This window comes from Eublepharis macularius, chromosome 15, assembly GCF_028583425.1.
Source record: "Eublepharis macularius isolate TG4126 chromosome 15, MPM_Emac_v1.0, whole genome shotgun sequence".
In the NCBI taxonomy this organism is placed as follows: domain Eukaryota; kingdom Metazoa; phylum Chordata; class Lepidosauria; order Squamata; family Eublepharidae; genus Eublepharis; species Eublepharis macularius.
In genome coordinates, this window is record NC_072804.1 from 40,772,979 (window position 1) to 40,892,818 (window position 119,840).

The following is a 119,840-nucleotide window of genomic DNA, read 5'->3' on the forward strand; positions in this document are numbered from 1 at the left end:
GAGCAATGGACAAAACTGACTTCTTTTTGTTTCCCTTCCCTACAAGCTCTTTGTCAGATGCCTGCTCTCATTTCTTTTGGCAGACGGCTCATCCTGTACCCCGCTTCCCCCATTTCTCTATCCAGTCAAAAAGCCACATCCATTTCAGCGAAAAGACCCAGGTCTCCTGCAGAGTAAAATGGGAAAATATCCTTCTGAAGACTGAGAAGTCTATAGCTCCATTTGGGGCCAAACCCCTCCAAGTCTCTTTCAACACCAGGAGCGCAGCCTTCTGTGTACCCACCCCACAGAATAACGGTGCTTTGGGGCATACTTGAGTCAGTCCACGTGCAAGCCTCACCAAAATGAACAGAAAGAAGCAAGGCAGCTGTGTTTAAGAGACTGCATGCTTAGCAGAGGAGAGATGCAAACTGCACATAATATATCAGTGGATAAACTAGCAATGTGTACAAAAACCAATAATGCTTCTAAAAGCCACTAGATTTTCAAAGTAAAATTTCTTGGCAACAAACAAGAAAGACAGAGACAGAGAGAATGCATCACAGGAACATTTTTTTAAAACAGCACCCTTGTTTTTTTCAGTGCTCCCCAATACGTTCTATACAGTTCATTCAAAAAGAACTCCATAATCAAATGACTGGCCTGCCTTCTGTCACAGCCCTCTCCAGTAGCCTTTATTAACTGTGCATTTAAACAACTTGCAGCTCAATATGATAAACTGCACAATCACCATACATAGAGATGGACTTCACATGGACCCCCATTCCTCCCCCAGCCAACACTGAGGGACTTAAAAAAAATTAAATGCAGGTATTTGGATAGCTGAAAAGGGATTTCAAATTAGCCTGGAAAGAATAGAGATGTCTTAATTTCCCAGTACTAGGAAACAAACTACACTGCTTTGAAGACTCTCCCCACTTCCTCTCGTTCTACTAAAAACCCCACTCTCAAAGCTCTGTGCACACAGAAGACATCAAATACTCCACACACAGCTTGGACACTCTTTTAGGCACTGTCAACAGGAAAATCAGTTTGCTTGATCGAGATTGGCTCCCCACCAATAGCAATACCTGGGATTCCTCTTATAACTGGAGGCGTCTTCAAGATCTTCACAAAAGATCAATATAACCATATCCAAAGTTCAATTAGAAAAAAAATTAATAATCTCTTCCTAGAAGGGAAGCCACTGCATTCATGCCAAGTGGCAGAAGGGATTCCCTCTTCTTCAGGATCCTTTCAGCAGATTCTACCCAAGTCAGTCTGAAATCTAAGTAAGGCCACGTTGCCTTTCCAAGGTCCCAGCCTATTCAGATTCGGTAAGGAAGGAGGGGGGCGGGTGCTGGCTTTCTGCTTCTGCAAGAGGAGCTGACTCAAGCTTCTTCTGCCGTCTTGAACATGAGGATGGCATTGTATATTTTCAGTGCAGGCCCCAGCTTGATGCTCAGGATCTTAACAATGTCTGACTGGTTTAGGAGAAGGAAGGCTTCACCATCAATTTGCTGGAGTGCAAGAAAAGAGAAATGGAGTCATTGTGACGGCTCATACACAGCTTCTGTGTTTGTACAATTAACAAGAGTGAGAGAAAGGGCTCAAGGCTAACAAATGGCAACTCAATCAGCTTATGCCTATTAAAGCTCCCATCACACCATTTATCTTTCAGTAGTGACCATACGAAACCAATCTGTACCAAATCAGGTCTATCTAGCTTTGTACTGTTCACCAACCAGGGGTGGTTCTCCAGGGCTTCAGGCAAAGAAAGGTCTTTTTGTAAAACCTGGTACCTGAGATCCACCTTACCTGGAGACGCCTGGTATTGAACCAAGGATCTTTTTGCATGCAAGGGAGGTGGTTTACCACGAAGCCACAACCCTTGCTTACTATGCCACAGTCCTTTTGCTAGTGGCTTTCTTCTGTAAGAGAATAAATAACAACAAATTTATTGAGAAGTGGGTTTTATTTGTAATGCTGTTGATAAGTGGCTTTAGCTAAATACTACTATTATTTAAACAGGAGCTTTAGGGAAATTATCTTCGGGAGTTTGTATGATTTGTCTTGGCCTGCTCCTTCTTTGAGTGCAATCCTAAAGACACTTTCCTGGGAGTAAGCCCCATTGAACAGACTTGAGGAGGATTCTGAGTAGACCTGCTTAGGATTGCTCTCTTTGTCACCTAGCATTGTTTACAAGTGCTTTGCATGATTTCTGGTTATTTGTAGGCTTAACTTCTCTTTTTGTACAGCTCAGGTCATGCATGAAGGAAGAGGAGTGGAGGCAAATGAGAAAGGGGCTGTCGTTTTCCCACCAAGAGCAAAGACATGTGCTGGTGATCTCTTTCTCCTTTCCATAAAAGAGGAGAGGAGCTGCTGCTGCTGCTGCTGCTGAGTCACTTGAAAGAGAAGTAGTAAAAGCAGTAAAAGTAGAAAAAGGCGAAGAAGGGGCAGAGAGCAAACTTAAACTGCTTGGAGAAAGACTGGTCATTCCCAAAGTGACATTTTGCACACCCTGCCTTACAGGACAGAGATACTAAGGAAGTCACAAGTCTTAACTGGAAAGGACTAGAGAGGAAGAAAGATTACGTGAAATAAAATTTGAATATAAAAATGATTATTACTAGAACTTCCATACGATATGTTAAGAAATACAGCACGATCCATTGCTGTTTAACATACTGAAGGACTCAAGAGGTTAATACTCCCAAATTACACCATATGCAAGTATATTTAATAAACATTCAAAATGAACAGATCAATGAAAGTGTATTAAAAAGATGAACTCTAGGAACTAGCTAGTTAGGGTGGCCATTTAACTAGGTGGTACAGCTACACGTTTGACCTCAAAACTGGAAGTTCTGTATCCATTCAAGGGTCCACACTGTCTTTTTGCAAGTCATGACGACCTCTCTATTCTTTGGTTTCTGGATCTGTGGCCTGGTTTGCTCATGGAGAAGAGGGAGGCGGCAGAATCCTGAAGTGGTCAGACTGGATGGTACCACTTCAGACAGCACGTGGTGCATTGTTCTTTCACATTAAACAAAAACCTCAATCCAAACAGAAAACGAGCTCAGCAGCGAGGAAGTTACTCCCCCTGCAATTTATTCTGGTTGGGGTTTTTTTTTTGCAAGGATTCCCCACCCCGTCCCAGACATAAGAAGCATTCTAATGTATGATCCTGTTTGCAAGCTGAGATGGTTCAGTTCCTTCTTCCAAGCAGAGTTGCCAGGACCCCTTACTCTCCCAGTGGGGTGGGAGGGACCCGGCTCTCACCTTTTTCTTTGCCTTCCACATGTAATCCTGGGGCGGTGTGATGACATCAACGTGCAGGCCTGGGAGCGCTCCCATGCTTTGCGCTGGACTGATTTGAGCCCCCAATCAGTCCAGTGCAAAGTGTGGGAGTATTCCCAGGGTGGCGCGATGACATAACTCCCAGGAGTGACATTGTCGCACCACCCCGAGAGCACTCACAGGAGGCCTGTTTCCCCACCTTTCCCCCTCGCTGGCCAGGTGAGTGGTGGCAGGGGGCAGTGGGAGTGGGTGATCCCTACAGCCCTACTTCCAAGTCAGCCTTTTACCACCTCATTTTAACTGCACGTGTCATCTAGGCCTAAGAACAGGGCACAGTAAAGAGTTTTCAAAGGGAAAGGATGTTGGCAAAGCCTGTAAGCTGCTGAAATACTTTATATGCTCCAAAACAAAGGGAGGGGGGCTGTTAACCAAATACTAATCGCAGTCTATGTTATATGTTTAATTCGAACCAACCAAAATGACACAAAGCAGTGTGCAAGCTTTTCAGTTCGCTAGAACTCTTCCTCACGATGGATGTTTTTGGAATACTGTTTTGCATCGTTTTGGTTAGTCCTAATAGAAAGTGTTACACAGATTGTGGTTTGGTTTTGGATTTTTAACCAGAATGTCTGTAAACAATACTAGCTATTATGTTAATAACAGAGAATAGCACAGAATCTGTGTGGATTTGTGATGTGCGGTGTTCGTTCCTTTCCATTTCACTGCAGAGAGATCTTTATCTGAATGTGGCCCCAGACACCAGCGTCACTCCTTGGCTCCGGCTCACTAGCAGTTTTCTTCAAGCTACTTGGCTTCCTTTTATCCTACTTTGCACAAATTTATTCTCTTTTCAACCATGGCCATTTAGTAAATAAAATGAAAATGACAGCACAGTCACCCACTCCATCCTCAATCTGCCTATAATTACTTTACCTAAATACAGTACATTTCGGCAGCTCAATTGCTGCTAATGGACTGTTACAGCAGAGTTCAGCAGTTCTGTTGCCCATGCCTTATCCCAGCCAGAATCTAGCAAACAGGGTCTTGAAATTAGCTTAGTTTCAGCCTAGCCCAACTTGGATGAGTGATGTACCTGCCTCACACGAAGAGGGGAATGTAGAGCCTGACAGCCTATACCCAGAATCACTATTTTGGGAAACTCACCAAGTAAGTGAAAACGGCAGTGCTCTTTTTACTTAAGAGCCAGTGTGGTGTGTAGTGGTTAGAGTGCCAGACTAGAATGTGGGAGACCCAGGTTACAACTCCCACTCTGATGGAAGCTTGCTGGGTGAACTTGGGCCAGTCAAATTCGCTCAGCCCAACCTACCTCCCCGGACTATTCTTTCTGAGGAAAGGAAGAGTAAATTTGTAGTGCTTCCTCAAGGGTCAGAACTGGACTCTAAGAGAGACATTTCCTAAAATAATTTGTTACTGATTGTTTTCCCTTCTAGTAGAAGGCTACAAATGTGAAAATAAGGTTTTTAGCATTTCAAGGAGGAGCCGGTGGGTTAGAAGTGCAACCAGTCCCTGCTCTGCGGAACTAAACTCAAAACCAATAACCATTCCTTCACTTTCAACACAGCTGCTATTTATTAAAAATAACCCTATTATTTATGTGTAGCCTGGCCAATTCCAAAGATTTATCACAGATAATAGGGTCATAATGGGCAAGTCATGAGAAGGAGAAAAAGGCACAGCCATCATAAACTCCAAGTGGAGGGTGCAACTAGGGATTATGACCCCTAATGTCATTAAAATAACAGATATATTACCATGATAATGTTTTCCTTGTGGGGCTCTGTAACCACACTGAATCCCCCCTTCCCTTCTGGTTCCACAGATGGCAAGAACTTTATGGGGTTACAGGAACTGAAGCTACCAAAGAGAACTAAATTGCAGATGGCTGCGTGGGCCACCTACCACTGACGTTAACTGGCAGAATTATGGGTTTCCATTGCAAGCTACTGTAAGAAAAATGGCTGCTGTTATGAAGCCTAATAATGGTTGGATTACCAGGTTAGTGGATTTGCATCAAGAAACACTACGTGGCAAAAGAGTGGCTCTGCAGGCATCGTGCACTCTCCCCAAGAATCTGCTGTATAACCAAGACTTAAAAGTTGTCAAGAGGTTTTACACAACAGCAATATTAGTTGTTGATAAAAAACTAGAAAGAATGAGGAAAGATATGCAAAAAAGATGAAAATCTACAACTACCTAGACCAGGGGTTCCCAACATGGTGCCCATAGGTGCCATGGGTGCCTGGCAACACCTGTCCTGGCACCTGCCAAGTGTTTTTAGAAAGTAGGTATGGCCAGGTGGGGCTTATGACCAACAGGGTATCTGATTGGCCACTGGAGATCTGATTGGCTGTGCAGATTAAAAGAATGTTGTTTCAGTAGTAGTTGCCACCAGAATGCTAGTTTTATTCTCTCTTTCCTCTTCTCCACTATATTTTTAAAAATTAGTCCTCTTGTCCCATGCATTTGGGCTTCCTCTCTTTGTGTGTGTGTGTGTGTGTGTGTGTGTGTGTGTGTGTGTGTGTGTGTGTGTGTGTGTGTGTGTTGTGTGTGAGACTGAGACTGCCTCCCACAGTGCAGTGGCCATTTTGTGGCTGCACCCACCACCCTTGGCCAAAATGTGAAAGGTGCCTACAGGATCAAAAGACAAACAGGGATTCACAGTCCATCAGAAGAAAAGTCCACTGGGGCCAGCAGGGATCTTAGATCATTGTTTGCCTGAAAAAGAAACTGCTGTTGAGATTGCCTTGGGCACCAATGGAAGGCACGGCTATTTGGCTACCTTGCTTTGAATTTAAAGCTTTTAATTATTTTAATGGTAAGTAAATTGATCCAGTTGAATCAAGCGGCAGCTTGTATGGTTCTGTTTGGCACCCAGTATACTGATAAATGTAGTGTAAGTAATAAACATTGCTGATCTGGCTGTGTTAGCTGTGGCTACTTTGATTTGTTTTTTGGTGGAAGAGACTGGAAGTGTATGAAAAAATGTTTGGGGGAGGTTAGAAAGAAGCATTCTGGGATATTATGAATAGATGCAGGAAAGAACTGCCTTGGGAGAGGAAAACTATGGATAGTTGTGAAGACAAACCCCAATATGAGGGAGGGGAGTAGCAGGGGGAGAAACATTCTGTAAGGGGGAATGGTGATCCCCACAGGGACTGGAATGATCTTCCCACTGAAAGCGGGGTATTGTAACAGAATAACTTCTCGGCTTGAATAGACCATTTCTTTATTCTCTGAGTAACCTAGTTAACTAATATAAGTGGAAAAAGTACATCATCATATTCCATTTTTGGCTTAAACTCCTGTTCTTGAAGATCATCCTTGCAACAAGCCAAAGGTCCTACTTCTTGCATTGTGTCCCCCATGGAGAGAAAGGTGGGATGTCAATGAAGTAAATAAGCAGGGCTTTTTTTCTGGGAAAAGAGGTGGTGGAACTCAATGGGTTGCCCTCGGAGAAAATGGTCACATGGCTGGTGGCCCCGCCCCCTGATCTTGAGACAGACATGGCTGGAGCAGCGCTAAGGGCAATCTAAACTCCCCTCTGTCTGGAGATCAGGGGGCGGGGCCACCAGCCATGTGACCATTTTCAAGAGGTTCTGGAACTCCGTTCCACCACGTTCCAGCTGAAAAAAAGCCCTGTAAATAAGTAATAAATAAAGTTGAAGACTGGAGGAGGCGGGGCGGGACAGATAAACGAAGAGTTGGTTGGTGAGCAGGAAGGAGAGAAGGAAGCAAGAAGGGGGAAGAGGCTCTGTGGGCTGGCAGGAGGAAAGAAAGAGGAAATAGTGTGGGGAAGGGGATAAAGAGGAAGATGAAGTGACCTGCTCAAGTCCTTGTGGGTTCCCTACTTGTCCTGTATAATGCCTTGCCGCCTATCCTCAAAATACCAAATGTCCAACATTTCCATAATAAATGCCATTTGCAGCATTTTTTCTTTTCTTGGAAAAGAATTTGGTTTATTTGGTACAAAATTTTCATTTTTCAATTTTTTTTTTAAAGGGAAAAGAGTCCAGTAGCACCTTTTAGACTAACCAACTTTACTGTAGCGTAAGCTTTCGAGAATCACAGTTCTCTTCGTCAGATGCATGCATCTCCATGAATCTGAAGAAGAGAACTGTGATTCTCGAAAGCTTATGCTACAGTAAAGTTGGTTAATCTAAAAGGTGCTACTGGACTCTTTTCTATTTTTGTTACTACAGACTAACACAGCTAACTCCTTTGGATCTTTTTAAAGGGAAAAATACATACAGTTCTAGGGGCCATCCTGTCCGCCTTTCAGAAATAGACAGCAAGACGCTTTGATGTGCCTTCTGAATCTCACTTACCTCTTGTCGGAATAATGCAGCCTGGTCCTTACAACCGGGTAAACGCTGGATGAAGCCAGCCACCTAATCAAGTTTTGAAAACAAAAGTCAGAAAGATTAAAGGGACAACCAAGATCCTGAAAACAAAAGCACTTTCTGAAAGCTAAATCTGCCCCTGCTTTGCTAATACAATTTTTATTCATTTAAATACAATGTTGTAAGCATTAAGTTGTTAAGTTTTTGAAGTTCAGAACCCACACCATGGAATGTACTTCCTAACATGAAGGCAAAGCACGGCTCAGACATCCTGCCCCACTGGTTTTATGTAGCAGACTTGGGAGGCAGAACAAACTATAGTTTGTTAATTCAAGGCATCGTCCCAAACCATAGTTAACGCAAAGCGTGGCTTGCGAACCAATTTTAAATCGCAATTTCAGATTTTAGTTTGTTGGCTGGCTGTGAATCACAGTTTGTTAATTCAGTCACTGCAGAAAGCCATGGTTGTTTGTGATGCAATGTCAGAACTGAGCTACAGACAAAACCAGTAGCAATAAAGAGGAAAGAGAGGAGTCTGGAGAGTAAATAAAACAGAGCTGGCACAACTGTACAAGCTGCTCAAGCAGTTGTTTGGGGGGTACCAGCAAGGCAGCCCAATGGGTTGGCTCCTGGCCTTCTTGCAAGAATGAGGCACGCAGCTTGAGCAATAGAGGTGCTTGGAGAAACACAGTGATCTGATTTGGCTGTATATATATAGATGTGATGAGTTTAAAAACAAGGGAGAGAATTTGGCAACCACATCGGTTGTTTGCCCCAGCTTGGATGCTATTAGGAAGCAAGTCCCCCCTGCCTGCCCCCCCCCCCCACTTCCATATAGTACTGTGGTGCTTCCACCCACCTCCTGGGTTTCCCCCATCTTTCCTGCACTCTTTGCCACTTTTCTTTGCTATGATGTTTTGGGAAAGACTGCAGAGAAGTCTGTGCGGGGGCGGGGGGGGGGGGAAGGATTGCAACCATATGGAGGGGGATGTCCGCGTCTTCTTGGGTTCTGTATATATTGGCACAATTTTCCCAGCTCCAGACCCCATGGCAGCTTTTTTAAAAAAAGATCGGTAATTGACATAGTAATATTATAGCTATCTGTCTATCAGGTTCTCGAAATCCCAGGGTTCCATTTTTTTAAAATGTTGCAGACATATCCCTTTCCTCTTATATCTCTACAATGAAATAGGGTGGAGATTTACTTTTTAAAAATGGAAGTTGGGAATTCAAAGCACCTGACAGAGAGATTGTTAGAACATTATAGTGATACGTCAATTGCTGAATGAAAGCAAAGATAAAAAGCTCTCCCACCTGGGGAGTGAGGCAGAGTAACTGCAGGGAAATGAGGCATGCAGAAGCCTCATTGCTGTTGCATTGTGTTGGCAGCCCAACAACAACACGGAAAACACACAAGCCATCCCCATGTGGAAAACACCTTTCAACCTAAAAAGTAACAGGAATAATTTTCATAATGCTATGCTCTCTAAGGCCATCATAGGCAGCAGGAGAAAACAAAAAAGGGTCCAAGCTCCTCTGCAACTCTAATGTCTCCGGGAAGATGAGGCATGCTCTGATCAAGCAGCTCAGTAAGCTGGTGCTCCCTAGATGGAATGATTCTATTTTACAAACATTCTCTTGACTTCCTCTAGATGTGACATTCCTATTGCCAGTATCAAGACATAAAGAGTTAGAAGGGACACTGCCAGAAACAATTTCATCTTTTTAAAACTCTTGATTATCTAACTTCTTGCTTTAAGCTTGAGTAAAAAATACATTCTGCCCATGCTTGATTTATCCAATTTAAATTCCTCTCTCAGCTTTCCTTGGACAAAATCCTTCCAGATTTATTTTCTTTATCCTTAATGTTGGTAACTATAGAAAGGCCAAAACTTCCCAGGGAGTCAGCCTCACCCTGAGCACTGCAATCCATTCATGTTAATAATGCAGGGGTGATTAAATATAACAAAAATGGCCCCGTATCCTCTTGTATGACTGATCCTTAACACGGTGCGCAGAAATAACAGAGTGGGCCATTAAAGGCGATGGAGCCGAAGCATTCCCATGTGAACAGCGGAGAGCAAGGGCAAGAGCAGACAGATTCAATACGGCTAAGAGTAACTTTTGAACAGATTGCCATAAATTCCTGATTAAATTTTCATAGTGGAAGTTCCATTAAAAATCTAGGTCTTAAAAACTGGAAGATGAAAACTCATAATTTGGGCGTTTTAAAAACATATCCCATTCCATAGCAGATGCTGCCAGTAACATAGAGGGGTGGGGGGAGAAATCTCTAAATCCATCCAGAAAAGTACTTAAATACTATTCATTAGTCATTACAATACAAAAGCACAAACCAAAGTAGGATTTGGGACACTTTGAAATTTTGCAGCCAGCCTCGATAAGAGCCTTGGACAGGCTTCTCGCTCCTGTATTAATATCTACCGGAGGATTAGTGATGGAGAGTTAAAACTGTCGTCCATTAATATATTTTGTAATACAAACTCAGCTTCTCTTCAACTAACATTTGGGGAACACAGTAAGAAGCTTTTGAGTAATAAAAAAAAAATCAGAACTCAAATGACAGTTCTCACTAGAGGGAAAAGATTATCAGAAGTAAGCCTTCGCTCGAGTTCTTGAGCGGCTAAAAGATCATTTCATGTTCTGCCCAGCAAATGAAGGAATGCTGCTAGAGCAAGCTGTGAAAATTAAAGACAGCTTGAGTGGCACTCAGATAATGGTAGAGGACCTCTTTTCTAAACTCCAAGCTCTAGGCACTTATGAGCCTTTATCACACCATCTCAAGTTCTTAAGCGACTGAAGTCCATGACATATTACATCCTCCCCTTGGGCTGATGACTAAGCTTTATGTTTCTTCCCTAAGACATCTGAAAGTGGAAAGAGGGTGAGGGCTTCCAGAAAAGAACCTGTTTTACAGGCATTTAGGCTGCAATCCTAAGAACACTTTCCTGGGAGGCATCCCCATTGAATAAAATGGTACTTACTTCTGAGTAGACGTGCTCAAAATTGCTCCCTCAGACACAGCACTATTATGATCTCAGCAACTCTACTGTGTAATGAATTTTTTTATTCTCCCTGTTCCTTTTCTCCTCTCTACTCAGAAAACACTTCAGGAGAGTTTGTGTGCCAGGTTAAGATGGGGATAATTCATCACACCTTTGACCTAGTACAATAATTTGTTTTATATTTGCCTGTACCTATCTCATTTTGTTTTAATTGTTGCTATTTTATCGTTATTCACTTTGATTTTGGGTATCTATTGATGTATTATACTGTGAGCAGCCTTGAAAGATATGGGAATGGAAGGGGGAGTGAAAAGTGCTCATTAAAATGACCATATTTTATTCCGAGTTTTCTCCCCCTCCTTTGAGTACCTGAGATAATTTGGGTAGTCAGGGCAGCAGCTGAGGAAAACTAGGATGAATTCCTTGCTCTGCCCTAAACATGCTCTGCGAAACTGAACGAGCACAGCCCGACTGACCTTCCACCATCTGAATAAAAAGGAAAATAAACTTCAGTTTAACGAACAGATAAGGCGCTCTGACAAATTTGGGTATCCGAATAAGGACGGACACATAATGCTGTACTTAAGGAATAACATTAATATTGTACATTGGGGATTTTTATTGTCTTTACTGTTTTAACTGTGTATACTTTTATTGCCCTATATGAACTTGACAACTGGAAATGGTTTAATGGCTGTATCTAGTTCTAAATTTTAATGATTTGACCATGTATCTAGTTTTAAATTTTAATGCTTTTGACCATGTCACATCAATTTTATTCAAACTTGTGTTTCTGTTCTGTTTGTTGTTTGTGACTTGTAATGGCCTATGGTTGTATACAATAAACCTTCTATCTATCTATCTATCTATCTATCTATCTATCTATCTATCTATCTATCTATCTATCTATCTATCTATCTATCTATCTATCTATCTATCTATCTATCTATCTATCTATCTATCTATCTATCTATCTATCTATCTATCTATCTGCAGCCCTTGGCTCTTACTTGGAAGTAAGTCCCACTGAACTCAACAGAACTCTCATCTGAGTAAACGGGTAGATCGGGCTGTATGCCTGGCACTTCCTCAGGGATTGTATAATGTTGGTCTTTCTAAGTAAAAGATGCTGGCCTTTGAGAAAAGGAGATGCGCCATGTATAAAAAATTCACTTCCTGTCCTAGTTTGTTTGGCTAGGAAGCTCCGTGCTGGAAGCAGCGCTAAGAAGCTCTTGCGCGGGAAGGGTTCTCTTAAGAGACTCGAGATCCTCTTGTTATTCAAGAACAGTTGGAGGGTGGGAGAAAGGAGAGCAACGCCTGCTCGCAGGTTTACAGCGCAATCGTAAGCAGAGTCAAATCCTTTTACGCCTGCTTTCTTCAAGAGGCTGAGAAGGTGCTTGTGATTGCATCGTTACTTTGTTTTGTCCTTCACAATAGTGAATAAAATTCTAAAAAGAATTTAACAGGATGGAAGCGGCATGGTGGACAGAGAGACTACCATTAACAATCTTCAGACCAGTTACCTAAAGAACAGGTCACCAATTCTATATTGTTGACCCCCCCCCTCATACAAAACCTCCCCCCAGCCAATAATCAGAGCCTGAAGAACGAATTTTGCAAATTAATATTTGCATGCTCACATGAGCACCTCTTGTGCTGTATTATTTATTTATTTTACAAAGTGATATGCTGCTTCTCCAGAGACGTAGCAACTTAGGGTAGAACTATATGTTATAATTTTATGGTGATTTTCACCACTGAACAAAACAAAACAGAATGGAGTTCTGGTGGCTGTGATTTAGGAGGAGTTTAGTATAACAGGGAAAGGGGATCTTCGTTTATTATTTGTTCCTTGGAAAATAGGCAACAAAGGTCAGGAGATTTGGTGCAATTAATAAAATTTAGGTTTTTAGTTTCCGATTGCCATACATGGAATACATCGAGAGTCACTAAATTTGCTATCCAGACAGTGGAACTTCGGGAAGAAGATGAAGATTCCTGGGACTGGTTGTCAAGATGACAGCTGCCTTTAGAGTCATGTTTTATAGAGCCAGCCTAAGCAGAGTTTACACCCTTCTAAGCCCATTGACTCTGCACTGTTAATGTCTTATATCTTGTTGCTAGAAGGGGTTTTGGGGTTGACTAATATAAAATGAACTAACAGTTTTAAAAAACATAAATATGTTCCTTTATCAACCTTCCCCCCCTCCCGCCCGCCCGCCGCTACAGCAAAATCTGCCAACGACAGGAAGCCAAAAGCAAAATCCTGTCCACAACTGGACAGGACAGGAATAGACCTCAGCTTTCTGGGATATTTGTTATGAAACACAAGCTCTTCCATAAATAAAAACTAACACTATCATAACAATTGCTTTTCAAGTCTCAAAGCAAAACAGCAGATGCTAAAATTTTAAACTGTCTTAATCTGACTATTGAACTTTTCAAAGTTTTATATATACCATTTTGATAATATGGCGATAATACAGAAAATTACAAAGACAATCAAAGAACATTTCCAGAATTGGGGCAAGTGAAAATCAGACCTGACAGGTTTGTACTCAGCCACATGCCCTGGCAGTGCAAAGACTCCCTCTCTGCTGTTCTGAATCTGGCAGCTGCAGCATTTGCTACCACTTCAGACAATTCACACAAAGCCTGACATGCATCACAGAACAGGTATGTGCAGTGCCACTTAACCCCTGAATGCAGGGGCAGTGTCCTGGCTTGCACCAAAGCATGGAACGATCTTCCATTGTTAAAAAACAACAGCTCTGACAGAATGAGTTCTGCCTGCCAGCAACCATGTCACACAGTGGGGATGTTTTGTGACACAGACATACAAGCATGCGCAGGACAACCATAAAGTAAAAGTGAGTCAGCAGCAGCAGGAGAGAGAAAGAAAGAGAGAGTGCGTGAGCACACATGGAAAAAAGCTATTGTCAGCAAAGACCTCAAACAGGGTTAAAAGCCAGTTTGAAAAATGTCATGCCTAGAAACAGAAGAATCAAAACATGCATATCTAGTCTGGGTCCTGGCCTAAACTTTTGGCTAAACCGCCACAATCCAGAACTAGCTGCTGAAGTAAAGCAGACTCTCAAAAAAAATCACTGCCACTTTATTAAAAAAAATACCTTCCAATGAGACAGAAGGGGTGGCAGCAAGCGCTACTTACCTCTTCCACGCTCCATTTGGCCACGTTCTTGGCAGTGAGGCCTGAGACCTCCGGCAGCAGTTTGCAGTGTTGCTCCCAGCAGAGATGGAGGCGGTGGGTAGGGTTTGTGGAAAGGGAAGGCATGAAGACAGATTGGTGGAGGGCCTGCTGCAGAGCAAACGCTGTGTCTGAGGGGAAAGGAAGCAAGACGAGTCAGCCCCGTTTGGGGGAAATTTGAAAATGCAGCTACTTTATTCCCTGGCCAGCTGTGCTTGGACCATCCCTCCCCTCCTCCCCCCACCAAAAAAAAGGGGGAGAGGAGGAAAAAAAAGAAATCCCTCGGCTGTTAGCCGCTCTTAGGGAGGAGAGGTCCTGATGCTAACATGGGAGGGGTTGCCAGTATTCTCTTGCCAGGGTGGAGGAGGTTGGGTAACCGCATCTTCGGTTGGGAATTAATGGCACCATTCCAGCTTACAGACTGTTCCTAGCCTGCTAAGAGCTCTCTGTATGCCAGATAATGACAAGCACTAGCCACGTCCCGGGGGAAAGGACTCCAAGGTCGGGGAGGCTGGCAGTTTCTTCCAGACGTTAGTATCGCTCTCCATTTGTCAAAAAAAAAGAGGCATTAAAAGGGGAGGGGAACCCTCCCTTCCTTCCTGTCTGTCCCACTCCTCCCCTACGCACCACGTATAAGATCATTTGCTTATTGCTGTGTCACGGTAAGGTAGGGATCGGTAGCCGACTGCATGCTACATCAAACAGTGGAGCCGCTGACGAACATGGCATAGCAACATTTATTTGGCTAACATCACTAGCTAATTATGTTTGCTGTTCCCCCTCCTCCACTCACAGAAAGGAAGGCTATCCAAACACTGGGACCTCCCTGCCCCGTACAGTTTATAGGCAAGGTTTATGGTGACACCTAGTGGCAACAAGAGAGAACTAGAAATTACCACATACAAGACAGCAAAGTGACTGAGAGCCAAACTACAAGAGACGAATTACACGAGGAGGAGCACATGAAGGGAGTCACAATGTTAGCCTGGAAGCTGAGTTTTAAAAGAGATCAGAGGGCTTTGTCAATTTCCCCTCTCTACAGAGCCAGGGTGACAGCTGCTCAGAGGGTTTGTTAATTTCCTCTTTGCCTCAGAAGGCTCTGTCAGTTTCACCTCCCCTTCTAAGAGGTGAAGAGGAAATAAACTTTCTGAGCAGGGATTTCCCTGTCTCTGTAGAGAGGGGAAATTGACAAAGCCTTCCGATCTCTTTCAAAACTCAGCTTCCCAGCTAACATTGCGACTCCCTCCACGTGCTCCTCCTTGTGTAATTCGTCTCTTGTAGCTTGGCTCTGAATCATCAGAGATACACTGTTAGTGCTGTTTCCACTATCTTGAAAATGTTTAAAAGCAGGAGCCTGCAACCTGTGGCTCTGGAGCCAAATGTGGCTCAGTACAGAAAGTTATGGTATATTGAGGTGGGAGGGAGGAGCTGGAATTCTAGAATAACTACTAAATGAAAGGAATAACAGGCAGAGATTTTTATAGGAATAAAAGGCATTACAGAAAATGAGATGACAGAGACGAACAGCTGCCAGGAATCTGTGAAAAGTATGAACAGTGCAGTAAAAGAACCGTGCAGGATGCTCCTGTAATATACACAGAAACCTTGTGACTGCCACTTCCTAATAAAGGACTTACAATAACCAGTGTTCGGGATGCAGACATTTTAAGGATTATTAATTAACAAATCCTTTATCAGTAATGTTAAGTTATATATTTTCAGTTACACAAACAGGTTTTTTCATAGTGGGCAGCAGTCCTCGTCCTCAGTAGAATAGCAAGACTCGTATCCAGGGGCTTCTTAAAAACCACCAAAGTTCTGTTCATCAGATACAAATGTATCTTTGCACCTGATGAAGGAAGCTTTGATCCTCAAAAGCGAATACTCTGAAAAGCTTGTTTGTCTTTAGGATGTCACTGGACACAAATCGTGACGTTCTTTTATGTATCTCTTTGTTGATCACTTGCTCTGAATGTTGACATAGTTTAGCTCTTTAATTATAAAAGGTTGCTGACCTCTGGGTTAAATAATACCAAAGGGTTTATCCAACAGGCACTAAAAAATAACTATAAGAAGTAACGTCCTGGTACTAAGATTTGCTCAACTATTATAGAAATATTTTATGGCCCATCAACAAAACAATGGCAGAAAATGTCTGAGTAGAAATCCAAGAAGTTTTCTTAATAAGGAACATTAATTTGTCTTTGATGGATTAATCAGGCCTTGATGGATTTGACCAGCTTTGCAGAAAACGAATTTTTAAAGGATGTTTTTAAAAAGGACTTGGAATAAAATCCTTTTTGCAAGTCACAAGGACAATGGAACTTTGGCCTGCTGTATCAGCGAGTAGGGGGCAGCGGGAAAGGTCCACTTAAAATTCAAATTATCTTCAGAAAGGTTTTCATTTCAACCGAAGTGAACTTCATAGTTCAACATACTGTACTGAATAGTAAAAGCTGAAGGCTTGTGCCACTAATGAATGCAGCAAAAGTAAATAGGAGTGTCTACATACTTGAGGGACTTTTTGAATATGTAGAAAATATGGCTCTGTAGACTAAGAAAAAGCGAGAAAACTCACTAAAAACGGAGGACAGAGCAAAGAGGCATATAATATTGAGAGTTAGCTGAAGGTTAAAATAAGGTGATGGGGAAATGGCCTGGACAAGCCATTGGGAGGTCAAAGAATCCTGGAGGAGTGAGATCTGTGAAAAAAGATTTACGGATCATTCAGATTTTCCCCTGCTATACCGTGCAGGCCTCAGATTGTCCTTAATAATCACAAAACCTGTAGAATTTTAACTAAGAGATCTCTGTGGTAAAGTAAGCCCTCTTTGGAAGCTGAATTGGCTATAGTGATCAATGGTGAATGGAAAGAGATACTTATAGCTTGTAAAATAGCAGTTTGATCTCTCTAAAGCACTTAAAATTCTCTTCAACAACATGGTTCAAGAAAGAAAGGAGTGAGAAATTTAAACTAGAGTAAACACAAAATAATTAGTTTCAACTTAGGGTTGAAAAAACCCATTTAAGAAAACTTAAGTGACCAAAGGGATACAAAATCTAAATTTTTTCCAATGGTTTAAAAAGGACAAAGTCCAGTTAACTAACCTCTTCCATCAGCGTCCTGCTTCATTAGCTGGAGCTTTATATAACCATGTGAGCAACCAATCCTGAAAAAAATATAAACATGGAGGTTAAAACAGTAAATTATGCATGAAAGAAACACCTGTATCCCCCCAAAAAAGGATGAACTGAACAACCAAATATGTGTAAGAGTCTTGAATAATTTATGAATCTGCAGAAGTGAGCTGTAGTCTACGAAAGAGCTTGTGCCACCATAGACCAGTAAAATGTTTAAGGTGACAAGGCTACATATTTCTCCTTATAACTCTGCCATGAAAAGGACTAGAGATTTTCCTTTTTTGGAACAAAAGAAAAGAAAGCTGGGACTAGAACGTTGTTTCCATAGATTGCACTATAGTATAATAGTAATTTCTTTTTTAAAGCCCTCCAGCAGAGGGGGTGGGGGCAGGTTTAAAGAAAGTGCAGAAAAAACTGCCATGTGAATGCTATTGTAGCAATGAGAACTACACAGAAAAACTGTATAGAAGTAGCGTTACTTTGGCTCCCTGGTTTTAGCAACTATTCTGAGATAAAAATTCAAAAAATGTCTTTCCATCAGCAAACCATTTTCAGCTTTTCTTTGCTCGCTTAGCGTGTAGTAGGCTCCACATGTATTACCAGTGGGTTCCACAAGCTGAAAACTTTCACTGACCTTTTTGATTTGATTTTGGTGATAGCAGGTGATTCTGCTTCTGTCCAGTCCTTCTCTTGGCTGGTCTCAGACTGTTCCGATAGACTGTGGACACTGCTTCTCCCTGATCTCTCTCCATCTTGCGTAGAAGACTTTCTAGGAAGAAAAGAACCCATGTAAAAGGCAATTCCCTACGTTATATCTTGCTAAGCTGTCCGGACAGGGCTATACAAATTGAAGCAAGCTTGGTTCTCAGTAGCTTCCACTGAGTTCTGGCGGAATACATTAAACAGACTACAATTTGGGACACAGCTAAGAGTGGGAAAAACCTCTTTCTCACTCCAGCAATCTCCTGGGGTGGGAGACAGGTTTAAGCCTCCGCCTCGATCGTGCTTCCTGAGTCCATTCCTGTACTTGCTCACAAAATTAACAACTGCCATTCATTCTTATGGAGAAAAGCAAATGGCGTGCCTGAGAACAAGTTTGCAATGCATTCAAAACCTGCTCACTGCCTTAATGCACAACACCTCCAGTAGGAACCCCACAGAGGGTCACTTCCCTGAAGGCTTTTCTAGGTTGTAGGAAAACAGGTTTCCAGTGGGGTGGGCCCAAGCATCCTCCAACACCGAAGAGCCACTTCAGTTGGAGTAAAACTTCCCTCTCTGTTCAGTGGAGTGGAAGGATAGGGGCAGGAGCCACCTGACTATTTTGCACCATCATGCCCCACCCACCCCCTGCAAAAAACCCTCCAGGTCTAGCTTTGGAACACGGGAAGAAATTCATCTCAAATGCAGCTTCTGAGCTCGGAGGGATTTCTTACTTCTTCATCAGGGCCTGGAGGTCAGGTTTGATTGGCAGCAACAGGAGGAAGGGTGAAGTTTGGCTCATTCCTGGCTGTCTGAAACAATGGTTGCCATGACGGATAAAATGACAGAAACGGGTTGGGGAAACTACTGGAAACCACCCCCTACTCTCCCCGGCCTGTCGAATTCAACAGACCTTTACCTAACATTCTAATAAATGGGCACACACACAAGTCCCTTTTCTCACCCCAAAAAGAGTAATGACGGCTGCTGTTTATTAGTACAAACAGAACCTAAGTGAACGGAATCCTTGGGCTGCATCCAGACTAAATTTTCTGCTAATGGGTGGTGCAGAATCATTTCCAAGAATTCCCGTTTCCTGTGGCAGGTCCCCAGTTTGCCTCTCATGTTGTTTCTAAGGATATCCTGTGCCCCAGCAGCAGGTTTTATCCCCAGGAAGGTCAGTGAGCTTCAGCAGGAGCAGGGAGGCAGCAGTGGTCTGTCCTGCTGACGGAAGTGCCTTGCACGAGTGGAAAACTTAGCCTGGATCCAAGCCCCTAGCTGCAGGGTACAGTCATGCTGTCATCTAATATTCTCTGAATGAGACACAAAAGAGACTGTACAAATTTTAATCCGTAAATTTTGGTCAGTGGAAGGCAAGAGAAAAAAATAACTGGAATACAAATTTGGCAGGCAGCAAGAAAGCAAAAAGGTCTTTATTTTAATACTGCAAGAGAATCTCAAAGCTATGCACAAACTTTATACAACTTGTGCTCTGTTTTAGCGAAGAGGCAGAAACAAGCAAGTGAGAAAGTACACTGCCGGGGTGAGAAAACCACCACATGCCCCAGATAATGTCAACCAGCCCATAGCATTTAATCTAAACTTCACCTGGACTCTGGAGAATCCTCCCGTAGGTCAGAAAGCGGTGCGGAATTTTCAGGCTTCTTGGCTTTCTGAATACTGCTATTTGGTGAAGGTCTCTCTCCACCTAGGCGATCCTGTAAGGAACCGTCTCTGTTCCGATTGATTTCTGAATAAGGGCAGCCAACCAACCTGAGTCAAAAGAAGAAAAAGAGTTATCAAACATGCATTTGTTCGAAAACTGAACTCACTCACCCTTTCCCCCTTCTCATGGTTATACTAAGCAAAATGATATAGCAAAAGTATCCCAAGGGACACATGTAAGCGGAAGTAAGGTTAAGGTTTCACAACCACAGGCTACCTAAAAATACTGCAAAGAGTGTGAGTTTTCAGGCAGAGAGAAAAGGAGGGTAGCTGCCAAAACGACCCTGTTCTTCAGAAACACCAAAGAGCTGAATGAGCTTGAGGGCAATGTAAAGACAAGCAAAATCAAACCCCAAATCCAGTGAACAAGGCACACTATAAAGCTACCCAGAGACAAGGATTTGAAAAAAGGCATTTAAAAGCATCAGTGAAAATGCACAGCATGGAAGGGCAAAAGCAGAGCAACCTAACGGAATGACCTGGACAGCTTGGCCAGGAAGCAAAAGGTGAACGTGGGAATATGAACTGGCACAAGCACTGAACGGCAGCTGTAAAACGGATGCTAGCTTTCCTCCTTGTTAGCACACACTTGTGTTACCCTACTGATGGCCAAGAGCATGTTCCTATGATGAGATAAAAAAATGAATGTCTTCTTGTCTCTGGCACTATGCATGTGCACTACCACTAATTCCAAGCAACCAGAAAGACAGCAAAGAGTTGCCGCATGTGTATTTACAAGACTTCTACAGCCTGCAGCTGAGCCTCCCTACTGAAAAGTCTTCAACAGCTTTTACAATGGATGGCTCGAGACCCCTGTGAATAAGCAACGAGACAAGACTGAAGTGATGCTTGTTGGGAAGGCAGAGATCTAAAAGACATTGTACTTCCCACTTCCGATGGAGTTTGTCTGACCCTTGCAGACTCAGTTAAGAGCCTAGGGGTTATACTGGATCCGGCGCTACTACTGGAAAACAAGTTAAGGCAGCTGCAAAAAATGCTTTCCACAATCTCACTCTAGCCTGCGAGACGGCTTCTTACCTTGACACAGCCAACCTTGCCACCTGGATCCATGCTATGGTGTTTATAGGGGAACTCTTAAACTGCAAATCTTCCTTTTTCTTTCCCCATTTTATTTAGTTCCCCAGCAAGCAGCTGGTTACCACATTCAAACTCTTCACAGCCTTGGACGGGTCCGCCTCCCTCCCTATGTCCCTCCACGGCAGCTTCGCTCATCTGAACAGGGTCTCTTGCAGATGACAGCCTGCACATGGGCAAAATCAACAGCAGCCCATACACAGCAGCTTTCTCTGCGGTGGTCCCTACCCTGTGGAATGGCCTGCCTGAGGTCAGGAGAGCCCCCATTCTCCTGGCTTTCCACAAATGATTAATCGTGTTGCCATCTTGCTGCTGCTTGCTGAAGAACTAAATACAATGGAGGGGGGGGGGAGAGATTTGCAGTTTGAGAGTTCCCCTACAAACTCTGATAGACAGGCAGACAGACAGCGCAGACAGCTGTGAGACATAATTGTCTGTCTTAAGCAAACAAGTGCTGTCTCTTTTTTCGATCTGCCCAGAACTCTTACTAGGAGGGCAGGAAAAGGTGATGGGTGAACATATATGTCGAGCCTCTCTGGCTTTCCTAGCCGGTTGGGACAGTCGTGGGTGGAAGGCCTTTGGGAACCTGAACAGTCAGAGCTGGCAGAGACTCATATGATAGGAATCCAAGTTCTATTAATAATTTCTGTATCAGTAATAAGCTTGTGAGTAAAAGCTGTATGCAAAGCACAAGAGGGAGCTACAAGCACAGCATTTTACAGCAAAGGCACTCATTCATATTCATCACTCACTGAAGCGGCAACTGATATACCCCTGCCCATAACAATTTGCTGGGAATTACTCCATAACCCTCAAGTGCACATACGTGTAATGTGTTCCATATCTGGGTCCCCTGATGTGACCCATCCCCTGACAACCAGGAGTAGGGCATCCCTGTCCTGCTGCTGCTGAGGCATCCACAGTCCCTAAAAAAATAAAACTTGTTTAGGAAGAGATTGCATATGACAGCTTTATTTTTGAACATTCAGGCATTTGGTGTGGGGGGGGGGCAGCATTGCACATTATTTCTCTTCTCACCTAGCGGGAGCTGCAAGGCGTGCCCAGTTTTTGCGCACCAGCCCATGGGGTGAATGTCTGGACTGTCAGCATCAACCCAGAAATCAAAGATGGGGTCCCAACCATCAAAGTGTATCTAAAACAGGAGGCAAAATACCCAGGATGTAAAAGGAAGAATTCAATTAAATTTAAAAGAATTAAATACCAGTTTTATAAAAAACATTGGGTTGTACATCTGAGTTAACAGGAGTGATTCAAGTCAAATTAGGTAACAATCTTACGAGGTAATACTTTCCATCATCACAGTGAACTGGAATGACCCCAGGACAAGCAACCTTGTGGGTTTTCATCAACCATACTTGGACATGATGATCAAACATCTTGCTCGATTCTGCTCAAAATTTGAATTGATATGAAACTAGTATAAATCTCCCCTTCATGGCATGAGGTGGAGACTTAGTCATGCGCCAGTGTTATTCAAAAGGGTGTGGAAGAAGTCTTCTGGTCTGTCCCATGACAACCTCTAGTATCTTTTTCTTGTGCACCAGCCTCTGTGCAAGACACAAATCCATCTATACGAGGGGCTGCTACTTGGAGTAAATGCCTAACCAAAGGTACATAGCTGCCCCATTGTTAAATGGGACTGCAACTTTTTCACATTCTCTAAGAGAACACCATTTTCCTGAAGACATTGTTGGGACAGAGAGTGACATAATTAAATTACAGGGTCCACACTAAACATGGAGGGTTTAATAGGACATGCAGGTTACACTTTCAGTGTTCAGACATAAAATATATACATGCTTAATTGCTTGTTTAATTATACAGTACAAGCCTAGGAAACCCAAGGTGCTGTGGTAACCAAATGGAGCTAGTTTTCTGCAGTGAAATAACCCAGGGGTTCTTTGATGGGTCAAGAAAGATGTAGCAAGAAAGGAAACCTTTCACAGTATGCTGCAGGTCACAATATGGCTTGCACTCAACACAACTGAAGTCATGATTATTCTGTAAAACTAATTTGCTGGTGTCGATACGGGACGATAGTATCACACTGAGTTCCACTAAATATACATCCATAATGCAAAACACACAACTGCAAGTATTAAAGCTGGAAGCACTTCCTTGAGATAAAAAAAGGAATGATCATGGATACACGCAAGTTCCTTACACTGATATCCTAAGGAGTTCTATCCCCTTTAGTTCACTGAAATAAATGGGCTTGAAAGCATACAACTCTGTGCTTAAGATGTGTGTGGTGCCCTCAAGTCATAGCTGACTTATAGCGACCCTTGGCAGGGTTTTCGTTGGAGGTCTCCCATCCAATCACTAACCAAGGCCAACCCTGCTTAGCGTCTGAGATCTGATGAGATCAGGCTCACCTGGGCTATCCAGGTCAGGGCTGTGCATAAGATGGCACTATACAAATGTAGTTGATAGGAATATCAATTTCTTAACTAAACTGCATGAACTGTTCTAACAAACACCGGAGTCATGTTTTCCAGTATATCCAGAGTTTCTCTTAGTATTCTCATTAGCTTAATTTCTTTGTCACCACTGTCTAACTTCCACTGAATCTCATCCCCGTTGCATATGTAAACCACCAGAACTTCTCTCTCTTTCTGTGTACAGAAACAGACACAGACAGATATTATAGGGTAGAGTCTTTGCAGGAGCATGTTTTTACCAAGAGTATTTCAGTACAAATCAAAAGGATTCAACTGTTCATCAAGTCTCATAATAACAACCAAATCTCAGACATACTTTTATCTGTTATCATACCCATTACAGCAATATCCAAGACTTTAATTAAGCATCCCTAAATTGCTGGCAACTTTCCAGTAATGAGCAAATACATTTTTTTCCACAACCAGAAGATTTTCCAACAACAGTGGCCCCCTGGAAGTCATTGTCAAGTTAATTAAAAATTTAAAAGTTAACAAAACAATCTCTAGCACTAGTTTGAGAAAGGACTCCTACTACTTTGAACTAAAAAGTTTGTACAAAAGGACAAAATTATTGTCCGGGGTCCGCAGCCCAGCCCCCAGACTTACCTGGAGAAGAGGATGGGAGACCCCCGGGAGACAGTGGCCCAGCTGCCGCAGCAGACAACCAGGCCCAGAACCAGCTGGCCACAGAGGGAAGGGAAGAGACACCCAAGCCTCAGAGGGTTAGACGGAGCAGGTGGAAGCCAGCCAGCCCCACCCTCCAATGTAAGGCTGGGGGTCCTGGAGGGAAGATTAAAGATGGCCCAGAGGGGGTCAGGGCTGAGGGGGAGGGCCCAGAAGACAGGGACAGCCATCCCTCTGCTGGCCAGACTGCGAGATTGCCAGAGAAGGCAGAAAGGCAACCAAGGGCCACATCCCAACCTTGCAAGCAGGGAAGAAGGGAATGATAGGGGCCAGCTAGGAGCTCTGAGCAGGGGAGGCTTGGCAGCTAGCCAGGAAAGCACAGCTGGAACTGCCCAGAAGCCAGAAGCTTGGATCAGAGGCTTGGCAGCTGGCCAAGGGGGCACAGCTGGAGAGTCCCAAAGCAGCCAGATTAGCTGCCCTAGGTGCGGCTGCTTGACACAGCCCAGGCCAGGGCTAGAGGGCAGGTGAGGGGTGTGGCCTGGCAGGTAGAGCCTGGGATGAGGAGTAGGATATAAGGAAAGTCCACCCACAAAGCGGGGTGGGTTGAGTAGGAGTGATGGAGCGCAGTGCAGAGGGAAGTTGTTGGAGGAGGAGATGGTGGAGATCAAAGGGGATGATTGGAGCAGGTTGAGCAGGCCAGCGAGTAGACTGAGAGGGAGTATGGGTGAGGTATACCACCCCTTCTTCCACAGAGCAGGGTCCTGCCACATCCCTGACACCCCTTTGATGTTAGGGCTGGACATACCGGCGCCCCGCCCAGCGGCGGCCGTGGCAAGCCCTGACAATTTTTAAAAACGTCCATCCAGCACAGCATGTCTGTAGCTTAAAAATGTTGGTACTGCAAAAGCTTTGTTATCTGGGATGGGTGCTGCCAGTTAATCAAATGTGTTGGACTCTCAGACATATTACTCTGCCCCACTCCTTACAGGAGTCTGCAGCAACCAAATCCATGTCATGGCCCTTATTCCTGACCTACAGAGCCAGTTTGGTGTAGTGGTTAAGAGCGGCAGGACTCTAATCTGGAGAACTGGGTTTGACTCTCTACTCCTCTGCTTGAAGCCAGTTGGGTGACCTTGGGTCAGTCACAGCTTCTTGGAGCTTTCTTAGTCCCACTCACCTCACAGGGTGATTGTTGTGAGAATAACAACATACTTTGTAAACCGCTCTGAGTGGACATTAAGTTGTCCTGAATGACGGTATATAAATTAAATATTATTATCATTATTATTATTATCCTATACAGCAGGTCAGCTTCACAGGAGCCCTCCAGCAGCCCAAAAACTCTAGGCAGGCTGGTGGGGAGGCACCTGAGGATGACATCCACAGGCAGCACTGGCTGTGACTGGGCTGGAGAGATGGGATTGGAGAGAGTTTGTTCCTGAAGATGCATGGATACAGGACTGTTCTCCATATCCTCTGCATTTGTGGAGATTGTTTGTCTTGGTTTGTCTCATCCTGATTTCCTTAATGCCAACATTACTTCTTATTGAAGGTGCTAAAATTTCTAACACCAGTGCAAACAAGAGATAAAGCACCCCCATGCCTTGTCCTAATGGTCAACAAAATAAACTCAGTCAGTTCTCATTTGATCACACTTAAACCATTTCAAGCTGAACAGGGATAGCCATATGCATCAGGTGTACAATCAGAATGGAACACTTCCAAAGCCTTGAACAAGTAAGTCCATTTAATGAGGTAACATTTAAAAACAGAAGTACCATTCGAGTCCTACTGAACTCCACTTTATTGATGATGTTAATCACCCTTGTAATATTACCAACTGTATTTCTTCCTTTAATAAAACCAGCCTGACCTGAACCAGTATATCTAATCTTTAAAGCTGCAGAGGCTGTTAAGAGAGAACTTTGGCCAATATTTCACAGGTCTGTGTCTAACAAATTGGTCTGCAAGTTTCAACCACTGTGTGGATAAAAATATTTTTACCCTGATCCCATGTGTTTTGGGTAACTTTCTGGAAAATGCAGATGGGGCAAGTGCCACTTTAGGGAATGGTGCTCAGAAGAGCCACAGGTGGCATGCGATTGTGGCTCCCTCTGCACAGAGTATCAATGATGTACAGTTGCGTTTATATACAAAGAAGCAATGGCAAAGAACTTCATGCATATTTATTTTCATTTCATACAACAAAACATTCCAATACAAAATAATAAACTTTGGGTTGGATTCAACCAGCTTTTTGGTTCAATCTCTGCCAATTCGTCTTATTACCACTCCCATTCCACATGGCTTTTGTCTATGCAAGTTCCATGACCCCATAGCCCTTTGGGTGGCCAAAGGTAAAGGGAACACCTTCTTCTCCTTTCCACCAGTGGAAAAACTGGTTGGATACAACCCTTTATTTATATATTGGATTTATAGCCCACCCGCCCTGCAAGCAGGATCAGGGCGGGCCACAACATCATATTAACAGCAATTACAACTAGAAGTGTGCAAATAGGGATTCCTGTTCAGAAAAGACCCCCGAATCAGGCCTGATTCAGAAAAATTTGGGATTCCCAAATCGGGCCCAGCATTGCTGGCCCAATTCGGAAATACTGAATCAAAGTTTTCTGAAGTGATTCAGATCGCTTCAGAAAGCTTCAGGTCAAGCGGGAGCAGCCCGCAGCACTTTTCTGGCTGTTTGCATTTGTAAACAGGCAGAAAGTGCTGCTTGCTTTCAAACTTCCCGCCCCGCTGCTTTTTCCCCCATGGGAGGGGGAGGAGGGTTCCCTTTCTGTGCTGCTTGCAAGCGGCATGAAAAGGGGTTCTTTTGAACCCCACACCACTTGCTTCAGCTGACAGGCAGGGAAGGAGCCTCCTTCCCCACCTGTCAGCTGAAGCAAGCAGTGCAGGGTTTGAAATTTAAAGCTTCCCTTTCTGTGCTGTCAGCTGGGGTGCTTTCAAACCCTGTGCCTGCTTGCTTCAGCTGAGAGATGAGGAAGAAGTCTCCTTCCCCCGTCAGCTGAAGCAAGCCGGTGCAGGGTTTGAAATTTAAAGCGTCCCAGGGCTTATTTCGCTTATTTGTGACTCTTTTCCCCACTTTGGAAATTCCGAAGAGGGAAACCCGGATCTTTTTTTGTTGCACATCCCTAATTACAAGATATAAAATAATATAAAATATAACTTAAAAGCCATATAAAACAGTAAAACAAAACACAGCTTAACAAGGACCTCGAAGATGTGGCAGGGTGGTAAGTTCAGTACATATCACCGTGCATAGACACAACAGATCTCAGTTAGGCTTTGGAAGCAGAGCAGACGTGGCAAGGGACCAGCAGGATCGTTTGCCAGCTCCTCAACCATTCTCATAGGCTTGCAGAACATCACTGCTTTGAAGGCCTAGCAGAACTGTAATAAGACCCGCAGGGCTCAGATCTCAGCTGGAAGAGCATTCTACCAGGCAGGAGCCAGAGCTGAGGCCAAGAAGGCTCTGGCCTTGGTTGAGGCCAGGTGAACCTCCCTGGGGCCAGGGACCACCAGCAAATGTTGGTCGGCAGAGAATAATGCCCTCCAGGGAACATACAGGGAGAAACGGTCCCGTAGACATGCAGGTCCCAGTCCACTAAGGACTTCATACTTCTACAGAGAATTGCTGAGAGATAAAATCAGTGCTGAAAATGCTAGGCATTACAATTAAATTTCTATGCACCATGGCAACTTGGCACCTGGGATCTGTCAAGCTCTGTCACAAGATTCAGCACAAACTCAAAGAATATCTAACTACTGATTTAAATGCAGAAACGATCATATTCTCTATCATTCCCAGGATATGAAAATGGCAGTCAATATTCTTTGTAATGCTCTCCAAAATACATATTATGCAGTGAGAATGTGTTCTTCCTCTGATCTCCTCACCAACTCAAAGTAACATCCCCATGATCTGAAAGAACAATATTGCCCATGTCTACAAATTAATTTTATTTGTGTAGCTGGGGAAACATAAATATGATGTACTCCACAGCAGAAATTTTGTCTGTTTGAAGAGTAGTACAGCCTTTTATTATGGGATTTAAAAATCTCCAGCTGTTCTCTATTTTCCAGTCTTTAAACAGCTTTTAAAATTTCTAGGAATAATATTTTCAATAAAATTACATCTCTTAACATTCCAAACAATGGATCAACCTTCATCAAAATTAATTCTCCTGGTTTAAATGTCAAAAAATAATTGTTATATCGACTATAATTTAAGTATGTTTCATGTCATCTGATAAGGCAGGCAGTTGTTTTCTAAACTTCATGCTATAATAAATCAGTTTAGCCATTAAAGTGCCACAGAACTCTTCTGGAATTTGCATTAAGTACCATTTTGAATATGCAACTGTACACTTAGAAGGTGGAAACAAATGACATGGTTCTATTAGCTTCCTGGTCTCTAGTATCCTGAAATAGGTACCCTAGGAGACAAACTGTGCATTCCTAAGCAGAGTTGGGGAGGGGCTGTGACTCAATGGAAGAGCCTCTGCCTTGCATTCAGAAGGTCCCAGGTTCAATCCCTAAGCAGAGTTTCTCCAGTCTAAGCCCATTGATTTCAATGAGCTTAGACTGGAGTAACCCTTTTTAAGATTGCACTGAAAATATTGGTCTAAATGTGCCATTGTTGAGTTCTTACATTCTAAATCAAATCCTGCTAAATAAGAATCGAAACATACTAAAGGAGCACTGCAGAAAACACAGCTAGCCTATCTATTCCGTGAACTAAGATTTTCCCAATCTCAGCAGCTGACAAACCTCCATTTTATGCAGTAAGCGGAATACAATGTGGCTGTGTTAATGTGCTGATTAGAGGATGGTGAGCGGAACCAGTTCTACATTAAAAATTGAAGCAAACCTGATGGTGAGGTTCCCTTTGCAACTTATCCCCAGGGCATGAGAGCTCAAAAGTGGCAAATTTATGTTAGATTCATTCAGAGAAACTGCTCAAGGGGAAGAAAAATCAATTTAACAAATGTCAATCTGCAGTAAGCTACATTACAATAACATTCAGCGATACTAAGTAGAAGCATTGCAATTCATGGGGAGGGGGTGCGGGAGAGACAAAGATCAAGCCACCAAATTACCATCGAAAGCGCTTGCTTTCTGGATAGCTTAAATGTAATGCATGCCTATCAGATGTTATTTTTGCCCCTCCAGTTCGACAGAAGAGCACCGCGGCTTGGTGGAATGGAACGCCTACCTTGAGACGATAGTCATCCTTATCAGTTATTGTCGCCACTCTGATCAGCATGGGATTTCTCTTGTCTACAGCCTCTAGTTTCATGTTAATCTGGAAACCATGGGCTGGGCGCTGTAAAAAAATGCAATACAAACTAAAGAAAATTTCATGACAGTAACGTGCAGCAGTGATTCCTAACATGCTGCCCGCTGATGTGTTTTCTGGGTTTGGGTTCCTGTTTGCTTTCCCCCCACAAATCACTTCTCCTCAAAGCAAAGAGCCAAGCTTGGCTTTCCTCCACTTCATTGGCATAGGAAGTGCTTCGAAAGACCCCAAGAGGTATCACCTTCGGGTCTGCAGGAGCATCCATTCAGAAACTTTTGGTTTGGAACCTCCCAACATTTTGTGATATATAGCAGCCATTTTGCAATTGGTCCTACCTCCCATGGTAGCCACTATCCTCTCTCAAATTCCAAAAAGTAAGCATAGGATCAAAAAGGTTGGGGATCCATGACTCACAATGTGATTCACATACCACAACACATATCCAAAAGGATCTTCCCCATTATGATCCAGGCTAATTCATCCACATGACCAACACCCCACTGTTATGCAATCCCAATCTCACCTCTTTATCACTCCTCCAAACATCCAAGTTTTGAATGGAGTGGTTAACATTACTATTCCATGTCAGACTCAATGAAAAGCCTCAGTTATTATACATGCAATGAGGGGATATCTCTGCATAATGTGTCTTCTGCAGTAATTTTCCTGTCTTTAATATGCTGCAAAGTCCAACACCATTTACCAGTCTCAAAATGTGCTCTGGCAAATAAATCACAATCTCTAACAAGCCCTCCGCCCATTTATTTATTTGGCTGTTAGTTCTTTGTTATACTAATTAACATTTATTACTTATTACTTATATGGTTCCTACAATGAAGTGCTGCCCACGGTGGTGGTGGGGGGGGGGAATCATAGCCTTTTTTGGCAATGTAGAATTTGGGTCCAGTGGCACCTTAGAGACCAACAAGATTTTCAGAGTGTAAGCTTTTGAGAATCAGGGCTCCCTTCTTCTACTGCAGACCAACATGGTTACCCAACTAAACTTTTTTGCATTGCAGTTTACTAAATATAAAACCAAAAGGGAATTTGACTAACCAGTTTAAATGCTCTTGCTGGAGCTGCCTGTGAACCAGTTTCCTCCAAATATCTCTCCCATGAGAAGCTTTTGAAATCTTTATATTCTGCAAAGAGATTTTAGGCATATTCTTTTCAAGCTTCTAGTACAGCTGCAAATCACAGTAAATGGCAATTAACCAAAAACCACAAGACTATGCCATGCACAGAATTTAGCATGTGTGGAAGCTTAAATTGGAAATTAAGCTACTTGCTCTTTTTACCAAAGCTTAAATTGGAAATTAAGCTACTTGCTCTTTTTACCAATGTCATACAAAGTTATTGAAAATTTCCAGTCTTCAGGTTACATGTGTAAACGCTGATATGGAGAAGGAACAACTCTTTCTTTATTGTGCTCCAAGCTCTTTGTCTCTGAAATGATCTGGTAAACAGCTGAAGAACTGAAATCATCAGATTTATTACTGTCAAAGATGTCCTATTACTAACCATCTGCAAAAGCTCAATTCAAACAAAAAGACTGGACTTTAATAAAATCTGTCAGTCTTAGAAAAGTAACTTAATTTCATCTTCCAAAGAAAAACCGACTACATTATTTTTAATGTGGTTTTTCAAAAGGCTCTTAAAAGTGAAACAAAAAAAACCCTAAACATCTAAATGTGCGATTTTCAGCTATGACAACAGGAGCAAAGCAAAAGGAATGTCATTCTATTATTTCACAAATGGCACAGGAATGGCCTTTATGACTGGTATACCTGTTAGATCACAAATCTAGGAACACACACAAGTGGGTTCTGGGGGAACTCCTCGCAATTATGATGTGGGCAGGATTCTGGCAATCCTCATCAGGCCTTGCAGGAGGCATAAAGACACAACTGCGTTTAGGACTTTATCAAATTAAATTTCTGCTTGCTCTCTGGGAGCTATCCAAGGTCCTGCAATATTCTAATATTGTATTCAATAATTTTCCCAGTACTGGGTCCAGCACCCTACAAGCTACAACAAACCCCTGAACATATTCCATTCCCTTTAACAGCAAACAAACCCCTACACTTCCAATGCACAAGAAACAGGCACAGGTCTACTTATGCCCTTCTCAGATTATCTTCATGCATTATCATCTACAGTTGTACTTAGTGATCCTTCCACCAGTGCAAAGTCCCTTGTATTGAAGGAAAGCTTTGACCTTAACGGAACGTAGTCACAGGACCCAGCCGTTGGCCAACATGCATTTGAATTTTTGTATAGACTATAAATATTTGAATTTTGTTCATAATTTGGAACATGGTCATTACTCCTCTTAAAATGACAGAGCAGCAGCCAGCATGAAATGACCTGTGAGACATTTTAAAAGGAGAAGAACCGGTCTACCCTCCTTACTAAATTACTCTCAGACAGTGTATGCTTACACTGTCTGTAGCACATTCAAATTGTAAACCCAATTCTGATATTTAACAAGTTTTATCAAAGTGATAAAAAAACCCAACAAACAAAGAAACCCATAACATATAGAACCACACAGGAGATCACACTTTGCAAACATTTTCAGTGCAGCAGGAAATGGTGTGCTTACAACATACCAGCTGGTGTGGTTAATGGAGTTCCAGTTTCTTGGCAATAACCAATGGGACGAATATATGGGCTACTAGCATCACACCTGCACCAAAAAACCAGAAAACTAGCTCCAGTCACTGAATATAAGAAGGAACACAAATATGGAAACCCTGTCTAGGGTTCCATTGCAGGACCAGTAGATGATACATTACATGCCCCTGCCACCTGGCAGGCATTTATAAAACTATCTTTTTGAAAATACAGTCCACAGTTTTTGACATCTTTATTCATTAGCGCAAATATTAAGGGGCTGATAAATTGTATCCACAGATTTGGAAATTGGAGGTAGATGTGTATTCTCTTGCTTTCTGCTACAGGCAGATTTTTATATCCTTTCTTTTCACCGAGAAGCTAGTAGAGATAGTTGAAACTCATCTAGTCCTGCAACTCTTTTAGTCCTACAAGTTCTGCACGCTCGGTGGAAGAGGATGACCATCACAGATAGAAGGAGTATACCGTTCTTCGGTCAAGGGTATACAATAGCAATGTATACAATATATGTCAATCATGAGAATGGAATGCTGACATTTAATGCCAAACTTCCTTCTAAGCCAGGAGTCAGTTGCAGCTACAGCATCACAGATCTTTGCTGCTCCAGTGACAATTTAAACCCTCCCTGTTCTGATAGGTAAAGATATCCCTTTAATGGCCACGGGCATTTTTCCTATTATTTCATGGATGCAAAAAGCAAACTGTAATTTCTGTCCCTCTCACTAGATGGTGACCTCCTCCTTCAGTTCAGAGATTTCATCAGCTGTCCACAGATATATTTTGTACATTATAAAAGGAAAAAAAAACGGGACCAAACAACAGAGATCCTGTATATTGAACTAGATAAAGAGGACAAGAACATGAGCAAAACATCTGCATTAAACACCCAGAGAATGAATAAACAGTAAAAAAAGAATGAGGAACCTGAGAGAAAAAGCAATTGGTTTTGAATATTAAGCAGAGGTGTGCATTGAGGAAACTTCTCTTTCAGTTTCGGATCTGGGGCTTCCAAACAAACTCCTTCCTGTTAACAGTTTGTTCAGGGTGGGCTGGTGCCAGTTTGGATCTTATCCATTTGGGTTTCTCATTATCATGAGTTTTGGCCTGTTGCACGCACGTGCAAGGTGGCTGCCTACACACATGCTGTTCTTTTCAAGAGGGGTGGCGGAAATGTGGCTCTGGGGCAGCTGTTTTTGCACTTAATGGCACTAAAAATTGCCCCAAACACAGTTTTTCAATCATCAAACCACCAAGTTTGAACACACACACACACACACAACAGGGTTCGGCATTTACGGACCCCAAAGAATGCTGGGGGAAAGCATTAATGCCAGTATTGGGTGGATGCTCAGGCACATACTTTTCTGTTTGGCTTTTCTCTCTCTGCTGAAACGAGGCTTTTTTCATGCTTAACCCAAAACGGCAAATTTGTTACCAACCAGTAGCCCCCTCCAGTTCAAAATCCCATCAATTGAACAAGTCTCACCTCGAGCACAAAACACTCACACAGCAATGGACCCCGAAGAAGGAGAGTGTCGGCAGGCGCACGCATTGGTGGGAAACTGTTGTTCTTTGAAAGTTACTGTGTTTCTGACCTGAGTAGACTAAGCATACCACATTACCATGATCCTTTGCATTTGGATCTTGATCTATGTTGACTAGGCATGTGCGGTTCGGGACTCCGATTTGGAAAAAATGCCTGAATCGGACCCGATCCGTAAAGATTCGGGATTTCCAAATCAGGCCAGCACTGAATGGGTAACTTAGTCCACACATGCTTGTGTACTCATTGGTTTGGCTTTCCTTTAATAACTAGTTATTATTTCCAATTTTCACCCTAATCTCCATAACATGGGCCTTTGCAGCAGCCAGGATATCTAGAGTCTGGAGGAGACCCCTTCCTCCTCAAACCTGTGTGGGCACACCCAAATGGACATTCAGTGAAGTTTATACTGTGTGATAAAAGTGGCCCCTAAGGCCCAGGCTGTTGCCTTTTAGATGTCCACCGCTTATTCACTTGAGTTGAATGCTGCTGCACAGCTATGCTTCCTACAGAGTAGACTATGCTGCCCTATGGAGGTTTCAGACCTTGGAAAATGTATGCCTCATGTATCAGGCATCAAATCAATGATGACATTGGCACTTTTTATTTTTAACCATTGGATGAAATGCTACGAAGAGAAAGTCAGACTTCCTGTAAAGCAATCCAATTCCTTGAAACATGTTTGGAATTGGCAAATGGAAAGTAATCCTAGATTTCTCTGGACATCTCTTATTAGGCTGTCAAATCTGCAGGCAGGGCCCTCCAAACAAGTTTGGGATCTGATGCATTCTGCATCATGCAACATCCTGAGATTCTCAGAGTGTTATCTTTCTTCAATCATGCTTCTAGCCCTCAAGGTTGCAGAAGATTTGAAATACATTCTGAACCAGGCTGCAACTCAGTATTTTCTGATTCCAAAGTACCCTGTGTACTTTATAGACATTATTTACTTCCTCCCAAGCACTGCTCTGGCCAGGTGCATATTGGAAATAATTTCTTACCAATAATCATAGCTTTCGTTCCAGTTGTCAAAGTGAATTAGCAGCCGATTATCCAACATGTCTGCAATGGTCGCTACACACATTAAGGAAGGATTCTTTTTATCTACTGCTTCTAATTTCATTCCCACTCGAAAACCAGAAGGCGTGATTGGCTGAAGAACAGAATAAATTGGGGAAATATTTATCATTTGCCAGACTGTTGCAATTATGCTTTCACACATAGTCTTCTAGGTTAGGCAAACAAAAGAAGAGTTTTTAAAACACCCACTTTGCAGTTACATGAGGCTAAAGCCCAAAATTCTACATATACTGGCAAACTAAATCAACTGCAATATTTAGAAAAAAACCCACAAATATTGCCACATTTCACTTTACAAACTGAATATTATGAAAACTCCTGTGAGCCCCCACGCCGCCCTCTGCTCGAGGCCCGCCCTCTGCCGTGGTCCCTTTCACAAGTGCACTCCCTCTGCCTCAGATAGGGGTAGTGGAGAGAGTTAAAGTCACCCGTCCCCTCTTCCTATCCTGCTGAGCTCTGGCTTTCTCTCCCTTTCTCTTTGCCTTCTCCAGTTGCCTCAGTGGTCTACTCCCTGGCTTCACTGGGAGTGCCACTTATTTTCCCTTTCCTCCACCACTACAGCCAATCCCCGAACTGCCTTGGTTCCCTGGTTTTTCCCTGCTCCCACAGAGCCCCTATCCCCTGGCCACTAGATTGGCTTTGCTCTCCCTCTAGCCCGTCCTCCCGCTTTCCCAGGTGGCATCAGAGCCAAGTCCTGCTGTGCTGGACAACTCCATTATGGCAAAAGTAAACTTTTGGCATATTAATAGAAAAATCATCTAAAATATAGCAAAAGGCCTCCCATAAACTGGAGGAGATTGCTGAGATTGAAATTTTAAAACTGGGCTAATTCATTTTTGAAACTATTCCATGCAGAGTGGCACCTGTGGACATGTCCATGGAAAGGAAGCTGCATCTGACCTGGGGGTGTCTATGAAAAGAGTTGCTGCCTCTGGCAATGCATTCACATGCATTTGGTGGCAGAAAAATGGGCAGCCCCATGTAAACCACAACCAGGGAGCAGCTTCTGTACTCATGGACAGTCTGAGTCAGATGTTACTTTCTCCACCGGACTGCTCTGAGTGGAGGAATCACAAACCGTTTTCTAATTAATTGAAATCAACAGGAATTGACAACCATTACCTGGGTACAGATTGGATAAGGTGCTACAAAATGTACAAGCCAGGCTACTTGACGGAGTGGAACGAGAAATGAACTAAAGCCATTTAAAAACACAATTCTGGAGATACAGGTACAGAAGGCAAACACATAAGCAGAAAAACATTTGATGTCCGTATGAGTTTCACTCTTGTTTTCAAGCCAGGGAATAAACTGAGCTGGGTGTTCTGCTTATATATAGCTAACTCCCCCCTGCCCCTCCAATCTTTTTAAAGACAAAAGACATGCCAGGAGAGCTGGTATTCAGGCCCAGATAACAGAGAGTGTTTATTTGCCTGTTAAGTTGGCTTCTGTGTAGGGGCGTGTACCCCAAAAAGATTCGGGTTTCCCACTTCGGTGCCCCTAGATTTTTCTTTGTGTGATTCTCTGGTGTGAAGGTTGAACCTTATATGGAACAATGGAGATCAACAGTTGATAGGGGCACTTTCTTTGAGGGGCCATAACATGGCCCCCTGAAGCCCAATCTCCCTGAAACTTAGAGGGGTCTTGAGAGGACAGGTAGGAGTAGGTCCACTGAAAATTTGATGCATTTTGCTTGCAAAATGCCACCTCCAGCTACCTAGAAAGCCCCACTAGCAGCGGAAGCACTGTTTCCTCTTGGCATTACTTAGGAACAGCAAGAGAAAGACCGCTTCCGCACATACTGAAGCACTCCAAAGTGCTTTCGTAAGCTTTGCTTGGGTATTCTTGAATCACTTCAGCAATGCTGAGGCTGATTCGGGAATGCCAAAACATCCCGAATTGGGTCCGATCTGAGTTAAAAACCTGGATCCAGAACCTGAAGTGCACATCCCTATTTCTGTGTATGAGCACCTGGGAAACAAACTTTACAGACAGTTGTGACCTCTCCTGACTGGCCCAGTGACTCTGACTCAGGGGACCATGGAGACCAGGAAGGGCCTGATACTGCAGAAGCCCCAGCTGATCATGCTCCAGCTGTGCCACGGTCCCCTTTGCCACAACCTGTGAGGGTCCCTGCCACTATCCCTTGAAATAGTCACTAGGTCTCCACCAGGAAGGACACAAACTTGGGTCCAGAGCCCCTTGGGACCTGTTCCCATGCCACATTGGTGGAAGGCCCAGGCCAAGGCAGAGCAATGGATGCAAAGTGCCAGGCTGGCAGCATGCATTCCCAGTCTGGATCCAGAACAGGGCCCTGAGAGCAGTACTGCTTTGCAGGACCCTGACCAAAGCACACCCCAGTCTCAGGAGTCTCAGCAATTGCCAGCAAATGTAGCTGAGCCAGATTAGTTCTCAGCCTATTTAGGCTCAGGCTTCAGATGGCTACATTGCTGGGTCAGCTGGTCCGCTAGGCACAAACCCTGTGTTCCAGCTCCAGTCCACCCTCCCAAATCTAGCCAGCCAACCTGGCCGCCAGACTCCAGAGGAGCTCACGCCTGGCCAGCCGACAGAGAGCAAGACACATACTAATTCAGTGTGAGAAACTAATTAGGTTTCCTCTGGAACACTCTTCTCCTCCTGATCTCTTCTCTTCCCCACCCCATTTCATAATTTAGCTTCGTAGCATCTAAAAAGGGCACAATGCTAACCTGGATGAAGCTTTTTAAAAGGGCTTGAACAACAGCAACTTAAAAGACATCAAAAATCAGTATTACCACTTACTGTGCTGAATGCCTTGAAAAGAGTTTTGGGGGCAGCCTGAGCTTTGCAATTCTTCAAATATGAAGCCCAATTAAATTCTCCTTCCTTGTAACCTAGACATAGATTGATAGATAAAAGCATTGTTTCATTACAGGGAGCTGGTGTACTCAGAATGGCTTCTGAGAAACAGAAATTATGTGGGAAGAATTTGAACTTTGCACGACTGAAGCTCTTGTGGAAGGAAGCAGGGGTTAAAAAGCCTTCAGTTAACACATTTCTCACTTTCTCCTGTATTTTTAATACATTGTTTCAGCTCTTAGTCGTTCATCTGAAATGTCAGCAGTCTCTGGTAAATAGAATAACAGCAAGAGAAAGCAATGAACACAATACTGAAATAATAATTATTATTATTTTAATGCTTCTGACATCACAATCCTATGCAGAGTTATGCCAGTCTAAGCGTAATGCCTTAAATGGGCTTAGACTGGAGTAATCTGACATTGGATTACACTGCTGGAGCTTGAGGCTAACAAAACATACACACCTTGCTTTACTTGTTCTAGGAATCCTTAAAAAACTGCTTGAAAAATGACAGTAAAAATGCCTATTAAAAAATTAACACAGATTACTTCTATTCGATGGTGTATCTTTTTTGTCAATGGCTGTTTACCAGAAAACCACTATCCATCAGTATATTTTCTGAATGGAAGAAAAATGAGCTGTGAGACATGTTACAGGGTAGAAATGTACACATGTTGTATTTCTAACATGTTATCTCTTTCCAATTGTGTAGAATGACCATGAGTTTTTGTTGTTTTCCCTATTTTAAGCAGTTCAAGATGGGGTGGGGTGGGGGTGGACTTAAAAGGAAGTGCTCTTTTATTAAGAAGATGGTTTGTATTCAGGGAAGATAATAATCAGCTGGTGTACAAAAGAAAAGAACAACCCATGTACCTTTAGGAGGAAGCAGTTTGTGGCCTGTCTTTTCACACCAGCCTACAGGGTGGATCTCCGAAGAATCAGCATTAACCCAGAAGTCATAGCATTCAGAATAACCATCGAAATGCAATCGCATCCTGTACCCTTGCACCTGTAAACATGAAGCGACACAAGTTTATCCCCTTGGTGAGTTACTTACATTGAAAAATGAACAAGTTTTGCATTTCTGCTCATATGGAACAAAGTCTTTTTCATCCAAAAACCAAACCCTGAACAATGAAGGTTACAGTTTAAGAAAAAGAACACACCCGTCCATAGCTGGGAGCTGCAAATCCACTGCATGATCCGCTTCTGCACTCAGACTCCCAGTGGGTAAGGCACCGCCTTGCTGTGTTAAGATTCGCAGTGAAAAACAGGGTTAACATACCTGTAACTTATGTTCATCGAGTTCTTCTGTGCTGACACACATGGGACTGCGCAGGCGCAGGCCAGCCGCCGGAGAATTTTCTAGAGCTTCCATGGCTCCGAAGGGGCCGTTTGTCGCGCGCCTCAGCGACCGTTTTCCCGCCCAAACGGTCACGTGATCCTCCAGCGACCAACGGCCCCTTCCCTCAGTTCTCCCTTGCCGCCGCTTGACCAACACACTCCAGCCATAACACCTTAAAAACACCAATTTCTGTTACAGCCATCACATTATCGTGCATTGGAGTTCACAGCGGGGTAGGAGGGAGGGTTGTGTGTCAGCACAGAAGAACTCGATGAACATAAGTTACAGGTATGTTAACCCTGTTTTCATCTTCGTTCTTCTGTGCCTCCACACATGGGAGTGTACCAAGCTTCACACAATAAGGAAGGCGGGGGTGAAGTCCAACACAATTTTATTGAACAAACAAGAACAACAATAAATAGATATGCATATATACATCTATGTAAAAAACTGTGTAAGGACACATAAATACTCAATATTTACATATATACACACCCCCAGGTACATATATACACACTTTCACTCAAGGGTACCCAGCAGGTACGCCAAGAAAGTCATTCCAAAAACTCCCTCAGGAAAAAAGGGAGTGTAAGACAGCCTTGGCCACAGATACATCCTGCTCCGCATTGACATCAACGGCGTAATGCCTGACAAAGGTGTCTGCAGAGGACCATGTGGCTGCTTTACAAATGTTAACCAGGGGCACCCCCCTGAGGAGTGCCGAAGAAGATGCTTGGGACCGCGTGGAGTGGGCTCTGACATGAAGCGGGCAAGCCACCCCTGCCAGGGAATAGGCCTTGCTAATGGCCGTCACAATCCACCTAGACAGGGTCTGTGAGGAAGCCCTGCTACCCTTGTCCTTGGCCCCAAAACATACAAACAGGTGAGGACTGGAACGGAATCCCTCCGTCCTATCCAGGTAATAGGCTAGGGCCCTCTTCAAGTCTAGGGAATGGAGGGCCTTTTCCCCCTTAGAGGAAGGTTGAGGAAAGAATGCAGGCAGCGAGATATCCTGCGAGAGGTGGAAGGCGGACACCACCTTGGGCAGGAACCCGAGGCAGGGACGCAGGACCACCTTGTTGGGATGAAACACAAGAAAGGGAGGGTCAGACCGCAGTGCAGACAGCTCACTGACCCTTCTGGCCGATGTGACGGCCACCAAGAATGCTACCTTGTAGGATAGCATATCCAAGGGGCATGTAGCCATAGGTTCAAATGGAGGCAACATGAGACGTGAGAGCACCAAGGACAGCGACCACTGAGGCACTGGCGCCGACACAGGTGGGTAAAGATTGTACATGCCCTTAAGGAACTGGCGGGAATGTGGGTGAGAAAACACCGTAGCACCCTCAACTCGGGCGTGAGCAGCTGATATCGCTGCCAGGTGGACCTTGAGGGAGGACACCTTCAAGCCCAGGCCACGCAAGTGGCACAAATACTCGAACACAACCCCCAAGGGACTGCTGTCAGGCACCACTCCTCTGGCAAGTGCCCAGAGCTCAAACCTGCGCCACTTGGCCGCATAAGCGCGCCTAGTGGATGGCCGACGAGCATTCAGGAGGACCCTCTGTACCTCGTCAGTAAAGCCTATCGGGGAGGAACGATCCGCCAAGCCGTTAGGTGCAGCTTCCTGGGATCGTGGTGGACCAGGCTCCCGTTCAGGAGAAGGTCTTGCCGAGGGGGCAGACTCACATATGTCCGTTGGGACATTCGCAGGAGCTTCGGGAACCAAACCTGCCGTGGCCAGAAGGGGGCCACTAGGATGCAGTCCGTCCCGTCCTCCTCTATCTTGCACAGGACCCTGGGAATCAAGGGGAACGGAGGAAACATGTAGTGCAAGCCCTGCGTCCACGTAAACTGGAAGGCATCCCCAATAGAGAGGGGGTCGCTCCCTGCCCTGGAACAGAACGTGTGGGCCTTGGTGGTCGCCGCAGTGGCGAACACGTCTATCACTGGATGACCCCACATCTGGAAGATCGGCCCAACGCACTCTACGTTCAGTTCCCACTCGTGGTCCAGTAAAGGGACCCTGCTGAGGGCATCTGCCCGGGCATTGTCTGACCCAGCCACGTGTATAGCACGGAGCGACACGCCGTTCCTGATAGCCCACTGCCAAGTGAGCGTGGCTTCCCGGCACAGGGCCATGGACACTGTGCCCCCCTGCTGATTCACGTAGTACATGGCAGTCGTGTTGTCCGTCTGCACCAACACCTGACGATTTCTCAGCAGTGCTGTAAGAGACACAAGTGCGAAACGAATGGCCCTTAGTTCAAGCACATTGATATGAAGGGTCTTTTCCCTGTCAGACCAGACATCTTGCACAGACACATCACCACAGTAAGCCCCCCATCCCAACAGAGAGGCATCAGTGGTAACCGTGATGTCATGGCGTTGATACCCAAAAGGGGTCCCTTTAAACAAGTTGTCATCAGACAGCCACCAGTCCAAGGAGGAGAGGATGACCCTCGGGATAGAGAATTTGAGGGACGGAGGGTGCAGCAGAGCATCGTACCTCCGCACAAACCAGTTCTGGAGAGGGCGCATACGCAGCCTAGCAAAAGGCACCACAGAGGTGGCCGCTGCCATATGCCCTAGTAAGCACTGGATAGTGCGCACAGACTGGAACCGGTTCCTTTTAAACATGGACACCAGGCCCCGTAGGGACCGAGCCCTCTCCAAGGGGAGCAGGGCCTTACCCTCCACAGAGTCTAAAAGTGCACCAATGTAGGACACCTTGCAGTTGGGCACCAGCTTGGATTTCTCCAAGTTCACCAGGAGCCCCAGGCGTTGGCAAGTGCTAAGTACCAAGCCAATGTCCTGCACCAGCCTAGACTCCGATTCAGCCACGATGAGCCAGTCATCGAGGTATGGAAAGATGGTACAGCCTTCTTCCCGTAGGAAGGAAACCACAGGGGCCACACATTTAGTGAACACTCGTGGGGCAGTAGACAGGCCAAAGGGGAGCACCTTATACCGGAAAACCCTTTGCCGGTAAACAAAGCTCAGGTATTTCCTGTGCTCCTTCCGTATGCCCACGTGAAAGTATGCGTCTTTTAAGTCAAGAACCGCAAACCAATCTCCCTGTTTCAGCAAGGCGATCACAGCCGCCAACGTAACCATTTTGAATTTGGTCACCTTGAGGAAGGCATTAAGGCCCCTCAGATCTAAAATGGGACGTAAGCCCCCATCCTTCTTAGGGACCAGGAAGAACCTAGAGAAGAAACCCTTTACAGAGTCCTCATAGGGCAATTCTTCCACAGCACCCTTGGCCAAGAGCGACACGATCTCCGCATCCAGCTCGGCCATAGTGTTATTAACAGCTGTCAGGGGTGAACTGCATCTAGGCAGCTCAACGAATTCCAGCCCGTATCCCAATTCAACAATAGTTAAGACCCATGAGTCAGATGTTATTGACTCCCACTCAGAGAGGAGTGGACTCAGTCTGTCCGAAAAGTTCGGGGATACGGCTGGCGTGACCCGTCAGTACTGCCTCCCGGCGCCCTGCTGATCCTTCTGCTGGGCCGGTTGCTGTGCCGGGCGAGGCTTGAAGGGCCGACGCCTCCTCTGCTGTTGTGCGGGAGGGTAAGGCCGCTGCTGGTAGGCAGGATACGGTTGGTAGCCCGGCCGCTGATGTTGGTATCTGCCCTGGTAGTGGTAAGGGCCGGACCGGGGAGCGTACCGTGGCCTGGAGGAGGGCTTGTCCGCTGGAGCCAGACCCAAGGACCGTGCCGTCTGCCTGTCCTCTTTTTTCTTTTTCAGGGTCTCGTCGGTCGATTTGGAGAACAGCGAGTCCCCTTCGAAGGGCATGCTCTCCACCCTGGAACGCACCTCCTGGGACAGGGCCGTAGACCGCAACCAGGAGTGGCGCCTGAGGACCACCGCCGAAGCCATTCCCCGAGCAGCAGTGTCGGCAGCGTGGCTCCCAGCGTTCATTTGCTGTTTAGACAGCCGGACAGCCTCTGTTTGCAGCAGGGAGACGACAGCCTTCTGCTCAGGAGGGAGGTCTCGGGTATAGGATGCCAACTTCTCCCAGAGGTACAGTTGGTACCCTGCCATGATGGTCTGGTAGTTGGCAATCCTCAGACCCAGCGAAGCGACGATGTACTGGCGCCTGCCCATGGCATCAAGCTTCTTGCCCTCTTTATCGGCAGGCACCGAGGAGTGACCCGATCGTCGGGGATTGAACTCCTCTGTGACCAAGGAGGAAGGTGGAGGGTGCTTCACCAACGCCGGCCAGGTGCCCTGCTTGATCTTGTAAAGCTGCTCGATGCGCTTAGATGTTGGAGGTTGATCACAGGGCACCTGCCACACCTTCTCCACAATCTCCTCAATACCCTCGAGCATGGGGAAGCCAACGTACGCCGGATTATCCCCGTAAATACGTTTGAGGAGCTTGTCCTTGGTCTTCGGGGCTGCTGAAGAGATGTCCATCTCGAGAGCCTTGGCCATTCTTGCCATCTGGTCGGCGTAGATGCGGAGGTCCTCGAATGGGGAGTCCGCAGATGGCACCAGCTCCTCAGGTGGCGATGGTTCGGACCAGGACTCCGACTGGTAGCCGCCAAAGCTCTCGACATCCTCCTCATCGGAACCGAGCTGGGATTCCGGAACCTGGAGCGGAGGAGGAGCCCACGCCGACCTCGATGTCGAAGGCCTCGGTTCCGACACGGAGAAGCCCGCAGGTGCCCCCTCCCATTGGCAACGGTATGGCGAGGGGAGGTAGGAAGCCTGTCGATGCCGGGACGCAGTGGACCGGACTGATCGGACACTGTCCCCGGAACCATGCCGCTCACGACCGACCGGAGGTGGAGACGGACGGACAGGCGACGGACGGCTCCGACGAGGAGACGGGCTCGGTTCCAGCCTCGGCGACCGAAGGGGAAGCGATGGTCGGCTCCGACGGCGCGGGCTCGGCTCCGGCCCCGACGAGAATTCCGCGGGCACCGTCTCGAAGGCCATCGGATCCGGCACTGGCACGGAGATGTCTTCTGGCTCCGGGGAGCCCAGATGAGGGGAAGGCGTGTGAGGAAGCACGATGACCTCCTCCTGAGGAGCGGGACGCGGCGACCGGTGATGCTTGGTCTTCTTCTTCTTCTTCGCTGGTTCCGAAGAAGACCTCGGAACCGACGCGCTCCTCGCCTTCGAAGGGGACCTCGGCTTCGACCTCTTCGCTTTGATCGGGATCGAACCGGCCGTCGGTTCCGACCGGGGACTCGGTACCAGGATCCTCGGTTCCGAAGCTGGTCTCGGATCCGACCTGGTAGATGACGCGCTACGGGGCGGCCGCACCGGTCCCTGCGGTGGAGAGGCCGCTCTCGACGCCGAGGTACTTGGGGGACGCGGTTTCGACCCCGACCTCGCGGAGGCCACTGAGCCAGCTCTTGAATGCCGTTCGGCAGAGGGGCTTGGGCCGGCCTTGGAGGAGGGCAACGGAGCGCCTCCGGACATGACCTTCTGCCACAGGGAGGAGTTAAGTCGGGCCTTGCGTTCCTGCCGGGCCTTGCTGGTGAAGCCCTGGCAAATCTTACAGGCCGTCACATTATGGGTCTCCCCCAAACAGAACAGGCACAGTTCATGGCCATCGGTCTTGGCCATTTTAGTGTGGCATTGCAGGCAATGCTTGAAGAGAGCCTTAGAGGCCATCTTCAGGGGCACGCGAAAGGAAGGTCAAAAACAGTCCGAGTCAAATTACCGAGTCCACAACAAAGTCCAAAACGAGATCCGAAGAATAGTCGAGGTCACGAAGTCCGAAGTCAAAAGCCAAGCAATCAGTCAGAATAAAGCACGAAGCACAAAAGCACAGAGCAACGAAGCTCACGTTCTCTCCAAGCGGCGGCAAGAAGAGAACTGAGGGAAGGGGCCGTTGGTCGCTGGAGGATCACGTGACCGTTTGGGCGGGAAAACGGTCGCTGAGGCGCGCGACAAACGGCCCCTTCGGAGCCATGGAAGCTCTAGAAAATTCTCCGGCGGCTGGCCTGCGCCTGCGCAGTCCCATGTGTGGAGGCATAGAAGAACGAAGATGAATGGATAGTTACCCCACTAGGAGGTCTATTTTATGCAGGCCACTGCAGGGTTAGGCACCAAAATTAGCTCAGGTACATACCCAACAAAGAAGCATTGGGGGGGGGGGCAATTTAGAAACTGCCTATTATTTTATTTACTTCATTTATACCCCACCTTTCTCCCCAAGTAGCTTACATCTTTCTCCTCCATTTTATTCTCACAGACCTGTTAGGTAAGGTTAGCTGAAAGTATGTGACTGGCCCAAGGTCACCCAGTAAGTTTCCATGGCAGAGCAAGAATTCATACCTGGGTCTCCCAGTTTCAGCACTCTAACTGCTACGCCACACTGCCCCTCCTAGACTGTCTGGCCTGCCTTTCAGACTTGCCAATAATTTCTTTCAAGCCTTGACATCTTTTGACTTCTTTAATTAAAACGGCAGTACAAATGAACGCTTACAAATCTTATCAGACAGAAACCATGTTTAATTAAAAAAAGAAATTAACCACTGTATTAGAACATTGTTTTAACCTATGGTTTAAGGACAATTCTGAGATCCTACTACTACCTGTCAGTTTCCCTCCCTCTAGTCTATAAAACATGTACTGTAGGTTCTATTATTACTATTATTATTTTAAAAAGACAAATACCTCAGCAACAGAAAGGACACAAAATAAAGATGGATGCTCAGGATCCAGGCCCTCTAACTTCATTCCAACTTTAAATCCATTTTTGTTTTGTGGAAAGGACTGCGACTGCAGAGGAAAAGAGAGGGATGTTATTTTACATTGTAAAGCAAAACAAAACAAAAAAGAGGCCCTTGTTTTACATTTCCAATAGACACTGAAGTAGTTCAGCATCAGACAGGATGGGTGCTACTTGTACCCTCAGTTGTGACCATTACTTTTTAATATGATAACGTACAAAAAGTCAAGGCTCCAATTAGTTTCAGCATTACATTAATTAGCGAGAATGAAATTGGCTTTACCTAGTCGCTGCCCAAGATGCAAAACTAGCATTGATCAAATTGCTTAGTTACACATAACCAAAAACAAGGAACTGTGGGAAAAAATTAAATACAAGGACTAAAAGGTCTCTGAGAACTGATCTGTGCACTGTCCTGTGAACAGACATAATTAAGCCTCACTTTGCCCATACTGGCTCCTTTCTCTGGCAGCTAGCACAGGCAGCAAGAGAGTCCTCTTGGGGCACTTCCTCTCCCCTTTATTCATCTCGTGGTCCCTGCAAAGAAAGAGCCTCTGCTGTCGCTTATTAGCCCCCCACCCCCGGCAGCAGTAGCTGTTCTGGGGACTGGTACCTTGACGTCTCAGTTCTGTTCCGTGTTTACTTGCTCTGCAACAGTCATTCCTTCCTGAGCAGACAAACAGGCAAAGTCACCTCGTCCCAACTACTCAGGGAAGAACAGCCGCAGCCTAATGAATAAGGAACGGAGCCAGGGCAGTAAGTCTCCCAAAGACCAGTACAGGCAAAGGTGGCATTTCATTACATATTTCATTCATTAAGAGAGCTATGCATGTATGGTCCATAAGGGTCAGCATTCGATTTATGTTTCTATGCCAGGTCACTGTTCAAAGGCATATTAATTTTAAAGATGTTACTGGAAATGATGGGGGGGATGCATTTTAAACATATTTGTTTATGTGACCTGAAGTACTCTCTATACAATGACTAGGAGAGGTACGTGTACATCTAAGCTGATTTTCGCAAATGAGGCTCTTGTCATTCCAGAGGCATGGGAGCTGCACCAATTCCATTCAATCCTGTCCTCCTAGGTAACCCAAGAAACTCTGAATCTTACAGAAGGAGCCCATATAGTGGTACCTCCCTATATTAGCACTAACTCAGTATTCCAAAGGCTGCCCACAAACAGGGAAGTCATAGCATTGATTCTTATAATTTGGGACTCTTTCTAGCATGTCAAAGAACAAACAGCACTGTGACAGCTTCAGTGCAGCAAGATGAACAAGAATACCTGAATTAAGTGTTATTTGAATGATGCAGGACACCAAACGTACACATCTTAAACTAAGCATTCTTATTCACTCCCTTGAATTACATTTATTTTAATATAATCAATTAATCTTTAAATAAAGGATTACAGATTCAATCTTGTCCCTCTGAGGTAAAGAAAATTTTATTATAGCTTTTCGTGGATAGATTCGAATGATTTGTTAAACCATTTATGTGGTCAAACCACATGAGCCTTTGCTTCCCATACACTAGGAGATGAAAAGTCTACCTTATATGAGTAACCATGTGATGAAAGTCTGGTCGGCAGAAGTTATCAGGTAAAACTGCAAACATCATGGGGATTACATGGAAACCTGAATTCACCCAGAGAGCTACACAAAAGCAATATATATTTTTCCATTACGATTTCCACAACTGCTCCACCTGTGGAAATCATAATAGAAAAATCACTGAGCAGGTCACCAGCACTACTAAAAAACTGATGCTGGTACCAAGGAATTTAAATATTTCTGTATCTGATGAAACAGGCTGCTGCCTACAAAAGTTCTTTCTGTAAGAAACCAATTTGTCTCCAACGTGTCACAGTGCAATGCTTTTTACCACCTTAACTCTAAAATGAAAACTACTGGCTGCTTATAGCCTCCCAGTTAGGTTGCAGCTTCTATAATTTTAACTGTTCCATGGCAAGGAAAAGCCAATTACTACCTTATCCTGTGGAACTGCATCCTGTGGCACCTGTTTGCTTGCTTCACCCTTTCAGTCATTAACTTGGTTCCACATTCCAGCCAACGTTGGAGGCAGATATATCTGAGTTCTGTGCTGAACAATATTCTCAAGTCCTACATATCTGACCCATTAAAACGTGTTCTTTTTTTCTGTACCAGCCATACACAGAATTCTAGAAAATGTTAAGAATTTTTGTACAAGGAAGAGGCTTACTGTTTGTTGTCATGCTAGAGCTATAATCATGATATAAATAATTTCTGTCAAAGACTGACAATCAAAAATACCTCAACTATGCAGGCAGCACCAAGTATCTGGAGAAAATCACCAGGATGCAGGTCTGCTGGGCCCATAGGCTGTGACATCCTTAGTATTATTTTATTATACATCACTGGTGCTGTGTTACAGCACCATCAAAATGCAGGAAGCCAAACCTGTTCCTTCTACTTCTTCTAAGTTGCAGGATCTCTGGGATGGGACAACCCTACTTGCACTGTGCCTTTAATTTTTTTTTTAAATTACAGTGCCGGGATGGCATAAGCAAGTTAAAGCTTCTTTGATGCTGCGTTTGAATAAAACCAAAACATATCCAAGATTCTGCCAACCTCTTTGAATAGTTTAAGTGGAGCAGCCATCATCCGTTCTTCTTCTAAGTAGGAAATCCAGTTCCACACATACTTTTTGCCAGGAATAACTAAATAATGAGAGACGGAATGAAAAAGTTCAAGTTTATGGGTGGCGGCTATACACAAGGAAGTGAAACACACACAACCATTCCACTTGCATTTGATGGGCTATCCTTCTCATTTATTTTAGCAAAACACGAAGTTTCACAAACTGTTCAACATCTCTAATGCTATCATTTCTTCCTTACTAAATACATAGCAAGGGAACTAATGAAACAATCAAAACCATATGCTATTTTTTTTAAATCACAAAAACTGGGAAATACTAGGGTTGTGTATATTTTAACTGTACAATTTTCATGCTTCTAGTAGTTGAAATTGGCAATCAGATGGAATAGATCCTAGTTGTCCAGTACAAAACATTAAGCTCCACGAGTCCTTAGAAATATCCTGAAAACTGGGCAAGGGCAAACATAGGCATTTGAAGGCAAATCTAAGGAAATGGCAACCAGAAGACCTTGAAGAATGAATGGCCTAAGAATCTATAAATCAATGCAAAGAATACATATATGAGGAGGTAGTGATCTAACTCAAGATGACTCCCATCAAGAGCTCATAAACCATTTCCAGTCTTATTTTCACAGTCTATAAAAGCCTTTTGCTTAATTTAATGCTTATCGTTCATATTTAGCATGTTGCTCATATGAGGAAACCGCTGAGGCCAGAGGAAAGACTTTGACAAGTTTTTGTCTACTTGGTTATTCCATTTGTCAGCTGGCAGAATATTATTCATAATCATTAATTTTTCAAGCCTGGATATATTAGGATATATATTATCTACATCTCAGTTTTCTACATTGCAAAACTATCCATTTTATAGCAGCTGTTTAACTTTAAGTAGTAATAAAACCCAAGGTGCTTAGCTTACCTTGTTTAATTGGTTTAGAGTTTCTACGGTTTGTCAAATTCAGTTTATTCTTTTCCTAGACACAGAGATAGGTTTAAAAACTGTAAGTAGTAATATGCAGAAATTCCTGTTTTCCTCTTAGTAGATTTCTACACGTACTACCCTTGAGACAAAGAACCTTAACTAGGAAGCCTTCACTTTAACTAGGCACTCTGTGGAATTCAGCCTGCTATTTTATATACCATTATGTAGTATTGCAATAGTAGGCCCTTACAGATGAACATCAGTATCTGTATGATGTAAATAGTCAGGGACTGAGTATCTCAAGGACCCTGATTTTAAGATCAGCTGTTGAGCATCTGCTCCAAGTATCCCCATCTTCAATACTGCGTGGCTAACAGAGATAGTTGAGGCACCCAAGAATACCCTCCTCAGACATCTAGAATAGGTGCTTAGTCCGCCGGTTTCCTGATAGTGGGGTATTGTGGTCATTGATGGATTACGTTTTATCACCCATGGATTACATTTTATCTTTTGTACCTCACTATAACCCAATTTAATCAAATGGGGGGAAATTGTAGGAAAGCAAGGTAAAAATATTTTAAATAAATGCACAAAAATTAAAACACCCAAAATGCATAACCAATTTAGCATGCACATGCACACACGAATCAGCTGTTTAAAATTGTATGTTCGAGACCATTCCTTGAATGCAAAATTGCACTGTCTGCCTGATCAAAAAACATTACCAACTATTACACACTTGCATTTGTTCACAGAATGTAGCCTCTTGCTTATGATGTCATCTAAACATAATGCATTCCCTTACCTCATCATCATCTGCATTCTCTTCCTCATCTTCAGAATCCAAAAGCAACTTCCTCTTCCTTCGGAGACGCTTGGAGGGTCTCTCAGTTTCGTAAACCTGGCTGCTACTTGTCCGATTTCCGTATTCAGCTGGGGAGCACTTAGAAACTCTACCAACAGACATAATTTGAAATAAATGGAAAGCATCCATGCTTGGTTATGGATGAGAAAGGAGTCTGAGCTGAAGGACTTCAAAAAGGGCACATGTTCAGAAAAAGATATTGGCTAAGCAGAACAGGAAGAACCCTCCTGATTTCGCCCTCAGAATTGGTTCAGTACAAATAATGATATAGCAAGTGCCCCTCTGAAGAAACAGGATGGCTCCACAATTTAGACAACTATTATTCATTGGCTCCCTAATTAGCAATCAATAGACTTTAAGGGCATAAAAATCATGTCCAAAAATGACCTCCTGTGCAGCGCAGGTCAGTCGCACAGCAACAAAGATAGAGGCTTCCCCTGAATTAGGGGCACGATGTTTCATACTGAAGAGAGATGGGGAAACGTGCGCTGCAAAGATTAAAGAACACTTGAGCTTTCATTCAATATAAGTTGCAAAAAGAGTAAAGGATATCTTTTTTCCATTTCCCTTAAGGCAACTCCATTACGTTTTTGTAATGCAATGGTGCCCTTCTTATGCTTCAATCTTATGACCTGCTAGTCCAATTTTTTCCTTGTCACTTCCCATTTGATAGCTTCTATTTGTGCATGTGTTTTCACAGAAAAATTGAAAATGTATTCATTTTTCGGCTAAGACCAGGTGTCAAAGGCAAGATCGTGTGAAACAAACAGGAATACACCCTCTCTGTTAAGAGTGAAAAGCCTCAGTTTATGGCTTGAGTTTCTTAGGTTTGCTATCCTCCCTCTCAATTTACATGGGCAACCTCAACATTTCACTGTGAAGCTCAGCTTGGAGCATGGAAGACATTGCTGGAAGCATTTGAGATGGCAACACACTCTATACACTACTAGACATTAAAGGACATGTGTTTAGCACATCTTTTACTTAAGCAGCCTTAAAAATATTTGGATAATCTGGAATTCAGATAACTAGAATGCTCGTTTCATTTGATTACACTGATCTGGAGCTATGATGACATTCCTTGTGGAGATGTGAAGAAAACATGCAGAATTAATTCTTAAAGTCATACTGAATTAGGCTCCCAGTGCCAACCTCGGGCTTCCCGTTGCTAATGGGGAAAATTACCTCACCTGTTTCAAAAATGTGAGCTGAGTTTCTACACTGAATCCTCTTGTTGCTTTATGAAAATATTTAGATGCTGTAACCAAGCAATCGCTTGGGTATTTTCTTTTAGTAGATAGCAAAAACTGATTTCCATCTGCATAATTACTGCTTGTACCCTGATTTCAGTTTTCCAATATCCTTTTTAAAAATATGAATGTCAGCACTAGAGACAACTTTTCAGTAATAATCTCCCAGAGAGGGTGGAGACCAAGCATTTGAAGTCTGAATTCTCTTCTCTCATAAAGATGGCTCACTCACTACAGTCTGGGCTGCATTCTAGAGTTAAAATAGCCACTGGTGCCCCGGCAACACATTTGTTGTTAAGATGTTAATATGGTATCTGAAGTGCAACAAAATACACTTCACACCAAGGAGAACAAAGTTGTTACCTGTCTTTATGCTCTTGAGGGCAAGAACGAGAATTCTCAAAGCCATCCATTTGCCCAGAACGTTTGAGATTTTCACAGGTCTGGAACTCAGATCTGGGAATATTTTTTGTGGGTGCTACAAAAAAGAGAAGATTGGCAATGATTAATTCAAAATGAAAGTACATGGTAGCACCTTTTACATCAGGAACACTCGCAGTGTTTTTTATTACCTCCCATTAATAAAACTTCATGAACTCCTGCAAGGGAGCTAATCGCCTTGTAATTCACGCATAAGACACAAACATCTGAAGCCTCTATAATAGTTTAATTATGGAGACAATCTTTATCTCCAAGAGCACTAAAAACGTCCAGTTAGCAATACTTTCCCCATGATGCCCCATAACTTCCATGACTGTAAAAATGTGATCTCTGAGATTTTATAAAAAAGGAGAATGGCTGTGTAGAGGTCTATACCATGAAAGTGATGTCTATCAACACTGACAAATGGTAGGGGATTAGCTGAGGCAAAGACTACCGTGTCTTGTAGAAGGCGAACACATTAAAAGAGACGTTCTACATTCAACATTAAATATAAACATCTCCTAAGACTGCATTAAAGAACGGAAAGACTGATTTAAAAATATAATGAAACTATACACAGTACTTATTAACTGTCTTACATGGATTTAACTTCTTTTAAACAACTAACAACTCGCTTTTCAAAAGCTTCAAAAGTTTTTCAATCATAATAAATAATGCAGGCCTCGTAAATATGAGCAAATGACTGATTTTAAACATATAATGGGACTTTTTGAGTACCTTAAGCTCATCTTGCAGGATCAGGTAAGTTCTGTATTTTCTCTCTACAAGTTGGAATCCCATGAGGAATAATGACAAAAGAAGGATGCCTCTGCCTCCCCATCGTTCCCCTCTATCTGATGTTCAGCTACTCTCAACAATCCACCTCTTATGGAGCATATTTAGTCCTCATCAGGATGTTTTATAAGAGACTCTCCTCCCACCCTTTATTCTTTTGGTTAATTTACAGAGTCATATTTTTCTTCATAACTGAAGAGTGAGTCCTTGGAGAATATAAAGAGCTCTACCTTGTCATTGGATGGCATTTCACTAAGCAATTTAATATTAGATATATGTTTGGTTATGACCAAGTTATATATATAAAAAAAACTAGGGCATGGATGTAAAACTAGGTTTTACATCCAAAAGGCAGGAATATCAAACAAGTTTTATGCGGAATGTAAAAATCCCAGAGGGAAGGTGTATAGAACACAGGCCCCCTTACCCTGATCCCAGCTGCTAATACTAGCCTACTCAGAAACTACTGGGACACCCAAGGAGGAGGGTTATAATCCAAGCCAAGGGAAGCCACTTGACTCTCAGGTCCAGGCTGAGTATATATACTCCCCCTAGCAAGTAACTCACAGACAAAATAGGCATAGAGAATTCAGTTTATTAAAAAAAAACAATATCAGAGTGTATGCAAATACAGAAATTGCCCTTCATCAGGATTCTGGCAAGGTAGGAAAACAATTAAAACTCTAATCTATATAGTCTAACTAACTATAACACTAGAGCTAGCTCTCTAACAGTCTTCAAATCAAATTTCCAAGCCAAAGCTTCACACCAGAACTCCAGCAAGAAGTCCATTCTTGCCAGGTAAAGCCAATGTCTTTCAACGAAGCTTCACAGAAAAAAAAACATCTCTTACCAAGAGAGATGTTTCATCTGTCTTTCAAAGGCTCACCCCACCCAGGTGCCAGAGAGGGAAGGTGCAACCTTCTTTACCCCTCCAAGAACCCATCAAAATTCCTCCTGCCTTGTTAATGTTGCCTACGTGTAATGCTTTGAGGAATGCTGATTACAAATTGCTTCAGCTTTCAGTATCACACTTCTCAAGGCAACTCCCAAACAAAAGGCCACAGCTGGAACTAATTAGCAGGCAAAAAGGAAAATACACCTAGTCTACAACCCCCTAAAACTTACTGCCAGAGAAGAAATAAAACTTGATGTTTTAAAGGGACTGACAAGACACCATTCCTTATGGAAGGATATGATAAATGATGAACCAAAACTAAAATGTAATTTTACCAGATCGATTTGCAACAGAATAATGTGGATCTACCATATATATGAACATGCACAATAAAATATACAGAATAATATGACAAGATGCCAGGTACAAACTTGTTTTGGTATCTTCTTTAGATTAAATGAAGAATAAGGGCCATGTCCATACAATCATACAGTAGAAGAAAACAATAACCTCTTGATAGTCCATGCATGTGTGACATGATGATAGTCATAACAACACTAGACTGAAAAAAGTTGTATCTTCATAGCAATCTTACAGATGTGAAAGTGCAGAATAATAATAATAATAAAAACATGAAATTGCCAATATAGGTCATTTCCTCTGATTACAGTCAAAATCTGAGCATTAAGTCCACCACAACACAGTGTTTCATCTTCACCAGCAAGGCTGAACAGCTCTGGGACAAAGATATGACACAGTTAAAGATTATATCTCTATCATGCAGGTGTGGGGGGGAGTGTTTGAGAAACAAGTAAGGAGCATACAGGCTCACAGACACATGGATAACTTTGCATTCCAGATTTGTTTATTTGTACAGGTGGCCCTATCAATGTTGTACATAATGTATTAGTTTAACAATCTTATAACGTTATTGTAAGAAATCCTGATCATTAGAAACAACAGGAAATTCCCATCTCTTTCAACTGAAAAACTGAAGATTTTTAATCCAAATTCATATTTAAGGCATTCCATAATAACAGAATATATCCTGACCCTGACAGGGCATTTCAGAAACAATCTGTCTTGCCCATGATTTCTCTTCTTGATGAAATCTGGCAAAAGATGGACCAAAGAAGATGTCAGAAGTAAAAAAAATGTACTTTTGGCAGACAGAATGGTGTCAATGATTGGACCATAATGTTTAGAAGATTAAAGTGGCCCTTACTGCATTAGTTCCTAAGGATCAGTAGGAAATGCAGCTGGTATTAACACGAAATGAGGAACTATCTAAAAAACAAGATAACTAAAAATTGAGACTGAGACAGTACGTGCCAGCCACATACCAATGGAACTGGAGTGTGTGTGTAGTTAACAAAATATAGTATATTTAACAAAACCATCAGCCTCGTGCTTCTTTCCCTCACCGTTAGGATTGCAAGCAGTTACGGCGCTGGAAGTAGAAGAGGTAGCTGCATTAAGGATGGCTGAACTGGTGTTTACAGCTGTGGCAGAGAGACTTTTTGCAGCTTTTGCTTCAGCTTCAGTAATGATCTCCAGCGTTCCAAACTCACTTAAACGAAACTACAGGGAGAAAAAAAAAGAAAAGGAAATGAAGTAAACATGCATTGAAAACTACAAACAGGGTTTGGAAAAAAACAACGATGTAAAACAACAACAACAAAACAGGTAGATTAACACTAACAGGCACGACTGACAAAGAAACAGCACTAAATGCAATGTTGGCAGCAACTGCTAATATACTACAGTCAGAGATGAAAAGGGTTATCGATCTACTTTATGGTCTGTGCAGAAAGCTACCACGAGGATAACATGAATCAGAACTTTTACAAGCATAATGAAAAATGAGTACAAACACATTCAGGGTTCTTCTCAACTGTAATGCTAGCAACACTAGAATGCTTAAGATCAAAATCCTGATAAAGGAAACTGATTGCCAACATTCAGTACTTTGAAAAGGGTAGTCCAGTAGTCCAAAATCACTTCCCTACAGCACCATCCTTCTAAAGAGTGTATGCACCCCCTATACAGATCAGAAAATGAAGCACTCCTTTGGGACACTGAAAGATGTAGTGTCGCACCTTAAAGTGAAAAAAGCAAGCTACTCACAGACATTTCTGTCGTATCGTCCTTTTTATGCTTTCTCCTAGCTGCCTTATAACACTTAACCACTCTTTGACACAATTCAAACTATTAATTCCATCTCCTTTCAACAATCTGGTCAAACTGAAGCACTTTAAGACCATTGTTTTAAATGTGGAAGAGAGAGACAGCTCAGTCTAATACATGTTTATTCAAAACCATTATCTTCAGCTGAACTCACTCCAATTTAAGTGTATATGGGATTGCAGCCCTCTCCCACTGAAATCAACAGGACTTGAAAGTGCTTCATTGTGACTCATAGTATATTTGTGGTATGAACAAATAAATAGCTCTTTAGGTACTGAGAGATTCAGTAGTTAAGGAGAGCGCCACAAAGATTTTAAAAGACAAGAACAAATGTTTGACACATCAACAAATGAAGGACCCTTGAAAAATAAGTGAACATTTGTGTTGTACTTAAGCATTCTTAAGCACTTTGAAAAAACACTAAATATTGTTATAACCATGCGCTTTGCAAAGCAACTGGTTAATCTTCAGAAATCCCACATCATTTTGACTTCAGTAAGAGCAAAAATGCAACCCAGCCAGCCTGTTCATCGATAATTATACACTGCCTCAACTATGTTTTGGAAAACATAATGGAAAAACAGCAACAGAATGGAATATGGGTATGTCAAGTGTTCCTTAGAAACACATAAGTAAATTTTCCATAGCAAGGTTACAGTGTGAATCTCAATGAAGTTATGATACAATATTAAAGGCAGATGTTTAAATACTGTACTGGCCAGGATTTCATGTTGCTAATGTATTAACATGTTTCATTGTAAATTGACTGTTTAAAACTCAGCAACAGTGACCAGAAGTTATTCTTTGATCACTCAGTAGTGACTTTTAAGATCATCAGTTAATTGCTATAGAAAGAGGTGCTATAATTCAATCCATATTTTAAAGAGTCTCATCCCAGGAAGCATAACTATCAATACCTAACCCAGAACAGGGAACGGGAGGAAAAGATCATGGATGAGGGAAACATGCTCTTCTTGTGTGATGTGACACTATTCATTCCTCAGATAAGGAGCCCTGTCCCAATCAAAAGCCTTTAATTTTTATTATACAACAATCCAGGTTTTTTTTTTAAGTGATGAATGAATTTTAATGTAAGTAACATTCTATAGATCATACTAACAGATGGGGCTAAGGTTACTGACCAATGAGAACTTCTACATTCTAAATCTGTACACCACTATCTACCAGTTGGTAGGAAACAACAGCAGAGGAGAGCAGTTGCCCTCCAGTTTTCCAGAAGCATCAGAGTGGCCATTGTAAGAAACTGTGGGAAGGAAGGCAAGCATAAGCAGGTCTATTCAGAAGTAAGTTCCATGTTATCTAATAGATCTTACTCCCAGGAAAGTGTCCGTAGGAGTGCAACCCAAATGCTAGACTAGAGGGGTCCTTTAAGAACACATGTTCCAACCATCATCGATGCAAAGGCTGTCAGATGACTTGAACAAAATTCAAGTCTGGTGACTTCTTTAAAAGACCAAAGTATAAGCTTTTGTGTATCAAAGCTCACTTTGTCAGATATGCCGATAAAGTGAGCTTTGGTTCATGAAAACTATATACCCTGAGCTCTAATTTTGTTGTACTACTACAGAGCAGCTAATACATGACATGTCGAATCACTTGTCAATCTTAAGTCCAGTTGATCTGGCCAGTGCAACCAGCCACATATTCCACTCATCATTACATTGCCACTCTACCATCATCTGCTGTTAGTGGAGGTCACCAGCTCTCAATCCTGAGTGCCAAGTATCCAGATGTATGCGCAGAACCTTAAGGAAACACGTAAGGTCAGCAGAGCCGGCATTACGGTGCCCTTTCTTTCTAGTTGTAATACCAGAGGAATCACGGTGTGGATAACACTAAAGAAAGAGGATGCTGACAGAAATTCTCTTTTACAGTGGAGTCAGGAGGTAGAACATCAATCTCATACAAGGAATAAAGTTATGGAAGCACCTCTTGTGCAGCACTTCCTGGAAGCTGGCCATGAACCAGAAGATTTTAAATTTCTGGTGCTTGAGGGGGAATGTACAGAGGGAGCTTCTAAACAGAGAGTCATTTTGGATCTTTAGGCTAAGAACTTATACACCCTATGGGTTAAACCAAACGCTGGATTTGTCTTGTTTTCTGTAAGATTTAGTCTAACCTTTTCTGCTTACCCATATATCCCTCATCCTGCATTATTTCTCCATCTGTTGAATTGTGTTTCCTTCTGTCATATAGATCCTTGTCCCTTTAAACAGTGCTGCAGGAGAAGCTTACAGCTGTTTTCCATTTCCATTTGCCTTTGCCTATGATATGTACTGGAAGTAACACTCACATTTTTTACTGATGTTTAAGATGTTGAGCATATGCCTACACAGAGAACCTCTGTTTGTATTTCTAAATACTTGACTTTGGCTGTACTTTTGGTGAGTGTTTTTTACTCTTATATATGCTTTTGTGATATCTTTGTTGATTGTTTTCATTGGTGGTGATACCAGACAGTCTGTAGTTCTCTACAGATGTTCTGCAAGTCTCCCTTACTGAAGAAGGGACTGAAACACCAAAACATGGGAACTAAATTGGAAGTCTCATCTTGTGCAGTGGACACTGTGCAGATTACAGCTCATTTACTATATGAAGCTTTGTTTTATTATTTATGTCTTTTGATACTGTTTAAGCTGTTATATTATTTCTCTGCACTATCAGCTATGTATGGACTACTGAGAATAACTATTTATAATATTTGGTATTTATCTTTATTTCTTTGTTTCCATTTGGAAAGCGCTGCGTTTCACAGTGGTTTATTTTTCTTAATTGTTTCTAGTTATTGCACTCTAAAATAACATCCATAGTTACTGCTCTGCATTCTAGTAGAGGTGGCACACAAGTGAATTGTTTGATCACATGTTGTCAATTGACAGAGGCTAAATAGAGTAAAATACTCCATGAAGCCAAAGATGCCACCACATAGGTGGCAACAGCAGAGAAAAAACTGATCAAAGAAACATTCACATTTATAGAACCTAAGAGCAGCCTCAGTGGAACCGGCCAGCATTTCATTTAGCCCAGCATCCTGTTTCTCATAGTGGCCAACCAAATGCCCTGAAAGGCCCACAAGCTGGGCACACAGGTCAAAGCCTTTCTTTGCTGTTAACACCGACCTCAGCACTGGTACTCAGAGGGATTTTGCCTCTGAACACGAAGGAAACAATTTAGTCGTTGTGAGTAAAAGTCACGTATGCACCCATAGTCCCCACCCCATGAATGTATCTAACCCCCCTTTAAAGCCAGCAACACTAAGGGCCACACAACTACATTGTGTTCAAGGAAGTTCACAGTTCATCTGAGCACTCTGCACTCACTTCCCCTCAATCCCATCGGATGCCTGCAAGTTATTGTATCATGGGAGAGAGAAGAAGAAAGTTCTGTCTATCTGCTTCCTCTACCCCATGCATAATCTTATGCAGAAACTTTACCAACCTTGTTGCAAATTATAGTAATAAGTTGCTATTGCTTTAAAAAGCTCCTTTTTCATCTGCCAAAGTGTGTTTTTTTCCAGCCGTATGTGTTTAAGGAGTCATTTTCACACACACAACATATCCCACAACAGACTCTGACAACTGCATCCAGTACTTGAGATATTCTGACCTTGGGGGCAACAAATTTTGGGTGGAGAGTCTGCGACGGACTGCAGCAGGAGGCAGGATAGTTCTGTTCTGCAAACTGACCACTAGGGATCATGTTTCACAGCAGCAGTTAATTAATTTGTTATTGTAATTAGCGTGTTATCAAACTTGCTGACGATTTAAGTAACTTTTTTGTTGTTGTAATAAAACATGCCACTATAACTTGACAATATTTCACCAAATCCTTTTTGAGAAGTCAAATGTTCAATCCTAAATCTTAAGAGCAAACCAAACAAACAGCTTTCTTTGCCTCACCAATTACTTCCACTTGGATCTCTCTCCTTAGCAAAGTTAACTTGTATGTCTGAAAATGCATAACCCTAGTCTGTTTTGATGCAGAGTAAGCATATTATGCTTCTTAGCTGGCATCTTGTCTCCAGAAACCCAGATTAGCTGTGCAATATGAAAGAACAAATAACTAAATCAGTATGCATCCAGAAAGCTCAGCAAAAATTAACTTCTTAAAAATCTGGCAATTCCATTACAGTTTGCTTTTGTCACCACAGCTGCAATTCATGTCACAGGTCAATACATTTCACAGCATGCCTTTTTTTCTACCCTGACAAAACATTTAGTATCTTAATGTGTTACTAAGTCAGGGGCTTTGTTTACCCTATCCCTCTTTTTTCCTTACTTGTATGTTGCTACCCGGCAAGGTGGCAACGCCGTCTTTCCAGTCTAAGGCACCCATTACATCGAAGTCTGCAGTCTGGGCGATGGCTGGTTTTTTCTCCGAGAGATTCTGTTCCATCTTTCGGCTTAGTCTTTGATTTTTATTTAATTTTAAGAAACAAAACTAGGCTTGAAAAACAAAACAAAAAAGGTACAAAATCAACACGCTGGTTGCTGACATTAACCATTTCAGAATGATCGTTATTGTGTTCAAGAGCCAAGGGTTCCAAAGATCAAAAAGCATAAACCTTCCCATTATGGTACATCTCCAGGCTGACATTACAGGTGTTAAATGGGACGTTTTGTGATGCTCCTCTCACTGGCTACTGGTGTGTTTGGAAGCCTGGTTCGTGCAGCATTAATTCTCACCTCACTGTATAGGAGGAGGTCAGTATAACGTCAGGAAGGAACCATGGCTGGTAACTCAAACCAGGCTTTACACATACAGGGTCAGTTGCATCTCCGGAAAAGGATGGAGGTGTGGAAAAGACATCTGCTTTAAACCCTGGAGAATCATTGCAGCAAGGGTGGACAATGGCGGCCTGCACTGACTTGTTGGTCTGACTCAGTGAAAAACTTATGTCTATATTAGTAATTCCCAGGGGTCATTTCATAGAAAAAGAGCTGGATCATTAGCATAACTTATTAGCATAATTCATTAGCATATGCCACGCCCCTTGAAGTGTCATTAGCATAACTGATTTGCATTTGCCACACGCCTTGACATCACCTATCCTGGCTGTTTTGGACCCAATCCTGGCCATTCAGGGCTGAAATTGGGCCCAAATGGCAAAAAGGGGCTGAAAATGGCCAAAAAGGGGCCCAAAGTGGTCAGGATCGGGCCGCTGCTGAGTGGGAGAGTGACCCACCACCCGTCAGAGGCCCGATCCGTGCCATTTCGGCCCCAATCCAGGCTGAAACTGGCCCAAAATGGCCAAGAGTCAGGTGGGCGGGGCCACCTGACGTGATCTCTTTGGGGAACTGCCGGAACTGCATTCCTACATGTTCCCCCTCAAAATGAGCCCTGGTAATTCCTAAACTGTGTGTTATGAGAAAACAAAGGAATGAAATGATTAAAGGCTCCTGTAAAGGCAGCATATCCATTCATGATAATTCACTGCTGTGGTCTTTCCTTCTTTCAGTCTTCTTTAAGCACCCGGGAGCTCGCTACATCTCTCAACCGAGTATGACTGAATCATTTCAACTTTAAATGAGGAAAAATGTGTGCCTTCATTATTCTAAATCTGGGAAACACTAGCCAATACTCTATGGGTTGGCTCCAGCTAGCTTTTCTTCAGGGGGGAAAAAAGAGCTAACTGATCCCTTTGACAACCCAAAAAGACAATGCTGGCCATGAGTGGGACCTGCAGATACAAATATCATGTTGGATGGGGGCTGTAATAAGGAGGAGAATTGGGTGAGACTGACTGGAAAAAGCTTACTGGACCTCAACCTATATTCCTGAGTGCATCGTAGAGCTTATGGATCTATTTCTAAGGACTCAAGTGGAGCTCTTTTCTACTGCTAACAGCCAAATAGCTACAAGCTAACAGAAAGAGCTTCAAAGCAGTAACATTAGCTTCTTAACGGATCATAAACCTGGTGGTAAGGAATATTATTTTTTTCCAATAACTTATAGCGCCAGCAATTTTGGACACTTTATACACAGAGAGACAGCATCGTCTTAGAGCGTTGGACTAGGAGTTCGGAGACCTGGGTTCAATTCTTCATTCAGCCATGAAAGCTCCCTGGGAGATTTCTAGCTGCTGTCTTTCAGCCTGACCTACTTCACAGACCGATCTATTATGAGGGCAAAATAGAGGGGAGAGGAACCAAATATACTACCCTGAATTCCTTGGAGGAAAGGCAATACAAAATTTAATAAAGAGAGCAGGGTTTAACAAATGGGTGCCATGAAGCCTAGAAATGCCATTGCTGTACCAATGACATTATTGTACCATTACTCTGCAGTCCTCAGTGGAAGTACAAAACTCATTTATTGTTTGCATCAGAATACATTCTATTGTATGACTTTAAAAGAAATGTGCAAGTCACTGCTCATTTATATGTAAAGTTTAATACACCATTCAGTGGCAGCAGATGAATTCATTTCTTAACCAGCTGCTTGCTACATTGGCTCCTCTATTCAATTAAACTGAGCTTTTAAAAAAGTAACAACGAAATTATAAGAAACCAAGGAAATAGGTTTAGGTCAGAAGCTAGATTTTTGTTGCATTGTGATAACCCAAAATCATTCCTAGGTTTATTTATTCACCACAACAACTTTGTCATAGTATTAATCAAGCTACAAGACATTATGAAGCCAGGGTGGGATTAAGTTTTATGGTAGCAATAATCAGAAAATGTTGTCAATAAAATACAAAACTCCAAAGGCTGAAAAAGGAGACTAGTTAAATTTTTTGGGCTGGCTCCTAGAGCCAAAGAAAATTTGTAAACACCTTAAACAGATAGATATTAGAATAATTATTACTGTTATAGGGACTCTTTTCAAGTTATATAATAACAATTCAAATTGTAATAATAATTTTTAAAACTGATGATTAAAATATTGTTTGTCACTTTTGCAGTGTTACCTCTTTATAACTATGCTCGACTAATTTGGGCAAGAAGCTATTGATTTCCAATTCAGTTCAATTCCTACCTAGTGGAAATGGGTTTCCTGTGGGAAATTATGCTATCACTTCTCTTGTAAAGTTCTCATTTTTTACTGTTAACAGATAGAATTTTATGTTATAGGATAAAAATAAATCACCTTTGAAAAGCAACAAGTCCTTTAGTCTGAATAAGACTACAGCTTCTAGCAATGGCAATATCTAAACTGAGGGAAAGTCAATCCACCTTGAGGATGACTCAGTGTCTTCAGCTTTCAGATTTAAAAGGAACATACTACTACCATTGTAACTCATGATGGACAGAGAGCCATGCGTGGTCACCACAAAATCATATGTTAGGGTATGTATTGGGAGCTTTGCTTTCATCACACAATAACTATGTTACCTGCAGGGTTTCATAGTCTGGGATTGGGACTAGAACAGTTTTAAGTATTTGTACTATGTTGTTGCTTTATTGCAATTTTATTGAATGTATAATGATAATATTCAATTAATATACTGCCCTTCAGGACAACTTAACATCCATTCAGAATGGTTTACAAAGTATATTATTATCCCCACAATAGACACCCTGTGAGGTGGGAGGGGCTGAGAGAGCTCCGAGAGAGCTGTGACTGACCCAAGGTCACCCAGCTGGCTTCAAGCAGGACAGCGGGGAATCAAACCTGATTCTCCAGATTAGAGCCCACTGCTCTTACCCACTACACCAAACTGGTATTGGTTTTTAACTGATGTAATTGTCTATTAGGTGAATTGCTTTGAGCTCTTAAGAGAAGTGGTACAAAAATTAAATAAATAAAATAAACCACAGGTTGAGACACAAATTGTTAGTAATTAAAAGTTCAGTCAGCAGTGTTACATCTAATAAGCCCACTGCCTCTAGTGGATTTAGGATTGCAATGTAAGTAATAAAGCATATTCTCACATACAAAGCCATGTGACAAACTATCTCTATGTCACCCACAAACTCTTCTTCACCAGCTAGTCCCAGAAACTCAAAAGCAAGGATTGTACTATATAAGACTTTTAAGTTAGTCAAACAAACCCTCTACACCCACCCACACTTCTTCACAGTATTGTTCTGTTTATAGTTTGCATTCATATCATGTCATAATGCAAAACAGAATAACAGCTTTATGGAAGACTCCTAGTTTTATCTTGGATTAATTGACCAATCCATCTGCTATTATAACAAGTGCATGCAAACAGAAATGCTAACAGCTTCCCAAAAATGCAAACACTACCACACATTCAGCCTTTAATTGTTAACTATTTTAAGTTGATGAAGTGCTACAAAATGTGCTAATGATTTTTAAAAGTTTCAGTTGGATTTAAAAAAAAATCAATTATACTTTTTCTCCCTCCAAACTACTCAACATATAGGACTATTTATCAGATAGCCATGATTGGCTACTCCCTGCTGATTTAGGGTTGCCAACAAGCCTGCAGAAAAATGTCCTGTTCCTTTAAAAAGAGGCTTACTGTGAGGAAATTGGTAGTTGAGCTTTTCATGGCATGGAGATAAATACCATCATCTAGTGGGAAATAATACCCTGTTAAGCTTTTTAAAAACTGACTGGATGGTTCTTCTCCAGCCAGTTGGCAATCTTATGCTGAGTTTAGGAGAAACAACGGGTTAAAGAGAAGTAACTGAAGTTTATGGGTTGTATTTAAGGGCAGCTCTAGCTGTGTCTAGAACAGAAAATAATTTACAAACAAAGGGTAAATGAATGAAGGCACTCTGCAACTGTATCAATCTGCTTCTCTGACAGCAAGGCTGGATCCAAAAGAATCCCCATATTCTTGACATGATCTACAAGAGACAGAGGCTGATTCTGCACACGTTGGATAATGCACTTTATCAATCGTTTGAGGTGGATTTTTTTGTTCCGCACACAAAAAAATCCGTTCCAAATGATCTATAAAGAGGATTGGAAGTGCATTATCCAACCTGTGCGGAATCAGCCAGACTTTCCCCATCCAGAGTAGGCACAGCAATCCCTTCAAGACTAGTAGAATTGCCGACATCATTTCTGTTGTCTGGACTCAGTTTGAACTTGTTCTCTCTCAGCTACCTGAACAAAGCATCTTGGAACTGGCCTAAGGCAGAGACAGCTATTTCTGGAAACTTAGTTAATGAAATATAGACTAGATGTCATAGACCTAATACAGATATTAAAAAGCATATGTGAGAGGACAGAACCACAAAATCTCAAGCTACAACTCTGTCAGCCCAACTGGGCAAAAATGGCACTAATGCAGCTGGGGGAGGGGGTGCTTTAAAAACATGTTCAGGATTGGTTTTCAATGATTTTTCTAAAATGTTTTCAGAGCTCTTCTTGGAGAGATATACGTATGTTAGTTTCAACAGAGACAGCAGTTTTAAGTGGGTCTAGAAAAATCATTAGGAGATAAACTGCACAATTATCTGGTGCATGGACCACACAGCACTAGATAAAATTTTAAGTATTCTCTGTGGCTTTTAGAAAAGCACTAAAAAAACTCCCAAGCAAAATACAATAAGAAATGTCTTAATAGTAATAATAATAATGGCCTTATCAAGGTAATCTACAATAAAACCAAGATAACCAATAAAACTAAATGTGCAGTGAAAGAAGTTAGCAAAAATTATGCTGGAATCCAGCTTGAAAAATTAGGAAAATCTTAAATCATATAAGAATCATTCTCTTCCCTCTTAAAATAAATTCATTTTTCTTTTCATAACACCTGCAAACTTTTTTGTGAACCTACATGGAATGATTTACAGAAACAGGGTTAGGGCAGGTTCTATAAAGAGCCTCTCATAAATTGAAGCTGAGACATTGTTAAAGCCCAATAGCAATTTAAACTGGAGTGAAGTAGGCTGCTGAGCGATTTCTTCAGCGCAAGTAATTACATGACAAAAGTAATGGTTAGAAGCTCATCTTTCTACTTATGAGTAACAAGGTGCTTTTAAAGGCCCTACAATTATGAAGCTGGAATTCCCAGCTGCTATATCAGAACACCACCTGTGGGTTACAATACACTATACAGGAACTATGGGCTGAATTCTACCAACTTTCAAAGACAGGCCAATTTTGACTCCCCCAAATTGGGCAGGACTTCAATGAGAAGAGACCACTTGTGAGATTGCCCCTTCTCCTTCTTCTGCTGTCAGAACAATTTATAGGATTCAACTACCTAACCCCATATCTCCTGCCCCAGCTCTGATGCAGCCCATTCATCCATTCCCTCCCACAAAGTTGGTCTGAAAAATCAAATAAAACAGCAAGTATCTAACGTTAAATGGGCACTATTTAGTGCAGAGATGCAAAGGTCTTTCATGAAATAAATTGCAATCAACTCTACAACGAAGAATCAATAATAAACATTAACAATTGGATCATAATGTTAAGACCTTCACCACTTTCCCCTGTCATTGCCTGCAGGAAAAAAAGGAAGAGGAATGGCTTGTGTCCCCAAAACAGGAAAAAGTCCTCTCAAAAATACTTCTTCACACACTGTATAATTAGAGCAAAAGCTTTGTTATCTGGCATTACCCAGAATGTTCGGTTAACTATACCCAGAGGCTAAGATCCTCCCCTTCAACCATCATACCCTATATCCTTCATTGCACATATGCCCCACACCCACCATGCCAGCCAGCCTGATGTTTCAAAGCATTGCTGGGCTTCCATCAGCACCAATTGACATTATCCTCAGGTGCTCCTTCCCCTTCAGCCTGCCACAAGCTGTCAGGAGCCAGCTCTGCCAAAGGGCTCCCAGGCAGCTGGCTTGCTTATCTACCTGCTATGTGTGGGGAAGGGAAAGACTTCTTGCCAAGTGCTAGACAGGGGCTGGGAAATGGCAATATGCTTGAGTATCCAGCACATACAATTAACTGGCAACCTGCAGTTCTCTATACAGAAGCTTTTACTGTAATTTGTTTCAGGGATGTGGTGACACCCACTAGTTCAGATGCCATTAAAAGGGAATTACACATATGCATAGAGGATAGGTCCATCATTTGCTATTAGCCATGATGGCTGAATGGGGTCGAGCTTAAGAGGAGGGGCTGTAGCTCAGTGGTACAGCATCCGTTTCACATACAGAACGTCCCAGGTTCTATCCCTGACATCTCCAGTTAAAAAGGACCAGGCAGTAGGTGAGACTCAAGAAAGCCACTGCTAGTTAGAGTAGACAATATTGACCTTGATAAACCAATGGACTGATCCATTATACAGCAATGTCATGTTTTCAAGTAACCAACATGTTTGGAATGCCAGTTTCTGGGGGACATCAAGGGGATGTATTTTGGCTTTTATGCCCCAGAACATCTGGTTGCCTATTGCTAGGAGCAAAATGCTACATTAAACAGATCACTGGTCTGACCCAGCAGATCTCTTCTTATATTGAGACCCAGGAAGCATCAAAATAATCCTGCTTGTCCCAGTTCTTTTATAGCATTCACTCACACCACTTACAGCTGACAATGCACTAGGTTCCTGCAGTGTATTGGACCTTACTAAAAAGCTTACTGAGCTTTATTTTGTCCCCCCACCACCACCTTTAGACAGTCAACTTGTGAAATTAGGTTTATAACTAACAACCTTAGCTACATTACACTGTTGTCTTTTATTGTATTTGTGCTTGGGATGATGAAGTCTGCTCTCAAGTCAGCTCAAGAGGAGGAGAAAGATGGAGAGAAAGAAGGAGAAATAGATGGGTGGCATGCACAAGACAGGAGGAAGGTTAAGCAGATGGCATCACTCAAAAGCAAGCTTTACAGGGTGTGGGAGGAAAGAATGCCAGAATCCTCGTAAGTCCACTGATTAAAGGGGCAAGGTGATGGGCAGGGATGATTGCACCTGTTGGAATTTACTACTGATCAAATCTTTCTGTAATTGCTAGGATGAAGAAATTCACTGATTAGTTCTTCAGACTACCATCAGAACTGCCATATACCTAAGGAGATGAGATGGCTTACATCTCTATATTATAAATTGGGAGCTGGGCAGAATAGCTCAGTTCGCTTGAATTTCCTCTCTGCTATACACATTTCCCGGATCAGCAAGTCTATATTTGGAGTTCAGACATAACAATCCTTATTAGTTGCCTTTTAATGAAAGTATTCAAGGCAACTAACAATAAAAAATAAAAATAAAAAGCAATGCGCTGAAAATACAACAAACATTTTATTTCCAGAGATTTTACTTGAACTATCTATCAGGGTCACTACGAGTGAACTCAGAAATCCCAGGAGTGAGCCTGTCTTATGCCACTGCATCTCTGCTGAATTTACCACGATTTATTATTAAGACCTCATGTCAGTAAAAACATTCACCCAACTGTTAAAAACGAAGCATGAAGTGTGTGTCACATTAAAACATACTATTTCAGACGTTGTTACAATTTTAAGGCCTCCTTTGTAACTTGACAGAGCCAACCATCTGTTCAATGATAAACCACATGGTGCAGAAACTCCAGATATGCTCTGATTTGGAAAGGCGCTTCAAAAGAAGACACCTATTTCTGTGCACTGACTGTCTTGCTAGACTGGGGCTGCAATCCTAAGAACACTCTCCTGGGAGTAAACTCCATGGAATAAAATGAGATTTGTTTTTGAGTAGACCTTCTATGGAAGTTGTCCATGGACACATCTTTATAGAGGCAGTAACAAACAGCAGGAAAAAAACTGCTAAAAATATTACATTGCCAAGTGCTGCGTATACAACACAATCCAAATAAATACAATTTCCATACTTAGTAATACTTGGTCCATCTAATTGTTAGCATAATTTCCTAATATTGCTTCCCCACAGGAAAGCAGATACAGAATCCCTCAGACAATGATCACTGTGCTACAACATAAGTGATATGGGAAGTGCATTACTATTACAGAGAGCTTCAGCAATTGTTCTTCTAGGTATGTTTTGTTTATATTATCACTGCTTACATCATCACAAAACCTCTCTCACAATACCCCTTGTTGGAAGTGTGATCATACATGATGGCTTTCTCTTGTCCTTTTGCTGGGAACTCTATGCAAGCTTTCTTGATATTAGCGCTACGCAAGGTTGCCGGATCACCTTTCCAGTAGAATTTATCAGTGATAAAGATAAAAACCCAGAGGGGAAAAAAATCTCCTGTCACTTAAACAGAAGCATTGTGTGTGGAAATGGGCAGGTGAAGGTTCACGGCCCAGAGATAAATAACACTGCTTGGTAAATAACATTTCATTAAGCTTCTATTAGGGAAAGGAAGGCAGCATAGTATAGCCCGATCTCGCCAGATATCGTAAACTAAGCAGGACTGGTCCTTGGATGAGTGACCACCAAGAAGGACTCTGAAGAGGAAGGCAATGGCAAACCACCTCTGCCTCACACTTGCCTTGACAGGCCCTTGCTGGGGTCACCATAAGTCGATTGTGACTTGAAGGCACATACACAAGCGTCTACTAAGGGGGCAGGCATTTTATCTGTAAGCTGTTGGCAACCTCAGATAAAGAGATGGTCATGGACGTCAGCTTAAGGACTTCCCGTGCTGATGTGAGAGCTCTCACCAAGCTGCTGAAAAGAAATTAAACAAGAAACATACAATGCAAGCCTAGAGAGACCTATCCCTTCTACTTCACAACGTGTCTATAAATTAAAAGTGTCCTGCTAGGATTATCTTCAGTTATTCATCAAAACCTTTATACTCCCATATTTCCCACCATTCAGAATGGCTCAAGATAGATCTAGGCAAACAGCAGAGTTTGCACATGTGAGATATGAAGTTAATGTACCTTTTAATATCATAAGAAACAGCACACTTTTTCCATATGCTCGCCTGGGAGTAAGCTCCACTGAATACAATGGGAATTACTCCTGAGCAAACCTGCATAGGATTGTGCTGCCTCTTTCCACTAAAACGTTAGTCATCCTTAGGTGGCCACAAATGGAGGAAAAGTCAGAACCTCTCTTATTTTTTACAGACAAAAGTTATCACAGAGTTTCTGTATACTAAAGTTATAGAAGCCCGCCCCTTCTTTAAAAATAACAGGATGGTGTGATCTGGAACAACTGTTATTTAACAACCTGCTGTTTAAAAGATAAAGGTATTTTTTAAAGGTTTCCTTTAAATTCAGGAATTGTATCAGGCTGTCTGGATGAATTATACTCAGTTGAAATCAATACGACTTAAAGAGAAATGTGTATCTTTCCCATCCCTGCTATTTGCAAGCTGCTCTTTCACAGAGAGGGTTGAAAACGATGCCCTAAAGCAACGGACAGACATATTGGCCCTGCCCTCCAGAAGCTCCCTAGCCTTAAGCCACAAACGAATATTTATAAACTCTATATGTTCATCCTGCCTGCAAACAACATGCCATTGCATGGCTGCTTATGTAGTGGCAAATGGCCTGTTTGAACGTCCTTTCTGAAATTAATAGCTTTTTAAAAAATATCTGCATTTTCTACACTATTGAAATTACCTTTTCCTCTGCCTATTTCAATCTTCACTTGATTGTTAAGTCACCTCTGATCTAGGGCAACTCTATGAATGAAAGATCTCCAAAAACGTCCAATCATTAACAGACCTGCTCAGATCCTGCAAAATGCAGGAGGTGACTTCTTTTATTGAGTTAAGCCATCTCGTTTTAGGTCTTCCTCTTTTCCTACTCCCTTCCACTTTTCCCAGCATTATTGACTCTTCCAGAGAATCTTGTCTTCTAAAGATCTGCCCGAAGTACAATAGCCTCAGTTTTGTCACTTTAGCTTCAAGGAAGAATTCAGGCTTAATTTGATCTAGTACCCACTTCATTTAGCAGAATTATAAGTAACTGTAAGGCAGGAAGAGCAGAGACAGAAAATTATTGCTAGTCTAGCTGATTTGCAAATTCAAATGTTGCCGGAGAAAGACCATATACTACTATATTTATCCCCTCACTGGTTAAAAGAGAGTTAAAACTTGTAATATACTTGTTTTCTAACAATTCTGCTCTCAGAGCAAGATTTAGGTCCAGTAGGTCCTTATAGACCAACTAGATTTCCAGGGTATGAGGTTTCAAGTCAAAGCTCCCTTCTCATGAGAACTCTGTCACAGTGACTTTTTGCACATAACTCTAAGTGGAGTCTCAAAATTTTACTTTCTCGATCATTTCTATTCCATCTTTCCTTGTGCTCAAGGCGGCTCATACATAAGATACACACTGTTATACATAACTGGAGTCAATGCACATATAACTGTGCATATGCCACTGGCTTGTACACAAATGTCATGACAGAGGTGACTGTCAGAATTAGCCCTCAGTGCAACATGCAATATGCAAGGAACAGTAATAGACAAAATCAAGCAATCCACCATTAAGAATGCTTTGTGCAATTATTGCTTATTAGTTCATTTTAAACAACTACAGCGTAAGATTCCAGTATGGAAAATGGTGAGTGGATGATGACGACCAGTTGAATTAAAAGCAATTCCCTTACATGGCATAATTAGCACATCAGCTAAAGCTTATTCTTAATGGATAACATTTACACAATGCATTCATGTTTATTAAATGGGCCTTGACAAAGACTAAAGTCATAATGGTCAGGGGCCATAATGCTGATCTGGGAGCTTTAGGCTCCCATCAAAGACAGGTTCAGCCTCCTCTTTACTCAGGCACATATCCTTGATGGGCTTCTTGGTCACAAAGGACTGCTTTCTACTTACCTGTGAAGAATTTTGTGCCCCTTTCTATGGGGACCTGGCAACCATCATTCGTATTTCAATTAGCTCAAGACCTGACTGCTTCAATATTTGTTATATGAAGCTGCCTGTGAAAAGTATTCACCATTTCAGCTTGTGCAGAAGATCATCTGTCATCACAATATCATTTCCTGAGAAGGGCAAATTGCTGAGAAGATGTTACATCAAAAGACCAGTATCTACACTGGCTCCTCTCTCCTGTCCCAGCAGGAATGAATAAATGCACAGATTTTAATTGGTAAAAGCCTACACAGTTCGGGCCTAACATGATTCACAGCCTGTCTCATCCCATACAATCTACACAAAAATATCCAAGATTGATGAACATCCAAGATCCTCTTAAGGATACCATCCATACATTAGATTCAAACTTCTAACGTTTACAGAGACATACTCTCAGTTTCTATTGCCAATTATGGAGCATCTACACTCTAAGCAATAAGCACCTTTCCAAAGCATTCTAAGGCCTATCTTTTAGGTGTCTGTTTAAAGCCTACAGAAGAGTTTTCTCTGTTTAATGTTGACTCTTTTTCCTCTGGCACTGAAGTAGATGCATATTTCACGCTTACAGTATGGTGAAGAAGCTATATCTCTAAATAGCTGAAATTAAAATTTGTATAATGAAATCAATTTTAAAAGTACAACATAAAGCATATAGTATATATTAAAAGTCATTAAAGACTTAGCTAAGAATATTTTTGGGTGAACATATAATTTGCAAAGTACAATTTATCTTGACATATTTTCCAAAATTAATACATTATGAATCAATACATTCAAAACTGATCACTGTAAATGCAAAACTGCTCATGTTTTAAATATGGAAGGAATGATTTAACATTCAAAGAATAACCTAGGCCTTAATGGAAAGCAACTTGATATTTTAAATGAAAACTGCAAAGGGGGTTAGATTTATGAATATACACTTAACAAAAGAATTAACATTCAGCACATCCAAAAGATTACACTGATCCAAATCAGCTGTTGATGAAAGGAACCAATTTGGTCATCATTACCCTATGCTCCATTAAACATCAAGAAAGTAATAACAGAACAAAGAGAAAGAATCAGAAGATTTCGTGGCATCTGATCAGCAGTTAGATATAGGATCAAGGCAGACAGCTGATGGTTTGGATGACAGTAGGGAAGAGTTCACAAAACTCATCCAAAAATCTCTCAGAAGTGCAGAGGTAAAGAACAAAGTTCATTTGGTAAGGCATCTCAGATACAGCATAACTTGATATGGAAGTATGTTAATGATAAGAAACCCTGTTCTTCCAAACAACAACAAAACGTAAGAATACAAATCAATGCAGTTAGGGGTGGATAAGGCTACAGAAATCAATGGAGTATTCTACGCTTAGCTCTGACTGGATTGAGATGGAGTGTGCCAAAAACATATTTCAATACCATTTATTGTCTCTGTTCTCATGATTTTCATGAGCTGCCATAATAACTACTCTGAGACCACATATATTTGTTATTATGTTATTGGTATGTCCTGTGATCAAAACCTTCTCTGCTATATTTAGCACTGAGATTACAAATTCTTTGCTCTGTCCCCTAGGATTGCAAATCCTCTATTTGAGAAAGAGCAACATTTCACAAAGCACTGATCAAATGTCAAATCCAAAATCTACAAAGGGACCACGATACATTAGGTGTAAAAGAGGAGTCTGTCCTAAGGACAGTTACACTCTTCTAAATCCAGGATTTAGAAGGGTAACTCTACTTAAGATGGAACTGTAAGCAGTGCAACTTAGTATACACATTCGCTGAAACTTTTTACCCTTCAATAACCTTGCAACATTTTTAGATGGATCTTATTTTGTTGTCCTAACAGTGAGCACAACTTAAATATATCACAAATGGTGGTATATGATGAAATATTTGATTAGGGTATGTAAAAATAACTTAATGGAAAAGGAGAAAATAAAATCAAAACTTCTACTGTAGGTTTTAAAAAATGCCTTTGCTAATCATTAGTAACTTTGGCTACAGCGCTCCAGCCAGATGAGGACTTGCGCATTCTAAGGAAGCTAGTTGATTTTACTGAGGTTTGGGAGATTTTTTAATTATTATTCAGCGGTATTATATGAAGAGTATGAACTACAAACTAGTAGCGGGTCCAAGCGCTTTACTTCCTATGCCACTGGCACAGCTTGCAGGCAGAGGGAACTTCTGGCTCACTTTCTGTTGTTCTGCAAAGGCCACTACTGTAATGACCGCTGGGTGTACTGAAACCAGCAGATCAGGCGCCTTACAGTGCAATCCTAAGCAGAGGTATACTCTTCTAAGTCCACTCAAGCCAACTGAAAAGGATCCAATATGGTCCTAACCAGGGCTCATTTTGAGGGGGAACGTGCCAGAACGCAGTTCCAGCAGTTCCCCAAAAAGGTCACATGTCAGGTGGCCCCACCCACCTGACTCTCGGCCATTTTGGGCCTGTTTCGGCCTGGATTGGGGCCAAAATGGCCTGGATCAGGCCTCTGATGGGTGATGGATCACTCTCCTGCTCAGCAGCAGCCCGATCCTGACCATTTTGGGCCCCTTTTCAGCCATTTTCAGCCCCTTTTTGCCATTTTGGGCCCAATTTCAGCCCTGAAAGGCTAGGATTGGGCCCAAATAGCCAGGATAGGTGATGCCAGGGGGTGTGGCTTATGCAAATCAGTTATGCTAATGACACACTTCTGGTGCTGTCAAGGGGCGTGGCATATGCTAATGAGTTGTGCTGATGAGTTATGCTAATGAGTTCCTCCAGCTCTTTTTCTACGAAATAACCCCTGGTACTAACTCTAGCCCGATTATTCAGTCAGTATAGATTGAGCTGCCTTAGCCCTACCCAAGCCTGCTGGCCTGACTCTCTGTTACCAGACACACACACACCCATCTCTCTGACAAATAACTAAAATGGGCAGATCTTATCGTCTCCTTAATAATGTAACCTGATAAAAGAGGACGATAACAACAAGTTAAAGTCTTGCCTGAGATACAAGATGTTTATTGTTCACTGACTGGAATGTGCTCTCCAGCACATTACCATTCATCCCATTAAAATTAACATTGCCACTTGCTGAGGCAATAAAAGATAAAATCATAAAGCAATGGAGAGTTATACTAATCAAAGCAAATGGGAAGCAACTACAGTCTGAGAAAAATTTACACTGGAATTCTATACAACTCCAAATATAGAAACCAGTTTTGCCACCTTGATTCATGGGAAATTATAGTTTTGCAAGAAACTCTTTTAATGGAAAACATTTACAGATATTTATATTTACATACATTAATTCAATGACATCATAACTTAATAACCCATGTTGGTCATCTCCTGCTTTCTACCCCCAAAACTAAGGGCATTCATTTCTTCATTTCTATGAAGAAACTAACTCTATAGTGCTGATGACTATTAAAGACTGATATCCCGTTTTTGTTAATGTATACTTAAAAGTGTCCTCTCTCTTTCATAGAAGCTTAATGCATGGAAATGGGCAGCTGAAGTTTTCCACTGCATAGAAATAAATAGCATCATCCAGTCAATAGAGTCCCATTAAGCCTCTATTAAAGGGTTAGGACATTTTTTCTCCAGGCCTGTTGGTAACCCTACTTGTAATTATCTTGAATGAGCTCTCTCACTGGGTGACAAGAATACTCTTCACTATTTATCATTTGTACTTTTCCCTGTTCTCAGTTTCAACATGTATTATCCTAGTCAGCTAACCAAAATAACCTACAGTATTTAAAATTCTAAAGAGACAAGAGTGTTGGAGAGAAAAAGGAGGGAAAAACTAGTCATAAAGCAAATCCCTAGTAGAAAGAGTTAGTCGTATCTTATAAACAGCAAGTATCTAGTTACTATACACACCCTTGTGTAAATTTCTGGTTTTTGTTTATTAACATACTGGAAATGCTGATACAAAATATGGTGCTACAATAACAAAACGCAAAGCCACAGCACCTCTCATTCAGCCTGCATTTATGAATGTTAGTTTGGATGACGTCCCGCTGCAGTCATATGGGGTACGTTCCCAGGTAAATGCATGCAAGTCTGTAACCTTGCATCTCTTGTATGTTTACTCACAACTAAGTTCCACTGAATTAAACTGGATTTTTCCCCAGGTTAAGCATACAGAACCCTTTCCGGGGAGTTAGATCCATTGGATAAAATTTTACTCCTGAGTACACTTACTTAAGCCTTGCTCCCCATAACGTTCAGTTAGTACAGCTGCTAACACTGCACTTTTCCAGTGTTTAACAATGCAATAAGCATTTTGTGACCAGAAATTCTTTCCAGGACTAATTTACTGGGCGGGGGGGGGGGGGGGAACCCCAATGTTGCCAGTTTTCCTTTCTAACATGACTTTTGTATTTTCCACAACCTTTATGATTAATTTTTCCCAGGCAAGAAAATGAAGTGAAGGGAAAAGTCGCCTGCTGAATTTCTGCTTGATGTAGAGTGAGAGCCAAGCTACAAGTGATGCCTGACAAAGGTTGGACCCTTGTCAGCTTACCTCAAGTTTTGATGGGAAATGTAGGCATCCTGGTTTTACAGCTTGGCTCTCCATTACAGCTGTAAGACCAGGATGCCTACATTTCCCATCAAAACTTGAGGGAAGCTGACAAGGGTCCAACCTGTGTCGGGTGTCACTTGTAGCTTGGATCTGAGAGATACCAAAGCGCTGCCAGAAAAAGAGGTGACAATCCCAGAGGCAAAATAATGACTATTGACCCAGGCCATCCACATGAAGAGAAAATGTAAAGGACACTGAATGGTGATAATAGTGTCCTTTGAGAACAGTCTTTTTGTTCCTTGTGATTTTCCCTTTCTCTTCCTCTCAGCCACACCACCCCTTGCCACTCTGACTCTAAGGCACAATTCAGATGTTACAGCAAATCATTGTTGGCCACTACATGAAAAGACTGGGTGATCCTCAGCCCATGCATCTCCTCCAACCCTAGGCATGCCAGGCTGCCCCCTGACATCAGCCAACCTTATTTCTGCTCATTACTGTTTGACCAGCTGACCCAGATACACAGGTGGGTGGTAAGGCTGAGCCACCAGGAGACTGCATGCCCAAAGTACGCAAATGGTATGCTTGCCAGCAAGCTAACGAATGACTTTTGCAGCAAAATATTGTTTGCTATTATGTCAGAACCAGCAAACGATAGTTTGCTCTTTCCCTGCAAACCAGGATTTCAAACTGGGAATAATAAATGACTATTTGGAACAATTGTTTGCAAGGAACATGCAAACAACAATTTACCAGAGCTTGGATGTAATGTTAAACTATGATTTGCAGTGCAGGTAGATCACTGTGCATGAGAGAAGGAAGGAGTGCATGAAACGCAGGGTCACTCCACCTTGTTCACGGCTGAATCAAGTCTTACTGAACTATTTCATCATCCTAGCTCCTTCAGTACATGCATTTGCAAACAGAGCCTGGTTCTTTGGAAGGCAAGTGAAGCTTTAACTCCTGATTTAGGCTATAATTTTATAACAACTTGCCAAGAGTTTCAAGAGAGTAAGTGATAACAATCTAAGTGCTCACTTTTGTGCACGAGTCCCACTGAAATGAAGACTTTGATGTCACAGCATCCAACTCCATGCTGGATTGCAGCCAGTTATTTCTAGACATAAGTTTATATAGATTTGAAAACAATGAACAAAAACGCCTTTAATTTTCAGTGAAAATATATATCTCCATAATTGTTAATAATTATCCTTTCCAGCAACAAAACAGCTTTTCCACCCAATCGACTGCTACAAAATAAGTCATTTTTAAAGGCACATTTAGGAAGTATAAAGACACTATTAAAGTTTTTATTTAGCTATATATTTAGTAGCATAGGAAACAGAAGGAATTCAGATAGGAGGTGGGAGTGTTCCACTAAAAGACAGAAGCTGACAATCCAACCATGCCAATCCCTCCAAGAAGTGGCTAATAAAGCAAGTTAAAACAGTAGTAGTGTGTGTATGTCAGTAGTGTACACATGTTCAAAATACTTTGTGTACACTAGTTCAATAATCTTTACAACAGTCCAGTTAAGTAAGTGAATGCTGTTATATCCATACTACAGATGAAGGATAGAGAGAGTGGTTTACCTAAGGTCACCTAGAAATTTCATGGCTGAGGTAAGATTTAAACTAATTACTTCCAGGCTCAGATGCTAAGCCAATCGCTACCCCAGCTCAGTTATTTATTTATTTATGAACATGACCAGTGCCCATAAGAAACAAAATAAGCAAATACAATGACAGTAATAAAAACAGAGCACTTAAACAAAAAGGACAGAAGATAAAATCCTCTCTATGTAACCTAAGATTCCTGGGCATCTTCCTATTCACAGCCAAACCCCAATTGTTTGCAGACTATTCCTACTTCTTGGTAGGATGTAAGGAAGCCAGTGTGTATAATGGTTAGAGTTTTGACTAGGTTCTGGGAGACCCAGGTTCAAATCCCCACTCTGCCAAGAAAGCTTTCTGGGAAACCTTGGGGCAGGCACACACTTTCAGCCTAATCTACCCTACAGAGTTGTTGTGAGAATAAAATGGAGGATAATGATGTAAGCTGCTTTGGGTCTGCATTGGGGAGAAAGGCAGGATATAAATGAAGTAAATAAAGAATGCCTGCATAATGTTCTGCACTGCTTCTCTTTTTTCTGAATCCAGAGATGGGCAGTAGAGATGGCAATTTTTCTCACCTGTTGCAACCAACCAGCCATGATGCCTGCATACTAGACGCCCTCAGGGCCAATTCACACACTGTACTGTTTAAAATGTACACCCGAGAAACCTGGGGTACAGGTTTAAGGTGGTGGTGCAGAAAGAACTGTGCTTGTCTAACAGAGGCTTAATAAGATGTTATTTATAAGGGGGTGTTATTTACCTCCATTCCATGGAAAGCTTCAGCTGTCCACTTCCACACATTAAGCCTCTGATAAAGGGACAGGACATTTTCCTCCAGACCTCTTACCCCTCTGTATAGAGTGCGCACACAAAGTATGGGGTCCAGGGAGGGCAAGACAGAGACAGTATGCATTACGGGGTATAAGAAGAGCAAGAGGAAAAGAGTGCTGGGAGAATCAGAGCACTATGGAGAGCAAGAAAGAGTGTCTTACAGGGTACTGGAAGAGCAAGATGATACACACACACTATGAGAAGAGAAAATAAGCAAGACTGTACTGTGAGATGCAGAGAAAGTGTACAGATGCTATGGAGTGTTGAAAGGATGTGTGTAGGGAAAAGAAAGAAATGGAGGAAGAGGGAGCTGCGCACACATACTATGGTAGCAGAGAGTGCCTTATGAGGTATGGAGAGAAAGCACATTGTGTTATGTAGCACAGCAAGATCAGAGTCCAGTAGATCCTTAAAGACCAGCAAGATTTCCAGGGCATACGCTTTCAAGAGTCCAAGCTGCCTTCATCAGATAGTTTTGAGAGCTTTGACCCTTGAAAGCTTAGACCCTGGAAATTGTGTTGGTTTTTAAGGTGCTACTGGACTCGAATCTTGCTCCTTTATTACAGACCAACTCAGCAACCCCCATGAGTATGGTGTGTAGGGTCAAACAGGAGAGAGCGTGAACTACTGCGGGTGTCAACCTTAACTACAAGGTGCAGAGACAATGGGCCAAGCTACAAATGATGAATCACACTTGAATGGCAAGGTCACATTGGGCCAAGCTACAAGTGACGAATTACACTTGAACGGCAAGTGAACAGACTCACGTGTATTCCTCCCTGTTCACTTGCGCTCCACTTACACTCCACTTGATCACTACACAACTGTCAAAATATACTACATGATCAAGTGGAGTGCAAGTGGAGCGCAAGTGAACAGGGAGGAATACACGTGAGTCTGTTCACTTGCCGTTCAAGTGTAATTCGTCACTTGTAGCTTGGCCCAATGTGACCTACGGGGGAAGTCAAAAGATGGCAAGAGGGAGAGTAGGGAGAGATAAAACACACGTGCTATGGGATACAGAAAGAGAATACATTATGGAGTAAAAAGAAGATAAGAAAATTCGGCTTGCCAGCTCCATACTGGGACATTACTGGAGATTTTGGGGAGATAACACCATTGAGTCCACCCTCTAAAGCCCCCTACGGCCTGGAGATCAGTTGTGATTCTGGGATCTCTCCAACCCCCACCTGGCAGTTGACAACCCACACAGACAAAATTCAGACAGAATTATAAAAGGCAGGAAAGAAAGCGCTGGTTGAAAATGTGCCCCCTCCCCAAAAGCGCCCCTCTGTAGTTGCGCTGCGTCCCATTTGAGCGGAGAACGCCGCCGCCCCCCAACGCCCCTCTTTCGTGCCCCGATCGATATGGATTGAAGCAAGCAAGCAAGCAGGACTTCCACGCGAGGGCAGGAAAAGCATCCGAAAAGCGCCCGCCTCCCTCCAAGATCCACAAAAAGTTTGGGAGAACTTGGCCGGCTGTCCTTACGAGGAGGAGGGGGGGGGAGGCGACAAATCTCTACCCCCTTCATAACCCACCCCCGAAGACAGAGACCGGGAAAGACGAGTTCGCCATCCGCCTCCAACTTCCCCACGGGGATTTTATTTGTTTCGTGAGGGGAAGAAGCCTCAGGAAAGAAGCGGCCCGACGATTATATATACCCCCCTTATAAGATTTCTCCCCCCCCCCCACAAACCCCCACCCTCACAAAATGGCGGGAGGAGACTCAAGTGTTTTGACCCCCCCCCCCCCCGCCGCTCAACTGTGAGGAAAGTACGACGGAAGCAGGAGAAAAGGGGAGGGGGGGAGAAGGGGTTTTAAACCCACTCCCTCTCTTCAGACACTTTTCCCCCCGCCTCGGACACTCACCCGCACCTATGACCGGTCTCGTCCTTTTAATTCCCCTCAACAACAACAAAAAAATTAAATTTAAATTTTATTTTTCGAGGGGGGTTGACCGGAACGGCCAAGGCGCATGCGCGGAATCACCGGGCCGCGCGGGCCGTTCCGGCCGCGGCCTGTCAACGATACGACGGGAGGAGGGGTCAGAAGGAAAGGCGCGAAGGGATTGGCGGATTCCTGGAGATCGGGGGCGGGTCTTACATTCGGAATATTGCTGGATTATTGCTTCGCAACAGTATTGAAATAATAATGATATCAACAGCAGCACTGAACACTCATGGCTGCAAACCTAAGGATGCTTTCCTGGGAGTGAACCCCGTGGGATAACATGGGGCTTGCTTTGGAGAAAACCATTTTAGGATTGCTCCCACCAGCAACTCTGGATTTATTTATTTTATTTGTGTTTGTTTATTTGGACTATTTATTTACTTTATACCCCACCGTTCTTCCCAATGAGGGCCCAAGGTGGTTTACATCATTCGCCTTCATTTTATCCCCAGAACAACTCAATGCAGTAGGTTAGGATGAGAGTGAGTCACTGGCCCAAATTCACTCAGTGAACTTCCATGTTAACCTGGGATTCCAGCCTGGATCTCCCAAATCCTAATCTGACATGCTAAATACTACAACAGACCGACTCTTGCTTCTTCCATTTGCAGAAATTGTGACCCCACTGCTTTCTTCTCTCAGAATGACCTGCCCAAGGTCACCCAGTGGGACAGGGCGGCACGGCCTGCAGCGTTAAGATTCACAGTGAAATGGATAGTTACCTCACGAGGAGGTCTATTTTATGCAGGCCACTGCAGGTTAACCACCAGAATTAGCTCAGGTACATAGCCAACAAAGAAGCATAGGGGAGAAAACAAATTAGAGAGTATTATTTTCTTGATTTTTATTTAATTAATTAATTTATAGTTGGCCTTTCTCTCAGACTCAAGGCGGATTACTCAGTGTGAGATTAGTACAGTAAATTTCAAGGACATTTCCATAAACAATACCATAGAGTAAATAAACACAATTTTACAAAGACATAGCATTAGTAAGAATCCAATACAGAGTTGAAGAAATGCTGCAACAGAGCATAAGCAATTCTAGGGCTGACATTAGACCACATGAAGCACAAGTAGCTCATAGGAGCACATATTTAAGACAACAGGTAGTATGTGGTGGTATGTAAGCTAACACAGTGGTGATTCAAGTCTATGGTCTTTAACTCATTAGCGAAGCATCTGAGATCCCCTCCATACAATGCAAAAGCCTTTTTTGAATAATTCAGTTTTGCATTGTTTGTGGAAAGCTAGGAGAGTGGGGGATCTCCTGACCTCCTCAGGCAGCCTGTTCCACAGGGTAGGGGCCACCACAGAGAAAGCCCGCATATGGGCTGCTGTTGATTTTGCCCATGAGCAGGGTGGCACCTGCAGGAGACCCTGTTCAGATGAGCGAAGCTGCTGTGGAGGAACATAGGGAGGGAGGTGGTCCCATAGGTATGCAGGGCCAAGGCCGTGAAGAGCTTTGTATGCGGTAAACATAGGGTTGCCAGCTCCAAGTTGGGAAATTCCTGAAGATCTTGGGGGGGGGGGTGAGACCTGGACAAAGTGTGGTTTGGGGAGAGAAAGGACCTTGGCATGGCATAATTCCATAGAGTCCACACCCCAAAGTAGCCATTTTCTCCAGGTGAACTGATCTTTGTGGCCTGGAGACCAGTTGTAATTCCAGGAAATCTCCAGCCACTACCTAGAGGCTGGCAACCCTAGATAAACAATACCTTGTACTACTTCATTTATACCCTATCTTTCTTCCCAATGGTGCCCCAATGTGGCTGACATCAGTCTCTTCTCCTCTGCTTTATCTTCACAACAACCCTGTGAGGTAGGTTAGGCTGAGAGTGTGTGACCGGCCCAAGGTCACCCAGTCAATTTCCATGGCAGACTGAGGATTCAGGCTGGGTCTCTCGGGTCAAGTCCAGCATTCTAATCACTACACCACCCTGAGAAAGCTGCTCTTTTCTCCAGGGGAATTGTAGTATGGAGAGAGTAGCAAATGTGGGAGATCTCTAAGCCCCTCCTGGGAGTTGGGAATCATGGTTATAAAAGGCTAAATATAAGATTGAAAAATATAGCATTATACAGATGTATATACACAACTGGAAAAATATACTTGTGTGCATTCTTGATTAGGGCTTTGATATAATTTAACATGTTCAATGATGCTGTCAACAGCTTGCACATAATGGTTTAGTCGGATCCATTTTTCTCCCCAAATATACACCTAGGGCTTTTGAGCATATACTACATTCTTTATGATTCAGGACGTTTGGTACGCTGTCACGATTGCTATGCCACTTTGATTTTTGTTCTCATTCCAGTTGTTAAAATTGCTTACCTCCGTAATTGGAAATGCTTTATTCGTCAGTTATGTTTGAATAGTAAAACAATAACAGCACACGCACGCACACACACTCAAACACAAAATGGTTTGCCTCCCCTCCTTGGAGCTGTAAAATACACATAATAAAAATAAAGCCTCCAGCAGACCAGAAGCTGTGACAATTTAAATGAAATGGAATCCAAGGAAGATTATAAGAGCGTAGTTAAATGGTTCAGTTGAAGTATATATAAAAACAGTCTTGATTTCTAGAATGAGATACTTTTAAAACCTGCTATTAAAATTCACCTGAAACAAGCACATCTTTTTGCCTAGTCCTCTTGGATGCTTCACTGTTAGGATCCCAATTCTTCCCTATTTGTTTATTACATCTTTCTTAGTCTCTGTCCGTGTGTGTGTGTGTGTATATATATGTATATACAATATACAGGGCTTTTTTTCAGCTGGAATGCAGTGGAACGGAGTTCTGGCACCTCTTGAAAATGGTCACATGGCTGGTAGCCCCACCTTCTGATCTCCAGGCAGAGGGGAGTTTAGATTGCCCTCCGTGCTGCTGAGCGGTGCAGAGGGCAATCTAAACTCCCCTCTGTCTGGAGATCAGGGGGCGGGGCCACCAGCCATGTGACCATTTTCGCCGAGGGTGATTTAAACTTTAAAAAACTCCCCCCTTGTTCCAGCTGACTCAAAGTGACTTCATTGTGCGGTCCAGGGGTACCAGGGGCACCACCTCCACATATATATATATGCTTTCTTATTCTTGCAAAAGGCAAGGAGCCAGTATGGGGAACAGTTATCTCCAAGTGGGCACTCTCTGCAGATCCAAAGATGATGCCTGCTGTTTTCCTCTGAAGTAAAACAAAAATTCATTCTTTTGCTTCAGGGAAGAAAGTGGGCGCTGGGAAATACCTGGAATTGGGGGATAGGTTGCTGTAGACAATTAAAAGACTTCTAATATACTTTCTTTTCAGCTAAATCTGAACCTCTCTCCATCAGCAAACCAAACTACTCTTTTACATTACGAAGGCAAAGGAATTGATCAAAGTTCTTTGTTAGGGTGCCACTCTCTGAAAAACAAAAGTGTTCGTTCAAAGAAGCTCCAATTACCTTTAGAGGCAGTTCTCACTAGGGTTTCTTAAAAGTTACATGTCCTTCCGCCTTCCAGGGATGGGCCCTGGATTTTTATACAGCTAAATTGTTAAAAAAAACCCAAAGATTATCAGAGGCAGTGTCCAAGGGATAATGAACTATTAGCTACTTTGAGGACCGCTTTGTTTTATAAGCAACTTTTCTCTCCCTCTTTGACTCTTCTGGCTTATTGTATTGATTGAATGAATTTTGAATCTAGAAAGGTTTTCACTAAGGTATGTTTGGATATTTCACGATTAGTAATATTGGAAGGCCGATACAATGCGACTCCATACAATGAAAGAGTCCGATTGTGTGATCGTGTCGACATATTGAGGATTTGGCCCATGTGATGCTTGGGTGTGCTAAGAGAGGCAGTAGAATGAGAAAGATTTCTTGGGATCATTTTATCACAATTCTTAGGGAAGCCAGATCAGGTTAAATTAATGTTTCTGTCAGCAGAAAGAGATAAATTTGTTACCGTTAGTATGGAAAGATTTATTGCCTCTGCTATGAAGGGTTTTTTTTTTTACATCATAAAGGCTACCTAGTGTTAATTGATTGCTTTCACATTCTGGGTCATTGGTACTGGTATAAGATTTTGGGACTGATATTTGATTTAGGTCATCAAATGTTGCTAAATAGTAGTTTGTTAATAATGCTGATATATCATTGTTATTATGGTTATGTGTTAACGTAAAAACTTAAACGAACAAAATTTTAACAGGGCCCAGAAGGCAAACACAGGTAGAAGAACCAAAAAACAGAGGCTGTCCTTGGTAAATTGATTTGTTTTGTCCATTAGCCCAAGAGCTAATGGACGAATAGCCCAATTAATACAATAAAACAGTAAAATAATCACAATACATACAAGTGTTTTCAACAATCTGTGATTGTGGAGGAAGGTGGGAACTGAAGTGATATTTGGTATGGGAACTGGGGATTTGCAAACGCTCCAAAGAACACAGAGCGGCATACAGATTTTTGGCCACCGAGAGGTCTGCAAATTTTTGGAGGCTGACGACTTGAATTTCAGGATCCATGTGCAGCATTGCATGTAGTCCAATATTTCACCTCCTCCCTGCAATGATGGAGTCACAGCAGCAGGAGGTACCAATTTTGCGTCAAGGTATGCACTTCAAAGTCTAATTCTCACTATCGGTGGGAACATCCAGGAAGAGTCAGCCCGCTATTGACTACCAGCCACATCCATCCTTGACAAAGCAACTGAGAGCCAAGCTACCAGTGACGCCTGACACAGGTTGGACACTTGTCAGCTCCCCTCAGGTTTTGATGGGAAATGTAGGCATCCTGGTCTTGCAGCTGTAGTGGAGAGCCCAGCTGTAAAACCAGGACGCCTACATTTCCCATCAAAACTTGAGGTAAACTGACAAGTGTCCAACCTGTGTAAGGCGTCACTTGTAGCTTGGCCCTGCGAGTAGACTCGGATAAGTGTAAGATTCAGCCCTGATGCAGTTTTTTTGGCATAACATCACCATTATTGATAGACAAAAGTGTTTATGAACAAAAAGCATGCCTCAGACCTATGCGCATATCCAAAATGACTCCTAACCACCTTGTCCTCGAGCTGGTATTGTCATATGCTGATTTGTTTCCCCCACCTACTTTTGACTTTGATGGCATGAATTGAAATTCAAAAACAAATCTGGACTCTACCCTGCTTCTGTTGAGAATGTAGTGTTGATGCCCTACTTTGCGTTACAGGAATGATTTGGGACTACCCTAGAGTAAGCAACCAATAAGAGGGTACTTTTGGAACAAAGAGCACCCAGAATCAGAATCGTTAGAAGTTTTGGAAAATGTTCCTTCCAGTGATCAGCTTGTGGTCCTGAATAAACTGAAGGCAATGTCAAAGGCTCATTCCCCCCTCCTGAGACATTTCAAATCAACCCTGTTTTTTTTTAAATGCCTTTCTGTATACCAATTTTTATTAAATCCACAGCAAAGCTTTACATGTTACTTTTGAATGTGCACAAAATAAATATTCATGCACTCTTTTAAATGCAGATTAGTTATCCAATAGGTGGATACATGAGCAAAGCTTACCCACCCCCCTCCTAGATTTGTTCTGCTTTGACAAAGGAAGAGAAAAAAAAATCTTTTATAGTCAGCCATAGCTGCACTTTCTGCCCTATCAACGAAGCATGTTCTCAAGCAGTATTTTTCAAAGAGAGTTTTGAAGCCAAGCGATAAGGCACGTGCTTTGCAGTAGTCTATACATAAGTGATTAAATCCTCATCACAGGTTGTTTATAGGCTTGAGATTCGGAGTACCTGAACCACGCCGATCCAAATTTCCACCTGGATTGCTGAGGTCATGGGCGTTTTTCGGAGACTACTCTTTCTTAGATTACCCCACATTCCACTCAAAGAGCCAACATGGTATACAGATTAGAGTATCAGATTAGGATCAGGGACCCCCACTCCAACTCCCGTCAAATATCTCAAAGAGAAAGCAGGCCCTCCCATCTTTCCACCATGCAGTGTTTGTGAAAGACGAAGACCTGAAGGGCTATATGCAATGATGATATGAAAAAACCTGGAGCCTTGTTATTTAAAAATGTGCTTTGGAAGTGGTAGGGAAGTACAGGTAAATTTCCAGATGAATTCTCCAGACCTGTGTTGAAGAGCAAGGTTGGGATCCCGTGTATGTGCTCTGGCAATGAACTATAGGCAGCTTCACTTTTGGGGTTCATTTATTAGGTTTCTCCCACCCCCCTTCCTGCAAGGAGTTCAGTGATCTGCATGATCCCCCTCCCCCCTTTTATCCTAAGAACCCTTTGAAGTAGCTTAAGCTGGTACTAGAGTGACTGGGCCAAGAACACCCAGTAAGTAGAGTACAGATCCGAACTCAGGACTCCCTGATCAGGGTTAAAATACTTACCACTTCACCAGGCTAACATGCAGTTCTTCTTTCATTCTTTTTAAATAGGTTAAAGTCTTGTTCAACTGTGCATCTCATTGCATGACTGTGTGCCAATAGCCTAACATACTTTGCAGGGTTGTTGTTAGGATAAAAAAGGGATGGCCTCTTTGGGTGATAGATGGATTCGGTGTAAAAGAGATGCAAGGATGTTCATTGAACATATGAGGGAAGATAAGGAATTTTTATTTATTTTATGTATACCCACCTTTTTCAATTGGAAACCAAAATAGACTTAAATTGTTCTCTCCTCCTCCATTCTATTCTAGCAGCTGCCACCCTGTGAGGTAGGTTAGGCATAAGATGGCCAAGGTCACCCAGCAATCTTCCATGGCAGAGTGGGGGTTTGGTATCTAGAGAGAGAGGAAATGGGGAGAGAGCTGCATAGTTGGTTGGGGGCTTGAGCAAGACCTTCTCTTTGACAAGATCATCTCTTTGCTGTCTTTCCCCTTCTCCCTCTGGAACCAATCCTTACTGTAACCTCAAGGCAGATGTTGAGGTGAATGGCAGTCGGTGCTCCTTCTCCTCTCTCCCGACAAGCACATCATAACTGGAAGAGGAGATGCAGCTGGGCTGGAGGCTTAAGGGTTTGGCTGATGGCTCCTAGCTAGGGCATGGTCCTCTATGCCTAACAATGCCAACCCCTGATGCCAGCCCCATACACACCCATGCTATGTGACAAATACTTCTGAAAACCCTGGGTTTCTGAACAGATTCGTCAATTTCTGTCCCAGAGCCAACCATCTAAGCAGGAAGCCTCCTAGGTTTGCCCTTGAGCCTGACCCGGAGATTACAGCTGGTACAAAATGCAGCAGTGCATGTTATTACAAGAGTGCCAAATAGGGAACATATAACACCGTTCTTACGCGAGCTGCATTGGTTGCCAGTGGAGTACCGGATCAGATTCAAGGTTCTGGTATTGACCTATAAGGCCCTGTGCGGACTGGGACCAGCGTATCTACGGGACCATCTCTCCCCTTATATTCCCCAGAGGACACTCTGATCAGGGGACAAACAGCTGTTGGTGGCCCCTGGCCCCAAGCAGGCCTGCCTAGCCTCAACTAGAGCCAGGGCCTTTTCGGTCCTGGCTCCCACCTGGTGGAACGCTCTGTCTGCTGAAATCAGGGCCCGGCAGGATCTGCTATCTTTTCGCCAGGCCTGCAAGATAGAGTTGTTCCGCCAGGCATATGGCTGAGGCTGGGCCTTCGCCGGCCTGGAAAAAAGGCGTGTATAAAACCCTCCCTGTCCACCATCCTGTTTTAAATGTTTTTAATTAACATGAATTTTTAATTGTATTTTAATTGTATTTTTAATATGTTGTTATCCGCCCTGAGCCCACTCGCGGGGAGGGCGGAATACAAATTTGAAATAATAAAAATAAATAAATAACATGAGCTAAAAGGGTTCTCTACTGCAGCCAGCCAAATAAGACCGCAGGCATGGGACTGCAGGCATGGCTGACGGGAACAAATGCCAACAGGACTTCTCAGCAGCCACCAAAAGAGCCTGAAGTTTTTTGAAAAAGAATATTTAAGGAAAGCCCATATGTGAGCTCAGAACCACTCTTGGGTTGGGTGACCCAGGCAGATGAATGAACCCCAGGCAAGCTAGCCCCCAAGCAGAGAGAGGACAGTGTGGTGGTGGTTGCTTTCTCCAGCCCAGATTAAGCGTGCCAGTCAAAAGCACGGAGCTACAAAAAGATTATTTTCCTTTCGAAATATTTTTCAGCGCAGTGTTGGCATAGAATGAAGTTGTGTAGAAAGTATGGGATTGCAGATAAACACTGTTAGGGGACCCAAGCCTGTTGAAGAGCCGTAAAGTTTGTCTGGCTGGGGGAAAGGATACTTTGAACAGCTTTGCTGCTTCTTGCAAGAGGTTGCCGAAGAAGAAAATGAATGTTTTTTAGAAACGTTTCTGTGGAATCTTTTTTAGAAAGGAGGAACAAAGCCTTTTTATGTGCTAAATCCTGCTCGGAGATTTGGGCTGCTAATACCTTCCTTTATTGGGCTTCTTTGTGGCGAGGGAAGAAAGCATCTGCGGGAAAAGCATAAAGGCAGAGAGGTTGGGACCCTTTAAATAGACTTCATTGGGGCATTTAGGCAGGTCTCACAGAAGTATTACCTTTTCGGGATTGGAAGAGATTTTAGAAATTCTGTTGATGTGAAGGGCACATTCAGGGGATTAGCAGGTAAACGTCAAATATGTGCTCCCCTCCACCTTTTCACCGGGCTGTTGTCAAAGGCTCATGATTTCCTTTTGCAGGCAAATGCCCCATTTTCAAAACAAAGCCAAACCTGTCTCCAAAAACTCTCTTCCAATGACCTGAAGGCCCATCTCTCCTCTATGTGCTCCTCAAATTGCCTTATTCAAAGCTTAGTATAAATAGTAAGAATTTTTGAATGAGATTTGCATCAAGCCCCGTTAAGACTGGGATAACCCCCTTTTCCACAAACGTGGGGAAGCCTCTGGTTAGCTTGGGGGAAAAGCAAAGAAGCCAGTTTGGTGTAGTGGTTAGAGTGCTGGGCTAGGAGCTGGGAAACCCAGGTTCAAATCCCTGCCCTGCCATGGAAGCTCACTGGGTGACCTTGGACCAGTCACACACTTACAGCCTAACCTACCTCACAAGATAGTTGTGAGGACAAAATGAAGATGGGGAGACTGTTGTGAGCCCCCTTAGGTCCCCACCAGGGGAAAAAGCAGGGAATAAGTGAATGGATGAATGGAATGAAAGAAATTCGAGCTAGGGGGTTTGTCCCCAAGATCCTGTAAACCAGACAGGTCAGCCAGAGCCTTTCTCCCCACCCCACCCCCATAATAGGTAAAACAGCATATTTAAGAACTTGAAATATTGTCATAAATATATTCTATAGTTTAGTATACAAGTATTTAATGAGGATAAATTCATTAATAACCATGAATATTCATTCAGTAGATAGGTAAATAAGCTTCCTACTAGTTGGAGACCCATAAGGACTTACATGGACAGGAAATTCCACCCTACCATCAGTTTAATTTTCTCCCATTTTGTTTTGTCTTTGATCCTCCCATGTCATCTTCCTATTGTTTGGTTTCCTCCCCTTGCTACAATCCCAATTGCTGGTGCTCCCCCCTCTCCCAACGATCCAATCCAACCCTATCATTTCTCCATCTTTTCCCCCCATCACCTAGCAGACCCTAATTTTTCCCTTTAAACTTTGACCCAAGATGACACAGCCAGGATTGCTTTTGAGTCCCCTAGACCATTGGTTTGACATTTTCAGATTTTTTTCTGCTTACCCCAGGCTCGTAGAGGAAAAAATATTCTATCCCTAGTGGATGTTTTTATCTGTATGCTGAAGTAATTTGGTATGATTTGATTCTGTAAATCATAGCCTTGAAGGTCAATGATCACATAGGTGCAATCTTTTTTGTGTCATGTCTGTCACCCATCCATGCCATTATTTTCAGCTGAAGTGTTGCTGTGAACCAGTGTTTTGTGCTGAACCATTGTTCTATGCTGTGTCTTGATATCATATTGCTGATGCCATAACTTGCCTTGTATTCACAGGCCTGCTGTATCCAGAGTGTCTTATCTCTTGTGCTTTGAAGCTCAGTGTCTCTGACCTTGCAAACCTGCTAGTTCTCAGGGGAAAGAAGAATACCGTGTTTCATTCTTAATCTGTTGCCTCTCTCCTTTGTCTAGATGTCTAGACGAAGCATGTAAACTATTTAGGGAGTTCTCAGAACTTCGCGCCAAAAGTTATGTTTTCCTGTTGGGAGGGGGGATGTGTGCTTGGGACCTATAAAAACTATAGCTTTTACAGATCTTGTTATTCCTGTCAACTTTTTATCAACCTGTGGACATATCTATGAACATGATTTGATTCCTTGAATAAAGCCTTTTCAACCAAGACCATGGAGTGCTTGCTGTGAGCATATAGGGATCTATCTGCCATAGCCTGTCATCCATAGACCTGACATTTTGCCCACCAAATTTATGTTATATGAACCAAAATACTGGAGATTCATCAGACTAGTAGTAGCCCCAAAGCAGTTTGCCCCATTTATTCGTGCCTGCACACCTGCTAAATCATAGGCTTTGCCTGTTCCTATTTATCAGGAACTCAGTATTTCTATTGATTTTTGCCATTTTGGAAGTGCCCTATTAATATGTTCTTGGTTTAAATTGCCAGGTCCACAAATTTCTTACTTTGAGTACCAGGGTCGAGTCTCGGTATCCCCGTAACTCAGGCATAAATAAAGCCCTGGCTGGTTTTGAAACAAAGCTAGTTTTTATTCCCGCAGCTGCACAACCAGCTTTCAGAAGGATAAACCAAGTCCACCCTCTGGGTGACCACAACACAGATTGTCACACATGCATCCAAGGAGCTTTGCAAATGGTAAACAATTCTGCTGGCTCCTGCTGAGGCTCCGTTAAGTGGGGTTGCCTTCAGAGTGTGCTGAGCAGGCAGCTTTCCAAAGTGTTTTCCAGCAAGGCTCCCACACCCTGCTATCAGTCACTTTCATTTTCTATCCTGAAGCCTAATTTTTATATATATAAACAGAAAAAGCTGCTTACAGCTACAAATGCACCCCCCCTCTCTCTCAAAGATGGTGTGTTTGTAGCCGTAAGAAGCTTTTTCTGTTTAACTTCTTTATGCAGGGAGCTTATGAATCAGGTAAGATTGGACATGGTCTTCTAGAAAGACACAAAAAGCTCTGCACTGGCCCACGGTGCTGCAACTGAAAAGGATTAAATGTTGCTTTCCTCAAATGCTTCCCACTGAGCTGAGTAGCACTTTAAACATTGAAAGTGGAAAGGGTTAAAAAAAGTTCTGCCCCTTAAGTCCCACATTTATTTATTTATTTATTTCATTTCATTTATCTTCAATTTCTATTCCGCCCTCCCCGCACCAGCAGGCTCAGGGTGGATTACATTCATAAAACTTTAACATTACATTCTGAAATTAAAACCACTATAAATACAATATAAATATTTAAAACATAGCAGCACAAACTAGTTTGACTCAGTCCAATATGCAACTGTCACTAAAAGATACTTTAAAGAGGTTTCTTTGGGGTGGATGCTCAGATAGGGAGGGCCCCGTTCTATTCACTTTGGCTGGCGGGGCCCTGCCCAGCATCAACTATACGCCTAGCAGAACAGCTCTGTCTTACAGGCTTGGCAGAAGGATAACAAATCCTGCCGGGCCCTGGTCTCATTTGACAGAGCGTTCCACCAGGTTGGAGCCAGGACCAAAAAGGCCCTGGCTCTAGTCGATGCTAGGCGGGCCTCCCTGGGGCCAGGGACGATTAATAGCTGTTTCTCTCCAGATCAAAGCGTCCTCTGGGGCACATATGGGGAGAGGCCATCCCGAAGATACGCAGGTCCCAGTCCACATAGGGCTTTATAGGTTAATACCTAAACCTTGAATCTGATTCAGTACTCCACAGGTAACCAATGCAGCTGGCCCAATACCGGTGTTATATGTGCACTACCAGGCACTCCGGTGATGACACGCGCCACTGCATTTTGGATCCGCTGTAACTGCCGAATCAGACCCAAGGGGAGCCCTGCGTAGAGCACGTTACAGTAGTCTAACCTAGAGGTGAGGTGACCATTGCCTGGATCACTGTAGTTAAGTCGCGGGTCGAAAGATAGGGGACAAGCTGCCTGGTCTGTTGGAGATGGAAAAAGGAAGACCTGGCAATCGTGGCGACCTGAGCCTCCATTTTCAAGGAGGCATCTAGGGTCACCCCCAGGCTCCTGACCCTCGGAGCCAGTGTAAGTACCACCCCATTGAGGGGAGGAAGCCAGGGTCCAGAATCCACGCATCCACAACTCAAGTACAGGATCTCTGTGGGATTTAATTTCAGCTGACTCTGCTTCAGCCATCCTGTCATGGCTTCAAAGCACGCTCCAGGACAGCCGGGGACAAGCCAGGCTGGCCGTCCATCAAGAGATATAATTGGGTGTCATCAGCATACTGGTGACATCCAAGTCCAAAACTTCACACCAACTGGGCAAGGGGGCGCATATAGATGTTAAACAATAATGGGGAGAGTCTTGCCTCCTGCGGCACACCACAAACCAGCGGTTGGCAGGATGACAGTTCTTCCCCCAGCGCCACCCTCTGTCCTCGATGGTGGAGAAAAGAGACAAGCCAGTGTAGTGCTGTCCCCTGTATCTCCACATCGGCGAGGCGGTGGGTCAAAAGATCATAGACTGTATTGAATGCTGCCGAAAGATCTAACAGTATCAGCAGTGCCGATCCACCTCGATCCAGGTGTCTGCGAAGATCGTCTGTGAGGGCAACCAGCAGTGTCTCCGTCCCATATATGTCGTGCTCAAAACTCATTTTTGCCACATTTCACTTCACGCTTTAGAGCAGCAGTTCACAACCCTTTGCTTTGGCTCCCACCATAAGAGAAAAAAAAAGCAGTCCACTTTTTCCAAGGACATGTTTGTCATTTATGAACTTAAAAAACAAATACTCATGATTGTTACCAGGGAACCAAAAGATCACAAGAGATGGTGTGTCATGCTTGCAAGGCGGACAGGAAGAATGAAGTAGAATAAATTCTTAATTTAATAATTGTTATGAAAACCTGCATCCCACCTAAAATACTTCTGCACCCTGCTGGTGGTACGTCTACCACCAGCTGAAAAGAATACTGCTCTAGAACTCTCTCTGCTAAACCAAGTTTCATTCAAAGGCATTTCAGTCCAACCCAGGCAGCTGGATCCAGACCGTATTTTCCACTAACAGGAAGTGTCATTTTTATCCCTCTGGCTTTCCGGATTCAGACCTCCAAAACTGGTCCCTCATGCCTTTCCTGAAGATCCCGTCCCCCAAGAGCAGCATTTTTGGGAGATCAGCAGACGGCAGCAGGAGACAGGGCGTCTGTTCTGCTGATGGAAGTGCCTGCTGTTAGTGGGAACTGCCTGTGAATTTTCAACAGGAAGGGCCTCTTATCCCTTTGCTTTCCATTCAGTCCTGCAGTCCTACATTCAGTCCCTTCTCTGATTCCCCGCACCACTGCAGCCTCTTTCCACTACCTGCTGCATCCCATCATGATTATTGCCATTCTTCCCTCCAGTACTGACAAGCACAATCAAGAGCACACCCGGTTGCTGTGAAGTCTGTTGGGGCGTGATCTTCTACCTCCTGCTGTACCGAGCATGAAGCACAGCCCAGGGTCTAGCAGAGCCAAGGAGAGGTGGGGATCCCCCTCCATGATGTATCCACTAGGCTTCCTTGGCCTTTGCCCAAGCGGATGATGCCCTCTGCTGAGCACTGGGATATCTTAACATCCAAATTGTGATCAACTAAACATATGTGTGTGTGGGGGGGGGGGGGGGAGGTCAATCTGAATGGATTCAAATCAAAGCATTAATGGATCCGCCTTCCAAAGCTGCCGAGTAAAAAGACACAGGACTGTAAATGGATTTAACATGCTTTGACTGAGAACAGTGAAGATAGGCAGGGTATTTAAACATTAAACTCATGGTACTAAAATCTTGAACTCTGTCCTATGAAGACATCTGACGAAGAGAACTTGATTCTCGAAAGCTTATGCTGCAATAAAATTGGTTAGTCTTAAAGGTGCTACTGGACTCTTTTCTGTTTTGCTACTACAGACTAACACGGCTAACTCCTCTGGTCCTATGAAGACGTTGCCTTAGAGCTGATGGGAAAGCTACAAAAACTGGAGAGCAAAGAGAAGGCACAAAATCTTTGAAAATTTGTGCCTCTAAAGGTAATTATTGGGGGGGGGGGGAGAGAAACAGTAGCAATTCCATTCTTTAGATGAATTCAGTCACTCAAAGCATGTTTCAGATGTAGTGAGAGTTTCAGATGCAGAACTCTGGCTCTGAGCCAAGGATGCTTTTCAGGAACAAGCAAATATTGAGCACAATATCTGAGCCATCTGGAAACAGGGAAGCAGTTTAAGCCTCTGAACATAAGAGCAGCCCTGCTGGATCAGATCACCAGTCCATTTAGTCCAGTATCCCATTTCACACAGTGGCCAATCACATGCCCTGGAAGGCCAAACCAAGAGGGCACAGAGGCCGAGGCCCCCCCCCCCTGTTGCTGCCTCCCAGCACGACTATTTAGAGGTTTGATATCTCCGAATATGGAGGCTCTCGCTAGCCATTATGACTAGGAGCCATTGATGGACCTCTCCTCCTTGCTCTGTCTAACCCTGGGCACAGGCAGGATTAAGATTTAAGCCAAAAGTCATTAGTCATATTTGAAATGAAGAAAGCAGCACCACAGTTGGTTTGCCCCAAAATGAGAATCAGAGAAAGCAAGACAATTAGGTGTGGGTGTTTTTTTTTTTGCCAACTAGCATTAAAAATGGATTTATTTTATTACATTACTCAATCAAAGGGTTTATTAACGGTCACAAGACCAGCCAAGTATTTTATTTATATCCCACCCTCCCTGCGAACAGGCTCAGCGCAGCTCACAACAGTAAAAAAAATTACAATTTTAAAATACAGTAAAATTACAAAAAGCAAAATCATAAAAGACCAGAGTTTAAAGGCATCCATGTTTCTGTGTTCTGTGGAGCTCTGCTGCAAGACCCACAGAACATTCATTCAAATGAAGATTCATTTTAGGCTGCTAAGCGTTTTATGCTGTTTTGATGATCTGGCTGGGTTTTAGAGTGTTAATTTTAACAATTTCATGCTGTGTCATGATTTTAATTGGTAAGCTACCTCAAGCATCTTCTCTGGAGAGGTGGCATAAAAATTCCCTAAATGAAACGCACAAGGACAGAGAAGTGACAGAAGTGATGTTTCTATGGTAAGACACGCTTTGGAGCCCTCTGCTACAGCCTGAAGACTTTCTCACTCTTAAAAGGGGACAAAAGTTCCCGAGACGCATACTCTCACTCTGATTTATCAATCTGATGCACAGACTGTGGCTAAAAGAGACCACGGTTCCACGTGTGTGTCAGCCACTTCCTGGAAGGTTTGAGTGGCTAAACCCTCCATCTGTCCATACGCAGTTCAACTCATGGCAACTGACGAAGTTGTTAAAATACACTCCCCGCCCCCCCCACCCTGAGATCTGCTCCACTTCAGCACTTGTATTAAAAACTCCAGAGACTGTGCTCGACACTCCTCTTGCCTTGGTACCTGTTTAATAATCACCAAGAGACCCCCTTGCTCATCCTGCTGCAGTGTGAAAAGCATGGAAAATCTGTCAACAGATTTCTAACTTTGTTCCTCTTGAGTTAGTGTAAGCAAACCGTTTTGCAGACTGCTGCAATCATTGCTCCCATAACCTCTTTCTGGGGAGGGTCAAAGATGTTGGCTTTGTTTTGATGAAAAGAGGCATCATGTCAGCTCACTGTCGGCACCTGCTTGTGGCACCCTGGAACGCGGATAATAGGAGTTAATCTGGTGGGATGTTATCAATCAGCACAGACTGCACCTTTCAGGAGACTCCCAGCAACAATCGTCTAGACTTTTAAAACCAACACAATACGCTGTCAAGCAAAAATAGTCTTTATTCAAATTTAATGGAAACAGGGGTCACGGTACTTTTGCAAGACGGGGAAAAATAAAAAAATATAAAACAAGGATATTGTCACAATACCAGAATGTGGAACTCTACTTTTTTTTTTTGCTTCCTTTCCTATGGTTTTACTGTTATCTATTTTTTCCTGACTCTCGCTATTCACAACTCTGCAAGTCCAAAATATATGAAAAGGGGTGGAAAAGGAATATGAAATTTAAGACTCTTGCACTTTTCACTAAATGGCATATACATCAAGGGGCATCAAATTTAAGGAGAAATTGTTGAACGTTACCATACCTACCTAGGAGTCATCATTCCAATCTGAGAAGCCCATCAAGAATGCAATGTTCGTTTTTAGGGCTGTTCTGGGAACCCCAGGGGCCGGCTTGTGGTGCTAGCACAAAGCTTTCAACCTCTCAGACCAGAAAAAGTAGAGAGGGAGCACCAGGCCAAACAATTACAGACACAATATGGGGATTTTTAAAAAATGTACAGCAGTGCCATGTGTTCTACTCCAATCACTTGTGCTACAACTACCAAACATGTACAAAAAAAAAAAAAAAAAGGATTTCTCTCTTTCAGAGCTCTAAGTGTGGGGTTGCAGCAAGTTTAGGATCTGGAACGAGACCTGGACCTCGATCGGGAATGTGATCTAGAGGCAGACCTCGATCTAGATTTGGACTGGGACCTTGTTTTCGAAACCGATTTGGACCTGGAGCGAGATTCTGATTTGACATTTTGTTTAGACTTGGAATTTGACCTCGACCGGGATTTGCAACGGGTGTCCATTTCCTCACCCTCTGTTTTGGCTTCCTTTTTGTCAGATTCTGCTTTTATGCGCTCTTTTTCTTTGGAGCGAGAGCGGGACCTAGACCTAGACCTGGACCGCTCTTGGTCTTCTCGCTTTTTCTTCTTGCTGCTGCTAGACTTGCTGTCTCGCTTGCTCCGCCTCTTGCTCCGCTCGCCCCTGCTGCGGCTCCGGCTCCTGCTCTCCTCCCTGCTGCGCTTCCTGCCTTTTCTCTTGTCCTTACTCTTGCTCCGGCTGCGGCTCCTGCTCCCCTCTTGGCTCCTGCTCCTGGCCTTGCTGACACTCTTCTCTCTTTCCTTACTCCTACTACCCCTTACGCTCCCCCTCTCCTCTTCTTCTGCTCTCTCTTTACTACCACTCCTACTCCTGCTTTTACTCTTACTCTTTTCCTTGCTGGGACTCCTGCTTTTTGCCTGCTCGTCTTCATCGTTTTGAACCACATCCTCGGGCTTGTCTTTGCTTTTGCTGCGGGATTTCTCCGCGCTTCCGCTGCGGCTTCTGCTCTTGTCGTCTTTACTCGGACTCCGGCTTTTTTCCTTTTGGCCTCCACTGTGGCTTTTGCTCCGACTACGGCTCTTGCTTCTGGAATGGGATCCAGACCTGAAAAAATGGCAAAGAAGACAGGTTTCCCATTAACAACTGACGATATTATTTATACTCTGATTTTCAACCTGCTGGTGAGAAAGCCACTTAGAACATCAGTCCTCTTGCACATGCTTCTACCTAAAAAATACAGCACCTGTTAATGCTTTTAAATCTTCTTGTAGAGGACTGATTGCAGAAGATACATAAACAAAACCCATCTAGCCTGTCCAGCACTCATACAGTATCAATGCAACATAAGCAAAGCAGACAGCATTCAAGATCTCTGGCAAACTATCACTGTACCTGGATCGTGACCTGCTTTTTGAATGGCTGCTTTTGCTACTGCCACTACGGCTCCTGCTTTTACGAGAGTGTCTGCTTCGAGAGCGAGATCTGAAAGCAAAGGAATGACAGCAGTGAAGTCTCTACCGTTTTCAGAATAATCCTTGAACATGACATGACTTATTGGACTGCACCCTTAATACCAAGACCTTGGTACTAAGTATATGCTACCGACCAAATGCATTTTTTCCGGTAGCACAGACTATATTCCCTTGATGCCCGAGAGAACAGCAGAAAAGTTCTTAAAACTCTGCAAGAGTGAGTCAAGGATTGGTATAGGATGCAAGTATTTATTTATTTAGGATATTTCTAGGCTTCAGAATCTTGCTCAAGGTGGCTTACAGTCAGAATCACCACAATAGTAAAAACTACTAATTAAAAATAAGTAACCGGACATAAGCAGCATAAGAACAATCCATAAAACAGAAGCAGGCCGCTAAAAAAGCTGAAATAAGATAAAAACCTTTAATTAATACCTTGGGTAAAAAGATGAGCTTTGGCCTGTTGCCCCCCCCCCCCCCCGCAAAAGTAGGGTAAATGCCAGGCGAGCCTCAAGGGGGAAGGTGTTCCAAATGCAAGGTGCCACCACAGAAAATGCCTTGTCCCACCTCACCTCTGAAGGAGGGGGTCACAGAAAGTAGGACTTGAGAGGCAGATCTTAATTGGCAGGCTGGATAGTATGAGAGGATGTGGTTCTTCGGGTAATCTGGCTCCCAAGCTGCTTAGTGCCTTGCAGGTAAGAACCAGCATTCTGAATTGTGCCCGGAAAGAGATGGGTGACTAGTCAGATCACTGGGGATTCTCAAGAAGCCCAAACAAGAAGTTATGGGAGGGCTGGGCCACTGGTTGTTTATTCATAATACTCACACTGCTAGGGCATTAAGCCTCACCCTATTATTTTGTGTAAGGTGAGGAGGGTTTAAATATCTCCCCCAACTTGCCTGGGTAGCGAACTATTACATGCACTGTTTTAGTGCTGCATTACAGACATTGTGGAAAAACAAGCCACAGTTGTAGCCGTTCCCCAGGTCAATCTCTCATTTGAACAGAGCCTGCTCAGGCACACGAAAAGCATCAGGTGCCAACTTTTTCCTCAAGATTTTATCTCAAAAAGAGGTTCCATCAGAACACACAGCTTTTGGGAAAACACAAGTTTGTGTGCCTGTGCTAACAATCAGCCCTCACTGGGTAGCAATGATTTCTGGAAGGGGGTTGGTGGTGGTCAGCATGAAGCTTCAGCCAGGCACAAAGACTCTCTGTAGAGAGGCCTGCCTCGCCAACTCGAGAGATCTGGCCAGGAACACAAGTCAAATGGGAGGTCCTTTCTCCCCTCAGCAATAAGGGAAGAAAAGGCGACTTGTGTGATTGCATCCTGCTATACTCAATTAAAGGGAAGCAGCAAGGAACCCTAAGCAGTTGCTACTCACTGTTTAAATAATGATGTCCTATATCTCTCAATGAAGTAAATTATTCTGAGATTGTAGACAGACCGTCGGGATGAAAAGATAACCCTAGCACTCTGCAATCCCATGACCCGGCAACAGGAGAATCAAACAGTTTGTCCAGCCTAAACAGTCCTTCTAGTTTAAGTTTGTTGATATCAAAGTAACTCTACATAGGACTGGGCTGTAACCAAACTACACTGTCTTCAAGCACACACCTTCAATACTCACTTTCTGTTTCCACGGCATCAACATTGCTGTGGTTCTTCCTCTATGGCGGTCTTGTGGAAGTGTGCCATATGGATTTCAGAAACAAGATGAACAGACTTACCTTGAATGAGTTCGACTTCGAGAGTAAGAGCGGCGGCGTCTCGACCCAGGCCTGTCTTCAACCAGCCTTATCTTTCTACCATTTACTTCCGTCCCATCCAGCTTTTCCAATGCTCTTTTCATGTCCGAGTAGGATTTGAACTCAATCACCCCTTCATTCTTTCTCCCTTTGTGTGCGTCGGCATACGTCACTTCACCTGCCTGACGCATATAATCCTAGGAGGGGAAATACATGACTGTTGTCCTGGAATAGACTCATCCTTTTAAATCCAGATGGTGCCTGAGGACCCCCACCCTGAAGAAGTGATGTATTTACAGCATATTTACAGTACAGCATAAGCTATGGAGATTGCAAGCCATGTGCAGTGCGCATCTAGCACACTTATCTCGTTTTTCCTCCAAAGTGGCACAAATGTTCTTCTTTACCCTTTTATTCTAACAACATTCCTCCAAGGTAGGTTTAACAGAAAGGGGGGAGGGAGTGGCTTACCCAGGTGCTAACCAAAACATTAACCACTCTACTACACCAACTCTCCCCAGGGAACACATTTACTGACTGACTTAGAAAATGTGTATGCCCCTACCCAGACAGCTCTCAGTTAAAACAATAGCGCATGTACACAACATTATGTACAATAAGCATTAAAACAAAGCAAAGCCGTTCTGAACATGGATTCTACAAGAAACATGAAAGGGTTGCTTAGTGCATTGAACTCAAGGCAGAATTCAGATCAGACCTGTCCACTCAAACTGTCAAACCTGTCGCCCCACCAGTAGACACCAACCAGTTATGTACCTTCAAATCTTGCCAACTGCAACGGCTTGACAGATTTTCAACGATCAATCTATATTCAGTACGGGTCGGAGGACCGTACTTATCTCTTCCACTTCTTCTATAACCATATCCACCTTTAGGAGGCGATAAGCAGATGCAATACTTCAGCTAAGGTAGTGGAGTCAGTTGTTTAATCTATACCCTACCCATCCCCCCAAAACAAAAACTAGTCTAACAAATATGTCAGTAAATACATTTAAATCCTCCCACCCAGCAGCCTAAACTACATTCTCCTTTCTTTAAATATGTGTATATATATACACACACACACACATATATATATATGCTACAGAATCAGACATTAAAAGGAGTTTTACATATATATCTAGAATATTAAAATGTGGTTGTATATTTTATTGTTACAATTAAAAATCCAACATGCAACTAAGTTTAAGTTAATAGAAATTAACTATTTTTTTAAATAAATAAAAAATAATCAAATCACTATAGTCAGTTACTAATGTTACTTACATTGATTTAAACTTTTCTGAATATTTGACATGAAACAAGGTTTTCAGGCACCTATTTCAGTTTAATCACATCTGTCTCTAACCCTTGGGGTCCTCACCACCCAGGTCTAATGGGAAAAGGTTGCGGTCGTCACATGGCTTCCTTTTTGGGGTCAGCCAAGGGCCACAAAGGTCAAAGAGCCATCATGGAAAGGCAACCCAGGGTCAGCCAATGGAACAGGCAGTCATCTTAGCCTCAAAGGACTCTTAATTGAAACATTGAGGTCTTTGTTAAGTCTATGTTAAACAATCACATTACAAACAAGCCATTCATATATTTACAAAAAATTAAAATAATGAAAAATTAAAGCTCATTTAGTCCATTTACATCAATTAAAATGCTGAATGCAAAATTCATAACTAAATACATATTACTTTAATAAGAAATTACAGTCAAACTTTAAAAAAACAAAAATTACAGGTTTTAAATTGTATGTTTTCAAATAGAAAGAAAAAAGGCCACCAAGACAATGGTAGGTCAGTGCTTACTGCGTCCAGAACCGTAACTGCTGTCACGACGAGGGCCTCGGGCATGCTCAACAATGACACGTTCCCCACAAAGGTCTTTGCCATTTAGTTCATAAACAGCATCATCAGCATCTCGCACATCATCAAACTCAACAAACCCATACCTGGCAGGGAGAGGGAGAGAGAAAAGATGCTCCAGAATCAACTGTGCCCTTCCAACACTCAAATCTGGGTGAGGTGAAGGTATGGCCAAAGAGTCAAGCAGGACTCTACAGAAAAGAGTCCCGAAGCACCTTGAAGACTAACCAACTTTACTGTCGCATAAGCTTTCGAGAATCAGTTCTCTTTGTCAGATGCATCATACATCTGACAAAGAGAACTGTGATTCTCGAAAGCTTATGCGACAGTAAAGTTGGTTAGTCTTAAAGGTGCTACTGGACTCTTTTCTATTTTGCTACTACAGACTAACACGGCTAACTCCTCTGGAAGCAGGACTCCAGAAAGGCAGCCTAAGAATTTCTCTAAACATAAAACATTTCCTTAAACTGCCAACACAGCCTAAATCATACACCCTTCCCAACTTAAGACTGCTACACACGGTCTATTCACATGGGAGCCAGAGGTGAACGCACTGCATTTTCTTGAATGATATTATGACTCTTCCTTAATATCCCTCAAGAAATCTCTTAGGCCAAGGACCTAAATAATGGTGCCCCTGCTGCGTGTTCCAGCAGCTTCCCTCAAAAGGTTTACTACGCAAGCGGCTTCTTAAGTCTTGAAACTCGTTAATAATCTGCTTCGCTTCATGCAACCAAATAAACATCTCTGCTGTAACAGCAGTTCTGGAAGAAGGAAGCAAAGAATGCGCAGCATGACAACTGACCAGCCAATTGGGGTGCGAGACCAGATGGAAGGGGATGCAAACAGCCAGAAAGGCTGAGAACTGGGGTTTGAGTATTATGCCTCTTCAGAGTGTTGGCAATGTCCAAGGAGACAGAAGCAATGCAAATTAATGGTATTCTATCATTTACTACCTGCTGCCTTGGGGATCCTTCTGGACTGAAAGGCAGAGTAGAAATTAATGAAGTACAGAAAGTTATAAACAAGTAAAGTAATAAAATAAACAGCGCTGCAAATTAGTAATGCGCAAGGCATCCACTCAGGTTAGCTGCTATCCCTTTATGTCACTGGATGATCAGCTCTTGCTGCTGGCACTAACTTAGCTGGCATCAACTTTTTGACTTCAGACAGCAAAAGTGGTACGTGTGTATGTGGAGGGGGGGGGCAACAGAGAACAAGGACTGCTCTCTCAGTAGAGCGCTCCCTGACTCCGCTCCCTCTGGTTGGAGCAGCCAGTGGAGCATTTCCACCTCTCATTCTGCAATGTATCAATATCTTCCGAGTTTATGGCATCCTTTAAATAAAACGTTGTGCTGTCAGAATAGCATGGCTAGCTAACTTGGAAGCAAGGAGGTTGGAAAGCTCATTTTTGCAGGGATTTGTTTCCTGGTATAGAGGAAGAATTATAGAGAACTTAGACTGGTTGGTGATGGCTTAGGGCTGAAGCTTTTTCTTTTTGCCAGCAAACTCTGAGCACTTCTAAGCAGGAAGTTTCTGATGCCACAGAGATGGAGAGCACTAAGAAGTACTTTACGTTCTGCGTTAAAAAGTGCATTTGGAAGGAAAGGAATGCGTTTCTGGCTTAACTCTGCTCTGTGTTATATACGCAAGCAAAACTAACCCCCTCTGGTCACCAGCTAACCCTAATAACGCTGGGGGGAATTCCAGCTATAAGCTAGGCAATCAGATTCTGAAGTCATCCTCCAGACCAAGCCATGCAGGTCTGCTTGGTGCTCAAACATCAAATTACATTTTCATGCAATTCTACCCCAAAGACAGCAAATCTTTGCTCCCAAACCAACTTTATTGGATGCCTTACCTAGATAACAGCTGCTATTTAATCCCTGAACCCAAAACGTTTTTTCCATGCGTATAGGAAGGTGATCAGGTTCCACAAAAGGGACAGAAGCGCCCTTTTTATTGTGCATAAGCTTTCACTTTTGTAATAAAGAAAAATAAAGTGAATTCTAAGTGGAGTTGGCATGAAAACTCTGACCCATCTTTTCTAAGTATGCATTTCTAATGCAGCTGATGAAGTAAACTCTGACTCACAAAAGCCTGCGCTGGAGATGCATGGGGTAGACTGGCACAAAACGGGTTTTCATTTATTCCATTTACAGTTCACCTTTCTTGCTGAGACTCAAGTATACAGCTGGACTCCCATTTTATTTTGTGGCTACAAACAAAGAGAGCCACCAATCTAGAACTGTTGTTTCAAGTATGTGATGCAAGACAAGTTTTTCCTGTAAATCTCCCATTAATGTTGTATTCTCAAAACGACTTAGAAGCAATGTTTTTGAAATAATAATGACGACGTTAGGCACTTTTTGTCCCAGAAGAAAACCCACCCATAAACTCCTAGTGAACCATTTCCCTACCGCCTGTAAAACTTAAATTGAAACAACTATGACCCAGCAGTCTCACTACTCGAAGTAGACAACTTTGCTGCTGCTCAGCAAAGTTGCTGAACTAGCTTTTCAGCGTCCCAACTCGACATTTACTCGTAACTGGGAATTTATGTGCTGCCGAAAAGCATGAAACAATGGATTTGCCTTGATGAATCACAATAAGGTCTATCTAGTCTAGAATTCTGTTTCCTAGAGCTGATAGTGAGACGCTGGGGAAGCTCATGAGCAAAAGGATAACGCTGCCTGCCTTCAGCATCAGTTGATCAAAAGCTGCACAGAGGGTCTAAACACATACCCAGTACTTGAAAAGCATTGCAAACTGCGGCATCCTATGCTACCGTAAGATACACATCTTTAATTTTGCCATTTGAAAGGCAGAAAGAAATAAATGTTGAAGGTAGAAAAATTCTGCAGTAAATGAAAGCTTATTATTTGGACCAAAACTCTTTCATCAATTGACGACAGGTAGATCCGCCATCATATCTGGCTATTAAGATAAAAGTTATGACAGAGAACACTGAACTCTAATAAGAGATTATAATTATAGTATATGAATTGTCTAAAAATTGTTTAAACAAAAATATTGAAAATATTGTATATGTCAACAGTGTAAGAGCCCCCCCACCCCCACCCCCGCTGCTTTCTCAAATTTAAGAAAATCCTCAGACTTTCTTATGCTGTGACTGAGTGAAGACCAGGCTGCCTCAAATTGCCAAGTTTTTCCATTGGGCAATTCCATTTCCCCCACATTTTGTATGTTAAAACAAAACTTACCTTAAAAAGCACTTTACTCATTTGAAAGGGAAAAAAAACATTCCACAGGATTTTTTTTAGCGTTCTACCTAATTTTCCAATTTTTGTCATATGTTTTTTCCTCCATGCTGCTCATAATTGTCTAAGCCTCCAGCATAACCTCTTGTGTATATCTTAAAAACTAAACTACCAGACTTAAATTTTGTCACTTAAAAAAATCTCAGTATTCAGATTGCGTATTTTATTTTTCCTCTTGAGTTCTAATGAATGAACCATTTTTTTAAACTGCTGATGTAGATGTAATTTTTTTACACAGAAAGTTTTTAGCATCCCAAGATCCTCCCCTAAGCAATCACAATACAGCTAATTCAGACAGTGAATGCAAAATTTTGTTCCAATTAGCGCCACTTTGTACTTTTTGGACTATTGTTCTGTTGCCCACTCATCCAGTCTGAAGAACATTTTGAGTTATGATAATTTATTCGGTATTTCATCATCCTAAAGGATTTGGTATTATCTGCAAATTCTGACTATCTTGCTGCCTAATCCTGACTAGGTTGTTTGTCAGAGCAGAAGCTAATCTTTCACTTTGTTAGAATCGCATGTGCACGTGAACCGTAAAATGGATCTTATACCATCTGAGGTGCTTGCTATTCTATAAACATGACTTCCAAGCAGCAGTGCGTTACCATCCTCCAGCTGGGACCTGGAGTTCTCCAAGAATTACAACGAATCTTTACGCTACAGAGAAACCAATCAGTTCCCCTGAAGTAAATGGCAGCTCAGGAGCATGTACTCCATTGTATCACATCTCCACTTTGCCCCCCCCTCAAAAAAACCCTTTGCCTTCCCCAAGCAGCACTTCAAAATCTATAGGAATTTCCCAAGTGGAAGTCAGCAGCCTTAGTGTCTCTCTACACAAGACCTCTTATACAAGGACGCTCAAGTGTAGGGAGATGCAATGTTAGCCGGAAAGCGTAATTTTAAAAGATAGAGCTGAAGGCTCTGTCAATTTCACCTTTCTACAGGAGGGTAGCTTTAAAAGACTGAGTCAGCAGAGATGGGTCCTTGGAGGGTTTGTTAATTTTATCTTCCGCTCCTTAAACTGGAGATGAAATTGACAGAACCTTCAGAGAGACTAAGAAGAAATTAAAAAGAGACCAGTAGCACCTTTAAGACTAACCAATTTTATTGTAGCATAAGCTTTTGAGAATCACGGTTCTCTTCGTCTGTGATTCTCGAAAGCTTATGCTACAATAAAACTGGTTAGTCTTAAAGGTGCTACTGGACTCTTTTTGATTTCGCGACTACAGAATAACGCGGCTAACTCCTCTGGATCTAAGAAGAAATTAACAAACCCTCTGGGGAGCCATGGCATAGAACAGCATCTCAAAATGGCGGCCTTATGTACTACCTGTTCTCTTAAATATGTACTCCTGTGAGCTACTCCCCCCCCCAAATTTAATACAAGAAATGATAAAACTGTACAGTACAAACAAGAAAGGGATTAAAACTAAGCCATATAAGACATTATCAAAACCACTCTTGGCAAATTGTTAAAAACCCAAGAATTACAATAAACAAGCATTTAAACTTCGTTGCATTGGGGAGTTACTTCTTTGGCATTTAAAACATCTAAAATTGGTTTCCATATTTCATCATATTCAAATAAAGGGACTGCCATATGCAAGTTCCCAAAAAAACGGATTATGCATAATCCTACCCATCAAATATTGCTCCCAGATTTTCTGCCTGCTCTGTATTTTAAAATTTTCTCCTGTAGAAAGGTGAAATTGACAGAGCTCTGTCTTTAAATTACGCTTCCTGGCTAACATTACATCACCCTACACTTAAGCATCCTCGTGTAAGAGGTCTCGTGTAGAGAGACTAGTAGGGTCTGTTTATTTTTGAGACAAAACTTTCAACAGTCAAAATTATTCAGAATTCAGTCATTGATAATTGTAGAATTACTTCCAGTTTTCTCAAAAACTTGTCAATTGTTGCAACACAGAATGCATGGAGCATAATCAGAAAACCTGAGTGTTAACATAATGCCTATCACATTCTGGGAAACAGCAGCCAGCCACTGAAATGGATTCTCTTGAAATCTGCGCTCTTCCAAACTCAGGCTAAGCCACTGATATTCGACTCCATTTCTACCCTGCTTGTTAATCAAAAGTCGGTTCCCAAAACATCTCCCTGCAATAAAAATAGAATATAAAACATTGCTGGTATGGGGTGAGGCAAAATCCTCAACTAGATCTAAATACCAAACTCACATTTCAAACCTGAGCTTTAGTGCTGCCACAGGGTTTGGCATGTTAAAGGTATCATTAGATCTAAGCTTCAACCCCAAGAGAACAAGCACGTTTAGTATGTTAGATTAAGACCAAGGAGAAATGGGTTCAAATTTCCACTCAGTGACGAAGCTTACAGTATGCCACTGGGTCAGTCAAAAGATTTAGCCTGACTTCCCTTATAGCACATGGCTTCTGAAGGGATGAAATCCCATAACTAACTCTGAGTGTGTTAAAAAAGGATGAGATAAACTTATGCTAGATAATCAGATGTGTCAATGGAAAAAATCAGTACCCGGAAACTTTATGGCAGAGAGGTCTAACTGCAAGTGCCATGCAGAGTACTAGCACACTTTGGGCCTGTCATACTCTCTTAACCAAGCCAATCGCATAGGGTTTGTTGGGAGAATGAAATGGATGAACCATACACACCACTCTGAATTCCTAAAAAAGGATAGAAATGCTAATTCAAACATCAAATTGTACAGGAGGCAACGTGATGAACAGCCAGAAAGTAAACCACTCTGATTCACTTAAAAAGTTACTCACGTTGTATGGAAACTTAACAGGAAGGGCCCGTGGCTCAGTGGTAGAGCACCTGCTTTGCATGCAGAAAGAAGGCCCCTAGCTCAATCCCTAACATTTCCAGTTAAAAAGATCAGGTAGGGCATGCTCAGACCCTGTACAGCCAATGCTAGGCAGGGCAGCCAATACTGATCTGTCTTAGGTTCAAGTTGCTTCATATATGCAAGAAAAAAAATGAAAAACAAGTGCTTAGCGTTCATCAGATGCCCCAGTGGCCTTTGCATTAATCAAGCAATTTTAACACACAAATTAAAGACTCTTTAGTTAAGATGAAACTGGTGTACTCATCAAAAGAGGCATAGGAGAGCCAAAAACACAGTCGGAGCAGGGCTACCAACCTCCAGGTACAGCCTTAAGATCTCCTGGAATTACAACTGATCTCCAGACTTCAGAGAGCTGTTCCCCTGGAGAAAATGGCACATTTATTTATTTATGCTGCCTACAGTTTAAGAGTCTGGACTCTACAGTATTAATAATAATAATAACTGTGCTCTTCTAGATAGATTCATGCCCTCTCAGAGGGGTGAACAAAATCAGTTTTATTAATATCCCCACAACACAGCTGGGGAGCTGGAGCTGAGAGGAGTGGCTTACTCAAGGCCACCTCCTGAACTCATGGTCCTAGCAGGATTTGAACTAGCAGAGTGCTGACTTGCAACCCAACCACTTAACCACTGTGTTACTCCACTAAGGTCACATGGCTCCTCAAACCCCCATCCCAAATCTGGGAATTTCCAAACCCAGAGTTGGCAACCTTAGGCCAAAACCCAAATTCTCTCCTCCCCTTCCCCTAAGTGATTTTATTTTTCATATTAGTCACAATACCAAGACTAGGGCTAACACTGCTGAAAAATAAACACACTGCCCATTTGTACTATATAGCTCCATTTGGATTGCAGTTTTTTTCCCCTAAGCTACCTTGGGGCAAGAGGAGCCAGAAGATGGGACACACATGCAAGCCTACAAAATCTGGAATCAGCATGGAGGCGGGTGGGCTTGCAGGCGCGAGTGAAAGGCGCCCCTGCACCTTCCTCCTTCCACCATCAGCCAAGTAGGGTTGCCATCTCCAGCTTCATAAATTCCTAGCGATTTGGGGAAAGAGCTGGGAAAGGTATGCTTGGGGAGAGGCGGGACCTCAGCGGGGTATAATGACATAGAGCCCACCCTTCGAAGTAGCCATTTTTCCAAGGGCCTGGAGATCTCTTGCAATTCCGGAATATCTTCAGCCATCACCAGGAGGTTGGCAAGTCTATTCAGCAAGGTATAATACTACAGACTCGGCCCGCCAAAGCAGCCATTTCCTCCAGAGGAACTGATCCTTGAGCTCAGCTGCAATTCCGGGAGATCCCCAGGCCCCACCTGGAGGTTGGCAGCGGCAACTCATTGGGGGAATGAACACTGGAGAGAGAAACGCAGGAAAGAGGGGGAGGGGCGGCCTTTCCTTTCGCTTCGGATGCCCCCCTAGATGGGAGGGGGGAGGAAAGGGGAGAGGCGCGCGCGCGGGAAAGGACGGAGAAAGGACGCGCATGCGCGGTACGTGCCCAGGCCGCGCTGACAGGCGGCGAGGAAGAAACTTGGGGGGGGGGGGGAGCTGGATTCCTGCCTAGGCCTCTCGCGAGGAAGCCGGGCCGCCTCACCCGTTCTTGAGATCCACTTCGAGGATTTTCCCGTAGCCCTTGAAGAATCGCTCCACGTCCCGCTCCCGGGCCTGGTAGCTGAGGCGTCCGATGTAGACCCGCGGCATCTCCACGGCCCCCCACCCCTGCCGGGCCCGCACCGCGAAGGGCGGCGGAGGCGACTGAGTCACTCAAAAAGGGGAGGGGCGGCCGGCAGCGGCCTTCTTTTTTCCCCCCTCTCCCCGGCCTTCCTTCCTGCGCAAGCGCGCGAGGACGGTAGGCGGGGCGGGCCGCGCTGGTGCGAACGCGTCCTGTGACGTAAGGGGCGGGGCCCGCCGAGTGCCGCCGATGGCCCGTTCGCAGCACTCCCGGTTCTTAAAGGGGACGTTCACACGAGAGCGATCAGAGGGAGTTGGGGAGAGGAAGGTCGTGTTCCTTAATATGGAGGCGAGGGAGGAGGAGAGCTCACAAACTCTGTCCACCTTAAGCACGACTAACTCGCAAATTTCTGCTGTTAAGGGCAGGCAGAAATTCAACAGGTGCAGCTAATCATGCTCGCCAACCTCCAGGTGAAGTCTGGAGATGTTCTTGAATTTCAGTTGCTGTCCAGGCTACAGTGATCAGTCCCTTTGGAGAAAATAGCTGCTTTGGAGGGCAGACACTATGGCATTCTATTCTGCTGAGGCCCTTCTCCTCCCCAAACCCTATCCTTTCCAGGCTCCATCCCCAATCTCTATGAATTTTCCCAAATGGAATTTCCCCCCTTTCATTGAGAAGGCTACTGTAGCATGGACTAACGATCTGTGCTTTTAAAAATTGAAGGTAAGAATATGTAGATAGAAAGGAGAGTTAGTTGCTTGTGGTAATATTAAGAGTTGGTGTATTGCTGTTAGACCTCTTCAAATGGAAAATTGGTATATATTCCTACTTATATTTATCTCCTTTTTTCTTTTTTAATTTCATTTTATTTTTCCTTTATATGTTTTTAACTTTTTAAAAAACTCTAATGAAATGTATTCATAACGATAAAGCTGCTGTTGCATGATGATTAAAACGGTTGATTTGCAAATCAGCACTCTGCTGGTTCAAATCTACTGTCATAAACTCAGCATGTGGTCTCCCAGCCCCAACTCCCCAGCTGTATTGTGGGGATAATAACACTGATTTTTGCTGCTCTCTGAATGTGCACTAATCTATCTAGAAGAATTATACATAAGCATACATTATTAGTAGTAGTAATAGCTGCAGTAGTAATTTCATTTCTTTTTAAATGCACAGGCAAGATGGTGACATTGATGTCCCCTGGAGTTCCAGCTCAGTTTTAATCATGATCCCATCTTGCTTTCTGCTTTATATCTCTACCCAGGAGCTATGAGCAGTGGGCATGGTTCTTCTCTGCTCATCAGTTTTTATTCTTGCAACAAGTCACTGAGCTAAGTGAGAGGAAGAGACAGACTATCTTAAGACCACCCAGGAAGATCACTGCATGTTTGGACCTGCCTTTATCTATTTATTTCTTTAGGAGATTTTTTTGCTGCCTCTCCAATACTAAATTTTCCAGTGTACATCAGTGTCTCGGCAAAACAAAAAGAAAACGGGAAACAAAAGGAGACATAAAGCACCAATATAGCATTCCCCCAGCAGAAAACAAAACAAAACAGACAAGCTGGGCCCCTGCAGAGATGTATAAGGGGAAGGAACGATTTGGAAATCCCATTCCGCCTCTTAATCTCTCTCTCTGGGATTCTCTAAAGTCTTGGTGTTTGAGTGGATTGATTTCTCCTCTACTTTTAATTCATAATGTCTGTTTCCTCTTTCAGTAGTCTGTCCCTCTGGACCATATTCAGTCCTTAGCAGCCTGCTTTTAAAGCCCCTCAGGGTTAATTTAGATTCCTCTGCATACCTGGCAAGTCCCACAAGTAGGCCAAGCAGTGATACCCAGTGGCTCAGGACGGAGCCGCGTGTAGCTCTTCCTAGCACTGTTCCCCAATATGGCACCTGACCTGTGTTTCAAAAAAGTGGGCAAGGCCCTTGCCCGTTGGGACTTGTGGCTGGCAAGTGGTTCTCACTTGGCAATAGCTGCTGCTGGAGGAACAGATAAGCTGCAAGCCTCCCTGAGGTACAGGCCTCATGCCAAAGATGGAAGGAAATGTAGCTCTTTTGGTTGATGGTAATTGTGAATGTGGCTCTCTGTGAGCTGTGGAGTGAGTACCACTGTGGTAGAGACATGAGATAGCTCATTTCCAAATGGAGGCAAGGGCCCCGATTCTATGTACTGCCCCTGTGCTTGCCTTTTATGGATTATTTATAATTTTTAAAAGCTTTATCCTGTGCACCTAGATGAAGGGAGCTAGATGTTGTGGAATTTATTTTGCTGTGGGTTTTCCCCGCTGGATTGGGGGGGATTTTACTGGGGCCAAGTGTTGATTCTCACACCTCTACTATGCAAGTGGACACAGCCTATTTACCAACCTCAGCCAGTCAGTTCTGGTCTGTTCCATGGCTCCTCAGCCGGGAAAATCTTAAACAGGAGCACTTCACTCTCCTTCCCTTAAGAAAGTTAACACTATACACTTAATATGATGCTTAAAGGATAGTTTATTTTCTACAGAGGCTAAGACCACGAAGCAATTCCCTACAAAGAAGACACACTTAACATTATACTTTAAGTCAGAATACAGCTTAACTTTATACTCCAAGTCAGAATACAGCTTAACACTTTAAACTTATGGAGAGCAGGCAATCTCAGGTTCAAGGTACTGGTTCTTACCTTTAAAGCCCTGAGCGGGTTGGGACCGGCATATCTTCGGGACCGCCTCTCCCTGTACGTTCCCCGGAGATCGCTTCAATCAGCGGATAAATGTTTACTGGTGGTCCCCAGCCCTAAGGAAGCCCGCCTCGCTTCAACCAGGGCCAGGGCCTTTTCAGTCCTGGCCCCAGCCTGGTGGAACGCTCTCAATGGAGACCCAGGCCCAGTGGGACATATTATCGTTCCGCCAGGCCTGTAAGACAGAGCTGTTCCGCCAGGCATTCGGTGGTTGAAGGGGGCGGCGCCATGTCGGCCTCCCACCTTTGGGGTGGGGGTGGGGGTGGGGGTTCTCCCCACCATTGCACTTGGTTAATTTATTATTGTTTTGTATATTGATTTTAGTATTGTTGTTTTCTTGTTTTTATTGATTTTAAACTGTTCACCGGCCAGAGCCCCTGAGGATGGGCGGTATATAAATTGAAAAATAAATAAATAAATACATAAAAATTAACACTCGAATACTTAACCTAAGTCATGACAAATTTTAAAAAGGCAAGGGTCCCCTTGGACTGAGCCTAGCCAGGCAGAGGGGCTTCCAAGCTGGAACCCCTCTAGCCGCTCGGCCAGGGCGTCAGCCAAGTTCTAATGGCAAGTACCTTCCTTTTAAAGGAGCCCATTGGGCTATGTGGCGTCACTGCTAGAGTGTTCTCATTGGCTGCAGGTTCTCGTCTCAGGGACTTCTAGAAGCCTACCTTTCTGCTTACCGGTTTTCCTTGCGGGGCAGAGGCCTTTGGCATTCCTTCCAGCGTGCTCAGCAAAAAGCGAAAGGCTTCAGGCTGAAAAAAAACACGCTTGATGGGCTCTGCAGGCAGAGGCAAAGGACCTTGGGATGTCACGAGGTCCCAGTGTGCTACATTCTTTTACTAGCTTGCTTGTGTGGGAGACAGAAGAAATGAAAGTTAAGAGAAAGGGAGGGCAGAGAAGAAAAAACCTCCGCTTTTGGAGTTTTTTAAAAGCCTTTTTCACATAGGTCTGGATGGAAAGCTGTTAATGGCCTGGGATTTTCAGAGCCAAACTCTGTAATTCCCACGACACTAGACTCTTGAAAGCTTATACTTTGGAAGTCTTTTTGGTCTTTAAGGTGCTACTGTACTTAAATCTTGCTCTCCTGGTATACAGGAACATTTTATATGTCCAGGCTTTAGTTGGATATAAATTGGACAATGAAGAAAGCTGACAGGTGAGAAAATTGACTCATTTGAAATGTGGTGCTGGAGCAGAGTTCCAAGACAGCCAAAAAGACAAATACATATTTATTTGTTTGTTTGTTTGTTTGTTTATTTATGTCATTTATAGTTCACCTTTCTCACTGAGGCTTAAAGCGGATTACATAGTGTGAGATTAGCACAGTCGGTATCAAGGATATTTCAATAATGCCACAGGGTAAATAAATGCAAGTTTACAAAGACATAACATTAGAAAAAATCCAATAAAAGTTGAAGAAATGCTGGAAGAGAGCATAAACAATTCTAGGACTGACATTAAACAGCATAGAACTACCCAGTAGGGTCATACTAAGTAACAGGTAGTACACAGGAGCACATACTCAAAGCAACAGATAGTGCGTAAGGCAACATAGTGGTGAAGTCTATCGTCCCTAACTTGTTAGTGAAGCATCTCTTTGAGATTATCTATCTGTGTAAAAAGCCCTTTTGAATAATTCAGTTTTGCATCGTTTGCTGAAGGCCAGGAGAGTGGGGGCTTTCCTGACTTCCCGAGGCAGTCCTTTCTACAGGACAGGGGCCGCCACAGAGAATGCATGTGTACGGGCAGCTGTTGGTTTTCTCATGTGCAGGGTGGCATCTGCAAGAGACCCTGTTTGGATGAGCGAAGCTGCCATTAAGGGACACAGGGAGAGAGGCGGTCCCGTAGGTATGCTGGACCAAGGCTGTGAAGAGCCTTGTATGTGATAGCTAATACCTTGAACTGAGCATGGTAACTGATAGGTAGCCAATGGAATGACTGCAGGATGGGAGGGATATTCATGCTTCTGCTTGCTCCTGATAACAGCCAAGCTGCAGCGTTTTGTACTGACTGGAGTCTCCTAGTTAACTTGGACGGGAGACCTATGTATAGTGCATTACAATAGTTACCATAGCATGGATCCAGGTGGCCAGACTGACCATGTTGAGTTAGGAAGCCATCTTCTATGCTAGAGTGAGGTTGAGGAAAGCATTTTTTGCTGCTCTCTTAACTTGCTTTTCTAGTACTAACGTTGTATCCAGTATAACCCCCTAGGCTCTTAACCGAGTCCATAAGGGTCCGTCGAAAGTGGGGAGTACAATGTTCTTCAAGATCTCTGCCTTCCCATCGAGCATCACTTCTGTCCAGGTTCAATTTCAATTTGTTCATTTTCAGCCATTTGGCCACGATCCAAGATTTCTACTGCATCCTGTGGGGACTTGGATAATGAGATATAGAGTTGGGTGTCATCTGCATACTGATGACATCATAGCTGTGAATGAGTTCTCCTAAAGGCTTTACATAGAGGTTAAATAACATGGGAGATAGGATTGTGCCCTGTAGAACCCCACAAGTTCTAGATCAAATTAAGCCCGAATTGTCCCTAGAAGCTAAAATGACTAAGCAGATGATATCATACTTAGGTCATATCAGGAAAAGACAAGAGTCACTAGAAAAACCAATAATGCTAGGAAAAGCGGACGGCAATAGGAAAAGAAGAAGACCCAACATGAGACGGGTTGACTTAATCAAGGAAGACACGGCCTTCAGTTTGCAAGACCTGAGCAAAACTGTCAATGATAGGACAAGTTTGAAGTTGTTAATTCATAGGGTTGCCATAAGTTGGAGGCGTATTAATGGCACATGATACACACACACAAGGTCTCCATATCATATCCGGCTTAGAGATACAACCTTGAAACATTGCTCCGCTTAGCACGATATTTTCTATACTGACTGGCAAATGCTTTGTGGGGTCTAAGGCAGAGAAAGAGCTTTCCCAACTCCAGGGATTGAATGCGGACCTTTTATGCAAAGCATTTGCTGAATCTATGAACCAAAGCAGGAAGCTGTCTTGCAGTGCAATTCTAAGCATGTATCCTCAGAGGTAAATCCCACTGACTTCAATGGAACCTACTCCCCAGTAAATGTGCTTAGCAGGGCTTTTTTCTGGGAAAAGAGGTGGTGGAACTCAGTGGATTGCCCTTGGAGAAAATGGTCACATGGCTGGTGGCCCCGCCCCCTGATCTCCAGACAGAGGGGAGTTGAGATTGCCCTCCGTGCCGCTGGAGCAGCGCAGAGGGCAATCTCAACTCCCCTCTGTCTGGAGATCAGGGGGCGGGGCCACCAGCCATGTGATCATTTTCAAGAGGTTCCGGAACTCCGTTCCACCGCGTTCCCGCTGAAAAAAAGCCCTAGTGCTTAGGATAGCAGTCTTAGCCTACCAGGTCATCGGCCCATCCAAGCCAATATTGGCTCCTCTAACAGGCAGCAGGCTTGGGTAGAGGAAAGTCTTTCCCATCACTAAATCTTGTTGGGTTCTCTATCACTCGCTCCCCAAGATCAGCAAGATCCAACAATTTCGAGTTCACATTTAAGACGCTACTGGAATCAAATCTTTTGCTTCTGCTGCAGACTAGAATGGCTTCCTGCCTGAAACTATCCCCAAGATCAGTTACGAGATTCAATTCAGCGTTCTAGTGATCAGCAACACCAAGGTGGCCTTGGATCCATGTACCTGCGGGAATGCCTCTCTTGTGACCAAAACCTTCTGAAAGTGCCGCCTTGCAATTGAGTGAGATCCATCAGCATCTGCCCATCCACAGGCGTTCTCTGTGGCCTGAGGAGGTCAGGAAGGCTCCCCTGCTTCTACCATTCCTCAGAATGCGGCATTTTTGTAAAGGGATTAGAACTGTCAAATAATGGAACAGTGCATGAGGTCACTCTTATATGGGAATACTGCCATGTCTTTTGTATCACTTTTCTTCTGCACTGTCCTCTATCTTCGTTAACCACTTTCTTTATTATAGCATGTCATTTTTTGTTTGCATTGTTGTCCAGTTCTGTAATCCTATTCCAATGGTACTCTTAATCAGAGTTCTTTGCTGTCTGATAGTTTTATATTACATAATCCAACTTGAGTCTCAGTGAGAAATAGGGTTGCCAATCCCCCTGTGGGGCGGAGAATCTCCCACTCCCAGCCTCCTCCTCCCGCCACCACTAACCTGGCCAGCAGGGGGTAAAAAGTGGGAATGGACCTCCCAGGGCACACTCCTGGTGTGGCCTGATGACATCATTCCCAGGAGTGACATCATCACACAGACCCCAGGAGTGCTCCTGCACTGAGCGCCAGGCCAATTCAGCCCATCTAGGGGCTCAAATTGACCCAGCCTGAAGCCCGGGAGCACTTCAGAGGACTGTGCGATGACGTCACTCACAGAAGTGACAGCATTGTGTCATACCAAGAGCACACTGGGTGAAGAAACTAGAGGTAAGTACCAGGTGTCCCCCCCCCTCCATGGGAGGGTAAAGGGGACTGGCAGCCCATAGAGTTGCCAGTTCCCTTTACCCTCCCAGCAGGAGGGGGAAACCTGGCACTCACCTCCTTCACGGCTTTCGCAGGCGCACTTTGTGCGCACATGCTTCCAAGATAATGCTGTCAGTTCCAGGAAGTGATGTCATAATGCAGGGACCAGGAGCGCTCCCCTACTTGATTATGAAGTGCAGGAGGGCTCCCAGGGTGGTATGATGATGTCACTTCCCGGAACTGACATCGTCATGCTGCCCTGGTAGCACACCTGGGAGGCCTATTCCCTCACCTTTCCCCCCTGCTGGCCAGGTGAGTGGTGAAGGGGGGAGGGAGTGGGTGAGAGCAGGGGATCTCCTGTCCCCAATAGGGGACCTGGGATCTCTTGCGAATCAGCAGCTAGTTCTTGCAAACTTTGACAGGCGGAATTCTTGAAGAACTATGTACAGTCAGCTGCAAAGCTGCAGGGTAGACTTTCACTCCCTCTCAATTTCAGACTTTTGCACAATAAACCATTTCTCCTGAAGTAACACATTTGACAGGGTTAGACCCTGAGCAGATTCTGCTGTGCTGTTTGTTTGTTTTTTGTTGTTGTTCACTGGCTTAAAAAATGTGGCGTTTGGTCCCCCCTCCCCAACCTGGGTATATAAAAAATGACAGGTCTATTTCAATAATACTTTTCTTCCTATGCAAAAAAGATTCCATCTTTTCTCCTAAGGCCGTAGGCTGCAAAGCTTCATTAGCTACCAAGCCGGGGACCTATTTTTCTAACTAATGGTATTTTCTTCAGTTTCATTTCTTTTCCCAAAAAAGAAATGACCTGCAAAAGACAGAGGCAGAGAACACCCAAGAGACCAGCTTTACATGGGCAGTAGCTCTATTGGGTAAGTTACACTGGCTGGCTACAAGGGGACGTGACAGCAACAGCCCTGCCAGGAGTAATGCCAAAGAGGCTGACTATAACAGCATGAACACTCATGGAACAGTCATTATGAACAGATTTTTTTCATGGCAACTTGGTTCCTGAGCAGTACCAGGAGCAGAATGGCCAAGTTCAAATTCCTTTGCACGAGAGAGAGAGAGAGAGAGAGAGAGAGAGAGAGAGAGAGAGAAACCCAGGACTGATTTTAACTATGGTGATTTTCTGAAACCATAATTTATCTGACAGTCATTCAAATTTTGATTTGCCTCCACAAATGCCTTTTGCTCCCCCCACCACCTTCAGGAACACTGCTGCTGAGCACATGAGTGCGCCTTATACTGATTCCGACCTTTGGTCTATCAAAGTAATTATTGTCTCCTCTGACTGGCTTTCCCAGGTCTCAGGTGGAGGTCTTTTACATCATCTGCTACCTGAATCTTTTAACTGGAGATGTTGGGGATTGAACAAAGGAAAAAAAGAAGGGGAAGGGGGACTTCAACCCCAAAAGAACTGGGTAACTAACAAGGTTGAAAGAAAAACGCTTTTACGTACAAGTGGCAAGACCAAGTCCAACACTACCACCCCTGTAAAGTACCAAAATCCTAAAACATAATTGTGTTAGCGGGTTTCTGATGACTCACTCTGTAACCTAGAGCATAGACATGTTATTGCGCCCCTAGCGGGGATACAAGAGGAGTAGCTTTGTGCAGCGGCAGCCCAATCGGGGTGGCTGCCAGGCAGAGGAGCCTGAAGCTGCCGCCCCCCCACACTCCCCACCCGCAGTACCCCGATCGGGGTGGCTGCTAGGCGGAGGAGCCTGGAGCCACACACACACCACACACGCTCCCTGCACACAGCACCCCAATCGCTGGCCTTCTCTCCCCTTAAAACAATGATCCTTGGGAGCCAGGGTGGTTGAGCAGTGGCATGCAAGCCTCACTTGCCTCCTCTCTGCACCAAAGCCAGGATGTGGGGGGGGGGAGGTCGAGCAGAGGCATGCAAGCCTCGCTGCCTCCTCTCACCCCAAAGCAGTGATCCTGGGGGCTGGGGGCGGGGTCAAGCAGCAGCATGCAAGCCTCGCTCGCCTCTTCTCCCCCCCAAGCTGCAATCCTGAGGGGGTGTCAAGGGACAGAATGTCCCAACCTGGAGCTGGTAACCCTACTTGAAGTCGCAATGGGGAAGGCAAAAGGGGCTCACAGGAGCAAAGGGGCATGGCGGCAGGCATATCTTGCTCACCTCCCCCCCAAGCCACAATGGGGGTGAGGGTGGAGGGGCATGGAGGCGGGCATGCCACCCTGCCCTCCGTTCCCTTGCCCAAGTGAGGATGCTGGGGAGGGGGCAATGGCTGGCCAGGCCCCCCTGCCCTTTCTAGAGCCAGTTGTATTCTTTGCTACAACGGGCTTTGTTTCTAGTCTTTAATAAAATTCCAAGAATTAAAACTGTATAATTAAAACAATAACACCTGGTTCCATATATAAGTATCTTCCCTAATGTAGACATTCTTAAACAATTCCACCCATACACGTGGGGATGTCATGCACTTACAAGCATCTTAACCAATGACCAGGTACTATAACAATCATCATTATACACATGTAACCAAATGTGTTTCGACCGCGGAGCATTCCTCAATGCTTTTTATTGGTTTTACACAAACCATGTAGGATCTTGACCAAGCACCAAATAGATGTAGGTAGCTCATGTAGTTAGTAGGTTCCACTTCCTCATTCAAATAGAACAGGACTACCAAAAGACACATTAGTGTTGATGATAATTTTTCAGTAGTCCTGATGTCTAAAAAATTTCCATATGTCAGATCAGGATAAATCATAACAAAATTGGAGCCACAAGGAATCCAGAAGCATCTCCATCTGTTTCTGAATTCTTTGCAGCTATACACATTTTACAGGGTCAGACTGTGATTTGATTTCTCTGTAATTTTGTTGTTGTTGACTGTCTTAAAAAATGTGACATTCTGGTGCTTGATGATGGTATCTCTTCCGGAAGTGATGTTATCACACTGGCCATGGGAGTGCTCCCACAGCCGTTGCACTGACATTACTCCTGGAAATTATGTCGTTGCACCCCCCTTGGAGCACATGTGCCACGTGTGTTCCTGGGGTGCCTGCTGATGTTGGGTGACCTCCAAGGGGCTTGCCATCTCTTTGCTTGCCAGTGGATTGCCAGTGGATTGGCAGTGGATTGGCAGGCAAAGGGGCAAGCCACCTGGAAGTTTACCCACCTGGGAACCCTAGGTGACCGTGATGCTGGGGACTGAACCTGGGCCCTTCTGCATAAAAACCCGTTGCTCTGCCACTGAGCAGTGTCCCTCCACCTTCAAATCTGGTATCTCCAGCCGCCACTGTGATAAAGATGTCCACCTTTGTACACCATGCAAAAATAGTCAAGGCTAAACATGATTAATAAACTACTTCAACCCTTGGTTTCAGATCCTAGTTTGACATACCCTAAGAGTCCCGTGGCGCAGCGTGGTAAGTGGCAGTACTGCAGCCCAAGCTCTGCTCGCGACCTGAGTTTGATCCTGGCAGAAGCTGGGTTCAGGTAGCTGGCTCAAGGTTGACTCAGCCTTCCATCCTTCCGAGGTTGGTAAAATGAGTACCCAGTTTCCTGGAGGTAAAGTGTAGATGACCGGGGAAGGCAATGGCAAACCACCCCATAAAAAGTCTGCCAAGAAAACGCCGTGATGCAACATCCCCCCATGGGTCAGTAATGACTCGGTGCTTGCACAGAGGACTACCTTTACCTTTACCTTTTAAGTATGGTTAGGGTAGTTATACATGGCAGACCCTATTTGGACAGGCCCTGCAACTCTGTTCCGGACAAGCTGCCATAACCCTATCACCGTACTGCTCATGGGAAGGTGGGTTATGGATTTTGTCTGGATTGATGAATCATACAACATCCCGACAGCTGCTGAGGT

General features: G+C 43.4%; 2 protein-coding genes across 2 annotated transcripts; both read right to left on the reverse strand.

The window, feature by feature from the left end:
* Positions 1 to 463: 463 nt before the first annotated feature.
* On the reverse strand, positions 464 to 79,657 carry LOC129343618 (lethal(3)malignant brain tumor-like protein 4). The gene is made up of 22 exons (XM_054999933.1): positions 79,581 to 79,657; positions 59,371 to 59,537; positions 54,309 to 54,465; positions 51,132 to 51,246; positions 49,459 to 49,606; positions 48,651 to 48,705; positions 47,702 to 47,790; positions 45,032 to 45,136; positions 37,912 to 38,047; positions 36,979 to 37,070; positions 34,119 to 34,270; positions 31,550 to 31,626; positions 29,994 to 30,079; positions 28,854 to 28,964; positions 21,573 to 21,687; positions 21,361 to 21,460; positions 19,323 to 19,487; positions 17,650 to 17,784; positions 16,983 to 17,044; positions 13,839 to 14,005; positions 7,626 to 7,688; positions 464 to 1,499 (listed from the first exon to the last, which is right to left on the reverse strand). Exons 2-22 carry the CDS (start codon positions 59,485 to 59,487, stop codon positions 1,371 to 1,373), a joined length of 2,376 nt encoding a protein of 791 aa, XP_054855908.1. The 5' UTR covers positions 59,488 to 59,537; positions 79,581 to 79,657; the 3' UTR covers positions 464 to 1,370.
* Positions 79,658 to 95,552: 15,895 nt separating this feature from the next.
* Positions 95,553 to 108,945, reverse strand: SRSF4 (serine and arginine rich splicing factor 4). Its single transcript, XM_054999567.1, has 6 exons — positions 108,701 to 108,945; positions 100,922 to 101,064; positions 99,885 to 99,997; positions 99,090 to 99,304; positions 97,278 to 97,367; positions 95,553 to 96,989 (listed from the first exon to the last, which is right to left on the reverse strand). The coding sequence occupies exons 1-6, from the start codon at positions 108,805 to 108,807 to the stop codon at positions 96,191 to 96,193; spliced, it is 1,467 nt and encodes a 488-aa protein (XP_054855542.1). The 5' UTR covers positions 108,808 to 108,945; the 3' UTR covers positions 95,553 to 96,190.
* Between the last annotated feature and the right edge of the window lie 10,895 nt (positions 108,946 to 119,840).

What these genes read in the sequence shown, in the direction of transcription:
- SRSF4 (XM_054999567.1), bottom strand. Translation starts at nt 108,807, where the DNA reads ATGCCGCGGGTCTACATCGGACGCCTCAGCTACCAGGCCCGGGAGCGG. An exon ending in CAGTTACGGTTCTGGACGCA is followed by an intron (nt 99,998 to 100,921) that starts GTAAGCACTGAC and finishes CGCCTCCTAAAG; the next exon opens with GTGGATATGGTTATAGAAGA. An exon ending in CGAAGTCGAACTCATTCAAG is followed by an intron (nt 97,368 to 99,089) that starts GTAAGTCTGTTC and finishes CTTTGCTTTCAG; the next exon opens with ATCTCGCTCTCGAAGCAGAC.
- LOC129343618 (XM_054999933.1), bottom strand. Translation starts at nt 59,487, where the DNA reads ATGGAACAGAATCTCTCGGAGAAAAAACCAGCCATCGCCCAGACTGCA. An exon ending in GTGTCCTTTCTGTTGCTGAG is followed by an intron (nt 38,048 to 45,031) that starts GTATTTGTCTTT and finishes TCATGTTTACAG; the next exon opens with GTGCAAGGGTACAGGATGCG. An exon ending in AGATATGGAACACATTACAC is followed by an intron (nt 19,488 to 21,360) that starts GTATGTGCACTT and finishes CTTTTGACTCAG; the next exon opens with GTTGGTTGGCTGCCCTTATT.